At 44.2% G+C, this 144,179-nt stretch overlaps 2 protein-coding genes across 16 annotated transcripts; both read right to left on the bottom strand.

Moving 5' to 3' along the window:
- Nucleotides 1-24,129: 24,129 nt before the first annotated feature.
- On the bottom strand, nt 24,130-85,202 carry LOC108386990 (zinc finger protein 525-like). Of its 6 annotated transcripts, none has more exons than XM_073226431.1 (4): nt 84,199-84,976; nt 73,022-73,148; nt 32,500-32,626; nt 26,334-26,587 (listed from the first exon to the last, which is right to left on the bottom strand). In XM_073226431.1, exons 1-4 carry the CDS (start codon nt 84,217-84,219, stop codon nt 26,497-26,499), a joined length of 366 nt encoding a protein of 121 aa, XP_073082532.1. In that variant the 5' UTR covers nt 84,220-84,976; the 3' UTR covers nt 26,334-26,496. The 6 variants fall into 6 exon arrangements, with proteins under 6 accessions (XP_073082530.1, XP_073082532.1, XP_073082531.1 ...); XM_073226430.1 differs by having other exon boundaries at nt 26,334-26,590; nt 84,199-84,636; XM_073226432.1 differs by having other exon boundaries at nt 26,334-26,590; nt 84,205-84,628.
- Nucleotides 85,203-107,565: 22,363 nt separating this feature from the next.
- Nucleotides 107,566-133,706, bottom strand: LOC108399480 (zinc finger protein 701-like). 10 transcript variants are annotated; one of them, XM_073226414.1, is made up of 5 exons: nt 133,263-133,694; nt 128,170-128,296; nt 112,990-113,251; nt 108,984-109,085; nt 107,566-107,899 (listed from the first exon to the last, which is right to left on the bottom strand). In XM_073226414.1, exons 1-5 carry the CDS (start codon nt 133,281-133,283, stop codon nt 107,749-107,751), a joined length of 663 nt encoding a protein of 220 aa, XP_073082515.1. In that variant the 5' UTR covers nt 133,284-133,694; the 3' UTR covers nt 107,566-107,748. The 10 variants fall into 10 exon arrangements, with proteins under 10 accessions (XP_073082515.1, XP_073082523.1, XP_073082519.1 ...); XM_073226415.1 differs by having other exon boundaries at nt 107,739-107,899; nt 108,984-109,047; nt 133,263-133,696; XM_073226416.1 differs by having other exon boundaries at nt 107,758-107,894; nt 108,984-109,047; nt 133,263-133,696.
- Nucleotides 133,707-144,179: the final 10,473 nt, after the last annotated feature.

Here is a 144,179-nt window from a genome sequence, read left to right as displayed (position 1 = left end):
GAGGCTCAGACCCCGTTGCAGTGTCTCATTTTTAATCTGGCTGCTCTATATTTGTCCCGGGAAGTTCTCAAACAGAAGCTAGTCTTTCTTTGCTCTGAGGCCGGGCCTCGGTATCCCTTGGACAATCAATCTCACTGGCCCCCTGAGGGAACTTTCAATTTTGGCCTCCTCACCGACTTGATTAATTACTGCCACTGGAGCAGAGAGTAGGGTGAAATCCCCTATGTGCAGGCTTTTTGGACTTTGCACTCCCACCCAGACCTTTATGCTAAGTGTTCAATGACTCAGGTTCTCCTGGCCTGATCTCCAGTTAAATACTGTCAGCCTCTTACTCCGCCCAGTCCTTATTCCTTATCAGATCTGCCGGGGGACCTCAGTCACCTGCCTCCCTCAGCTCGCAATCCCCTCCCCTTCTCTCCACCACCATCTTTAAGTCCTTTGTCTTCACACGTGTCACCGCCATCTTAAAGTCCTACATTCTGAACCATGCCGCTGTCCTGCTCTCCTCTTCCGGTGGCTGCACCACCCCCTCCCCCTCTCCTTCCGCCTTCACCGCCTGCTTCCCCCACCAGAACACGCCCCCCCCCCTCTGGTTCCAGAAGCCAGGGACAGGAAGCTGAAGAAAGAGAAAGCAATTAGATATCAGTGACTCAGGTCTTCATATTGGTTTGTCTCTGTGTATGTTTTTGTGTGGGAGGTGTTGCTGACTGTAGTCATTGTGTCTCAGTTTGTATGTTTGTGTGTCTAGGTGTGTAGATGAAAAATATTTTTCTACCTCCAGATGGTATTACTAAAAATTGATTTAAAAACAAGCACTTGTGAAAATTGGGCATTCTAAAACTTCCAGAAAATCTAATAAAGAATGTTAAGCATTAATGTTAATTTAACTTTGGCTGAGGCGGGCATGTCCTTGTGGTTATCAGCTGCCTAAGTTTACCTAAGGTCATTTAAGTTGATGTTATCTGCTAAATCTTTTAAGAATAAAATGCTTATAGGCTTGGCTTTGTCTAATATTCAGTAAAGGTCTTGTAAGTAATCTAGCATAGTTGTTATGAATGAGTGAAATAAATAAGTATAGCAAGTGAACACCTTTTTAATTGTGTGTTACAGTGTATATACCTATCTACAGCCTAGAAATATTTGTGGTAACCTAAAACCATAAAATTTTGCTAAGTTAAAAAGATATATTTTGGGATCATGGGAAGATGGCAGCGTGAGTACTTCAGTGGAAATCTCCTCCCCAAAACATATATATTTATGAAAATACAATAAATACAAACCATTCCTAAAAGAGACACCAGTGGATGCAGTACAACAGCCAGGATATATCTACATCTGCAAGAACTCAACATCACACAAAGGGGGTAAGATACAAGCCATGGCCAGGCGGCACCCAAAGCTGCGGCCAGGCGGCACCCGAATGCTCCCCCACCCCAGAACCTGGCAGGAAGAAACGAGTCGCAATGGGGAGGGAGTGAAAGCCCAGGACTGCTGAATAACCAGCTCCAGAAATCCACACCCAGAGTGCAGACACAAGGTGCACATGGTGCTGGATATTAGAGAAACGGAAAAGCAAAACCTGTGGGCAGGTCCCAGCAACCAGCGCCCCTAAGAAAAAAGAAAAGCAAGTGCTTTCTGCAGTTCTTACAGACAGGGACATCACAGCTGGATGAAGTCATCATGGTACACTGAGCCAGCAGCTAGGAATACCGAGGAACGTTAGGCACCCTTAACCCTGGGGCAGCAGTGCAGCTCTGAAGCCCCTCACAGCACTAAGCAGCCTGCCAGTCATTCCTCAAACAGGCCGGACCCCGAAACACCAGCCCAGTACTGGGAGACTGGCAGCGCGTGCCAGGGGCAGCAGTGCTGGAGGGGACCGGGAGCAGATCGTGTGTGCTGGTGACACCAGAGGGGACCGGGAGCAACTTGTGCGAGCTCGCCACGGCGGTGATCAAAGAGCCCGTATGTGGCCCATGCAGATGCCGGCAGCAATGGTGCCAGAGGAGCCCGGGAGAGTTCCGCGCGGGAGAGGCCCATGCACACCTGCAACAGTGCCAGAAGGAGCAGCTGCACTCCCAGCAGCCGACCAGAAACCGAACCCAACGCACAGCCGCCCAGGCCAGACCCAAAGACCACTGCTGACACACAGCTGCCCAGCAGGGGCACTGCTATTGCAGAGGAGTGCATGTGGCATGCCTGCAACTCCCTGCAGGGCTCCCCGCTGCTCTGATGGAGACCCCGCCCACCTCAGCTTAGGGGATTAACCTGGTGGCTGCCCCAGGAGTGCTGGTAACCAACACAGGCAGCGGAGAAGGACAAGGCATCCAGCAAGCAGGAAAGGACTTTCATCTCCCAGCTGACACACCCACAACCTGCCTACAGCCACTGCAATCACCATGAAAAGGCAAAAAAATTAAGTCCAGTCCAAGATAGTTCAGACAACCCCTGAGAGAGGATCTGCAGAGACAGAACTAACCAGTCTCCCTGAAAAAGAATTCAAAATAAAAATCATAAACATGCTGACAGAGCTGCAGAGAAATATACAAGAGCTAAGGGATGACATCCAGAGGGAGATTACAGAAGGGAAACAAACTCTGGAAGGATTTATAAGCATAATGGACAAGATGCAAGAGGCCATTGATGGACTAGAAACCAGAGAACAGGAACGCATAGAAGCTGACACAGAAAGAGATAAGAGGATCTCCAAGAATGAAACAATATTAAGAGAACTGTGTGACCAAACCAAAAGTAACAATATCTGCATTATAGGGGTACCAGAGGAAGAAGAGAGAGAAAAAGAGATAGAAAGTGTTTTTGAAGAAATAATTGCCAAGAACTTCCCCAAACTGGGGGAGGAAATAGTTGCTCAGACTACAGTGGCACACAGAACTCCTGAGAGACAGGACCCAGAGGACAACACCAAGACACATAATAATTAAAATGGCAAAGATCAAGGACAAGGACAGAGTATTGAAGGCAGCCAGAGAGAGAAAAAAGGTCACCTACAAAGGAAAACCCATCAGGCTATCATCAGACTTCTCAACAGAAACCTTACAGGCCAGAAGAGAATGGCATGATATATTTAATGCAATGAAACAGCAGGGCCTTGAACCAAGGATACTGTATCCAGCATGATTTTCATTTAAATATGAAGGAGGGATTAAACAATTCCAAGACAAGGAAAAATTTAGGAAATTAGCCTCCCAGAAACCACCTTCACAGGGTATCTTAGAGGGACTGCTCTAGATGGAACACTCCTAAAAAGAGCACAGAACACCCAGCATATGAAGAATGGAGGAGGGGGAAAAGAAGGGAGAGAAATAATCATCAGACTGTGTTTATAATAGCTCAATAAGTGAGTTAAGTTAGACAGTAAGGTAGTAAAGAAGCTAATCTTGAACGTTTGGTAACCAAGAATCTAAAGCCTGCAATGGCAATAAGTACATATCTTTCAATAATCACCCTAAATGTAAATGGAATGAATGCACCAATCAAAAGACACAGAGTAATAGAATGGATAAAAAAGCAACACCCATCTATATGCTGCTCACAAGAGACTCACCTCAAACCCAAAGACATGCACAGATTAAAAGTCAAGGGATAGAAAAAAATACTTCATGCAAACAACAGGGAGAAAAAAGCAGGTGTTGTAATACTACTATCAGACAAAATAGACTTTAAAATAAAAAAAGTAACAAGAGATAAAAAAGGACATTACATAATGATGAAGGGCTCAGTCCAACAAGAGGATACAACCATTATGAACATATATGCACCCAACACAGGAGCACCAGCATATGTGAAACAACTACTAACAGAATTAAAGGAGGAAATAGAATGCAATGCATTCATTATTCTGGGAGACTTTAACACACCACTCACTCCAAAGGATAGATCCACCAGACAGAAAATACGTAAGGACACAGAGGCACTGAACAACACACTAGAACAGATGGACCTAATAGACATCTACAGAACTCTACATCCAAAAGCAACAGGATACACATTCTTCTCAAGTGCACATGGAACATTGTCCAGAATAGACCACATGCTAGGCCACAAAAAGAGCCTCAGTAAATTCCAAAAGATTGAAATCCTACCAACCAACTTTTCAGACCACAAAGGTATAAAACTAGAAATAAACTGTACAAAGAAAGGAAAAAGGCTCACAAGCACATGGAGGCTTAACAACATGTACCTAAATAATCAATGGATCGATGACCAAATTAAAATGGAGATCCAGCAATATATGAAAACAAACGACAACAACAACACAAAGCCCCAACTTCTGTGGGATGCAGTAAAAGCAGTCTTAAGAGGAAACTGTATAGCAATCCAGGTATATTTATAGAAGGAAGAACAATCCCAAATGAAGAGTCTAATATCACAATTTCAAAATTGGAAAAAGAAGAACAAATGAGGCCTAAGGTCAGCAGACGGAGGGACATAATAAAGATCAGAGAAGAAATAAATAAAATTGAGAAGAATGAAACAATAGAAATAATCAATGAAGCCAAGAGCTGGTTTGTCAAGAAAATAAACAAAATAGATAAGCCTCTAGCCAGACTTATTAAGAAAAAAAGAGAGTCAACACACATCAACAGAAACAGAAATGAGAAAGGAAAAATCATGACGGAACCATAAAAAATCACTTTGTATAACCACAGAAATACAAAGAATTATTAAAGAATACTATGAAAACCTATATGATAACAAGCTGGAAAACCTAGGAGAAATGGACAACTTCCTAGAAAAATACAGCCTAAGACTGACCCAGAAAGAAACAAAAAAGCTAAACAGATCAATTACCAGCAACAAAATTGAATCAGTAATCAAAAAAACTACCCAAGAACAAAACCTCCGACCAGATGGATTTACCTCAGAATTTTATCAGACATACAGAGAAGACATAATACCCATTCTCCTTAAAGTTTTCCAAAAAAGAGAAGAGGATGGAATACTCCCAAACACATTCTATGAAGCCAACATCACCCTAATACCAAAACCAGGCAAAGACCCCACCAAAAAAGAAAACTGCAGACCACTATCCCTGATGAACATAGATGCAAAAATACTCAAGAAAATATTAGCAAACCAAATTAAAAAAATACATCAAAAGGATCATACACCATGACCAAGTGGAATTCATCCCAGGGATGCAAGGATGGTACAACATTCGAAAATCCATCAACATCATACACCACATCAACAAAAACAAGATAAAAAACCACATGATCATCTCCATACATGCTGAAAAAGTGTTCAACAAAATTCAACACCCATTCATGATAAAAACTCTCAGCAAAATGGACATAGAGGGCAAGTACCTCAACATAATAAAGGCCATATATGATTAACCTACAACTAACATCATAATGAAGAGTGAGAGGCTGAAAGCTTTTCCTCTGAGATCAATGTGAGGGCCGGGCCCCTGGCCAGGGCTCCGTCCCAGGGCTGATCCACCACAGCTCCCTTGCCCAGTGGTAGTTCTAAGACCTGGTATTTTAGCCTCGTCACCAGCTGGAGAAGATGGCGCCCATTTCCTGCTCACCACCCTTTCCCCTCTTCCCTGTTGGGGATTGGCCCAGCAGACTTCCGTACCCGTGCACAGCTCGTGCTGCCCGCTTAGAGTGGCACGTGACACCTATCCGCTTAAAGGTCACCCATGATACTGTCCCGGATTGGTTGGGTGACTGAATATAAGGGAGCCCGCCGGGAGGGAGGAGAGCTGCCTGACAACTGCTGTAACCGCCGCGAGAGATTAGACAATAAAGCCTAGAGAAGAATCAAGACCTTGGGCGTGTTGCTTCGGTCCCTGAAGGGTCGCGACAAATGGTGCCGAACCCCGGGAATCGCTAAACCTCGTCGCGACCTGATCCGCTGACCCTGGTGCCTGCCAATGAAGTAGAGCTTGTAACTCTTCAGGAACATCGCTGGACGCCGTTCGGTCGGCTCGCCAGACTGGGAGAGGGAACCGAGGAGGGTGAGTGGATCGGCGAGTAAACTGAAAGTATACGTGGCAGGGCAGACGGCAGGCAGTTGCGGTGGGTGTTTATGTGTAGTGTGTGTGTCCTGTTAGTGTTTGTGACATTGTTTATTATAATATATGGAATGAGGAGGCGCCAGTGAAGGTTCGCAGAGCAGCGACGAAATCAAAAGGTTCGCAGAGTGGCGACGAAATCAAAAGGTTCGCGGAATTAGCGACGTAGTCCATCTAAATCACAACTAGGATACTTGCCCCTTTAGAGAGAGGATGGGGACGGAGGCCTCTAGGGTTAGGGCCGAGGAACCTCTGCAAGCGCTCCTTAGAGCTAATGGAACCCCTTTGAAAACGAAGACTGCCAGGGCATTCCTGAACACTATAGAGAATCATGCCCCATGGTTCTTAGATGAAGGAAAGATCACCAGCCCATTATGGGACAGGCTGGGGGATGACCTACGCCGGGCAGACAAGAGGGAGCCCCTTCCACCAGGGACAATCCCTATTTGGGGTCGAGTAAAAAATTGCCTGAAGGGACAGAAGCCAAGCTGCCGAGAGGCCATCCAAGAGGGGGAGGAAATATTAGAGGAAGTACGAGAAGAGCGTGCCTCCGCAAAGGCATCGGAAGGGGGATCTGAACAGGGACTGCCATCTGATGAGGATGAAGACGGGGAACTTTCAGGGGACGAGCTAGAGAACAGGTTTAATAGCAGAGCATCACGCCCGTCATTATATCCCTCCCTTGAACCGTTGAGACTCCAGCCAAGGGAGGAGGGGGACGCTCACCACACCCCCCTAAAGGCAGATAATGCCAAAGCAGGGCTAGTAACTTCCTCAGCCCCCATCGAACCCTCACGATTAAAACCAGAACCATTCACTTCATGGCCCGAGCTGCCACCTTATCAGCACTGTCACTGTAAAGATGGCTGGGCGAGGTGGGTATGCAGAGAAGGGCAGGCAGCATTCCCTGTAATAGAAGACCCGAACACTCAGCAAAGATATCATCAACCCATAGACTTCAAAATAATCAAAAGCCTGAAGGAGGCCGCCACCACCTATGGGCCTCAGGCCGCCTTTACAGTGTCTCTGGTAGAATCAGTGGCCTCTTTGAACCTAACCCCAGATGACTGGGCCAATGTCGCCAGGGCATCTCTCTCCAGAGGCCAGTATCTGACTTTTAAAACTGCATGGCAGGAGTTTTCCCAGGATACTGCACGGCGTAATATTGCAGCAGGGAACCATCAATGGAACCTAGACATGTTAATGGGCTCTGGACCCTACTTAGGGCAGCACAATCAGGTCAACTACCCTCCCGCGGTTTACTTACAGATTTCCACAGCCATGGTCAGAGCTTGGAAGACCTTACAAGGCACAGGGGATCTACAGGGTCAGCTTTCTAAGGTGTTGCAGGGGCCTAATAAGCCCTATGCAGATTTTCTCGCGAGGTTGATGCAAACTGCCGGTAGGATCTTTGGAGATGCAGAAACAGCCATGCCCTTAGTCAAACAGTTAGCGTATGAGCAAGCAAACAAATGGTGAAAGGAAGCCATTTGGCCATGGAAAAATAAAGACTTGAACACCTATATTAAGGTATGTAGAGACATAAACGATAGTGTAGTTCAAGGGCAAGTGATGTGATGACCGCTGCAATAACTCAAGGACTGCGCAATGCGCGCGGCGGAGCCACCCCTCCAGGGGCATGCTTCTATTGTAAGCAGCCAGGTCATTTGAAGAGGGACTGCCTCAAGCTAGGGGGACCAGGAGGTAATGCCGCACCCATCAGGCAACCTCGACTGTGCCCTAGGTGCAGAAAAGGGAACCATTGGGCAAATGAGTGTAGATCAGTGGCCGATGTAGAAGGATGCCCACTGCCTCCACAGCAGCCAAAAAACGGGAGGCGGGGCCCCACACCTCAGGGCCCGCAAATGTATGGGGTGATTCAGCAAATCCCCCGAACACATTATCACCTGACCGATCAGAGCACTCACAAGGAGGCGGAGAACCAAGAAGAGCCACAACAGGGAGTGCCGGACTGGACATCCGTGCCACCACCCGCCTCGTACTGACCCCAGAAATGGGAGTTCAAGTAGTGGAGTCCGATTACAGGGGGCCCTTAAAGAGGGGAGTGGTGGGACTCCTTTTAGGCCGCAGTTCCACCACTAGAGCAGGCTTGATAGTCCATCCTGGAGTGATAGATCCAGATTTTGAGGGAATAGTAAAGGTGATGGTCTCCTCCCCACGAGGCATTACCGCCATAAATCCAGGAGACCACATCGCTCAAATTCTCATGCTTCCCAGTAACCATGACAATTTTGACAGTAAGGTCATAAGGGGGACCTCTGGCTTTGGGTCATCCGGGGCTCCACTAGCTTGTGTCACGCTAGAATTAGGGGACCGGCCTATGTATGTAACCCAAATTAGAGGCAGGGAGTTTGTGGGGCTGTTAGATACCGGGGCAGATCGCAGCATCACCAGGGAAGAAGAGTGGCCTAAAGACTGGCCTCTAAATCGAGCTGCACAAACACTGAGAGGTCTGGGGATAGCCCAGGCACCAATGTACAGTGCAGCCACGCTGCCATGGAAGGACTTAGAGGGGCATCACGGTGTTATTCAACCATACATCCTAAAAATGCCTATGTCCCTATGGGGACGAGATGTGTTAACACAAATGAATTTTAAACTAACCACAGAGACTTTTTACAGTGAGCAGTCTAATGCCATAAAGAAAAGACAGGGGTACGTGGGCACTAGAGGACTAGGGAAGGATCTCCAAGGGAAAGAACAACCAATCCTTTTAGCAGGGAGACCGCCCAAAGGGCCCGGAGGACCAGGATTGGATTTTTCTTCGGGGCCACTGAGGGAAAACAGCCTATAGAAATAACATGGCAGTCAAAAAGGCCCGTGTGGGTACCTCAGTGGCCCCTCACCAAAGAAAAGAAGGAAGCAGCCCACACTTTAGTACAAGAACAGATAGCAGCTGGTCCCCTCCAGCCCTCTACCTCGCCATGGAACACACCTATTTTTGTAATTAGGAAAAAGTCTGGCAAGTGGAGATTACTCCATGATCTCAGGGCAGTGAACAGACAGATGGAGCTTATGGGACCTGTACAATTAGGCCTTCCTCTCCCTGTGGCTTTGCCCAGAGGATGGAATTCAATAGTGATAGATATCAAAGACTGTTTCTTCTCCATCCTGCTTCACCCCAGAGACTGTCAAAGGTTTGCCTTTACCGTGCCAGCAGTGAATCATAGTTGTCCCGATGAGCGATATGAGTGGATAGTATTGCCACAGGGCATGGCTAATAGCCCCACCATGTGTCAGATGTATGTAAAGAAGGCCTTACAAACTGTCAGGAAACAGTTTCCCCTCATAATCATCTATCACTATATGGATGACATTTTGCTGTGCAGTGAAGAGGAGAGACAACTGGAGTTGGCTCTCTGTTTCCTGCAGGAACATTTTGAGGAGTGGAACCTTAAAATAGCCCCTGAAAACATCCAAACATCCAAAGTAAAGGAATATTTAGGAATGACATTGGGAAACACAATGGCCAGGCCATTAAAGGTAACCATAAGGACAGATCACCTGAAAACTCTTAAATGATTTTCATAAACTACTGGGAGACATTAATTGGGTTCGTCCATATTTGAAACTCACCAGTGAAGAGCTAAGTCCCTTATATGACCTCCTGAGGGGAGAACCTGATCTGGCCTCCCCTCGATCACTCACTGAAAAGGCAAGAAAAGCTATAACATTGGTTCAGTCACGCTTGCAGTTAGCGCAAGTCGAGCAGATTGATTACTCCAAACCAATTGCCTTCATAGTGCTCCCAAGTAATCATAGCCCCACAGGCGTATTGTGGCAAGAGGGCCCTATGCTATGGGTCTACTTGGCACATTCGCCCGGGAAGATCCTGGATTGGTATCCCCAGAGTGTGGCCGAGCTGATCTTGAAAGGTGTCAGGGTATCCACAGAGACGTTCGGTGCCCCTCCAAATACCATCATTACCCCATATACTGCAAAACAAATTGAATGTCTTACCACCTGCTGTGATGCATGGGCTATCGCCTGCACCATATCTAGTGCCACCTTCGATAATCATCCAAAATCCCCCTGGCTCCAGTTTTGCCTAGCTAACCCGATCATTTTCCCTAAAACTACCAGGAGGGAACCCATTCCTAGGGCTAAGGTAGTCTTTACCGACGGCTCTAAGGATGGCACCGCCGCAATAGTTACCAATGAACAATCATGGACCCTCACATTCCCGGCGACATCCGCCCAGCAGGTAGAGCTGCTGGCAATGGTGCAGGCCTTTAAATTATTTCCCCATGAGCCATTTAACCTCCTGTCAGACAGTCAATATGTAGTTAACTCAGTTACCATTATAGAAAATGCAGGGCACGTTAGACAGACATCGCCGGTCGCCGGGACACTTAGAAGCTTGCAACACCTTATCTGGGATCGGGTCCATCCTTTCTTTATTGGACATATCAGGGCTCATACTCCACTCCCAGGCCCGCTTGCCGAAGGAAATAGGAGAGCGAACAAACTAACCCGCAGCCCGTCTTTAGCCAACCCAGTAGAACAGGCCACTAATTACCACAAGCTCTTTCATGTTAATTCCACCACCTTACGGATGAAATATCCTATTACAAGGGAGCAAGTGAGAGCCATAGTTCTCGGCTGTAAATGGTGCGTTGCTCTCCTACCCCTACCATCTCAAGGCATAAACCCAAAAGGACTACTACCAAACCACCTGTGGCAAATGGATGTCACACACATCCCCGAATTTGGGAACATGAAATATGTTCATGTGTCCGTTGACACATGCTCAGGAGTAATCTTCGCCTCCTGCTACACGGGCGAAAAAGTCCGAGATGTTATTTCCCACTGCCTACAGGCATTCTCTGCCTGGGGCATGCCTAAACACCTGAAGACTGACAATGGACCAGCATATACATCCCGACCGTTTCTGACATTTACTCAGACTCTAAACATTGCTCATACAACGGGCATTCCATACAACCCTCAAGGACAGGGTGTAGTAGAGCACACACACAGAACACTCAAGGCCACTCTAATAAAACAAAAAGGGGGAATAGGGGCAGACTACAAATCCCCTAAAGATAAACTTAATATCATCCTATTTATATTAAATTTTTTGACATTGGACATAAACGGCCAGAGTGCGGCTGAAAGACACAGTCAGTCTGCCGACCCTGACAGGAAACCCAAAGTACTGTGGAAAGACGTGCTGGAAGGTAACTGGAAAGGCCCGGACCCAGTACTTATCTGGACCCGAGGCTCTGTTTGTGTTTTCCCGCAGGGCCAACACCAACCTATCTGGGTACCGGAGCAATACGTGAGGCAAGTGGAAAACTCAAGGACGGAAGAACAGAATACTGATGCTGATAGCGCTCACAATCCTAGGGTGGACCCTGCCGCCAGCGAGATCCGAGCAGAGACAGCTATGGGGAGTAGTAAAGGCATGGCCACTGCCACTGCCCCTGAGTAACCTATCAGCAGAGACTTTGAACAGCCTGTCGCAAGATCTTGGTGAACCAGCGCGTGGACATTCTCCAGGAACAACTGGATTTGCTCGGTCAGACATGGCATTTGGGCTGTGTCAGTTCCTACACTGGACTGTGTGTTTCCAGCATTCCGTTCAACAACTTCTCTTGGACTGCAAACCTATCCCAACAGCTGGGACACTTGCTGAACACAAACTGGTCTAGCAAACTCGAGGAGCTTACTGCGCAGCTAAGATTAGAAATCATGAATGTTAGCTCCATGTCTCAATCAGCTATGACAGTGTTTGATGCTGAAAGGCTTGGTCCGGGGTGGGAGTTATGGGTGTGATTGTGATCGCTGGACTGCTGCTTCTTGGCAGGGCAATTTGCTCTGTGCGGCGGCAGCAATTACAGGATAGACGAGTGCTGTTGCAAGCGATGGCTGCCCTGGAAGAAGGCGTCTTCCCAAATATATGGCTTCAGATGTTGGATCAGTAGCCAGAGACGGGTAAGATCTGGAGCTGCGCATATCAACCTAAGACAGGGCACAGACCAGAGCTGTCTGCTGCCTGAGGACAGGTAAGAATGCTGCAGACTCTGGGCAACCTAAGACAGGCATGATCCAAAGGCCACGCATTATATCAAACAAAGAAGGGGGAGATGTGAGGGCCGGGCCCCTGGCCAGGGCTCGGTCCCGGGGCTGATCCACCGCAGCTCCCTTGCTCAGTGGTAGTTCTAAGACCTGGTATTTTAGCCTCGTCATCAGCTGGAGAAGATGGCGCCCATTTCCTGCTCACCACCCTTTCCCCTCTTCCCTGTTGGGGATTGGCCCAGCAGACTTCCGTACCCGTGCACAGGTCGTGCTGCCCGCTTAGAGTGGCACGTGACACCTATCCGCTTAAAGGTCACCCATGATACTGTCCCGGATTGGTTGGGTGACTGAATATAAGGGAGCCCGCCGGGAGGGAGGAGAGCTGCCTGACAACTGCTGTAACCACCGCGAGAGATTAGACAACAAAGCCTAGAGAAGAATCAAGACCGTGGGCGTGTTGCTTCGGTCCCTGAAGGGTCGCGACAATCAAGAACAAGACAGGGATGCTCACTCTCCCCACTGTTATTCAACATTGTACTGGAGGTCCTAGCCACCGCAATTAGGCAAAACAAAGAAATACAAGGAGTCCAGATTGGTAAAGAAGTCAAACTGTCACTATTTACAGATGACATGATATTGTACATAAAAAACCCTAAGGACTCCACTCCAAAACTAGTAGAACTAATATCGGAATTCAGCAAAGTTACAGGATACAAAATTAACACACAGAAATCTGTGGCTTTCCTATACACTAAGAATGAGCTAATAGAAAGAGAAATCAGAAAAACAATTCCACTCACAATAGCATCAAAACGAATAAAATACATAGGAATAAACCTAACCAAGGTAGTGAAAGACCTATACCCTGAAAACTACAAGACACTCTTAAGAGAAATTAAAGAGGACACTAACAAATGGAAACTCATCCCATGCTCCTAGCTAGGAAGAATTAATTTCGTAAAAATGGTCATCCTGCCCAAAGCAATATACAGATTCGATGCAATCCCTATCAAATTACCAACAGCATTCTTCAATGAACTGGAACAAATAGTTCAAAAATTCATATGGAACTACCAAAGACCCCGAATAGCCAAAACAATCCTTAAAGGGAAGAAAAAAGTGGGGGATTGGGGGGATCTCACTGCCCAATTCAAGCTCTACTCCAAAGCCAAAGTAATCAAGACAATTTGGTACTGGCACAAGAACAGAGCCTCAGACCAGTGGAACAGAATAGAGACTCCAAACATTAACCCAAACATGTATGGCCAATTGATATATGATAAAGGAGCCATGGACATACAATGGGAAAATGACAGTCTCTTCAACAGATGGTGGTAGCAAAACTGGACAGCTACATGTAAGAGAATGAAACTGGATCACTGTCTAACCCCATACAAAAAAGTAAATTCGAAATGGATCAAAGACCTGAATGTAAGTCATGAAACCATTAAACTCTTAGAAAAAAACATAGGCAAAAATCTCATGGACATAAACATGAGTGACTTCTTCATGAACATATCTCCCCAGGCAAGGGAAACAAAAGCAAAAATGAACAAGTGGGACTACATCAAGCTAAAAAGCTTCTGTACAGCAAAGGACACCATCAATAGAACAAAAACGTATCCTACAGTATGGGAGAATATATTCACAAATGACAGATCCGATAAAGGACTGACATCTGAAATATATAAAGACCTCACACACCTCAACAAATGAAAAGTAAATAATCCAATTAAAAAATGGGCAGAGGAGCTGAATAGACAGTTCGCTAAAGAAGAAATTCAGATGGCCAGCAGACACATGAAAAGATGCTGCACATCGCTTGTCATCAGAGAAATGCAAATTAAAACCACAATGAGATATCACCTCACACCAGTAAGGATCGCCATCATCCAAAAGACAAATATCAACAAATGTTGGCGAGGTTGTGGAGACAGGGGAACCTTCCTACACTGCTGGTGGGAATGTAAATTAGTTCAACCATTGTGGAAAGCAATATGGAGGTTCCTCAGAATGCTCAAAATAGAAATACCATTTGACCCAGGAATCCCACCTCTAGGAATTTACCCTAAGAATGCAGCACTCCAGTTTGAAAAAGACAGATGCACCCCTATGTTTATTGCTGCACTATTTACAATAGCCAAGATATGGAAGCAACCTAAATGTCCATTAGTAGATGAATGGATAAAGAAGATGTGGTACATATACACAATGGAATATTACTCAGCCATAAGAAAAAAAACAGATCCTACCATTCGCAACAACATGAATGTAACAAGAGGGTATTATGCTCAGTGAAATAAGCCAGGTGGAGAAAGATTTTACTCGTATGTGGAGTATAAGAACAAAGGAAAACTGAAGGAACAAAACAGCAGCAGAATCACAGAACCCAAGAATGGACTAACAGTTACCAAAGGGAAAGGGACTGGGGAGGATGGGTGGGAAGGGAGGGATAAGGGCAGGGAAAAAGAAAGAGGACATTATGATTAGCATGTGCAACAGAGAAGACAAGTAGTGATTTTACAGCATCTTACTACACTGATGGACAGTGACTGTGAAAGGGTATGTGGGGGGGGGACTTGGTGAAGGGGGGAGCCTAGTAAACATAATGTTCTTCATGTAATTGTAGATTAATGATAACAACAACAAAAAGATATACTTTGTGCTTAGTGAGAGATTGTTTGTAAAGCTCATGGTTAACAGAAATTATAAAATGTTCATAAATTTGTCAATCCAAAGAATTCTAGTGTAACAGTTTATGATAGCCTACTTCTCAGTGTTCACAAAAAATTAAGATACCCAATAGTTTTAAGTTCTAATTAAAACCACCTAAAGTAATAAGGAAAACATTTCTGCATGCTAAAGAATGTGTCTTTTGATAAAAGAAACTAACTTTGTTCTAAAGTACAGCTGTTTATTTAGAGGGAGAAATCTAAATGTAAAAAGTTTGTAAAAAGTTTGTGGAAGAATTTAATATGGTCATGCTATATAAAATTAAAGCAAGTGAGTCTTGATATCAAGTACACAGCAAAATTAGAATTTTCTTTTCAGTTAAAAAGACAAAGTTCTCTTAACTGTTAGTCTGCTCTTAATATTGAAAGATTGCAAAAAGTTCTCTAATTGTTTTATCAAAGCAGTTTCTCATGCTTAAAGTCTCAATGAGTTGTCAGAGTATTTAAGAAAATGAGATCTTAATATTAAAAAAACTAAAAGCAAAAAGTTTGCTAAAAACTGTGCAACCTTTATTTGCTTTGAGGTATTTTGTTGTCATTCTGGTTAAATAGATAAGTATTGCTTCATAGCAACCTATAATCCTATTTAAGCAAGTGCCTTAAAACTTTTAACAACTTCCCAAAATCACATTCAAAAAGGTACTTTTTACATCTAGTTAACTCTGACATGTTCCAGAGGGCCCCTGGAACATGTCAGAGGAACTTTTTCTTACTGGAGAAAGTATTTGGCTAATTTAGCTTATTTATCTGATATATAATTACCTGCTTAATTACCTAGAAAGCACTGTCAAAAGGAATAATGCTAAACTTTGTTACTTAATGTTTTGTTACAGAAATATCAGAATTTACTTATGTCAACTGTCTTACAGTAAGCTCTCATCAGATCTTTAACCATTGTCCTTTGTAAGTCTTTTATTATTTATAGTCACTGTTTTATTACTCTTAAGCTAGTAAAGAACTAGATTTCAGCAGAACAAGTATTAAATATATAAGATTAAGTAAACTAAAGAAGATGATTTTGTGGCTTTCTGTTTCAAATGTTGATAAAGTGTTTTAAGCTTTTTCTCTTAAGCTGACAACAGTTTAGTAAATGACTGCCTTTATAAGAAGAACTGAAACGTTATCTTTCTCTCTACCTGATTCCTCCAGAATTTAAAAACTCTCAATGACTATTTTTATATTTCATGGCAGTATGTTTATTTGCACAAGTTCAATAAGAATCTGCTTTCCTTGTAAGAAGACCAATTAAAAACACTAGTTATATTACCAAAGCTTTAACTGGAACATCATACCTAAGGGACATGTGTGTAAACTCAGATATGAACAGACAACTTTAAGAAACCAAGATTAACTTTATAAAGCCAAAAAAGCCCCTTGGAAGAACTGGCCTGGTACCTTGCTTACAGGGTTCCCAGCAGCCTGACCAGGTGACTAAGGAAGATCACTTCCTGGCAGGTGTAGGAACCTCAAGATGTCTTGAGGACCTCGAGAAGAGAGGAATTCACCCAAATCTACAGGTACTACAGGCAAAACCTGATGGCAAGTCTGACTTGGCTTTCTGGCCTCAAGAGGCCTTTAAAAGTCCAATCTGAAATTCCTTACAAAAAGTTCCAGCAAAGCACATTTAAAAGAGCCTATGTAATCAATTGCTCTTCTTGCTGCACTTATGCAAATAATCAAGCCAACTGTTAATTATTTTCTTTATTGGTGACTTGTAATAAAAGAGGGTGATTTTAGAGAAAAATATTGTTTCAATAATGCAGTCTTATCTATACTAAATCCTAATACTAGTCATTGAGATGTAAACTCGATCCAAAATTTTAGTTTTCCCATGATACCTGGCTATGATTCTCAATTAGACTCTTCATATTTCTAGTTCTCATATTCAGCCATGCATTCTTAATCTCATCAAGTTTGTACTTCCAGAAGTGCCAACCTTCTGAGGCCCTCTCAACTGACCAGTGATAGAAACTTAGCTGCACCCTTTACTGCACCCCTTCTCAGTATGAAGCAGCCGGAGTGGTCATTGCCCCTTTTCCCTGGCAGCAGCTAGAGGCTCTATCTGTAGAGGGGAAAATGAGACAGGGACCATAAGCTTAGACAGAATAAAGTGAGAGCCTCTGGAGAAAGCAAGGGAAGATATTTGCAGAGCAATATAACTACATGCTACGAAAACCCCACCCCATGACGCCCCTTGTCAGCCAGAAGTAGCCAGATCAAGTTGTCGCCCATTATGACCAAAAGGCTGGAATGTAAGTAAGGTTGAAGGCACTGAGGGGAGGGGGGAGCACGTCAGACATTTATGACCTGAAAAAGTCCCCAGCTGCTGCCCCCTCCCAACCTGAAAAAATGCGCCTTAGGCTAGCCAATCCTGGTGCTGCTGTGAATCTAAGCTCTGCCTCCCCCTACCTTCCTTAAAAACTCACTGCCTGCCCTGCTAAGTGTGACTTCCATGGCCTGTGATATCCAGATGGGGGAATATCACCCGGAAATTGCACTCAAATAAACAGCCTGGCCCTTTGATGACTCTCATCGCCTGCTATTTTGGCTAGAACTTATCTTACAGAGGGTACCGGGACTCCACCAGTGTTTACATTGGGCCGGATGCCTACATTCTACCCATTCCATCCGTGGAACCTGTCCTTGCAGGAGGTGGGGAGTGAGGGTTTGGATGACAGACCAGCCAAAACCACCTGGTTCCAACGTGGAGAAGCAGTTGACCCAAGTTCCATCCCACAACACGTGATACACTCATTACCTTAGTAAGTATCAAGCCTCCCCGCACCATGACAACCAGTTCCAGTGACAACCAGATACAGGCAATAGTACCCCTGGGGGATATGAGGGGGGAGCAAGCCCAAACTAGGAGAAACCCCACCTGTTCCTTTACAACCTCCTCTCTCTTAGTGAATATCCATATTCCTTTCCGTGACAATGCTCTCTCCTTTCCTCTGCACACCCCTTCTGGGCCTGCCTGTGCCTCACTCTCAGGTGTGCACTCTCACTTTGTCTCTGATATTGTAGTCTCCGAACAAACTCTTCACGCTGAACTGCTTCTCGTGTCCATTCCTGATTTCTTATCCCTCATGAGACCGAGGGCCTGTCCCCTGTAACGGTCTCATACAGTTTTCGTAGCAACTGGGATAAATATTTTGGGGAGGAAAGCTTTCCCCATTTTCCCCTCCAGGTTCTTTGGCTGGGCTATTAATTGAATTAACATGACATCAAGAGGTGAAGAACAAATTTAATTTCATACATACAAGGACCCAAAAAATATGAGGCTCTGAGACCATCAGATGATTGAGAATTCCATGTCAACCTCAAAGAAGAGGGTAGATGTCTGGGCATTCAAACAGCAGGAAGACAATTCACAAGAAGATGGAAGAGCAGAGGGTTGGTAAGTATCTGCCATGACGTGAAGATAAGTCTTTCTGATATAAAGTTACCTTTGATATTAGTTCTCTTCCAGGTCCAAGCCACCCACTCTAAATTATTATAGACAGCATGGGGGAAGAAGAGATTTTCCTCTACCCTTCAAAGTTCTTCCGTTTCTAAAATTTTAGAATATTCGTATTCACAAAGTTTCATAATGAAACCTATAGTGCCAGACAATGTGTAAAGATATAGCATATTTAAAGGATTATGCCAGGACAAAACTAAATTAAAAGAAACATATACGTTAAGAAGTCCACACAAAAGAACTCTATGATGGCAAATATAAGATCATGGAGCGCACCACAACCTGGGGGAGGAAGCAGCCTCTCTCCCTGCGGAACCCACTGTTGTGTCACTTTAACTGCGCCTGTGCAGGCTCCCACATGGGAGGGGCGGGCGCCTGGCTGCGGTCACTCCAGTCCTCCTGGCACCAGCGGCTCCTACACCAACCTCTTCCCGAGCTCCTACTCCCCCGGCGTCTCTTCTACCGTTTCTGGGGCTGAAGGCCCCAGCCCTTCCTTCACCTCCCCCAGGCCGTTTAGAGCCTTCTTCTCCCATTTCCACTTCCTCTGCCATTACTGTATCTCTCAGCAGCACCGTGTCAGTTCTCAGTACCGTCCTTACCTTCCCCTTAGTATCCCACAATTTGCACTCCTGTTCTGACACTTCCTGCCAAAGCCCCTCTGCCCCCTTAGTTACCCTTCCCAATGCTGAGAAACATCCAACCCGCAGTTCCCAACACCTCATGGACACTCAAGTTCCCCTAAGGAGCCCCCTATTCTGTGCAGGGCCAACTCCACTGCCTCAGGCATCCCCATCTCTCACCAGTACTAGGGAGGCACCCAATCCTCTTGGAGGTAAGACACCACATGCTGAATCCCTACTTGGGGATCCCTGGGTGTTTACCCACCATCCCTACGTGGATACTCAGGGGTCTCCTAACCATACATAATGGCAGCCTGCTGAAGCTCTGCACCCATGAGGGTGGCTGCGCAGTAAAATGGCAGAATTTCCAGAATCTCGCCTTAGCCATTTACATAACAATCATTGTTTACCACTGTACAGCCTTCAGCCTGAGCAGCAAGGTGGAGGCAGAGAAAATGGGCACTCTCTTTCCCCTCCATTCCTGGCATGTAATTGGTCTGCCATCTTGTAGCCACCAAGGAATGGCCCGTGGAGCTCCCCCTAGAAGGGGTAGGCAGGGAAGCCGAGAACATGCTTCAGCTGCTGGAAAATGGAGTGCGCAGTGCGTGTTTGCACGGAGCCAGTGGATGAGGACTTGGTGAGTATGCACCCTGGCCACAAGCAACGTAGCGCCATGCCTAGGCAGTGAATTCTGGCAAGCTGTGAGCAATATAAACTGTTCCTCCCAAGGCGCCCTTCCCTTTGCCGTACCTTGGTTTCCACGGATTCATAGGCAGTCATCCTCCCAGAGAAAATTCCCCTACGAATCCATTGGACAAATGGCTGTCTTGTGGCCACATCCCCAACAGGGACCTGAAGCCATTTGCACATGGAACGTAAAATCACCAAGGAGAGGGTTAGAGACTTCCCTGGGACTCCTTGTTTTGGGACACCAATATACAGTGATTCCAAAACCTGTTGTCAACTATGCAATCGTTAAAGTTAGATTTGGAGGATATGGAGATTCAATGGTTCACAGGTTTAAAGTGAAAGCTTGGGTGAAAATTGGGGTGTTGAGATTTTGTGCAAGGTGGTTGCACCTCCTTTACCTGAATATATTATTAGGATGGATATTATGTTTGACGGGGGATTGCTCCCCCTTGTTAGCACACTAAGAAAGTATGTAAGCCTGCCCTCAGGCCCATTCTACTTGGCATACTGAGTGGGAACCCCATCAATTGCCTGAGCACACACAGGTGGCTAATTTGAAGCACTATAGACACCTGCTTTAATTACTGACGTGCTACAAGCTGGACTGCTGGTGCCCAAGAATGCACTGTACAATAGCCCTGTGTGGACTGAGAAATGGCAGATGGCTGAGACACTCACAGAATAGTGTGGTTTAACGTTCCAGACAGGGTTTAACCCTACAGAAAACACAGCAGGCTAAAAGAGGCTAGTACTCAGGCACTGTGCTTGAAAATGGTTTCTTCTCTATCTCCATGTCTGAAGAGTCAACCAATTTTCCTTCACGTGATTGGGACCCCAATTTAAATTTACCATGCTGACACAACGGTATCTGAACTCACCAGCTTATGGACACTGCTTGGTCAGGCAGGATTTGGACTCGATGCAGGTCTAGCTGTAGTAACACACTATACTGATGACATTACAATACTACCAGAAACACACGAGCAGGCTGGGACTGACTTGAACACAATAGTGCCACACATAACCAACCAGGGCTGGTTAATGAATCCAGCAAAGACCCGAGGTCCTGCTCAAACAACAAAATTATTAGGAATGGGCGAAGGCACCGGTATCTTCCACAAAGGACAAAACATCAACTGTCACTACCTGCCTAGGACCAAACAAGCAGCCCAGTATTTGGTTGGCATATCTTGGATTGTGGAGGATGCCTACACCACACCCGAGGATACTGTTATATTCCATCTATTACATGAAAGAGCTATTATTTGACTGGGACCTGAACAAAAGGAAGCCATGTCTTAAGACAGTTGCCCTCTGTACACCTTTGGGCCCTTAAGACCCCCACTCAGACATACTTTGAAAGAATCTGCCACCTGTACCCACACAGACATTCTGGCAACAGCCCAGGAGCGCTCCCAGCAGGGACTGTTGGGATTTTGGACCAGAGAGTTATCAGACGCTGCTACCTGGTACACATCATTTGAGAGATGATTACCAGCATGTGTTTGGGCACTGAGACTGCCTCACTGACTGAAGAACATAAGTAATGTTGAGGCCTGAGATACTCACATCTTGGACAGATAAATGCCCTATTAAGGAAGTGACATTAAAGCTACCTGTAGTTTTAAGAACTGATTGCTTCATAGCCTGTGACCTATGAACAGCTCTCTGATGAACAATAAAGAGCTGCCTGGTTTAGAGATGACACATGAAAGATGAATCACCTGTATAGAAATGTGAAGCCTTAAGAAAAGCAGATGGCAAGAGTAGTTGAAAGGTAAGAAAAATTCAGTTAGTGGGATAAACTGCATGCCGTTTTCCTGGCAGCAATAAAAACTTTGTTTCAATCTTTACTGATGTGCATTGTCGCCCATGGCCTGGCTGTGTGGTCAGACAGATGCGCCAGGGAAAAGTGGACTATTAAAGGAAAGCCTGTGTTGGGTGCACCTGTATGGCAATCACTCCGGCTATTGAAGGGACACATTAAAGTAGGCCACGTGGATGCACAGCAGGACTCCCTCCCAGGATCAGGTGACTGGAGCCACCAAGGGGGCCTGTGTCCACTCCCATTTGGTGGCCACATGAGTCCATAAAATGAGTGGACGTGTAGTGGCAGGAATGCAGAGATGGGCTACATCTGGACAGTCCTCTTGCACCCTATAGGCACAGAATGCCAACAGGAATTGTCACTTAAGAGAAACAGATTGCAAGTGGCTATGGAAAACATTCCCCTGGGGCAAGGCCCCACACACATCTGGCAAGTGGATGACATTGGACCAATGTTAGTATCCCCTGGAGGCTATAAATGGGTCCTAATTGGAATAGACAATTATTCTGGACTGGGCATTACATACCCAGTGGTAGATGCAAATGCTCAAAATACTATTAAATGAGTAGGAAGAAAGACTTGGTACAAATGTAGACCAGCAATTCACATCTCTTCAGCCCAAGGGACATGCCTTACAGAAGCCCAGGGAGTCCAGCAGGGGGCCAAAAAACATGACACGGATGTACCATGGTGCATGTCACCCTCAGAGTGGTGACTTAATAACACTGCATGTGCAGCTGAAACAGTCAGTCTAAAATGGGAGATAAAGGCATGAAGGGCTGGTTTACACGCCTTTAAGAGTATGTGCTCACATGAGGTTGAAGGAGGGTCCCACTGGAGAGATTAATCCACGTTTGAGGAGGATTTGAGGAAGGAGGTTGGGGAGGATGTTAGTTCAACTATGCAGTTCTTCATCGACACCAGCACAACTTCCTTTATTCCTCCTGGATGCAGTGGTCCCAGGTCCAGGGCTGCAACTGTGGGAACCAGAGCAGGCAAGAGTACTAAGGAAGAAACGGTAACCTTACCCTTGAATCTTTATGTCAGAATTCCTAAGGGCCTGGTGGGGTGGGTTGGGCCTTCACCCCATCTGCCACAGTGAGCACACCTGTGCTGCCCAATGGCTGGCACAGCCCACTAGCTCTGCACCTGTGTAACCCCAGCTTACGTGAGCAGGAGAGGACTGCAGGGCAGACACTTTCTAGACTAGTATTGCTGTCAGCAATCAGGACCATGAGCACAGCAGCTGGACCTAATGTCCCTTCCACAGGGGGAAAAGTCTGGGTAAGTTAAATGAGAAATGGACAGAGAAATTATACCTGAAGGTAAAGGGATGGGTAAGTCAGTTATGCAAAGACAGAAACCCAACATTTTAACACCTCAAGAGAGGCTCAGGGCAACAGAATGTTAATTATGTCTTGGCAGAAGAACACCTGACGCCCATAAGGGTGAACCTATGTGCTTGCCCAGACCATCTCTGCTTCTGGGAACATGACAAGATGACTGACAGCTTCAAGCTGCAGTTACATCGATCTGGTAGGATATCAGGTCGAAAAAACTTTATAGTATTACTGAGTTGTCTGTTTCCATCTGTCCCCACCCCAAACTGGCCTCATGAAATGCTAGACTTATTCGAACTGATCCTGTTATGTTGTGTGAATACCACCCAGAGTGAACGCTCTGACCGGCACGATCATTTTGCTGTAATGAATCTGTATTTGAAGACAGGAGGTGGACTGTGATATAATTAGTCCTAAGAAATACATATTTGGTCATTCACATGAGCACGTATTTCCAAGATATATATGGTCTTCATCCACAGCTCCTGAAAACACTGCAGGATAACAGGTGAAATGGGTGTCTCCTCTTCATATTGATGGGGGCTGGTGGGTGTACCAGCCAATGAACAGTTACTCAGTTATGGCTATGGAATGGTGCCCTCAAAAAACAAAAAAACGAGACCGTATCATTCTTGTCCGCTCTCACATCCTGTTTCTCAGTCAGAGCTTCTAAGCTTGGGGAACCAGACCGCCCCCACGTGCCACCCCGCCACACCCCAAGGTCCACGAGGACAGGAGCTCCTTTATTTGGGACCTTGTCCTGTGACTCCTGATGCGCCTGTTACGTGTACCCTCTAAGGTGTCCTTCGTTAAACGGGTAAATGTGTTTGCCTGAGCTCGGTGAGCCCGTCTAGGAAATTAACCGAACCGAAAGGGGAGGTCACTGGCAGCGCAGGTTAACTGCCTGGGGCTTACAACTGGCACCTGAACTGCAGGGTGGAGGGCACTGTACTATGCAAAGTACATCTCCTTTTAGGCAGACACAAATTACCAAGTCAATTATCAGATCCCTTCTTAATTTGGATCATTTTTGTAACAAATATTTTTAGAGTAATCTTGAAAAAAGTTGGTCACTTAGTGCTTTCTCATATAAATCTTTCATGGCTAACTTAGATTTTCAATTAAAGATTTTCCAAACTACTCTGCGCCTCTAAAGATTCTTTACATTATGACGTCTGTCATGTTTTAAAGGGGCATTTCTTAGCCACTGGTCTTTCCATATTCATTATACTGGTATGTTTCCTCTCCAGAATGAATTCCTCACATACAATATGTGAGAAACTGTAGACAGCTTTGCCACGGTCTTTCAATTTATAGATTGTTTTTCTCCCATCTGAAAACTTTCATGCTCCCTATATTTATACTTTACACATAAAGAACTTTTGCTGCATTCTTTATTTTACATTTGTAAGGTTTCTGTCCAGAGTGAATTCCCTCATACCGAGTAGGGACTGAGGACTGGGCAAATGCTGTTACATTGTTTGCACTTGTAAAATTTCACTCCAGGTTCGATATTCTTCTGTTTATTAACACTTGATGAACTACTAAAACCTTTTCCACATTGCTTACACTAGTAAGCACCTCTCCACTGTGAATTCTCTCATTCACAGAAAGACTTGAGGAACCCGTAAAGGAGTTGCTACATACTGTGCATTTGTTAAGGCTTCTGTACAGAATGAATTTTCTCCTGTTCAGTAAGATGTAAATTGCACTTAAAGGCATTGACACATTCCTTACACTTCTAAGGCTTCTCTACAGTATGAATTATCTCATGCTTCTTAAGATTTGAGGATGCAGTAAAGGATTTGCCACCTTCTTTACATTTGTAAGGCTTCTGTCTAGAATGACTTCTCTGATGCCAAGAAAAGTGTGAGGACCACATAAAGGCTCTTCCACATTCTGTACACTTGTAAGGCGTCTCTCCTGTATGAACTCTCTGGTGCTCAGTCAAGGATGGGGAACAGGAAAAGGACTCACTGCAGTTCTTACATTTGCAATGTCTCTGCCATGAATGAATTCTCTGATGCTGAGTAAGAGATGAGCCCCACTTAAGGTCTTTCCCACATTCTTCACACTTGTGAGGCTTCTCTCCAGTATGAATTCTCTGGTTCAAAGTTAGATGTGAGAAACAACAAAAGGACAGAACTGCTGCATTCTACACATTTGAAATGTTTCTGTCCAGAATGAATTCTCTAATGCTCAGTAGAATGAATTCTCTGATGTTTAGTAAGGGTTGAGCTCCGTTTAAAGGCTTTGCCACATTCCTCACACTGGAAAGGTTTCTCTCCAGAATGAACTCTCAGATGTTCATTCAAGTATGAGCCCCACTTAAAGGCTTTGCCACATTCTTTACACTTGTACGGCTTCTCTACAGTGTGAATTGTCTCATGCTTCTTAAGAATTGAGGATGTAGAAAAGCATTTGCCACATTCTTTACATTTGTAAGGTCTCTGTCCAGAATGACTTCTGTGATGCCGAATAAAGTGTGAGGACCACCTAAAGGCTTTTGCACATTCTTTACACTTGTAAGGCATCTGTCCTGTATGAACTTTCCGGTGCTGAGTCAAGTATGCGAAACAGGTAAAGGACTTACTGCAATCTTTACATTTGTAAGGTCTCTGTCCAGAATGAACTGTCTGATGCCGAGTAAGAGATGAGTACCACTTAAAGGCTTTGCCACATTCTTTACACTTGTAAGGATTCTCCTCCTTATGAATTCTCTGGCTCAAAGTAAGTCCTGAGGAATAAGTAAAGAATATGCTACATTCTTTACATTTGTTTGGTTGCTTTGCAGTACAGATTCTCTCGTGACTACTTCGATGGGAAGATTCACTGAAGTCTTTCCCATATTCTTTGTATTTGCAAGCTTTCTCACTAGTGTGAATTCTGTCATGCACAACCACTTCTGCGAAATGTTTAAAAGTTTTGCCATATTCCTTGTATTTGTGACGAGTCTCTCCAATGTGGATATCCTGAGGTGTCACAGAGTCTGACCACTCCTTGAAGACTTGTCCACATTTACTACTTTGGTAGTGGTTTCCTGGAATCTGAGTTCTCTGATGTTGTTGATGGACTGATCCTTTGTTATTATTTATTCCAGGTTTCATAGAGGGGTATGTTCTCTCTGGAATGTAAATACCTTGCCAATCATTTAATAGAGAGTCCTTCCTAAAGGCCTGCTTAGTTTTATCATACATGTAAGGTTCTTGCTCACTGTCTGCACACTTATATTCACTAAGCAATGATGGGTGGAGACAGTCTCTCCGACAGTTCTTAAAACTGTAGGTTTTAGCATGAGTGGGTGTTACTGGTTCATGTAAGAATAATAAATCCTTGATCAAGGAACTTTCAATTTTGACATATTTACACATTTTTTCTTCATTACACCGTTGGTCCTCAGAATCATATGACTGAGTATCTAATGTAATGTATTTTAAATGATTGAAGTCATTACCTACACCATAGCAATACTCCATTCTGAGATTTTCCAAGTGTCCTTTAAGAGAAAAGTTATGCTTCCAAACTGGATGATGACATCTACTCACAGAAGCACATTCTTCTGCAGCAGTAACTGACTCGAACTGGGTTGTGTCCTGAGTCATCCCAGGATGTGGGTCCCCACGGATGCGGAGGGCCTTGTCCCAGGGATACTTTCCGTGACCGTGCACTCCTACGTGACAGCCGTCCTGCCATCCACGCTCAGCGTCCGCATCCTGGTGTGTAGTGGAGTATGAGTCCCCAAGGTCACAGCTCCCGTATCTTCCCAGGAGCACTGTTCGGAATGAGTCTTTTATGGCTTGCTGGGGTAACAAGGCTTTTATGTAATGAGAAGACACTGCTGAAATACATAAAAACATCAAGTTACCCCACAACAATCAGTTACACATACTTTAAAAATCTATATAAAAAGTAATACTGCACACGTAGTATAGCGAACATTCAGTATCCTACAAATTGTTTTACGCTTGAAAAAAGTAATTTTGTATATCAACTCTAGTTCAATTAAAATGTCACTCTGCTGTTGGTAAATGTAAACACAAATATTGAAACGTGTGGTATTGTTGTAATAGAGCAGAAAATATTTTTAATACAGGCATGAAGCTCAATACTCTTGAATCACTTAATGGATTTACAATAAGATACAATATGCCGTCAGCAGCATCAAGAGATGAGCAGCATACATAAAGATGTCGTTTTTCAACCTTAAATTGTTCCCATCTTTAAAGAGTTTGTTATAAACTTAACGAGTATTAGGTAATACCCAAGAAAATACACATGTAAGAAAATCAGAGAAATGAGAAATAAAATAAAGGAGAGCAGAACATCACTAAACACAAAGGAAGACATAGGCAGATAAACACATGCAAAAGACACCTCAAATTCACACAGAAAAAAGTTTTACAGAAAAGCAGTAGACAAAGCTTGCCTTCCCCTTCATTAAGTTTAATGTGACAAAATGCCCAAAGAAAAGATTTAAGACACAGTATCTGGATTGAAAGTATACTGCTGCAGAGTCGGAGCCAAGATGGCGGCGTGAGTAGAGCAGCAGAAATCTCCTCCCAAAACCATATGTATTTTTGAAAATACAACAAAAACAACTATCCCTAAAAGAGAGACCAGAAGATACAGGACGAGAGGCTACATCTAAACCTGCAAGAACCCAGAGTCTCACAAAGGGGGTAAGACAAACTGCGGGACCCGAGCGCCCCTCACCCCAGCTCCTGGCGAGAGCAGAGGAGTCGGAGCGGGGAGGAGGAGGGAGCCCAGGACTGCTTAACGCCCAGCCCTAGCCATCCACACCAGACTGCAGACACACAGTGCGTGCGTGCAGTGCCGGAAACTAGGGAAAAAGGACAGTAAAACCTGTGAGCAGGTCTCCGCAGCCAGTGCCCCTGAGACAAAGAAAAGCGAGTGCTTTTTGAAAGACTTACAGGGACAGGGACAGGGACCCCATCACCGGATGGAAGCGTCCCGGGACACTTAGCCCAGCAGCTGGAAATCCCACGCAACTCCGGGCACCCTAACTCCCTGGGTGGCAACACAGCTCGGAGGCCCCTCACAGAGATAAACAGCCTCCCACCCGTTTCCCCTCTGATGTGGGTCCGCCACAGTGGAGCAGCAGCCTGAGGCCAGCCACACCCACAGCAATTGCGGAGGTGAACTCCACAGCGGCCGGGCAAGAATCAGAGACCCTGTCTGCGAGCAGCTGCCCACCACAAACCGCTAGGGGTCGCCATTATCCCAGGAGAGGAAGGCCACAAACGAGCAAGAAGAGACATTCTCCCAACCAAAACACGCGCCAGCTCCCCACAACAACCTCTATCGCCATGAAAAGGCAGAAGAATCTGATACACACCAGACTAACCCAGACATCCTCCCCTGAGAGGGAATCTAGGGAGATAGACCGAACCAATCTCCCTGAAAAAGAATTCAAAATAAAGGTCATAATCATGCTGATGGAGCTGCAGAGAAATATGCAAGAGCTAAGTCCGGAAGATTACAGAAATGAAACAATCTCTGGAAGGATTTATAAGCAGAATGAATAAGATGCAAGAGGCCATTGATGGAATAGAAACCAGAGAACAGGAAAGCATAGAAGCTGATGCAGAGAGAAATAAAAGGATCTCCAGGAATGAAACAATATTAAGAGAACAGTATGACCAATCCAAAAGGAACAATATTCGCATTATAGGGGAACCAGAAGAAGAGAGAGAAAAAGGGACAGAAAGTGTATTTGAAGAAATAATTGCTGAAAGCTTCCCCAAACTGGGGGAGTAAATACTCGTTCGAGCACGGAAGTACACAGAACTCCCAACAGAAGGGACCTAAGGAGGACAACACCAAGACACACAATAATTAAAATGGCAAAGATCAAGGGCAAGAACAGAGCTTTAAAGGCAGCTAGAGAGAGAAAAGCTCACCGACAAAGGAAAACCCATCAGGCTGTCATCAGACTTCTCAACAGAAACCTTACAGGCCAGAAGAGAATGGCATGATATACTTAATGCAATGAAACAGAAGTGCCTTGAACCAAGACTACTGTATCCAGCACGATTATCATTTAAATATGAAGGAGGGATTAAACAATTCCCAGACGAGCAAAAGTTGAGGGAATTTGCCTCCCACAAACCACCTCTACAGGGTATTTAAAAGGACTGCTCTAGATGGGAGCACACCTAAAGTTAAACAGATGTCACCAGAGAAAATAAAACCATAGGAAATAAAGTAGAACAACCGAATACTAACTAAAGGCAAAATCAAATCAACTATCCACAAAATCAATCAAGGGAAACACAGAAATTACAGAATAAAACATGTAGCATATAAAGAGTGGAGGAGGAAGGAAAATAGGGAAAGAAATGAAAAAGAATCATCAGATTGTGTTTTATAACAGCTTCATAAGAGACTTAAGTTAGACAGTTAGATAGTAAAGAAGCTGCCTTTGAACCTCTGGTACCCATGAATCCAAAGCCTGCAATGACAGTACGTACATATCTAACAATAATCACCCTAAATGTAAATGGACTGAACATACCAATCAGAAGACACAGAGTAATAGAATGGATATAAGCAAGACCCATCAATATGCTGCCTACAAGAAACTCGGTTCAAACCCAAAGACATACACAGACTAAAAATGAAGGGATGGAGAAAGATATTTCATGCAAACAATAAGGAGAAAAAAGCAGGTGCTACAGTACTTGTATCACACAAAATAGACTTCAAAACAAAGAAAGTAACAAGAGACAAAGAAGGCCTTTAAATAATAACGGGGTCAGTCCAACAAGAGGATATAACCATTATAAATATCCATGCACCCAATACAGGAGCACCTACATATGTGAAACAAATACTAACAGAATGAAAGGAGGAAATAGAATGCGACGCATTCATTTTAGGAGACTTCAACACAACACTCACTCCAAAGGACAGATCAACCAGACAGAACATAAGTAAGGGCACAGAGGCACTGAACAATGTATTAGAACAGATGGACCTAGTGGACATCTCAGAACACTCCATCCAAAAGCAACAGGATACACATTCTTCTCAAGTGCACATGGAACACTTTCAAGAATAGATCATATACAGGGCCCCAAAAAGAGCCTCAGTAAATTAAAAAAGATTGAAATTGTTACCAACCAATTTCTCAGATAACAGCGGCATGAAACTAGAAATAAATTACACAAAGTAAATGAAAAAGCCGACAAACAAAAAAAAGAAAAAAATCCTACCATTTGCAACAACATGGACGGAGCTAGAGGGTATTATGTTCAGTGAAATAAGCGAGGTGGAGAAAGACAAGTGACAAATGAATTCAGTCCTCTTTGGAGCATAAGAACAAAGAAAAAACTGAAGGAACAAAACAGCAGCAGATTCACAGAACCCAAGAATGGACTGTGACCAACGGGAAAGGCACTGGGGAGGATGGGTGGGAACGGAGGGTTAGGGGGGGAAAACGGTCATTACGATTAGCAGACATAATGTAGGCGGGGGCACGGAGGAGGCAGTACAGCAGGGAGAAGACAAGCAGTGACTCCACAGCATCTTACTACGCTGACGGACAGTGACTGTAATGGGGTATGTTGGGGGGACTTGATGATGCGGGAAATCTACTAACCAGAATGTTGCTCATGTAATTTTATATTAATGATACCAAAATTTTAAAAAATTATCCCTGCCTCTTACTACGGACTCGTAACATTTTAATAACTTAAAAAAAATACATCAATGAAACCATCCTGCCGAACAACTCAAATAAACAGTGATGTACATCAATTATTTCTCAACAAAATGGAAAACACACACATGCCAAAGGAGGAAAATTAAAAGCTCAAACATAAGGCTGTTTGCAGATACTCAACTAGTATTTCACAAGGGATGCCACATACTCAAATGAAGAACAAAAGAACCTTTTCAATAAATCCCGCATGGAAACCTGGAGCTCTATCTTACCCCACTCGCTAAGGAATTTATCTTGAGATGTACTGAAGACTTAAATTTAAGACTTGAAACCTCCTAGAGGAAAACATCTGGAGAAAGTTCTTTGATATTGGGCTTGGTAATGATTTTTCAGATACAGCACCAGCTTAAGTAAAAATAGACAAGTAGGACCACATCAAACTAGTCAGTGAAACGCTGCCCAACAGCTAAAGAATCGATAAAATGAATAGCCAACCTACAGCAGGGAAGAAAATATCGGCAGGCCACATATCTGATGAGGGGTTAATATCCAAAATATAGGATTTCAAGTAAGCCTATAAGAAAAAAACTATCTGAATAAAAAATGGACAAATGACCCAAAAGTCCTTTTCCAAAGAGGGATTTTTGAATGACCAAGAAACACATGAAAAGAAGTTCACAACACGGCTACTCATCAGGGACATGGCGTCCAAACCATTGTAAAAATCTCCTTCCATACCTGCTAGAATGCACCTATCAGAGAGAGGTACGAGGGGTGGTGAGGATGAAAAAAAAAAGAAAACGGGAATCCCTATCATGGTGCAGGAATGCAACCTGTTACAGGGACACTGGAAGAGACTTCTGAGGACTCTCCACAAAGTAAAAGCACAACTACCACATAATACAGCAATTCCACTACTGGGTGTGTATCCTAAGGTGATACAATCAGGACTGCAAAGAAATGTATGAATCCACGTATTCACTGCACTGTGCTTACATTAACCAAGGCCTGGGAACAAGCCAAGTGTCCATCACTGGATAAATCAAGTGTGTCATGTACCTCCACACGCACATGCACACACACAATGGAATCCTATTTAGTCATCAGAGAGAGAACTCTGCCATTCTCGAGCACATGGAGAAATCTTGAGGTGTTTACACTAAGCAAATTAAGTCACAGAACCACAAATACTACATGATCTCACTTAAGAGTATGAGTATTGAAAAAAAAAAAAACCCGTAAGAGAGCACATGGTAGTTGATAGGGATTGCAGGGGGTGAGAGAAGGAAAGGGCTACTAAAACTGTACCAACTCCCAAGAATAAGATGAATTAACTTCTAAGGACATAATGATCAACAGGACCTTTTCAACTGGACCAGAAACAGTTTTCACACGTTACTGCTCGTAAAATTAAAAGGGCTACAGTCAATCAAACAGGAACCATAAAAACAAAATAACTGTCAGAATGCACTTTGCAGAGATGGGCAGTTATAAGGGACCATGAGTTGTTTCCCCTGGAGGCGTGAGTTAGTCAACAAGGCATAGTGAAGCCGCCCAGCCTCTCAGGGGCAGTAGGTAGTTATGTCCTTGTCTTCCTCCATCCAGGTCATGAAAGGCCCCCCACCCACTCCTTTCTCGTACAAATTCCTTCCTTCCCTGCACAGGGGTGACACTTTTTCTGGTTGCTGCTCCATCTGTGCTCCCCAAGTGGCAATTCCAAGACCCCAGATAAATCCTTGTTCTTTCTCAGTTTTCCCTGCGGCTTCTCCGTCAGTGTGGATTTCAGGACTGAACATGGGGTGAACATACTTTATGCCCCTGATCTCGGGAAGTACCACGAACCTAGGGTGAAGGACACAGGTCGCTGCAGAAAGGGGAGGTCAAAGTCAAAATACATCAGGAAAATTGTTTCTACACCAACAAATCCTCAATTTTTCCCTTGAATTCATGAATCTGACACACTTTCATACAAAGCTGAAGTTTACAGGAGCCATTCCATCAACTAAGAAAATAAAAGCTTGAAATTTGGATTAGGAATGCTGGAAAGAAGCTCTTTTCCTCACCCACAGAGACCAAGTTGCTGTAGTTCTCCTGCATCACGCTCCTGTACAAGGCCCGCTGGGCAGGCGCCAGGCATTCCCACTCCTCCTGGGAGAACCGGACGGCCACGTCCCCGAAGGTCAACAATCCCTGATGTGTAAAGAACAAAGGAACAAAAATAACGATGTTTCTCCAGTGGCTGTGAACAGAGTTTGTAAAATGACCCAAAATGAAGAGTGGGAGGTAAGAGACCTGCTTTGGGCCTGGGTCAGTGACCTGAAGCATTTTTAACACAAGTACTCTATAGTGTTCCCTTAATGCTGAGGAAAGAGGATGACGGAAATCCACAAAACCACTACAGACACTATGATTATATGGGAGATAAAATATATAATTGAGGAATCAATACAGGGTTGTATTTCTTAACTACTAATTTTATAGCTGAACTGTTAATTTTTCCATAGTTCCCAATGGCAAAGGCATGGTACGTTAGAAGTGTACCTCTCCAATTTAATATGTACAACAATGAACTGGAGACCTTCAAAGTGCAGATGAGGATTCAGGTTTTCTGGGCTGGGTGCTGATTTTCTGCATTTCTAGCAGGCTCACTGGTGATGCTAAGGATTCTCCCTCCAGGGGCCCCATTTTTTAATTACAAAGTAGTGAAATGCCATGGGAAATATTCATGGGTGGTTTTGAACTAAAACTTTTACGGCAAGTGCAGTCTCTTAGAACATAGCGAGAAGGGCAAACGCAATCCATTCAGAACATTTGCCAGATATTACAAATAGCTTTTCATGGGCTGACACACAACACACAAAAATAATCCATGAAGATACAATTTTATCTCATTTATGAGGACATTTTGTTAAATATCCAGTAAATGCTAAGAGGCTCGGTTTTAACTCACTTTATAACCTAGAATTTATCAAAGGGACACAATGATGAACATTCTAGACAACCTGAAGGGAAGCTCACAGCAGTTTCCTTATCAGAGGAATAGTAACAAACGAACTAAACAGCACACACTCGATCTGGTAAGTTTTACATGTAATTTTACACATGCATCCATCTATTAAAATGTAAACATATGCATGTTAAAACTAATAGTTGAAAATTTTATTCTCAGAAAATAAATGTTTTCATTTGCGTATCCATTAATTATATACGGATGCTTTTTCTGTCTCCAAATGTGCTATCAAAAGCCACACGCATGATAAAAACTATAATAAAAGCTACCATTTCTGAGTTTTCTATTTCCTTGAAATTTTTTGCTACATTTATTATAGGTACTGAGTTACATGTTAGAATTTAAAGACACTAATACATACATTAAATATGTGGTTCTCATTTTCCTTTTCTGAAAATGCAAAATGAAATAAGAAGCAGTAGACCTGTGACTAGAGTGGGGATGAAAGGCAAACTCCCACGACCCACGGTGCCTGACGGAAACCTCCACTCGCAGAACCTCCAGGCGACAAAGGAGACCCACTTCATTTTCCAAAGCTACTTCCATGCCATGGGAAACCGAGGAGAAAGGGGAGTTTCTAGACTAAATGAGGTGGTTTGTGAACATTCTCAGCAAATCCTTCTGAGATCCTTAATGACAACTGGGAAATTACTAACAGAGGAACCGGGCACTGAGCCCCAGAACCAAGGGGACACATGTGAGTTCTGTAATGGCACAAATTGCTGTCAGCTGCCTGAGCCCACAGGTCACACCACTGTTCATACTGTGGGGGAAAAAACAGTCAATCGTAATTATGAGAAAACAGCACTGATGCATGGTTTATAAAAGATATTAATACAAGCACATATGCACAAAACTGTACCTCCAGAGCGTGAAATCTTGTGTATTTTATGAACTGGAGATTTTTCTTAATTATTAGACTAATTTTATACCAAGTATATTACCACAGATCCATTCAATCCTATCAGCTATAGTCCCAAACTCAGAATATTACTGATAGAGCAAACCGGACCGACTCCACTTTGTTCTGTGCCCTCCATCTTGAGTAACTATGTCCCCCCCACGGCCCCATTCCCGCTCAAACCACACCCAGCAACCTGTGCAACAGGGCCCTGACCCTTCCCCAGCCAATCAGCTAAAGCCATGACCCTCACCCCGCCAACTGCCCCTAGACCCCTATAAAACCTTTGTGCTTTTGCAACACGTGCTCTCTCTCTGGCATCTCTCCGCCGCGTCGGTGCAGATGGGACACTGAGCTTGAGTAAAGGCTCTTTGCTTTTGCACGGGACTCGGATCCCTGGCAGTCTTTGGGGATCACGAACTCTGGGCATAACAGTTACCTTTCCCATTCACGGTGTTTCCCTACCTTCAGGAGGGAAAACAGACCCAAATCTACAGGCCACAAGTATTTTCAGTATGACGATGGATAGTGTCTCCGTTAATTGCATCCTATAACCAGAGTTACAGGAAACCTTTCTAGTTGGCAGTTATAACTCAAATGCACTCATTCTGCACAGGATGATATGATCCAAACAGATTCATCCTGCTCTTCATCACAAGCATGAACGGGTTGTAAATACAAAGTTAGAAATCCTGAAATTTACTTTTTGATTCGTATAAGGTACCACCTGTAGAAGCAAATTCATCTCAGAAGTACAGTTCCTTCCTGAGTCCCTTAAAAAGCAGGTTTCATTCCTGCGACAGGGAATGGGGGGAGGTGTAGTCACAGTAAGGTGAGGGCCTCCAGAAAAAGCAAGGCAGGATATCTGCAGTCAGAGCAATGTACCTACATGCAAGGAAACCCCCTACTAAAACTCTGTGTTAAACATTCAGCTCTAGAGTCATTCTTCAGTGAGATCAGTTAATATTCCCCAGATAAAAGAAAGTAGTACATGTTTTTATTATGCTAATCATTTATAATCATCTGTGAGATTCACTTTAGCATGCTAAAAGGCCCAGGCCTACTGCTGTCTTTCCTCCTTCAGACCTGATGAGGTGATCTGCAAACTTAGCAACTAATTCAGCACGCAGGCCCAGCCATAAACAACGTAGTAAAAGGCAGGAAGGATTCCACCTTAAAAATAAGACTGCATTTTAACATCCAGGAAGTTAAGAAGTAGGATTCTTAACCAGCAAACAATACCTCTGCCCATCTGGGGGGATGGGCAGCCCGCCTTCTTTGAAGAGCTCTCAGACCAAGACGCTGGTATCTCAGGGAGAAATCATCAGAGCAGGAAATTCCTTCTGTTAAGTTAATTCTAACTATTCACGGCCCACTTAACAAGTCCACAGCCCTAAGCCCCTTACCGGTTTCCAAAGATCATCAACTGCCTATAAATCCCCTAGACAACCCACAACTACGGCTCTCCTGTCCCTTCCCGGCGTGAGCCCGGAGCTGTGTCCTCTCACTGTATCTCTAAATAAAAGCCTCTCCCTGCCTCTCCCGCCTTGACTGTTGGCTAAGTTCCTTCGAATCGGCAAACAAGAACCCTGGCATCAACATGGAAGGCTTTGGTGACTTAGAAATGTACTCTTCACATTAAAATGTGAATTACAATTTCAATACAGGGACTTGGAGATCTTGTCAAAATGAACTTGCTCATTAAGGGGCTCTGGGTCTGTATTTCTCACAAGGCCGAGCCCGAAGCCGAGAGTCCACTGGTGAATGACAAAGAGGCAGGACTCTAGGAAAAGAATAGGAGGAAGACGTTGAAAGTATTTTCCGGCAATTTCAGTTTCTAATAAAATAAAGTAATAGAAACCATGGAAAACATTTACTAGTTACTAGGTATCATTCTAAGTTTTTCCTAATGTACGACAATAAACCCCACAGAAATTACGAATAAGAAGCATACTCTCAAACTATTCTGCCAAACATTCACTAACTGGCACCAATGAGGTCTTAACCAGATTATCTGGCTCATCACCAGACTCGCCCGCATCCTTCCCTGGTTACTTCATACACAGCCGTCTAAGGTGACGCGCTCCTCCGGGAGTGCCGCCTCCAGCTAAACTCTTTTCACTCAGTTCTGGGGCGGGAGGTCAAAGATTCTTCCTGCGTCTTTTGTGCCCTGATGGTTTTGCAACTGAAATTATCTGCATGTCCCAGTGGCACAACTTGCGGTGGCCGAACCTCGGTCCCCACACAGCTAAGCCTGAGTTGCATTTTTAAAGGTTTCAGAGCAGGTGAGCACACACGGAAGGCAGGACGGCAGAAGCAGAGAAGGAACCGAGCGCCAGTTCTAAACTTAGAGCAGCTCAGGGGGAAACGCCGCCCAGCCCCGGCCGGACGCACCCTCACCTGGGCGGCCGCCATCTCCGCCTCGGCCTCGGGCTGCTCGGGCTCCTCCCCCACCGGGCGCTGTGCGGACACGGCTCACGGCCCCGGAGAAGATGCGCGGACAGCGGCGGCAGGGCCTCCCCCGGCTCCCCGCCGACCGCGGGCAGGACCCTGACGCGGGGCCCAGGCCGCCCTCCGGGCCCGGGTCTCAGGACGGACGCAGGGGCGCGGGGCTCAGGGACCGCGGGCACCGGCTCCGCCCCGCCGGGGGCTGGACTGCGCACAGGCTCGGCACCCGGCGGGGACGCGCGGGGACAGGCGAGCTCACTGGGCGCGCGGAAAGAGAGGCCAGGGAAGAGGCCCCACGGCCGCGCCGCTCCGACCGCGAGACACGCACCACCCTCCGCGTGCTGCCCGGAAGCAGGAGCGGGACCCGCCCTTCCCGCGGGCGGAGCCAGGACGCACGCGCAGCAGGGCCGGGGTCTGCCCGCGCACCGGAGGCCCCGGAAGCGGCCTGGGGCTCCGCCCCCTGAGGTTTAAGGGAGGGCGGGGCGCCGGGGAGGCTCAGGCCATCCGTGACCGGCGCTGTCAGGGGTCAGGGGTCTGTAGCGGTGACCCCAGGGGGGCTGACACGGCCCGCCCGGGCGTTAAACCCCAGGCAACCAAGGTGTGTCGGTCTCAGCGGGACTCTCCGACTCCTTTGCTTTCAACCCTTTGCTTCCCTGTGTTGACACCCTCACCGATTCCTAACCCCTCACGCTGTTCCCTGTCCTGGGAACCCCTCCCACTCGGACCCTCCCTGTCTTCTCTTCTCGCATCAGAGGGAGATTAACAGGAGAAAGGAAACCATAATCTTGTTAACACAGATACAGCCTAAGACCCAGGCACACTGACCAGGCCCCTGAAACGGCCTCAGTCCCGCCCTCCAATCCCATCTCTACCTGAAGGCCACAGACGCTGCGGATGGGGTCGGTTTGGGGCGGTTATCAGAATTAGCACTTGGGTCAGGAATGCGGTTCTTACGCAGATTCAACTCCATGCTGTCCCCATTCATAAGAGTTTCCGGAGGGTTAAACCCATGCCTACCCCAGGTATAGAGGGGGACACCCTTATATGTGGGCTTAAAACTTCATGACTCAACTGTTCTCTATTAATCAGTGATGTGTGCCTTGAGGAATGTGATGTGTTCCTTAAATGAATGTTGTCTTAACCAACGCCAGTTCCGGCAACATTATCTCCCCTATTGTGCTGTGCTGAGAAGCCTTGTGAAGGGAGTTGTGCACTGAGATCACAACGAGCCTATGGTTGTATGCATGAGATCACCAATTGTCCTTGGATGTATTTGTGTGACTAATAAATACGAGACGTGCCCTCTCAGCACCACTCTTGAGCTGATTATGCCTTGAGTCCCCTGGCCAGCCTGTTAAGATGTTCGACAAGTCATCGCGTCGCCTCCTCTATCTGCGGGTCGGAGACGGGGAGGAGGCCGACACTTACAATTGGAGATTTCCCTTCTAAATACACCTTACCTCTTACAAAAAGGAAACTCCTGCCTGGTTTTCAGAGCTCATCCCGGGTACATCTGTTGTTCCTTAAAAATAAACAGCCTGAAGTAATCCTATGCCACAGGGACATATTTTGGCTGTGAAATTTTGCTCGTTTTCCAAAATGTCGAATTTTATAATTACATGACAAAAAATTCTCTTAATGTACTTTCTATGCTCCTGTTAGTAGTATATGAGCTAAATAGCCGACATGACAAGGGTACAGTGTTTACACTGGGCCGGATGCCTACATTCTACCCATTCCATCCGTGGAACCTGTCCTTGCAGGAGGTGGGGAGTGAGGGTTTGGATGACAGACCAGCCAAAACCACCTGGTTCCAACGTGGAGAAGCAGTTGACCCAAGTTCCATCCCACAACACGTGATACACTCATTACCTTGGTAAGTATCAAGCCTCCCCGCACCATGACAGTTCCAGTGACAACCAGATACAGGCAATAGTACCCCTGGGGGACATGAGGGGGGGGCAAGCCCAAACTAGGAGAAACCCCACCTGTTCCTTTACAACCTCCTCTCTCTTAGTGAATATCCATATTCCTTTCCGTGACAATGCTCTCTCCTTTCCTCTGCACACCCCTTCTGGGCCTGCCTGTGCCTCACTCTCAGGTGTGCACTCTCACTTTGTCTCTGATATTGTAGTCTCCGAACAAACTCTTCACGCTGAACTGCTTCTCGTGTCCATTCCTGATTTCTTATCCCTCATGAGACCGAGGGCCTGTCCTCTGTAACGGTCTCATACAGTTTTCATAGCAACTGGGATGAATATTCTGGGGAGGAAACCTTTCCCCATTTTCCCCTCTAGGTTCTTTGGCTGGGCTATTAATTGAATTAACATGACATCAAGAGGTGAAGAACAAATTTAATTTCATACATACAAGGACCCAAAAAATATGAGGCTCTGGTTCCATCAGGTGATTGAGGTTTTCATGTCATCCTCAAAGAGGGTAGATGTCTGGGCATTCAAACAGCAGGAAGACAATTCACAAGAAGATGGAAGAGCAGAGGGTTGGTAAGTATCTGCCGTGACGTGAAGATAAGTCTTTCTGATATAAAGTTACCTCTGGTATCAGCTCTCTTCCAGGTCCAAGCCACCCACTCTAAATTATTATAGACAGCATGGGGGAAGAAGAGATTTTCCTCTACCCTTCAAAGTTCTTCTATTTCTAAAATTTCAGATGATTCATGTTTACAAAACATTTCATACTGAAACCTATAATGCCACATAATATTTTATGAAACAACAGATGTACCCCGATGAGCTCTGAAAACCAAGCAGAAGTTTCCTTTTTGTAAGAGACAAGGTGTATTTAGAAGGGAAATCTCCAATTGTCAGGGTGTCCCCCTCTGTACCTGGGGTAGCAGTGGGTTTAAGCCTCCAGAAACTCTTATGAATTGTGACAGCATATATTTTTATGCTAGAACAAAACTAAATTAAAAGAAACATATACATTAAGAAGTCTACACAAAAGAATTCTATTAGGGCAAACATAAGATGTTTTGGCAAATTTAAAAAATGGAACAGAAGTGATATAAAGCAACATAGTGGAATAATTATCCATGGGAAAGGCTGTTTCTAAAGAAGATACAGACACGACTTGCCGGACCCAACCCTCCCCCTTCCGCGGCTCTCCTTGCTGCCCGGGGAGGGTGGGCAGCTGCAGAGAGCAGCTGATCTTAGTGCGGCCTCAGCATTTTCCCCCCATGGGAAGCACATCGAGTCGATGGTTTTCCCTCACTGGACACTGACTATCAGGAAAGCATAAAAGATGTCTGTTCATAAATACTAGTATCTTACATTTAATAAATTAAGATCTGAAAATATTCCATTCACGACCCTACTTCATTTTGTGGATACGTGTTTATGTAACGGGAGTTACTTCAATATGGTTTCTTCATGCTTTGCCCCCTGCCCGCATCTGCAGTGAGACTGGCCTGCGATTGTTAAGATCCCGCTGAGAACGAGGGCATCACGGTGGGTGCGACACGGTGAGAAACACACATTTTCTAATTTCGGATGAGGTGCGAGCACCGTGCATTTCTTCCAGCACGAGCACAGAAGCGCCTGGACACACAGGCTCACAACTCAGGGGCACAAAGGGGCTGACGGTGGGGGGGGGGGGGGGGGGAACGTGCCCTGAGGAAGGCAGAGAAGCTCACCGGCCACCAAGCGGATTAGCAAAATGAGAAAAATAAGTGTGAATGGTGGGGGAGAGGGAAAGAGGATACAAAGGCATCAGCAGGGCCAGCACGGTGCGGGCGGCTCTGGTCTCAGGGGGGCTCTTGGGGAGCCCGTTCCTATGAATGTGCAGGACCCGCTGCGGGTGCCTGAGCTGGAGGGAAACCACCGAGCCACCGGCCCAGATCATGAGCCCCAAACACGGGACATCAGGGGCAGACACGGACACTGCACACAGTAGGTCTGTGCCTTTGTTGTGAAGCACAGATGAATGTAGTTAAAATCTCTAGTAGTGATGTTCCCGTGACTCTGTTTCCCAATCACATGCAGAGGCACTGTGAGGTCCCCCAGCACGTGGAGCCCCTGGCACAGGGTGGCGGAGGGGCCGGTGGGCTTCAGGACCTTCACTCTAAGCTCTGTCCAACCAGAGCCCCGGGGGCTGACGCGCATGGCCTGGAAGACACTCAAGGGACAGGTGGTTAGCGGACATGCCCCAGAACACTCTGTGAACATAGAAAACTAGTTTGTGTCCAAAATGCTTAAGAAAACCTGTCCCTCCAAAGCTGCCCCAGTTCCCAGGGCCCCTCCTGAGAGAACAGCCCAGGAGTTGACTGCAGTCGGTGCCTGAGAACCAGCCCCGTGGGCCGTGACCCGTCTCCACTGAAGGAAGAGGACGTGTAATGATGTGAGCGAGTAATTACCCAGGATTCCAAGGATATTCTGGACCAGGAAGATCAATGCAATTTTCAAATTCACAGAGGCCTTTCAATTACTTTTCAGGGCTCAATATTCACATTCAATGGATTCCGCATGGAGACGTGAGTGTGGGTTACAATTTTTAGTTAGAATTAAATTGACAAATCTGCACTTAATATTACTTTCCCTCTGATAGTTTATTTCTAATATGTATTTTTCTTTTGTTAAGAGATGAGATTTTCCAAGTGTGATGTATTTCTTTTTATGGAATTTAAAATATAGGGGTCACTGTTTTTAATGCGTTATTTGTAACATACGTAATATTTAGTAATCTTGCAATTAAGACCTAACATTATGCTCCTTTTACAGTGTTGCTCCAGGAGAAGGGGGTTCCCCACCGCAGGCACGTTCTCTATGAATTCCCAGAGACCACTAAAGGCGAGGGCAAGAAGCTGGGGGTTTTTATAGGGGCTCAACCATGTTCATTCCTGTAGTGGTCACCCAGCTGTGTGCAAGCGGCGAGCCCCCACACGTTCCCCGGGGCACCCACAGGCTCTGCCCCTCAGCGCTGCCTCCCCGGCTGCTTCCCAGCAGGGGCTCAACCCTTTCCCTGACCGGCCCAGGCCTCCAGGGCTCCCGCTGCCACCCCCTCCCCCAGCCCCTCTGCTCTCCACTTCCGGGCCCAGGGAGGGGTTCTGAGAGCACGCTTCTGTGGTGAAGGGGGGCTGCCTGACCAGTTGGGTAACAGGAACAGAGGAGCCGGGAGAGCGGCTGTTTCCTCCCCGCCCCTCCCCAAGGCTGGTACTCTTGTTGACTGGCCAGGGGTTCTGTTCCAGTAAACATCCCATCGATATGAAAATAGCCTCTTTCCGGTCTATAATGGTTGGTATTAAAGCCAGGTGAGCAATCCTGGCATAGATATCCATTTTGTCTAGTACAGTCAGGTAGAATTATGCTGAAAGGGCTTAAAGGTTCACATAAATGACACAGAGTCAGGTTTGAACCCAAGCAGCCTGGTTGCAGTGACACTGGCATTTACATTTGTGGTTCTCTCGTATATCTTGTGTTCCTTAAATAATCCAAATATACTTAATACATTGTCATATTTTAAACTTGTATTTTATTTTTAATTGTGCTAATTATGATTTATTATTTAGTCTTTTGATCATTATCACTTATAAACGAACATTCAAAAGTCTTAGTAAAATGTTGATGCACTAAATAATTTCTCATGATTAAACCGAGTGTACGGATATTGAGTCAATATGGGGATGGAACAAAATGAATATTATATATTTTTCCATTGATATCAACTATATAAATTATTACATAACATGGAATTTTTTCCCCCTAAGCAATTGGATTTGAATTATGAAATAGGAATATATTTTGGGGGTATAAACTAGTCTTTATATAAAAATTAATGGAATTTGAAACATAAAATCTTGTGCACTGAATAAATTCAAACAGGAGAAACACAAGGATGAGCCTGAAAATGACACTCGATCATTGTAAACCATTGAAAATATCAGAAGGCACACTTGAAGCTGACAAATGCTAAGCCCATGTCTTCGCTGTGTCAATTAGATCATGTGCCATTCTAAGATTTACTCTAGCCTGCCTGCTAAAAGGCCCAGCTATAAACAGCATAATAAAGACAGGAAGATTCCACCTTAAAGCTACAATCACATTTTAAAAAACCCTATAAGTTAAGAAGTTAGATTCTTAACATACTCTTTAGCAAACAGACAATAACCCAGCCCACCTTGGAGGAGGGGCAGGCAGTCTGGATTGATAGGCTCCCAGGCCAGGAAGGGGCTACCCTGGGAGGGGGGCCACGAGCAGCAAATGTCTTGTGTTAAGCTGCTTACAGAATTACCTGTAGGACTGAGACGATTAACAAGTCCACACCCCCAGCCCTTGGTCACATTCCTGAACAATCCTTAAAAGGGGGAGCCTCCAACCTTTCAGGGCGCTCCTCTCTCTGAGGTTGCCTGTACTTTCTAAGTGCGTAACCTTTTAACTTTAAACTTTCTCCCTCCGACCTTTCAGGGTGCCTCTCCTCCCTGAGTTCGCCTGCACTTTTTCTCTTTAAGTAACTTCAATAAAACTTACTCTGCAGACAAATAGGGACTCTGTGGCATCTTTACTGCACTGATGGACAGTGACTGCAATGGGGTGTGGGGGGGACTCGGTAATATGGGTGAATGTAGTAACCACATTGTTTTTCTTGTGAAACCTTCGTAAGAGCGTATATCAATGATACCTTAATAAGAGAAAACTCTCTTTGGAAAAAAAAGATTTAAAAAAACAACCTTTACTCTCCTTCACTATTGTCTCTGCCCTTCAAATCTTTGTTGTGGAGGGGGGACAAGGACAGAGGAAAATACCCAACGCTCCCCAACAAATCCTTCACGTCACCTCTTCCATGAAGGCTCTTTCATGAACTGTGTAAAGAAAATTGTCCTATCTTGATTGACAGACTATGAGCATTTTCAGAAGAGATATTATTAGCACCTCTATCAAATACATCAAACCAAAGTAACAGAAAATTAATTGTATTTCAGGAAATGTAACTTGATCACGTTGTTTATACAGGGATGAGTGATTCAATGAACTCCATAAAACTCATTATCATATTCGTATGACTTTTACTGAAATAACTACACTAAAAATCATGCAAGTTTCTCTGTAATTTCCACAGAGCAGAATTATAGTCTTCAGGATTATAAAAACCAGAACCCATTAATATTTAGATCAAATGCCAACAGAGGCCAACAGCAAGGATTACATCAAAATTCATTAGGAGTGATCAGCAACTGGCCCAGGGTCTCAGACCGCTTCTCTGTCCACAGGTGGACCTGTGCCTCGTGAATGACTCCTTCCTGTGTGGGAATAACACCGATCCAATTTCCACCCAAGAAAAATCCCCTTTCTAGACACAAGCATTTACCCACACCCTCTTATGCCTCAGTCCTGTGGATAATCTGTCTCAGATTGAAATAGAAAAATACTAAATTATTTCAGCTGCCAGGGTGATGGGTTTAGGGGTACAATCATGACAGCCCCTACTTGTGCAGGAGGGAGGCGCCAGACCCCAAGATATGGGTGTGCGATTCAGTGGCTTCAGTTCTACACAGAAATGCAATTATCACCTTACCTCTACTTACAGTGACATTATGTGATTGGACAGTTAAAATTAATATTAAAATATTGATTTTAATAATTTAATATTAATCATTTAATAATTTGATGCTATTTAATACTAAAAATTTGATATTAATTTAACAATTAATTAAAACATTTAAAACCTTCCTCCCAGTTTCCAATTCCCAGAAACAATGCTAAGTTTCTAGTGAGCATCTCTGAAGAGCCCAGTTAAGTCTTTTCAAGGTGGTTTTCTTTTCTGTAAGCCCCAGAGGCAGAGTCTCCTTGGTGGGGACAGGGAAAGGCTGAGATGTGACACATGACAGAATCACAGGAGAGCCTATGCATGTAACTGGAGCCTGCACTTCCCTGACAAGCTCACTCTCCTTAAAATATGATCGTCTGTTGACTCTAAGGCTCCTGGGCTACAAAATGAGGAAGGATCTTAACAGAGAAATGTGAGAATACAATGGCCTGAGAATGATTTTTCAAGAAAACAAGGGGGATAGTCAGTAATAGCTTTTTGCCTATGGGTATGGTTGAGATGTGTGTCTGCTTTTCTGCCGCCAAACAGGCAGTCAGAGCCAGGCAGGCACTGAGTGTGACAGACCCGTCAAGGCGCTGTGAGCTGCAGAGTCATGTAACCAAAGGCGGTTATGGCTGGGCTCTCCAGCAGCAGCTTGAACGGACTTGCCAACCTATTGGATGCTAGTCACAACTCTGGAAAGGGGCAGAGGTATGATACACTTTGATAGAGAAACAATCGGCTGCCGTGTATCACGCCTAGCTGACTACAGATACCATCACTGGAACAGCCCCAATAAAGGTGATAACCACCTATCCTATTGTCATGCTGGCGAGCAGCAGGCCAATCACAATCACCAAGTAGTTTGGGTCAGGGGAGCATCCTCACCATAGGAAATTCCATTTTCTCCACATTCAACCCCTCCAGGATTATCACCTCAAAACCTACACACCCTCAGTCTTCCCTGATGGACCCTGTGGAAAGCTGAGCATTGTAACCAGATTCCACAACAGCAATAGCACATAAAGACAACATACAGATTATAACAAAAATCATAATAATCTGCAAGGCTGAGAAGGTCATTCCAGCTGTATTCAAGAAATTGCTACTCAAATGAGTTCATGACTTGCGCTTTCTATGGGAGAAATCAATCTTCTGAAATGGTCCCTGTGCGAGAAAGCTGGAACCTTCCAACAGCAAAAATGGTAATTATAATAGTTGGCCTCAGCCTGAGGAGATCAATTTCCACCAAGCGGTCATCCCAGCTATATTCAAACCAGTCTCAGTTCACAGTTCACACTTTCCATGGGAGGCCAGCAGTGGTACTCATAGGGAGCTCCATGCACCCCAGTGAGTAACAGCTTTTGCTAGGGGGCATGCCCAATCCACACAGAAATTAGAGGAGACTAAATTTAAGGGCAATAAAACACATGTTTTAATGATACCCACATAGGCAAGTCCATCAGGAAGGATGCATGCAAGAGAGCAGTCCTGTGATAGGACTGTGGCAGGAAGGGGGGCCTGTCCAGGTCTAGTATACCAAACCTTTACCCCTCCCCCCATGGGGGTTACTGAGGGGTCTATATATAGTGCTACTACTGCAGGTGCATGCACTGGCCATAATGATAAAACTAAACCCCCCAGTAAGAGGACTCTCACCCAGGGAATAACTAGAGGGACAACTTATAACACTTCCATGCTTACAATAAAAAGTAGGGTGAATCCAAGAAGTCATTTAATACAATGAAGAAATACTGTATTTGACAGAAATTGCTGGAATAGAAATGTTTGCAACTCTGGGAGTGTGACGTGCCTAATAGAGGCAATAACTGTATCTCCAGTGAAAGCACCCATTGTCTATTGATGTTTGTGAGACTGTTTTCTCCTTGAAGTTAAGGAAACAGCATTGAAGGAAGACAGTAAGTAGTAATCTTGTGATCTATTCTCTGGTTTAAAAATATTCCAAAATAAATCCAAAAACCTAAAATTTAAATACATCAAATGCAAAAGACACCATCCCTTATATCTTCCATTTTGTGTCTTGTGTCTTAATATTTTTCATAAATCTTGCCTCATTGCTAATAGTTTATTCATGTATAATGAATGGGTAATTATATGATCTGAAATTAGTAATAATTTAGTTTCTGATCCCAAATTATTTTATGCATGATTAATATTTATATTCCATAGTTTAAGACAAGACATGAGAGTGATCTGTAACTCCTGTGATAGGCGTCACTGCACACTTCTTCCTGGCATAAAGGCAAATACATCTTTCTCTTGCCATCTTAAAACTGACCAATGCTTGAATTATTAAATCCATCTTGTCATGGGGCAGTGTGGAGAACATGGATATTTCTGGCTCATATTCCTGGCTGGCTTTAACAGATCCAATTATATATATATATGTATGTATGTATGTATGTATGTATGTATGTATGTATGTATGTATACACACACATATATATGAGCCTGTTTACATATCTATGGGATGTTTACTGGGTACAGAGTGGCTGACCGGTCACAGGAATACGACGCACGGGAAGGGTGGAGAGGAAACACCCATTTTCTCCTCTCCTCAGTTCCTGGTAGGCCACTGTTGAGGCACCTGCCAGTCACCAGGGACTTGTTCAGTGTTCTTGCCAGTGCTGGGGTGGGATGGTAGATGGCTGGAGAGGGGACAGAGCGGTGAGCATGGGTGCAGTATGGGGAGTGAAGAAGGGAAGCCTGGAGGGAGAACTGGGAGAGAACATCTGCTGACAGGGAAGCCAGAGCTGCAGTGCTCAGAGAGAACCAAGCCCGTGCTGGGCCACAGGAGGGGGCAGCATCACAGCCAGGACGGACTGAGCTCTAGCGCCATGGAATAAACATGGCCCCCTTTTAAGCCCACAAATTCTTGCCCTTACCTTTATTTGATCTCATCAGATTAACAGAGAACTTGCCCAGGGCGGGGAACCCCCCTCCTGCTGGAGCGACATCACTGGTATAGTCAGCAGGATTCGTTGAGCCTGAACCACCCGAATGGCAGGGCAGCTTCAGTGGGTTGCCCTATGGGCAGGGAGACACCTTGGTACGCCCTCTTGGGGATTTGTTCTAGGGTGGCTTGCCTGCTAGAGGACTGGACCCCTCCCCAGGACTGGCGGGTGGTCATGCTGTCTTGGACACCGGAGCTGGCGCTCTGCAAAATATGGGACTCCTCGTGGGAACTAAGTATCCAGAAGGCAGAGGGCGCTGTGGGTTGGAAGTTTCTCACTCAGTTGGAAAAGGTTACTGTAGAGACGTGCTTCCATGGGAAGTAGCAGAACAGGAATGTAGTTTTGGGATGCTCTGAGGAAGTAAAGTTGTTAAAGACTGAGCTAGCGCTGCTGAAGGATGTGACAGTGACACAGGAAGGGGCAGCAGGAGAATGCAGGCTGGAAGATGCCATGGAGAAGATGAAGGAAATGGTTCCGCCTTCAACTCTGGAAATGACACAACAGACATCAGACGAGGAGGAGCCAGGGGAAGAGGAGCTGCGGAGGGAGGAGTGGGAGTGCTGAGGGCGGTGCCGTTTCTGTTGCCACCAGAGGCGCCAGCCTCTCCCCTATGGACAGGCTGCCCTGTTATAATAAAGCAAAGACACGACAACAGCAGGTTCCTCAGGAAGAGATGCAGCCCTTTCCCCAACGATTCAGGCTGAGTTGGGGGATGTGAGCTCCCAGTTTTAGCAGAGCGCTTTGGAGCCTATGTCAGCTTGGCTTTTGAAACTCTGGGACCTAGTGGTGGATGGAATTATTTTGTCTGGGTCACAAATGTGGAAACTGGCTTCCCTGATGACTCACCGCACCCTCCAGCAGATTACAAAAGGCTTATGAAACCCCGGGGAACCACTTCATCCTTCATTAGATTAACACCGCTTTTCAAGCAGTATACCCTAATCAGGATGATTTGCCATTTTCCCTGCTAGATGGCAGACATACGCTGAGCTCCAACAGGTGTTGTGGGAGTTGGGCATGAAGAATGCCATTTATAACCCAGAACATCAGGACCCCAGTGAGGAGTTTATAGTGGGGATGAGGAATCTGGCTCTTCAAACAGCACCCAAATCCCTCTCCTAGTGGCTATTGTTGCCCCTCACTTAGGACAACCCATAAATGACATGCACTGTAGCAGATCTGGGAGAGACAGGGGCAATGAGGGTGTGGAAGACAGAGCGATATGCTCAGAGGAAGAGTTTATGGGGGTTCTGTGAAGGTCTGGAGCACCCAGATGTGGGCTGATCGGATAAAGGCAGGGATGGATAAAGAGAAATTGGATGTGAAGTCAAAATCTTGCTGGATCTGTGTCAGCAATTGAAGCCGGAGCAGCAGTCCCAGAAGCTGACGACCATGAAATGGGAACCAGAGACAAAGCCACACATCCGGCATTGTGTGTCTGCAGGACTTCCTGTGGGAGAGGAAGCCAACCCCACCTGGACCCTCACAGCAAGATGACTGGATGTTGCTGTCTGACTGAGGGGAGGTTCAAGGCCCCCACCTTGGGGGACATGATGGTGCCCAGAGAGCACATGTTGGATTATCAATTCATTTGTCCTCAGTGAATGTGCAATGTGTCCTGTCACTGGTGGATACAGGAGGTGAATGCCCTGATTATGCGAACCCTGAGTGGATTCCTGGGCCCCCAGCTGTTACAGATGGGTAGTGGGTAAGGATATTATGCTATTTGTTTATGCCTGATTTTTTTACATATAAATGTATCATTATTACAAGAGAATTTAGGTCTTGTAGGCTACTGGAGGGTGTTTATCCTGCACTTGGCATAAATTCTGAGGAACTTAGGCTGTTTGGTATGAAAGGGCATCAGGTGGTGCTCAGATGAAACAAGTTAACTTGCCTTTGCTGTTGCAAAATGGAAAGTCAAGGTTGTGAAGGGCCTGAGACAGACCCACTGAGGACCTGTGAGCTGGATGTCTGTGACTAAAGATGGCTGTTGCTGGGGCCTCTGGCAGCAGCTTGCTGGCCATTTGCCCTTGGCATCCACAGGTAATGATAATCAAAGTGCATTGCGCCAGGGGCATTTGCCAGAACAGCCTGCTTTGAGGCAGAATAAAATGTGGGCTCTAGCCAATTGGTGGTACCTGCCTTTGACCTTCGAAGAAGCGAGCAGAGCCTGGAAGCAGTGCATGGTGGGACTGAACACAACAGGAAGCCGTTTAGACTCCATTCAGTGGACATGGCCTTGGATATTTTGACACACGGAGCAGTGATGGCTGGCCATTCTGGGACATGGCCTGGAGGCTGACCTCTTGTGTGTTCCTGGAGTTTACTGCAGAGTGGCTCCCAAAGATTATGGTAGTGTACCCTAAATAGCCAGAATGCTAAGAGCATCTTATCAGGGAGTTTTGTCTTATCATTGTGGCTAGCGCATGTGCCTCCAATAGGACCCCATACAGACACCTCAGTAACACCCACAGGAAGAGGGGGGGGAAGGTCTGGTATACTAGACCAGGAGGGGACGCGCTTCCTGACACAGTCCTATTACAGGACCACTCTCTTCAGTGCATCCTGATGGACAAGATTTCCATTTGTTGGTATCATTAAAAAATGTGTCTTACTGCCCTTACAGTTAATCTCCTTGGCAATCCTTGCGGATTGGGCATGCCTCCCTAGCAACCACTGCTGCCTGCTAAGTATGTATGGAGCTCCCAACCAGCTCAGCTACTGGCCTCCCATGAAGAGTGTGAGTCATGGACTCATATAAATAGGACTGAGTAGAGCTTGATCCTCAAGCTTCAGGACTGTCATGGTTTTGTTACCTTTATCATAATTTCCATAGTTATTTGTATGTTGTTAGTAGTATCAGATGTGGTTGTGGAATCTGCTTACAGTGCTCCAGGTTTTGCACAGGGACCACTGGGGATGACTGTGGGCACGCAGACTGTGAGGCGAGACTCGCAGAGCAGCTGAGTGTGGGAAAAATGCCAGGATCCCCACATGTGTATGTATGTGTGTCTGTGTATATATATATATATATGAGCCTGTTTGCAAAACTATGGGTTGTTTACTGGGGACACAGTGGCTGGTCAGTCACAGGCGCAGAGTGGTGGAAACACTCATTCTCTCTTATTTATTTATATATTTTGTTATCATTAATCTAAAATTACATGAAGAACATTATGTTTACTGGGCTTCACCCTTCACCAGGTCCCCCCAAAAAACCCCATTACAATCACTGTCAATCAGCATAGTAAGATGCTGTAGAATCACTACTTCCCTTCTCTGTGTTGCACAGCCCTCCCCATGCCCCCCATTATACATGCTAATTGTAAGGCCCCCTTTCTTTTTACCTGCCCTTATCCCTCCCTTCCCACCCATCCACTCCAGTCCCTTTCCCTTTGGAAACTCTTAGTCCATTCTTGGGTTCTGTGACTCTGCTGCTGTTTTGTTCCTTCAGTTTTTCCTTTGTTCTTATGCTCCACATATGAGTGAAATCATTTGGTACTTGTCTTTCTCTGCTTGGCTTATTTCACAGAGCATAATACTCTCTAGCTCCATCCATGTTGTTGCAAATGGTAGGATTTGTTTTCTTCTTATGGATGAATAATATTTCATTGTGTATATGTACCACATCTTTATCCATTCATCTACTGATGGACACTTAGGTTGCTTCCATTTCTTGGCTATTGTAAATAGTGCTGCGATAAACATAGGAGTGCATCTGTCTTTTTCAAACTGGAGTGCTGCATTCTTAGGGTAAATTCCTAGAAGTGGGATTCCTGGGTCAAATGGTATTTCTATTTTGAGCTTTTTGAGGAACCTCCATACTGCTTTCCACAATGGTTGAACTAATTTACATTCCCACCAGCAGTGTAGGAGGGTTCCCTGTTCTCCACAGCCTCACCAACATCTGTTGTTGTTTGTCTTTTGGATGGTAGCCATCCTTACTGATGTGAGGTGATATCTCATTGTGGTTTTAATTTGTATTTCTCTGATGACTAGCAATGTGGAACATCTTTTCATGTGTCTGTTGGCCATCTGAATTTCTTCTCTGGAGAACTGTCTGTTCAGCTCCTCTGCACATTAACTGAATTGTTCGCTTTTTGTTTGTTGAGGTGAGTGAGCTCTTTATGTATTTTGGATGTCCACCCTTTACCGGATAGGTCATTTATGAATATATTCTCCCATACTATAGGATGCCTTTTTGTTCTATTGATGGTGTCCTTTGCTGTACAGAAGCTTTTTAGCTTGATATAGTCCCACTTGTTCACTTTTGCCTTTGTTTCCCTTGCCCGGGGAGATATGTTCATGAAGAAGTCACTCATGTTTATGTCCAAGAGATTTTTGCCTATGTTTTTTTCTAAGAGTTTTATGGTTTCATGAATTACATCCAGGTCTCTGATCCATTTTGAATTTACTTTTTTGTATGGGGTTATACAGAGATCTAGTTTCATTCTCTTAGATGCAGCTGTCCAGTTTTGCCAACACCAGCTGTTGAAGAGGCTGTCATTTCCCCCATTTTATGTCCATGGCTTCTTTATTGTATATTAATTGACCATATATGTTTGGGTTAATGTTTGGAGTCTCTATTCTGTTCCATTGGTCTGTGGCTCTGTTCTTGTGCCATTACCAAACTGTCTTGATTACTATGGCTTTGCAGTAGAGCTTGAAGTTGGGGAGAGAGATCCCCCCCACCACTTTATTCTTCCTTCTCAGGATTGCTTTGGCTATTCAGGGTCTTTGGTGTTTCCATATGAATTTTTGAACTATTTCTTCCAGTTCATTGAAGAATGCTGTTGGTAATTTGATAGGGATTGCATCAAATCTGTATATTGCTTTAGGCAGGATGGCTATTTTGATGATATTAGTTCTTCCTAGTCAAGAGCATGGCATGAGTTTCAATTTGTTAGTGACCTCTTTACTTTCTCTTAAGAGTGTCTTATAGTTTTCAGGGTATAGGTCTTTCACTTCCTTGGTTAGGTTTATTCCTAGGTATTTTATTCTTTTGATGCTACTGTGAATGGAATTGTTTTCCTGATTTCTCTTTCTATTAGTTCATTGTTAGTGTACAGGAAAGCTACAGATTTCTGTGTGTTAATTTTGTATCCTGCAACTTTGCTGTATTCCTGTATCAGTTCTACTACTTTTAGAGTGGAGTCTTTAGGGTTGGTTTTTTTATGTACAATATCATGTTATAAGCAAATAGTGACAGTTTAAGTTCTGCTTTACCGATCTGGATTCCTAGTATTTCTTTGTTTTGTCTAACTGCCATGGCTAGGACCTCCAGTACTATGTTGAATAACAGTGGGGAGAGTGGGCATCCCTGTCTTGTTCCCAATCTCAGAGGAAATGCTTTCAGCTTCTCGTGGTTCAGTATGATGTTGGCTGTGGATTTTTCATATATGGCTTTTATTATGTTAAGGTACTTGCCCTCTATATCCATTTTGCTGAAAGTTTTTTTCATGAATGGATGTGGAATTTTGTTGAATGCTTTTTCACCGTCTATGGAGATGATCAAGTGATTATTATCCTTCTTTTTGTTGATGTGGTGGATGATGTTGATGAATTTTTGAATGTTGTACCATCCTTGCATCCCTGGGATGAATCCCACTTGGTCATGGTGTATGATCCTCTTGATATATTTTTGAATTCGGTTTGCTAATATTTTGTTGAGTATTTTTGCATCTATGTTCATCAGGGATATTGGTCTGTAATTTTCTTTTTTGGTGGGGTCTTTGCCTGGTTTTAATATTAGGGTGATGTTGGCTTCATAGAATGAGTTTGGGAGTATTCCCTCCTCTTCTATTTTTTGGAACACTTTAAGGAGAATGGGTATTATGTCTTCTCTGTGTATCTGATAAAATTCTGAGGTAAATCCATCTGGCCCGGGGGTTTTGTTCTTGGGTAGTTTTTTGATTACCGCTTCAATTTTGTTGCTGGTAATTGGTCTGTTTAGATTTTCTGTTTCTTTCTGGGTCAGTTTGGGAAGGTTGTATTTTTCTAGGAAGTTGTCCATTTCTCCTAGGTTTTCCAGCTTGTTAGCATATAGGTTTTCATAGTACTCTCTAATAATTCTTTGTATTTCTGTGGGGTCTGTTGTGATTTTTCCTTTCTTGTTTCTGATTCTGTTAATGTATGTTGATTCTCTTTTTCTCTTAATTACTCTGGCTACAGTCTTATCTATTAGAACCAGCTCTTGGTTTCATTGATTTTTTCTGTTGTCTTATTCTTCTCAATTTTATTTATATCTTCTCTGATCTTTATTATGTCCCTCCTTCTTCTTTCTGACCTTGGGCCTCTTTTGTTCTTCTTTTTCCAATTTTGATAATTGTGACGTTAGACTATTCATTTGGGATTGTTCTTCCTTCTTTAAATATGCCTGGATTGCTATATACTTTCCTCTTAAGACTGCTTTCGCTGCATCCCACAGAAGTTCGGGCTGTGTGTTGTTGCTGTCATTTGTTTCCATATATTGCTGGATCTCCATTTTAATTTGGTTGTTGATCCATTGATTATTTAGGAGCATGTTGTTAAGCCTCCACGTGTTTGTGAGCCTTTTTGCTTTCTTTGTACAATTTATTTCTAGTTTTATACCTTTGTGGTCTGAAAAGTTGGTTGGTAGGATTTCAATCTTTTGGAATTTACTGAGGTTCTTTTTGTGGTCTAGTATGTGGTCTATTCTGGAGAATATTCCATGTGCACTTGAGAAGAATGTATATCCTGTTGCTTTTGGATGTAGAGTTCTATAGATGTCTATTAGGTCCATCTGTTCTAGGGTGTTGTTCAGTGCCTCTGTGTCCTTATTTTCTGTCTGGCGGATCTGTTCTTTGGAGTGAGTAGTGTGTTGAAGTCTCCCAAAAATGAATGCATTGCATTCTATTTCCTCCTTTAATTCTGTTAGTATTTGTTTCATATATGCTGGTGCTCCTGTGTTGGGTGCATATATATTCATAATGGTTATACCCTCTTCTTGGACTGAGCCCTTTATCATTATGTAATGTCCTTCTTTATCTCTTGTTACTTTCTTCATTTTGAAGTCTATTTTGTCTGATACAAGTACTGCAACACCTGCTTTTTTGTCCTTGTTGTTTGCATGAAATATCTTTTTCCAACCCTTGACGTTTTTTTTTTTTGAATATTTGTTTAATTTTTATACTTGATTTATATGTGGATCCCACATTTCTCCCTTTCATCCCTTGACTTTTAGTCTGTGGATGTCTTTGGGTTTGAGGTGAGTTGTAAGCAGCATATATAGGTGGGTCTTGCTTTTTTATCCATTCTATTACTCTGTGTCTTTTGATTGGTGCATTCAGTCCATTTACATTTAGGGTGATTATTGAAAGATATGTACTTATTGCCATTGCAGGCTTTAGATTCGTGGTTACCAAAGGTTCAAGGTTAGCTTCTTTACTATCTTACTGTGTAACTTAGCTCGCTGATTGGGCTATTATAAACACTGTCTGATGATTATTTCTCTCCCTTCTTGTTCCTCCTCCTCCATTCTTTATATGTTGGGTGTTTTATTCTGTGCTCTTTAGTGTTTCCTTTGACTGCTTTTGTTGGTAGTTGATTTTATTTTTTGCCTTTAGTTAGTATTTGACTGTTCTGCTTTATTCGCTGTGATTTTATTTTCTCTGGTGACATCTGTTTAGCCTTAGGAGTGCTCCCATCTGGAGCAGTCCCTCTAAAATTCCCTATAGAGGCAGTCTGTGGAGGGAAATTCCCTCAACTTTTGCTTGTCTTGAAATTGTTTAATTCCTCCTTTGTATTTAAATGGTAATCTTGCTAGATACAGTATCCTGGGTTCAAAGCCCTTCTGTTTCATTGCATTAAATATATCATGCCATTCTCTTCTGGCCTGTAAGGTTTCTGTTGAGAAGTCTGATGATAGCCTGATGGGTTTTCCTTTGCAAGTGACCTTTTTTCTCTCTCTGGCTGTCTTTAATACTCTGTGCTTGTCTTTGATCTTTGCCATTTTAATTATTATGTGTCTTGGTTTTGTTCTCCTTGGGTCCCTTGTGTTGGGAGTTCTGTGTGCTTCCGTGGTCTGAGAGGCTTTTTCCTCCCCCAGTTTGGGAAAGTTTTCAGCAATTATTTCTTCAAATACACTTTCTATCCCTTTTTCTCTCTCTTCTTCTTCCTGGTACCTGTATAATGCAGATATTGCTGTGTTTCAATTGGTCACACAGTTCTCTTAATATTCTTTCATTCCTGTCGATCCTTTTATCTCTGTCTGCATCAGCTTCTGTGCGTTCCTGTTCTCTGATTTATATTCCATCAATGGCCATTTGCATCTCGTTCATTCTGCTTTGAAGTTCTTCCAGAGATTGTTTTATTTCTGTATTCTCCCTCCTTAGCTCCTGCATATTTCTCTGAAAGTCCATCATCATGGTTATGACCTTTATTTTGAATTATTTATCAGGGAGATATTTAGGCCTATCTCCCCAGGTTCCCTCTCAGGGGAGGATGTCTGTGTGATTCTGGTCTGAATCAAATTCTTCTGCCTTTTCATGGCGACGGGCAGATGGTGTGTGTCAGCTGGGAGAACAAACCCCTTCATGCTTGCTTCTCCCGTTCCTCTCCTGGGAGAACGGCGACCCCTAGCAGCTTGTGTTGGGCAGCTGCATGCAGACCGGGTCTCTGATTCTTGCCGGGGCCGCTGTGCAGCTCTGTGCGGCTGATGTAGGCGTGGACAGCCTCAGGCTGCTATTCGCTATGGCGGGGCCGCACCAAAGGGGAGACGGGTGGGAGGCTGTTTATTACCGTGAGGGGCCCTAGAGCTGCCCTACCGCCCAGGGGGTTGGTGCACCCAGGGTTTCCCTGGATTCCCAGCTGCTAGGCTGAGTGTGGCGGGATGCTTCTGTCCAGCTGTGGGGTCCCTGTCCCTTTAAGACTTTCAAAAAGCACTCACTTTTCTTTGTCCCAGGTATGGCGGCTGCAGGGACCCCCTAACAGGTCTTACTGTTCTGTTTTCCTAGTATCCAGCACACCACGGACTGTGTCTGCGCTCCGGTGCGGATGACTAGGGCTGGGTGTTTAGCAGTCCTGGGCTCCCTCTCCCTCCCCGCTCCGACTCCTCTCCTCCCGCCAGGAGCTGGGGTGAGGGGCGCTCAGGTTCCGCCGGGCCGGGGCTTGTGTCTTACCCCCTTCACCAGGCACTGGGTTCTCACAGGTGTGGATGTAGTCTGGCTGTTGTCCTGTATCTTCTGGTCTCTCTTTTAGGAATAGTTGTATTTGTTGTATTTTCAAAAATATATATGATTTTGGGAGGAGATTTCCACTGTTGTACTCATGTCGCCATCTTGGCTCCTGTCCCAGCATTTTAAAGGAATAGCCAGTTGACTGTCCTTAATGAGAAACAGGTATAACCATTCATTTCTGAAATTTAGATATTTCTTAAATGCATAAGAATGATTCCCTGATGGTATAATTCACACTTACTTAAAACCTCATGAAAACACACCATTTGAAAAGCACCTCTATTTAGCTTTCCTGAACACATTTTACACCAAAGTGTCACTGGTACTGCTGGGAAGAGAAATGACAGATGACGCACACCTCGCAGAGGAGGGGCTCTCACTCTCCTTGGCAACAACCGGAACACATGATCACAAATACTAGGAGAGAATGTACTGTGACAACTGAAATGAGTGGTCAACGACATCCATAATACCAGATTTTCAAAAAGTCTCAGATAATAATGTCAAAACAAGAAACATGTTAACATTATACTATCCAAAATCCATCCTCTTGCTGACACAAATTATGAATCAATTACCTGACAATTTTGTAATAAATACTTTGAGTCACCTCTGAAAAAATGTGGTGTCTTAGTCCTTTCTTATGTAAATCATTTGAGGTTAATTCAGATGTTCAGTTAAATATTTTCCCTATTTTCCCACATATTCTGCTCCTGTAGTTTCTTTCCATGAAGACTCTCATGTTTTTATGGTGAATGTCTTGATCAAGGTCTTCCCATATAAATCATATAGGTGTTTTCTCTCCGCTGTGAATTTTCTCATGTACAATAATATTTGAGGGACGGGTGAGAGCATTCCCACTCTCTATTTGTACTTTTCTCCCATTGGGAAATTTCCAGACTCTCTACATTTTATGCTTTACACAAAACTTCTACATCAGTGGGTAGATCAAGGATGCCTCCAGCATGTACTGAGTTCTCTGGTGTGCAGTAAGGCTTGAGAACAGGTTGAAGGCTTTGCCACATGCCATGCATTTGTAAGCCTTCTTGTATAAATTCTCTGGTGGAGAGTAAGTTTTGAGGGACATAAAAAGATTTTCTGCATTCTTTACATTTATAAGGTCTCTCACCACTATGGATTTTCTTATGTGCATTTAGATATGATGAATAACTAAAGTCTTTGCTACATTCTTCACACTGGTGACATTTCTATACAGTATGGACTTTCTTATGTTTACTTAGAGATGATGAATATATAAAGGCTTTGTCACATTCTTTACACTTATAAGGTTTCTCTCCTGTATGAATACTCTGGTGCATAGTAAGACGTGAGGAACGAGCAAAGGATTTGCTGCATTCTTTACATTTGTAAGGATTCTGTCCAGAATGAGTTCTCTGATGTTGAGTAAGGAGTGACCTGCATATAAATGCTTTGCCACATTCCTCACACTTGTAAGGTTTCTCTCCCGTATGAATTCTCAGGTGCACAGTAAGACTTGAGGAACAAGTAAAGGATTTGCTGCATTGTGCACATTTGTAAGGCTTCTGTCCAGAATGAATTCTCCGATGCCGAGAAAGGTGTGACCTGCATATAAAGGCTTTGCCACATAATTCACACATGTGAGGTTTCTCTCCTGTATGAGTTTTCCTGTGCTCAAAAAGACTTGAGAAGTAAGTGAAGGATTTGCCACATTCTTCACATTTGTAAGGTTTTTGTCCAGAATGAACTCTCTGATGTTCAGTAAGTTTGGAGCTCCACCTAAAAGCTTTGCCACATTCCTGACACTTGTAAGGTTTCTCTCCTGTATGAATTCTCAGGTGCTCAGTTAGATGTGATGAACGAGTAAAAGATTTGCTGCATTCTTTACATTTGTAAGGTTTCTGTCCAGAATGAATTCTCTCATGTTCTGTAAGGCATGAACCCCACTTAAAGGTTTTGCCACATTCTTTACATTTGTAGGGTTTCTCCCCCGAATGAGTTCTCTGGTGCACAATAAGACTTGTGCGAGAAGTAAAGGATTTGGTACATTCTTTACACTTGTAAGGTTTCTCTCCCGTATGAATTCTCAGGTGGATAGAAAGACCTGACAAACAAGTAAAGGATTTGCTGCATTCTGTACATTCATATGGTTTCTGTCCAGGATGGATCCTCTCATGATAATCTAGGGGCGAGGTCTGACTGAAGGCTTTCCCACATTCTTTACATTTGCAAGCTTTCTCTCCAGTGTGAATTCTCCTATGTCTAATCACTTTCGAGAAATGTTTAAAAGGTTCCCCACTCTCCTTATATTTGTAAGACGTCTCTCCAATGTGGACACCGTCGTGCCTGATAATGTGTGACGATTCCTTGAAGACTTGTCCACAGTCACTGCACGGGCAACGGTTTTCGGGAATCTGAGCCCTCTGCTGTTCTCTGTGGAGTGATCCTCTGTCATACTTTACTCCCTGTTCTGCAGGTTGATACGCTCTCTTCTGAATGTAAACACCTTGGCAATTACTTGATAGCGAGCCCATCCTAAAGGCCTGCCTAGTATTATTATGCATGTAAGGTTCTTCCTCATTATCAATACACTGATATTCATTAAGAAATGATGGGTAGATGGAATCTCTCTGAGAGTTCTCAAAACTGTAGGTTTCGGCACAACTAGGTATTATTTGTTCATGACAGAATAATGAATCCTTTATCAAGGAAATTGCAATTTCAGCATCTTTACACATTTTTTCCTCATTGTATCTTTGGTCATCCAAATGGTATGACTTGATGTCTAGTGAATTGCTATACTTAAAATGACTCAACTGATAATTTGCACCATGGCCCTCCTCAATTTTCAAATTTTCCAGGTTTTCTTTTGGAGAAAAGTTATGTTTCAAAACTGGATGATGACATTTACTCACAGAAACACATTCTTCTGCAACAGTAACTGACTTGAACTGGGTTTTGTCCTGAGTCACCCCGGGATGTGGGTCCCGACTGACAGGAAAGGGCTTATCCCGTGGGCTCCTCCCGTGGCTCTGCACTCCTTCGTGACAGCTGTCCTGCCCTCCACGCTCGGCCTCCCCGTCCCAGTGTGTCCTCAGATTTGAGTCCCCAGGGTCACAGCTCCCACATCTTCCCAGGAACACTCTTTGGAATGAGTCTTTTACGGCTTGCTCAGGTAACAAGGCTTTTTCATACTGAGAAGACACCGCTGAAATATATAAGGAGAAAAAATTACCCCACAACAATCACATAAACACTTATTTTATTTTATTTTTTTAAGGTATCATTGATATACACTCTTACAAAGGTTTAACAAGAAAAACAATGTGGTTATTACATTCACCCTTATTATCAAGACCCCCCATACCCCACTGCAGTCACTGTCCATCAGTGTAGTAAGATGACATAGAGTCACTATTTGTCTTCTCTGTGCTACACTGTATTTGCTGTGACCACACACACAACATAAACATACTTATTTTAACATCTGTGTGAAACTTAATACTGTACATGTATCATGGTGAGCATTTAGAAATCGACACAATTGTCAAATCATTATGTTGTACACCTGAAAGCAATAACATAGTAGATTAACTATAGATTTACAAGTCAGTCTGTTGATGGTAAATATTTACACAGGTGTAAAAACCTGTAATACTGTCATATTTGAGCAAAAAATACTGCAGGCATGGTGTTTAAAAGACCAATTATACAAATAATCATAAATCACTTAATGGATTTACAATAAGAAGATACAATGTGCCATCAATAGTATTAAGAGATGAGCAGCAGTTTTGTGACATGAAGTTGTTCCCATCCTTAAAGAGACTGTGATAAATTTAACATGTTTTATGCAATATCAAAGAAAATAAACATGGAAAACACTCAAACAGCAGTGGGGAAGAAAAGAGAGTATGAAAATAGAAGAATTACTTAACACAAAGGTAGACACAGATGAACACATGGAAAACATGACTAGAAGACATACAGAAAATGTGTTACAGAAATGCAGTCAACAATCCTTTCCTTCCCCTTCATTAATCAAATGTAAAGGGACTAAACTCCCAAGGAAAAGATGAACAGAGGCAGAGTCAATTAAAAAGACAAGGTCCAGCTGCAGGCTATCAACAGAAGACTCACTCTAGACATGCAGCCACACAGAAGCAGACAGCGAAAAAGACTGAAAATGATATTCAACAGAATGGGTAACCATGAGATAGGAGGAGTGGCCATTTCAGTTAAAATGGACTTTGGGAAAGACTGTCACAGGACACAGTGACAGCCATAATGTAATGATTAATGAGACACCCACAAGAAAATATCAAATTATGTGTACTTCTGCATCCCATATCAGAGCTCCCACATAAAGCAAACAGTTACTGACAGAATTAAGCAAATAAGAACAAAATAATAATGAAAATTCAATATCCCACTCTAAGTAATGGATAGAACACCAGAGTAGAAGATAATAAGGAGGATTTGCAAAACACAATAAAGTAATTGGACATAATGAACATGCAGAATCCTCACCAAATGGCAGAAAAAAATAATCTTCTCAATGTCAGATGACACATGATGGAGAGCAGATAAGACATTAGCCCACAAAACAAGTCTAAGTAAATTTAGGAAAACGTACATCTTACAAAGTATCATTTCTTTCTGGAGTATTTTTAGTGAAGAACAGCTAATATGCAATATTATATTGGCTTCAGATGTACAACAGAATGATCTACAATTATAAACATGACTAGATGCTCACCACCACAGTATAGTTTCCTTCAGTCACCAAACCAAGACACTACATTACTCATTGGCTCTATTATCTCTGCTTTACGTGCATCCTGTAACTAGCTGATACTTACAGGGTTGGTCAGCACACAGAGGAGGAAAGGATACATTATGGGAAAGAAACAGTATCTCCAGGAAGTGGTGCTGTGGAACCTGGACAGCTATACGCAAAGAATGAACCTACATCCTTGTTTCATGCCATACAAAAATTAACTCAAACTGTATTAAAAGACTCAAATATATGACCTGAAACCATAAAACTGCTAGAAGAGAACACAGCAGTTAACTCTTCAACATAAGCAGAATCATGTTTCTTCTGGAGGCGCTACTTCCAGGCAAGGGAAAACAAAAGGAAAAATAAAAAAGGGGTGACTAAAAGGTTCAGAACAGCCAAAGGAAAAAAGAAAGTCAACAAATTCAAAGAAAACGTACAGGTAGGGTTATGTGTTTGCAAATGATTTACCTCCTATGGGGCTAATACCAAAACCATGGAACGAACTCGTACAAGTCAAGACCAAAAGAAGGAATAATCCAGCTAGAGAACGGTCACAGCACCAGACACACTGTTTTCACAGACAGACACACAGACGGCCAACAGGCACGTGAAAAGATGCCCCACCTCACTAACCATCAGGGGATCACCTCACTCCAGTCAGAATGGCTAACATCAAAGATACAAGACATATAAGGGTGGTAAGGATGTGAAGGGAAGGGAACCCTCCTCCAGTTCTCGTGGAATTGTAAGCTGCTGTAGCAGTATGGAGAGTTCTCAAAACAAAGATAGAAAACACTAAATGAATTATCAATTTCACCTCTGGGAATCTACAGAAGACAAAAAAATCACCCACTTGGAAAGATATATGGATCTGTTAGTTTACGGCAGCATCATTAACAATAACGAAGTATAGAAGCAACCTAAGTCCATCAATAAATGAATAGATACAGATGCAGTATGTTTACAATGGAGTATTACTCAGCTGTGAAAAAGAATGAAAGCTTGCCATTTGCAACATGGATGGATAAGGAAGGCATTATGCTAACTGCAGTAAGACAGACAGAGACACTTACCTTAGGATTTCAGTTTTATGTGGAATATAAGACAAGTAGACCCCAAAAGAGAGACAATGGACTCTTGGTATCCTCTGCAGGATGAAGAGGGTGGGGAAAAGGAACGCCTGTATGGGTGAAATAGGGGAAGGGAATAGAGAGGTAGAAACTTCAAATTAAAAAATGCAGTATCATTTTCTACCACGATGGACTGAAACTAGAGACAGTAACAGAAAGAAAAGGGGAAGTCACAAAAATTGCAGGAAGTGAACTACACACACTTATATCACCAATTTTCAGAGATGACCTAGACAAAGGAAATTAGAACACATTTTGACAAAAGTGAAAGCAAATGCACAACATACAGAGCAATGAGTGTTTACATTAAGCAACAGGAGCATCTAAAATCAACAATCTAAATTTATACATCAGAGATCTACAAAAAAAAAAACACAACTAAGCCCAAATTTACCACAAGGAAATAAATAAAATTAGGGTAGAAATAAATGAAATGCAAAATATAAAATCACTAGGAAAGAAAAAAAAATTAATGAATCTATTAACGGTTTCTAGAAAAGATGAATACTGAGAATCCTTATATAAATTAACAAAAATAAAAGAGAGAAGACTCAACCAAAATTGGAATTTGAGATAATACAATTGATGCAAAATAAAAGTGGACAATGGTGACTTTTTTAAGGAAAACTTTATGCCAAATAATTGGATACTTAGAACAAATGGGTAAATGCAAAAGACCAACAATATACAAAGACTGAATCTTATAGACATGAATACATGAATACAGTAGAGAAAGAGTTTAAAAGCCACCCCCAAAAGTTCCCAAAGGAGCCCTGTTGCATTGCAGACACCTTCACCAGATAACCCTACAAACACTGGCACAGAAATTAAACCCCTTCGCCCTCCCTCATGACTTCCATAACAAAAGGGAGGGAATACATCCAGACCGTTTCCTAGAAAGCCAACGTGCCACTGACACCAGTCAGAGAAAGACAGGACCAGAACAGAAGTGACACACCACTTCTAATGACTGCGGATGCAAAATCCCACAAGAAATCCAAGCACACAGACAGCACAGTGCAGGCTCAGGCAACAGGACAATGTGGGAGTCATTCCTGACACGCAGAATGTTTCAACATAGAAGAAAAAATTCCCAGCTACACTTCACAACATTAAAATAAAACAGGAAGAAAAATACCTGATTATACCAACCGACACGTGGACGGCATTTAAGAAGTTCAACATTCTTTTAAGATAAAAACAGTCAATAAGGAAGGAAGAGAAGTAAACTACCTCAACATCATAAAGGTTATACATGTAAAGCCCAAGGCGAACATTATACTCAACTGTGGAAACAAAGATTTTCCTCCTCACTCAGGAACAGGAAGGATTCACTACTTCATCACATCTACTCAACATTGCCAGAGGCCCAAAGCAGAATTAGGTAATAAAAACAAACAAAATTCACCCAATTATGTAGCAGGAATAATACAATTATGTATCACTGTCGGCAGAACACGTGGCATTATAAATAAAAATTCTAATATTTACACGAATACACAATCACTATTAGGTCTACTAAACACATTCAGCAATGGAAGCAGAAGAAAAATCCATACACAAAACATCACTTCTCCAAAAACAGAATTAAGACAATTGCACTTACAATAGACTCCAAATAGTCATTTAACAATAAACAACCAATTTTGTGAAAACCTTTTTTAATGAAAATTAGTAATATTTTTTAAACGAACTAAAGATGACATGAATGAAAGGAAATACATCCCACATTCATAGATTGGAAGAATTAATAGCTAAGACACCTATTAGCAAAACTGGTGATCAGATTCAATGGAATTCTTAACTCGATGGCACTTTCCACCAAAAATATGGAATGAAAAAATCCTAAAATGCATGAAAATCTAGTGACCAGGGATTGTGGACAGAAACTTCAAAGGACATTATTATAAGTCGTCTACTTCATTTCAAATATATAACAAGGTGACAGAAACCCAAAGAGACTAGGACTTGCTTAAACAGTGATACAGACTAACTGAAAACAGGCCAGAATTAACCCCCCACGTCCAGATCAAATGAGCCTTAACAAGAGCGCGAAGTATACATAACGGAAAAGTGTCTTTTATAAACTCAGATGATTCAATAAATGTCCACATGCAAAAGAACTCAATAAGTAGGACACATTTCTTATACCATCTCCTCATACAAAAATCAACTCAGTATGATTTAAAAATTAAATACCTGAGACTTGTAACAATAAAACTACTAGTAGAAATCATGGTGTAGAGATTTGCGACATTGCATTTTGCATTGATTTCTTGGATATAAGAACAAAATGAAAGAGAACAAAGCCAAAGTCCATGAATGGGCCCACATCTCCCTGAGAGACGTCCGCACATCAGAGAAAACAATTGCCAGCATGAAAAGGTCACCCACAGAGAGACAGGACATGTGGCATCTCCATCAAGTGTGTACAGTGATCAACCTCAAAATCTAAGACTCAAAACCCAAAAAACTACCCCAAATTAGATGAAGGGCATAGGGCTGAACAGAAATAGCATCAAGGAAAATGTACAAACAGATAACCAGCATGTGAAAAGATGCTGAAACCACCAATCATTAGATAAATACAAATGAAAACCAGAATGAGTTAGCTTGTGTCCACTAGGTCGGCTTCTAGCAAACAAACAAAATGACCAATGCTTGTCCTTGAGGAGGTACAGGAACTGGAACGTTTGTGCAGGACAGGTGGTGACACAAAGAGGCTCAGTCACTAGGGAAAACAGTGTGGAGGTCTGAGAAAAATTACAAACAGAACTGCTCTGACCAGCAATCCCACCTCCCGATACACATCCCGAACAATCAAGGCCAGACATGACGGTGCCCTTGTGACCCCGTCCTCGGCAGAGTTCCCACGACAGCCCAGGGAGGACACCGTCAGCACATCCACCACCAGGATGAATGGATGAGGAAAATGGGGCGCACACACCATGGACCATTCCTCCATCTACAGGGAGGAGAAAATATCCTCATGTACTACACCTCGGAGCCAGTCTGAGAACATCACAGACACTGAAATAACCAGCCACAAAGAGGCAGATATGCCATGATTCCACATGTGGGGCATTTAAAGTCAACCCCAGGGAAAGGGAACGATGTTTCCCTGGGACGGGAGGAGAGGGGAGGGGACAGCTGTTCTAATGGGTACTGGGTGTGACTGTTGTAAGAAAAATTTCTAGGGAGGCAGTGCACGACAAGGTGAATATGGTCAGCGTGACTGCACTATATTCTTGAAATGGTTAACATGGCAAATTTTCCAACGCATTCTTTGCACAATTAAGCAATTTTTATAAAGCCTGAAAGAAAGGCATACAACTTTTCAAATAATACCTTCAAATGAGAAAAAATTATCTTTCAATCATACGAAGTGTTTCTCTTACACAGAATATAGACTGATAAACAAACAGAGATGAATTAAGACTATTTCCAGTGTATTCACCCAGTCTGAAACAACCATCAGCTATAAGTATATTATAAGGTATTAACAAAAGAGGGTAGTCACACAGGCACACAATTACATACCTCAGTTTATTGACAACAGACCTGTTTGACCATATTTGAATGAATTCAGCACCACCCCTTAAAGTGTACTGAGTTGAACACTGTCATCTGGAGGAATGAGAAATTCAAGACAGTCACACAGGTAATTCCAAATCTGGGTGATGTGTATCAACTCAGAGTTGAGGCACATGGAGCCCCTTTAAGTTACATTGAAAAAGGCTACACTGGGAATCATTATAATTAAATTGTCAAAAGTCAAAAAGAAACAGAAGACTTTGAAAGAATGAAGAGAAAAGTTGACTCACCACATACAAATGATCCCAAATACATGGCAGTTTTCTGAACAGAAAGTTTGCAGGCCAGGGGAGAGAGTAGGCAGACATTCAAAATATCGAAAGAACAAACCTGTCCGCTAAGAATACCATTCTCAGCAAAGTTGTCCTTCAGAGGCAAAGTTGAGATAAGGGTTGTCCCAAACCAACAAAAGCAAAGTGACTTCATCACTAGATCTGCCTTACAACAAATGCTAAATACTATTCTTCAAGTGGAAATAAAGATACTAATAAAGTATAAAAGTATAAATGTGTAAAACTCACTTCCAGTGGTAAATATATATTCAAAGTCTGCATGTCTAATATTGTAATGGTTGTGTTCTTTATACCTCCAGATCAAAACATACAATACATTAAAAGTAGCCTTAACCATAACAATTTGTTACTAGATACACAATATAAAAAAATGTGCATTTTGAGATCAAACGGTAAAATTTGAGTGAGGACAAGTAAAACTGTAGTTTCTACATGCTACCTAATTTAACTTATTATCATCTTCAAATAAGGTGTCATTATACATTTAAAATATTTTCCCTAAGCCTCAGGGTAACCACAAGGGAAGCTGCTATAGTAATTACACAAAATATTGTAATTAAGAAGGCACAGCTACTGATATGAAAATACATCAGAACAAAAAAAAAAGGCAGCATGATAAGAAACAGGGAGAATAGGTCCAAAAAGCAACTAGAAAATGGCAATATTAAGGGCTTATCTACAACAATTACTTTAAACAAAATGATTTGTATAAAGAAGATAGAGAAAGAACTAAATGGATAAATAGAAGTTCAGCAATATGCCACCTCTAAGAGATTCACTTTAGTCTTAGTATTAATGTACTCATGGACTGAGTGAAGGAATGGAAAAAGAGATTTCAAGAGAGTGGTATGAAAAAAAAGACAAGGATAACTAAACCTTTATCAGACAAGAGACAAAAATGGTAATCAACTAAAAATGGTAAAAATAGAGAAGGTCATTACATAATGACAAAGAGGTCAATACATCAAGATGATGTAACAATTATATATATGTACCCAACATCAGAGCAACTAAATACATAAAGCAAAATCTGACAGATGTAATATTTACAATCTTTAAAACACAACAATTGGGGGACTCAAATACTGCACTCTCCAGGAGGGATACATTGTCCAGAGAATCATAAAAAAAACAATGGAACTGAACAGCGTTATACACCAAATGGACCTAATACAAACATACAGAACATACCACCTAAAAACAGCAGAATCCATATTCTTCCTCAAAGGCACATGGAGTATTTTCTGAGATAGACCATACGTCAGGCCAGAAAACAAGTCTCGGCAAGTCAAAGAAGACTGTGATCACAGACTATCTCCTGTGATCACAATGGCATAAAACTGGAAACAAGAGGAAAACTGGAATATTCTTGAGCAAATGGAAATTAAACAATTCTCTTGATCACCCAAGGGATCAAGTAAATGAAGTTACAAAAGTTTATTTACACAAAGAAAAATGAAAACATAATCAGAACTTATAGGTCCCAATAAGTTCAAAGGGCTAATTCAAAATAATGACCCATACTAAAAAGATCTGGAATACAACCTAACTCTATGCCTTAAGAACTAGAGAAAGAACAAACTGAGCTCAAAGCAGAAGGAGGAAATAATAAATATCGAGAGTAGAAATAAGTAATGGGAAGGACTAACCAAAGAAAGAGTTGTTTCTTTGTCAAGGTCAGCAAATTTGAGAAGCCCTTGTTAGACTAACCAAGAAAACAAAGAAAGGAACAAATAAACACAACTGAACATGACAAAGGAGCCTCATAACTGACACCACAGAAATTCAAGGGATGAGAGGATGGTACTATGAACAAGTAGACACCAACAAATTAAACCAGTTCGAAGAAATGGAAAAAATTTCAAAACATATTAATACCCAAACAGAATGGGAAGAAATAACAAAATATGAGTAGATCAATTACTAGAGTAAGGAGAAAGAATCAGTAGTCAGAAATCTCCCAAAAAAGCAAAGCCCAGAAACAGATGCATTCACAGGTGAATTTTACCAAATCTGGGGAAGACTTAACACCAGACTTCCTTCCTCTTCCAAAAAACTAAAAGGAAGTAACACCCCCTAATTCACTGAGCCGGCTCGGCATCATCCTGAGAAGGACACTGTAGGAAAGAAACTATAAGCCAGTCATCACTGATCAGTACAGATGCAAAAATTCTCAATGAAACACTGGTGAACCGAATTCATCGGTTCACTAAAGGGATTCGCTATTCAGCATGATTAAGTGGAACTTCCTCCGGAAATGCAAGGATGGTGCACCATGGGCAAATCAATCACTGTGATAGATCCCATTAATAGAAAATGAAATAATAAAAAGCAACATTATGATCATCTCAATAGATGCAGAAATAGCATTTTATGAAATGTGATGTCCACTCATGGTAAAAAACATAACAAATTAGGCCTAGGAGGAGCATATCTCAACGTAATAAAAGGCCATATATGCCACGTTCTCATTAACACAGTCCATGGTAAAAGGTTGAAAATTTTTCATCTAAGATCAGGAACAAAAGTCGTGTGTCCGTTCCTCCCACTCCTACGCAACACAGTTACTGGAAGTCCTAGCTACAGGAAGAACAAATAAAAGCTATCACCTTTAGGAGGGAAGAAGTTAAAGTATCTCTATTTGCAGATGCAATGATTTTATAGAGAAAATCCTGAAGACTTAACCAAAGAACTCTTAGCTCTAATCAATGAATTCAGTAAAGTAAGGGGATATAAAATCAACACACAAAAAAGTCAATAGTATTTCTACATACTAAGAGATAATTTTCTGAAAAAGTAATAAATTGGTCCCACACATAAATAACAGAATCAAAAACAGTAAAACTCTTAGGAATAAATTTAACTGAGGAAGTCAAAAAACTGTATTCTGAAAACTAACAAAATTGATGAAAGAAACTGAAGACACAGATAAATGGAACAGTATTGCATGTTCATGGATTGGAAGGATTAATATTGTTAAAATGTCAGTACTTCCAAAGTGCCATATACATATTCAATGCAATCCCTATGTAGATTCTAGTGATTCTTTTTTCATAATTAGGAAAGACGATCTTAAAATTCATATGAAGCCACAAAATACCCCAAATAGCCAAAGAAATCCCAACAAAGAAAAACTAATTAGGAGGCACCACACTCTGATTTCAAGGTGTATGATAAAGCTAGTTATCAAAAACCAACATAGTATTGGCAGGGAAACAGACAAAAAGACCAATGAACCAGAATCCAGAGCCCAGAAATGAACAGCAGCACACTGGCCCGACTAGGGTTTGACAAGGGTGCCAGGTAAACTCAACAGAGAAAAGACAGTTCTCAGGAAATGGTACCAAGCTACTTGGATATTCCTGTGTAAAGAATGAAACTAGACCCATACCTCATCCCACTCACAAAAATTAACTTCAAATGGATTAAATATTTAAACATGAGGCCTTAGACTATGAAACTCCTGTAAGAAAACATAGGCATGATACTTCCTGACATGGGTCTTGGTGATGATTTTTGGATACGACACCTAAAGCACAAGCAACAAAACCAAAAACACAGAAGTGAGACTGCGTCCCATCAAGTAGTATCTCCACAGCCAAAGCATCAGCAGCAAAGCGAAAGGACAGCCTACTGAATGAGGGCGACTGCTGGCAAACACTCTCTCTAATAAGACGCCGATATCCAAAGTACATAAAGACCCCCCGCAACTCAACAGCGAAAAGGGAAATGACCCAATTAAAAAGTAGGCAAGAAACTGAAGACCTTTCTCCAAAGATTTAGAAAAGGCCTACAGGTAAAAGACAAGAAGCTGAACATCACCGGTTACGGGGAAGTGCAGACGAACACCGGAGGTACCGCAGGCCGTTAGAGGGTCATCAAGGAGTCAGGAGCTAGCACAGGGTGGCATGGATGTGAGGACAGGGACTCTTGTACATTGTTGGTGGGATTCTAAACTCTTATGGCCATTATGGAAAAAATATGATGGAGGATTCTTAAAATATTAATAGAACTACTGTATCACCCAGCAATTCCACTTCTGGGAACATATACAAAAGAAAAACACTAATTCCTAAATATTGGCACCACCCCATGTTAATAGCAGCAGTATTTACAATAGACTATGCTTTGAAAAAATGTAAATGTCCATCAATGGATGTATGGATGAGGAAGTTGTGGTGTATATATATACAACAGAATACTACTAAACTGGTTTTTTAAAAAAGGAAATCCCAGCATTTGCAATAATGTGGATGGACCTTGAAGGCATTATACTAAGTGAACTATGTCAGACAAACACTGATAATATATGATCTCACTTTTCAGTGGAAGTAAAAAAAACGAACTCACAGAAAAAGAGAACAGACTTGTGGTGACGAGACAAAGGATAGTGGCAGAGGAAACTGGGGAAGGTGGCCAGAAGTTACACACGTCCAGTTATAAGATAAGTGAGTACCAGGCATGAAATGTACAACATGAGGCCTACAGCTCACACTGCTGAATGACGGACAGGAAGTGGAGAGTGCAGGCCACAGGAGGAACACTGTCTTCTTTATTCTTTTCTTTTTATTGTATCTATTAAAAATGGATGTTAGCTGAACATGTGCTAATCATTTTACAATATTTATCAATAAGAAAATTAATAAATGAATATTTACCAATAAAACCATCCTGCTGTACACCTTCAACAAATACAGTGATGTATGTCAATTATCTCATGAAAACTGGAAAACACGCACACACTAATGGAACTGAATTGAAAGCCCAAATATAAGCCTGTGCACAGACAGTCAACTAATATTTGGCAAGGGATGAAAAGTACTCAACGAAGAAAAAAGATCTTCAATAAACGCCACTGGGAAAACTGAATGTTCACATGCAAAAGAATGCAAATGGAGCCCTATCTTACCCTACTTACAAAAAATTTATGTTCAGATGTACTGAAGACTTAAATTTAAGATGGGTAACCTTAAAAGTCCTGGAAGACAATATTTGGAGAACAAGTTTTGATAGTGGTCTTGGCAATAACTTTTCAGATATGCCACCGAAAGCACAAGCTTTTCAACTAAAAATAGACAAGAAGGACCACATCAAACTGTAGCTACCCAACAGCTAAGGAAACAGTCAATAAAATGGACAGGCAACCTATGGCATGCAGAAAAACACTGGCAGACCACATACCTGATAACGGGTTAATATCCAAAATACAGGATTTCACATAAGTCAACAGCAAAAAAAATCTTAGTCATCAGGAGGCAAAAGCCCAAAAAAGTCCCTTGCCCAAGAGAGATTTCGAATGAGCGGTGAATGCATGGAAAGATGTTCGACCGCGCTGCTCATCAGCGAGATGCCCATCTAAACCACTGTAAAAGATCTCTTCATGTCTAATTGAATGGCTCCTATCAAAGAGAGGTAGATGGACTAGTAAGGATGAAAAGAAAATAAAAAGGAAGAAGGGACCCCATATAGTGATTCAAAAACGTAAAAAGTTATAGTCACGCTAGAAATGTTATGAGGACCCTTCAGAAATTAAAAGCAGAACAACTGTGCAAGCCAGCAATTCCACTTCTGGGTATGTATCTGAAGGTAATGAAATCAGGATTTCAAATAAATGTATGGGTCCCCATTTTCACTACAGTGTTGTTTTAAACTAACCAAGACATGTTAAAAATTCAAGTGCCCATCAATAGATACATGAAACGAGATTATCTCCACACACACATGCACACATACAATGGAATCCTAAGAAGTCGGCCATTTGCAACCACATAGATAAATCTTGAGATCTTTATGCTAAGCCAGAGTAAGCCAGACAGGTACAAATATGACATGGTCTCATGTATATGAGATTTAAAAAAATAAAAACCTGAAGAAACAGAACAGATGGGCAGCTGCCAGGAGGAGCAGGGGGTGACAGGGAGGAGGAAGGGGGATATTAAAACTGTACCAACTCGCAAGTGTAAGAAGAACTAACTTCCAGGAACATAATGTTCAACAGGACCCTTTGAAATGGGCCAGAAAAAGGCTTTTTACAAGTTACTACTCATAAAATTAACAGGGCAAGGGTCACCCAAACAGGCACTACAAACACAAAACAACAAACTGTCAGGATGCATTTTACAGAGATGGGCAGTTAAGGAGGGAACAACAGGCCTGCTTTCACTTGGCGGCACCAGGAAATTAGTCCACAGACTGTCAAGGAAGCAGCCCAGGCTGTTAGTGCCAGCAGATAATCCTTTTTCTCCTTGTCTTCCTCCATCCAGGTCATGAAATTGCCCCCCTAGCCCCCATCTACTTTCTCATAACTAGTCCCTGCTTCCCTGCACAGCTAAGACACCCTTTCTCATTGCTGCTCTATCTGTGCTCCCCAAATTGCAAGTCTTAAGACCCGAAATAAAGGTTTTTCTTTTTTCAGTTTTGTCTGCTTTTCTCAGTCCACAGTGGAGACTTCAGAATTGAAGATGGAATCTACCCTATTCTATGCCACGGAAATTCTAGAAGTACCACAAATCTAGGGTGAAGGATGCACATCGCTGCAGACAGGGGAGGTCAAAGTCAAAATACAACATGAGGAAGACTGTTTCTACACCAACAAATGGCCGATTTTCCCCTTAAAATCATGGATCTGACAACGTCCTACGAAGCAGAAGCTTCCAGGAGACATTCTGCAAACTAAGAAAACAGAAATTTTGAGGACTGATTCTGTGTTCTGGAATGAAGCTCTTTTCCTCACCCACGGAGACCAGGTTGCTGTAGTTCTCCTGCATCACGCTCCGGTACAAGGCCCGCTGGGCGGGCGCCAGGCATTCCCACTCCTCCTGCGAGAACCGGACGGCCACGTCCCCGAAGGTCAGCAGTCCCTGAAATGTGAAAAAAACAAAAAGGGAAACAACCAAATTTACCAACTGGCTATGAACACAGGTCGTAATCTGATCCAAATGAAGAGAGAAAGCTAGGGAACCGGTCAGGACCTGGGGGAGTGACTGCATCGTTTTCAACCCAAGCACTGCTCTGTGTACATTCCCTGAATGCTGAGGAAAGAGGGCGAGGTAAATCCACAGAGCCACTACAGACACTTTGATTGTATGGGAGATGAAATACATGACCGAGGAATCAATACAGGCACATATGTATATATTTTTATTAAGGTATCATTGATACACACTCTTATGAAGGTTTCACATGAAAAACATTGTGGTCACTACATTCACCTATATTACCAAGTCCCTCCCTTACCCCATCGCAGTCACTGTCCCTCAGTGTGGTAAGATGCCACAGAGTCCCTATTGGCCTTTTCTGTGCTGCACTGTCTCCCCCATGATTCCCTGACACTATGTGTACTAATCATAATACCCCCCAATCCCCTTCTCCCCCCACTCCCCACCCCTCTCCCCTTTGGTAACTGCTAGTCGCTTCTTGGAGTCTGTGAGTCTACTGCTGTTTTGTTCCTTCAGTTTTGCTTCATTGTTACACTCCACAAATGAGGGAAACCATTTGGTACTTGTCTTTCTCTGCCTGGCTTATTTCACTAAGCATAATACCCTCTAGTTCCATCCATGTTCTTGCAAATGATAGGACTTGTTTTCTTCTTATGGCTGAATAGTACTTCATTGTGTATATGTACCACCTCTAATTTATCCATTCATCTACTGATGGACACTTAGGTTGCTTCCATATCTTGGCTATTGTAAATAGTGCTGCAATAAACATAGGGTGCATATATCTTTTTGAATCTGAGATCTTGCTTTCTTTGGGTAAATTCCTAGCAGTGTAATTCCTGGGTGAAATGGTATTTCTATTTTTAGTTTTTTAAGGAACCTCCATATTCCGTTCCACAATCACAATGGTTGAACTAATTTATATTACCACAAGCAGTATAAGAGGGTTCCCTATTCTCTGCATCCTTGCCAGCATTTGTTGCTCCTAGTATTTTGATGTTGACCACCCTAACTGGTGCGAGGTGATATCTCATTGTGGTTTTAATTTGCATTTTCCTGACGATTAGTGATGTGGAACATCTTTTCATGTGTCTGTTGGCCATCTGAATTTCTTCTTTGGAGAACTGTATGTTCACACCCTCTGCCCATTTTTTAATTGGGTTATTTGCTTTTTGGGTGTTGAGGCATGTGAGTTCTTTATATATTTTGGATGTTAACCCCTTGTCAGATATGTCATTTACAAATATATCCTCCCATACTGTAGGATGCCTTTCTGTTATGCTGATGGTATCCTTTGCTGTACAGAAGCTTTTAGCTTGATGTAGTCCCATTTGTTCATTTTTCATTTTGTTTCCCTTGCCTGAGGAGATGAGTTCAGTAAAAAGTTGCTCATGTTTATATTCAAGAGATTTTTGCCTATGTTTTCTTCTAAGAGTTTTATGGTATCATGTCATACGTTTAGGTCTTTGATCCATTTAGTTTACTTTTGTGTATGGGGTTAGACAATAATGCAGTTTCATTCTCTTGCATGTAGCTGTCCAGTTTTGCCAACACCAGTTGTTGAAGAGGCTGTCATTTCCCCATTGTACATCCATGGCTAGTTTATCGTATATTAATTGACCATATATCTTGCATTTATATCTGGGCTCTCTATTCTGTTCCTTTGATATATGGGTCTGTTCTTCTGTCAGTACCAACTGTCTTGATTACTGTGGTTTTGTAGTAGTGCTTGAAGGCAGGGAGTGTAATCCCTCCAGCTTTACACTTCCTTCTCAGGATTGTTTTGGCTATGGGGTCTTCTGTGGTTCCATATGAATTTGAGAACTATTTCCTCTAGTTTACTGAAAAATGCCATTGGTATTTTGATTGGGATTGCATTAATCTGTACATTGCTTTAGGCAGGATGGCCATTTTGACAATACTATACTTCCTATCCATGAGCATGGGATGTATGCCCATTTATTGTTGTCTTCTTTAATTTCTCTCATGAGCATCTTGTAGTTTTCAGGGTATAGGTCTTTCACTTCCTTGGTTAGGTTTATTCCTAGAAATTTTATTCTTTTTGATGCAATTGTGAATGGAACTGTTTTCCTGATTTCTCTTTCTCCTAGTTCATCAGTAGTATATAGGAATGGCACAGATTTCTGTGTATTAATTTTGTATCCTGCAGCTTTGCCAAATTCAAATATTAGTTCTAATAGTTTTGGGGTGGATTCTTTAGGGTTTTTTTATGTACAATATCATGTCACCTGCAAACAGTGAGTTTAACTTCTTCCTTACCAATCTGGATGCCTTTTATTTCTTTGTGTTTTCTGATTGCCAAGGCTAGGACGCCCAGAACTACGTTGAATAAAACTGGGAGACTGGGCATCCTTGTCTTGTTCTCGATCTTAAAGGAAGAGCTTTCAGTATAATGCTCGCTGTGGATTTGTCATATATGGCCTTCATTTTGTTGAGGTACTTGCCCTCTGTACCCATTTTGTTAAGAGTATTTATCATGAATGGATGTTGAATGTTGTTGAATACTTTTTCAGCATCTATGGAGATGATCATATGGTTTTTGTCCTTTTTGTTGATGTGGTGGATGATGTTGATGGATTTTCGAATAGTATACCATCCTTGCATCCCTGGAATAAATCCTACTTGATCATAATGGATCAACTTTTTGATGTATTTTTGAATTGTTTGCTAATATTTTGTTGAGTATTTTTGCATCTATGGTTCATCAGGAATATTGGTCTGTAATTTTTTCTTGTGGTATCTTTGTCTGGTTTTGTAGTAGAGCGAAACTGGTCTTGCAGAATGAGTTTGGGAGTATTCCCTCCTCTTTTATATTTTAGAAAACTTTATGGAGGATGGGTATGAAGTCTTCACCAAATGTTTGATAAAAACCATCAGTGAAGCCATCTGGTCCAGGCATTTTGTTCTTAGGTAGTTTTTTATTACCCATTTAATTTCGTTGCTGGTAACTGGTCTGTTCACATTTTCTGTTTCTTCCTGGGTCAGCCTTGGAAAGTTGTATTTTTCTAGAAAGTTGTCCATGTTTTCTAGGTTATTCACTTTGTTAGAATATAACTTTTCACAGCATTCTCTAATAATTCTTTGTATTTCTTTGGTTTCTATAGTGATTTCCCTTTCTCATTTCTAATTCTGTTTATGTGTGTAGACTCTTTTTTTCTTAATAAGTCGGGTTAGGGGTTTATCTATTTTGTTTATTTTCTCAAAGAACCAGCTCCTGTATTCATGTATTATTTCTATTGTTTTATTCTTCTCGATTTTATTTATTTCTGCTCTAATCTTTATTATGTCCCTCCTTGTACTGACTTTGGGCCTCATCTGTTCTTCTTTTTCTAGTTTCATTGAGTGTGAGTTCAGACTGTTCATGTGGGACTGTTCTTCTTTCCTGAGGGAGGCCTGTGCTGCAGGCAGTAAACTTCCCTCTTAGCACAGTCTTGGCTGCACCCCACAGATTTTGCTGTGTTGAGTTATTGTTGTGATTTATCTCCATATATTGCTTGGTCTCTGTTTTTATTTGGTCACTGATCCATTGATTATTTAGTAGCATCTCATTAAGCCTCCATGTGTTAGTGGGCTTTTTTCTTTTCTTTGAATAATTTATTTCTAGTCTCATACCTTTGTGGTCTGAGAAGTTGGCTGGTACAATTTCAATCTTTTTAAATTTACTGAGGATCTTTTTATGGCCTGCTATATGATCTATTCTTGAAAATGTTCCATGTGCACTTGAGAAGTATATGTATCCTGCTGCTTTTGGGTGGAGAGTTCTGGAGATGTCTGTTAGGTCCATCTGTTCTAATGTGTTGTTCAGTGCTTCTGTCTCCTATTTTCTGTCTGGTTATCTGTCCTTCAGAGTGAGTGGTGTGTTGAAGTTGCCTAAACTGAATGCATTGCATTCCATTTCACCCTTTTTTTAGTATTTGTTTCACATATGTAGGTGCCCTTGTCTTGGGTGCATATTTACAATAGTTATATCCTCTTGTTGGGCTGAACCCTTTATCATTATGCAATAACCTTGTCTCGAGCTACTTTTTTTGTTTTGAAGTCTGTTTTGTCTAATACAAGTACTGTAACTCCTGATTCTTCTCCCTATTACTTGCATGAAATATATTTTTCCATCCCTTCACTTTTAGTCTGTGTATGTCTTCAGGTTTGAAGTGAGTTTCTTATAGGCAGCATATAGATGGGTCTTGTTTTTTATCCATTCAGTGACTCTGTGTCTTTTGATTGGTGCATTCAGTTCATTTACATTTAGGGTGATTATCGATAGGTATGTACTTATTGCCAACGCAGGCTTTAAATTCGTGCTTACAAAAGGTTCAAGGATAACTTTCTTACTATCAAAAGTCTAGTTTAGCTCACTTTGTATGCCATTACAAACACAATCTAAAGGTTCTTTTTTTTCCCTTTTTCTTCCTCCTCCATTGTTTATGTATTAGGTATTGTATTCTGTACTGTCTATGCCTTGACTGACTTTGGGGGTAGTTGATATGATTTTGCATCTGCTCAGTAATTAATTGGTCTACTGTGGTTTTATTTCCTCTGGTGACAGTGATTTAGCCTTAGCCATCAATAGCAGTCCCTCCAAAATACACTGTAGAGATTATTTGTGAGAGGTAAATTCTCTCAGCTTTTGCTTATCTGGAAACTGTTTAATCCCTGCTTCAAATTTAAATGATAACCTTGCTGGATAGAGTATTTTTGGTTGAAGGCCCTGCTGTTTCACTGCGTTAAATATATCATGCCCCTCCCTTCTGTCCTGTCATGTTTTTTGTTGAGAAGTCTGATGATAGCCTGATGGGTTTTCCTTTGTATGTGATCTTTTTTCTCTCCCTGGCTGCTTTTAATACTCTGTCCTTATCCTTGATCTTTGGCATTTTAATTATTATGTGTCTTGGTATTTTCTTCCTTGGGTCCCTTGTGTTAGGAGATCTGTGTACTTCCATGGCCTGAGAGGCTATCTCCTTCCCCAAACTGGGGAAGGTTTCAGTAATTACCTCCTCAAAGACACTTTCTACCCCTTTTTCTCTCCTTTTCTTCTTCTGATACCCCCTATAATCTGAATATTGTTCCATCTGGATGGGTCACACAATTTTCTCAGTATTCTTTCATTCCTAGAGACCCTTTTTTTCTGTGCCTCAGCTTCTCTGTATTTCTGTTCCCTAATTTCTATTTCATTGACTGTCTCCTCTGCTTCATCTAATTTGCTTTTAAATTCCTCCACTGTATGTTTCATTTCAGATATTGTATTATTGAACATTTGTATCTCATTCCTGAATTCTTCCCTGTGCTCTTGAGTATTTTTCTGTAGCTCCATGAGCATGTTTATGATTTTCATTTTCAAATCTCTTTCAGGAAGATTGATGAGTTCAGTTTCCCTTGGCCCTCTTTCTGGTATTTGGGTTTCAACCAGGGTCCTTTGACGTTTCATATTTGTAGGTTGCACCTTCTAGTGCCCAGGACCTCTATTCTCTGGAGCTGCTCAGCCCCTGGAGTGATGATGGTGGCCACAGGTGATCGGCACTGGTGTCTGCGGAAGGAAAAAGTTCTTTCCTGTTTTCCGGCTGCAGTGTCTGTCTCCACTGCCAGGGCCAGTGGGACGAGCACACAGGGAGAGGCCTGTACACTTTGTACTTGTAGCTGCATTGGCGGGGCCCTCTGGCTGGCCTGGAGCAATGGCAGGGGCAGCCTGTTTGCGAGCTGGTGCTGGCTGGAAGGCACAGCAGGCTGCATATCATGGTTGGGAGCCTCACAGATATGTTGCCAGCCAGGAGGATGGAGCGCCTGCAGCTCCTGACACTTCCCAACCTGCTGGGAAGAGTGCACCTGAACAATTTTTTCCACCTGTCCTTTTTTCTGAGCAGCAAGCTCTGTGCCATCCATGCCCCTTTAGCAGCTCTCTTGCTATTAGGAAGTCTCTCAGACTGCCTGCCTTTCTTTTGTCCCAGAGCAGCCGGATATGAATCCCTGTCCTCCACAAACAGCTGAAATCTCAGAGTCACCAAGAATTCTGCCTGTCTTAGCTTTCCAACCCCACTAGTTCTCCAGAGCACCATGCAATCTAGTTTCATGCTCCCTGAGCAAATCTCCAGGGCTGGGTGTTGAGCAGTCCTAGGCCTCCACCCCATCCACACTACATTTCTCTTCCTCCCTCTGGCAAGCTTGGGTGGGGGAAGGGCTTTGGTCCCTCCTGATCATGGCTTGGATACTTTACCCTTTTCCTTGAGGTCTGCTCGTTTCCCCAGGTGTACACAGTCTGCCGCAGCCTACTTTCCTGTTGCTTTCAGAATTTTATGTATTTGCTCTATTTTCATATTATACATGGTTTTCGGAGGTGGTTTCTGTCTCTCCTCTCACACCTCCATATTCTTTTTAATATTACTTTTCCTCATTTATGTGAATATTTTGGTAAACATCCTGTAAAGGGTAGAGTCTGGGCTTTAACCTAGGTGATCTAACCTGGAGTTTATTCAACAAGAATACACAGATCAGCATTGTAGACAACCTGAAAGGAGGCTCACAGCATTTCATAAACTGAGGAGAGAGGCAGAAACAAAAAAAACATAGACTTGATCTAGTAACTTCTACATTTTACACACACATCTGTATATTAAATGTAACTACACACGTTAAAATTTACAGTTGAAAATTTTATTTTCAATTGCATTAGCCATTAATCATTTCTAGATGACGCTTTTTCTGTTTTTTAAATACACTATGGAAATCCAAACACATGATAAAAACTAAAATAAAAACTATTGCTTCGGAGTCTTCTATTTCCTTGAAATTTTCTGCTACATTTATTGCAGGTGCTGAGTTACATTTTAGAATTATAACACTAAGATATATAGTAATTATTTCGTTCTTGCTTTATCTTTCTGAAGATGCAAAATGTTCTAAGGAGCAGCAGGTCTGTGGTGGGAGTGGGGAATGAAAGGCAAACCCACAGCCCAGGCTGCCTGACGGAACCCTCCACCTGCACAGCCCAGAGCCTCTGGGGGCACAGGAGATGCCCTGCACTGTACAGAGCAAACTATAAGCAATGGGAAACCTAGAAGACAAAGGAGTTTCTAGATAAATGAGGTGGTTTGTGAACATCTCTCAGCAAATCACCCAATATCCTGAAAGATAACTGGGAAATTACTAACAGGAGGATCTGGCACAGAGCCCCAGAGCCAAGTGGACAGACGTGAACATCTGACCATAATGGCAGATTAGCTGCCTGAGGCCCACAGGTCACACGGCTGCTGTGATACTGTGGGCAGAACAACAATAATCAATCATTATCTGAATCCAATTATGAGAAAACAGCAGTAATGCATGGTTTATAAAAGATATTAAAATGTAACTAACATATGCAGATTATATCTCCAGAGCATGAAATCTTGTTTATTTGATAATCTGCATTTTTCTGAATTTATATTAGACTACTTTTAAACCCACAAGATCGATTCAATTCTGACAGCTATTCTGTGAAAATGAGTTAGAAAGCTACCTTTTCCACACATGCTGTTTCCCTCACTTCAGGAGGGAAAACAGACCCAAATCTACAAGCCCGACATATTTTCAGTATGACCACAATTAGTATGTCACAATTAATTGCATCACATGCCCAGACTTAGAGAAAACTTTTCTAGTCTGGCAGTTGTAACTCAAATGCACTGATTCTGCACAGGATGATATGATCAAAATAGACTCATCCTCCTCTTTGTCACAAACACACACACATTGTAAGAAAAAAGTCAGGAATCCTGAAATTTAGTTTGTGATTCCTGTAAGGTAGCTGGACAAGCAGATTCATTTCAGAACCAGTCCTTCCTGAGACCTTAAAAATCAGGTTTCATTATCATGTTGATTAAACACCAAACTGTCAGTGTCAATGACATGAAATCACATTAGGAGCCACCTTTAAGGGTGTGAGGTGAGGGATCCCACCTGCCTTTTTTATTAGCTCAGCTCACACCTCTGCAATTATTCCTCCTTCCTGCGTGGCTCTGATACTGGACTGAGTTCACACCCGGGAGCATCACTTCTTTCCAAGACGATCACTGACCCAGACTCCTGACAGCCCTGCTCTCATCACAGACCCCGTCTCTCCAGCAGAAATACAAAACAGCCCCTCCTCCCTGCCGTGTGGACGCCCAGCTCCTGGGAAGGGCAGGCGCCCAGGGCAAACGCAGAGATAGGCCTCGGGATCCTGTGACCTCACCGCCCCCCGGGGGCTGCACCGCCCCTTCCCCTACAGCAGCTAAGGGAGCGCAGGCTTGTGGAGGACACCCTCTGACAGCCTTTTTCGGTTGGTAATTACAAAGAAATTAACAGCCATCACGAGCTTCTAGGGAGCTTCTCCTGGGGCCCTCTGGAAGGTTTGTGACGCTTTCTCCATGACCCTGGAGGCAGACACTTCTGAAAGTGACCCGTGTGAGGACAACTGTGGCAACCCTGCCACAAAGTGAGCAGCACAGTGAGCGCTGGGCGGAGGGGCGGGAGCGCAGCAGGCGGGTCCCACGGCCCCGCCCAGAACCTCCAGGAGGAGTCAAGTGACCGAGCAAAGTGGGGCTTCCCGACCTTCAGGCTTCTGAGCTGCTCCTACATTGTTATGAGCGAGGTCCCGGAAGGGGTCTTTCTCCCCCCTCTCCACACCGTCGGACAGGGACACAATGCGAGGAGGGACAGGAGAGTCACTGAGCCAAGAGACACTGCGCTGTGCAGAGCGCGGGCAGCTGGGGGGCCAGGCCCAGCCCCGCCTATCAGAACACTGGGTTTCACAGGAAGTGGGAGGGCCGGGTTAGCAGGTTCGGATCAGCTCACTGCTCCGGCTCTGTGCTGGCTGACTCACAATGCAGACAAGAAAAGCCATGGACGGGCGGTGGAATTCTAACTATCACGTGACTGGCAAACGTCATTCTCACCGAAGGACTGGTGGTGTCATCTGCTTGGGGATTTCCCGAATGTGTCTTCTTTTTCCCTTTAGGCAAAGGGCAGGTATAAATCCACCTAGAAAGGATACCAGTTCCATGTCTCCCTTCCTTTCAGCCACTCATATCTTACTAACCGCCTACTCTAACCAGCAGGCACCTAAACCTCCTGAGCAGGATTTTCAGAGAGATTCAAGAGGGAAGAAGAACATGCTACCAATATTTTACAGTAGTTCAGTAGGCTGATTTACACAACCCAGCTTCACTTAAATTTGACGCATCTGTACAATTCAAACCGAACAGATGGGAGATATTCTGCAGGCAAGTAAACATATGCAAATACTGACACCCCACCCGTGACCAGAAGTTGGAACAGAACAGGGTCCACAGGGGGAAGAACACAAATAAAAGGATGAGGGTAAATTCTAAGATGCAGAATTTCCTCTACTTTTAATTGTAAGAGAAGCCAGTGCAATTTATTTCAGAAGCACATAATGATGACCACAGATCTCAAAATCTATTTTTTTTCCCAGAAGTTGAGCAATAAGCCCTGGTTGCAATTTTTGCAGAGCAGGGTCCAGGCATTCCCACGCCTCCTGAGAAAATTCTATGATCACAGCCTTTAAGGGGAGCAGTCCCTGAAATAAATAAGTTACTAAGTGGCCATCAGCAGAGGTCATAATCTTTCCTAAGGTTAAAAAATGTTAGGAGAAATGGCTCTGACTGAGATCAATCCCCAACTTTATCCCATAAGACCATTCTCAGCACAGTAAGATGCCCTGAGTGTATTGAAGCATTTCAGGGAATATGACCTATGACCCACAGACACACGGCAAACCTGTGTTTCCTAAAGATCAGTTACACATTACAGGTATCAACACAGGCACACGCAGTTTTGAGTGCTGTGTTTACAGCCTACAGATTTACTTGTGTACAACAGGGAAAGTTTTGGTGAGTTAGAAATGTACTACTCACATTCCAATGTGAATTAGAATTTCACTACAGGAAACTGGAGATCTTATTAACATGCAGCTGTTCATTCAGGAGCTCTGGGCTGGAACCTGAGTGTGCTTTTATATCAACACCTTAGCCCTGGGCCGGTGGTACATTTTTTAGTAACTCCAGGGAAAGAATCCTGGGAAGACTTTGAAACAGTTTTCTGGCAATTTCAGATTGTAACATAATATCAAGAACGGAAACAATACCTGGTAAACATTTACTATTAAAACACATCAATCTAAGTGCTTTTCATATATTAATGCAAGAAGATGCACAAATATTATACGAAGAATATACTTTTCTTTTAAGAAAAAATTTTTTCACACAGGCAGTAAACGGCAGCAATGAGGTTTTAACCAGATTATCGGGCTCATCATCAGACTCACCCACGTCCCTCACAGGTTACACTACGTACAGCCATCTACGGTGTCATCTCTCCTCCAGGGGTAATGCCTCTAGCTAAATTCTTTTCACAAAGTTGTTCGGTGGAGGTCAAAGATTCTGTCCGAGACCTTTGTGCCCTGATGCTTTTGCAACTGAAAATAATCTTCATGTCCCAATGGCTCATATTGCGGTGACCGACCCTTGGTCCCTACACAGCTAAGCTTGAGTTGCATTTTTTAAAGAGGTTACTCCTCGTTTTTGAGCTTTAAGTGATTAACTCATTAACTCTGGATCTTTTTCAGTGGGCTTTCGTGGCTTTATTCTTTTTCCACCCGCTCATACCTATTTTCCTGCCTAACACTCTAGCTAAATTCCTTTCACGCAGTTCTGGGGCGGGAGGTCAAAGATTCTTCCTGCGTCTTTTGTGCCCTGATGGTTTTGCAACTGAGAATAATCTGCGTGTCCCAGTGGCACATCTTGGGTGGCCGACCCTGTGTCCCCACACAGCTAAGCCTGAGTTGCATTTTTAAAGAGGTTTCAGAGCAGGTGAGCACACTGGGAAGGCAGGACGGCGGAAGCAGAGAAGGAACCGAGCGCCAGTTCTAAACGCAGAGCAGCTCAGGGGGAAACGCGGGCCCAGCCCCGGCCGGACGCACCCTCACCTGGGCGGCCGCCATCTCCGCCTCGGCCTCGGGCTGCTCGGGCTCCTCCCCCACCGGGCGCTGTGCGGACACGGCTCACGGCCCCGGAGAAGAGGCGCGGACAGCCGGCGGCAGGGCCTCCCCCGGCTCCCCGCCGGCCGCGGGCAGGACCTGACACGGGGCCTAGGCCGCCCTCCGGGCCCGGGTCTCAGGACGGACGCGGGGCGCGGGGCTCAGGGACCGCGGGCACCGGCTCCGCCCCGCAGGGGGCTGGGACTGCGCACAGGCTCGGCACCCGGCGGGGGCCCGCGGGGACAAACGAGCTCACCGGGCGCGCGGAAGAGGAGCCCCCCACGGCCGCACCACCCCCACTGCGGGACACGCGCCTCGCGCCGCCCAGAAGCAGGAGCGGGACCCGCCCTCCCCGCGGGGCGGGGCAGCCGCGCAGGCGCAGCAGGTCCGGCGTCTCCCCGCGCACCCACGGCCCCGGAAGCGGCCTGGGGCTCCGCCCCCTGAGGTTTAGGGGAGGGCGGGGCGCCGGGGAGGCTCGGGTCCGTTAGGGACGGGCGCTGTCCAGGGTCAGGGGTCTGTAGCGGTGACCCCAGGGGGGCTGACACTGCCCGCCCGGGCGTAAACCCCAGACAACCAAGGCGTGTCAGTCTCACCGGGACTCTCCGACTCCTTTGTTTTTAACCCTTTGCATCCTGTGTTGACACCCTCACCGATTCCTAACCTCTTGAACCGCCGTTCTCTGACCTGGGTACCCCTCCCACTCGGACCCTCCCTGTCTTCTCCTCCTCTTACATAAGAGGGCGATTAACAGGAGAAAAGAACACAGATGCTTATTAACACAGAAACATCCGATGACATGGGAGAGACCCAGGCAATCTGAGTACTTCCCTGAACCTATCTCTGCTATGAGGTCACTTCCTGCTGCAGGCCCCCCTCTCTAAATGATTTTAGGCAGTGTAGGGAGGAAGTTTTTCCTCTACCGTGCAAGTTTCTTTGAGCTATTTTCAGAGTCAAACTGACACGAGACAAATTAAGAGGAGATAAAAAGCCAATGTTTAATTACATACATCCTGAGGCCCAATAATGAAACTGAATCCCAAAGAAATGACCCACGCAGGCAGCTTATATACATTTTAGAAAAAGGCACAATAAATCAGAGAGATTGACATGGCAAAGAAATTTGGGAGCTTAGATTAGTAAGCAATTCTAACCGGCATTTGGTGTGGTGTAGTACATTAGTAAACAAGTAATAAGACAGGTTTAAGACTTCTCAGCTCTGAATTTCTGTCTCTGGTGATCAGGATCCTTCTACCCTCCTGGTACACGGAGGGTATATTTCCTGTGGGAGATTTATTTCCTGGTTTCAGGGGAACAAGGAGGGTCAGAGAGTTCTTCTTGCACCTGCTTTTTCTCTGTTAGCTTTAATACAAAGACATCAATACCCCAAAGTGGCACATTAGGGGGCAATCTGCCCTTGACCCCTAAGGCAAGTAAGTAAAAATACGTTTTCTGAGCCAGCTCAAAACAACCCACCTGTAAAGTAACATGTCTTGGGGGCATTTATTCTGCTCCCTATCAAATGAATAAAGAAAATGCAATCGTACATAACCCAGCCTTAAAAGAACAATGAAATCCTTCCATTTGAGACAATGAGGATGAATGGAACATGCTCAGTGATATAAGCTGATGCCGTATGAAATCACATATGTGTGGGTCTAAAAAAGTTGAACTCATAAAGGTGAATATTAGAGTGCTGGGTGCAACTGGCTGTGGGTGGGGGAAATGGAGACAAGTGGATCAAATGTTGAAAAGTACAGCATGGTAACTAGTTAATGAGTGTATCGGACACTTGACATTTCAGACAGTGTATCTTAAGAGCTCTCAGTATTAAAGGCCCTAACAAACCTTAATTCAATTCATTTAAAAATAAGCTAAGAAGTCAAACCTCTTCCATGCTCTCTTCTGGGGTCTCACAAAACACTAATCAGACGTCTCTGAGTTTCAGGAATCCACCCAGGATGCCTGGAAACCACAGAGAAGTGGCAGATTTGAAGCACAGTTTCCTAGACGCCAGCAATCTGCCCTCAGGCTGGTGCAGACACTGATTAACTGTCAGTTCTGCCTGTCGCCCCTCCTGTTCCATGAAGTTCCGCTTCCAAACGTTCTCCCTCTGAACAGTGCTGCATAGGTGTTCCTGGGAGGCTGGTCCCCATCAGCTCGGTGGCCGGCTCCCTGAGTAAAGCCGCCTTTCTTTGCACCAATACTTGTCTCTTGATCTTGCGTCTCCAGAGTCAAGGAACTAAATTCGGGTTTGGAAGTGGGCCACTGTCCAGTGTGGGTTGCCATCCATAGATGGTTCTGTTTCTGTGGGAATTGTTTGCCTTCCTTGTTATCTGTGGTGCACACCGCAGCTCACTAAATCTAAACGGAGATCTGTTTCTTGTTATCTCTACCCCCTCATTGCCTGGCAACGAGGTGCCCCAGCGACCTGGGGGCAATTACATTCCTGTAGTAAAGCATGTTAATCATTGTGTCTAGAAACTTGTTAACCCCCTCAAGAATGTGATGCCTGATCAGTAAATATGAGAGGTGCTTTTCCAGCACCGCTCTTGAGCAGGTGTGCCTTGAGGCCCCTGGCTGGGCCACTCAGGTCTTCGATATGTCACCGTGTCGCCTCCTTTGTCTGCGGGTCGGAGACGGGGAGGAGGCCGACAGTCCAGTAACATCATCATTAAAAAAATCTGAACCATGTGAGATGACACGTTAATTAGCTTGACCATGGCAGTCATTTCACCATGTACATGCATGTTCGCTTTGTAAACCTTGAGCAACCACTGGATCTGCAGAACAGACAGCAGGGTGCTGGATGGGCTGAGCTCGATGACAAGGACAGAAATTAAGTCGCCCAGACAGACAGCTCTGTGGTCCTGTATATCAGTTTTTGGGCTTCAGCAACATTTGCCTCAATAATGACTGAGATGTGGGAGGAGCAGCCAAACAAACCTCTTACCGCCTCTATTCAGTGATGGGAGATGCAGGGGAGGAGGGCCCTGCCCCCGACACAACCGTAGAGGCGGGTGGGTGTGGGTAAGGCTGCGGGGAGAGACCACATGGAGCTTCTGCTCTCCATGTCTCTGTGCTGGTCACAGGTGTGTCTTCCTAACTTTGCCAAGCAGAAAAACTGCCATGCTGTTTAAGTGAGTTCCCTTTACCTAAATTAATCAGCAACTTAATGTAAACAGTTTTCTGGGGCAATTATCTTAGAAACTATTTTATTCTTAACAGCTGTAGGGACCTAGGATCAACATCCCCAAGATGTGTCACAATGGCATGTTGATTACTCTGAATTAAAGGGACTGAAGAAGTGGCCAGTACAAGAAGGACACTCTGACACACCTGTGTCCTCAGGAAAATAGGAAATAGGTCTCCTGTGCACCTGGAGGAAGATGGACACCCTTATCACCAGATGCAGGGAATTCAGTCTGAGAAGGCTGCATGAACAAGGCTTGTCCCATTTTTACTAATTTACACCCCTGCCCAAGAAGTGTGTAAATGAAGGACAGGATATGGAAACATACAGTGGTGCTTACCACGACAAGGATGGAGTGCGCAGCTCTGCACTCGGGCCACGCAGGTGAGACACTGCCCTGTGAACATGCTGTCACCACCCCAGCCAGAGGAAGGGGGACCGTTATTGTGGAACAGGGATCATTCTGGGATTCATCGCCCTGAGAGAGGTTGGGAGACTGGACTAGAGCAGCACGAGCAGGAGGGGACACCTGGGGACAAATGGTGCAAATCACAAAAAGAAGCACACCTTGGACCCGCCACATGAGGCAGAGGGAGCGTCCACGCAGAGCCCCTGACCTCACTGCCAACTCCTGCAATTGAACTTCAAAAAGTTCGCAAGATTCAGCAGCTTCGTTTGGCTCATGTGTCAGGTGACACTCAAGGTATGAGGTGTCCTCACTAACCATCAAATTCAGAGCTGATGCACATGCAGGAATATTTCACCAACAGCTTGAGCCGAGGTTCCCAGGGAACGTTCCCAAAGCGATGCTCCCATGAACCGGCTGCAGGGCTGTAACTTCCCCACACCGAGAGCTGATAAAAACCCGGTGTGAAGAGCAGAGGAGGGCTTAAGGAGTGTCTGGATGAGACTTTCTGGGTCGTAGGGGAGGAGAGGAGATGGGTAGGGAGTCTTTTTAATCAAGTTATAAACAGGAAATTAAAGGAGCAGGGCCGAGCGTTCAACATGCCTCCCCTGCATTTGGGGGGAATGACAGTAGCTGAGCGCATCTGAGAGTCGGCACCGTGCAGAACAGGCTGTACTCATGTTTATTTTTGTTTTTGATGTGATTAAGGTACAGTTCCTCCCACAAGAAACATGGGAACTCGTGCACACACTTGAAAAGGCACAGGTAGTTGGGAAGCACAGCAATTAAGGCAGAGACAGCAGTGAGCAACCTGCCGGGACCATGCAGAACAGCCGGACAGACTTGGATGCTGGAGGGGAACACGGTAAACACGGGGCGGCGCTCACCGGCCGAGGGCGGTTTGGGAGCTCTCGTCTCGGGGAGCATGGGGGGCAGGCACCTGTCCTGTGGACGCGCTGGACGCTCTGCTGGTGCCTGTGCAGGAGGAAGACCGCTGAGCTGCTGGCCCAGAGCATGAGCCCCGCGCGGGTGGATTTCAGCGATGCGCATGGTAAGCTTAAGACTTCCTGAGGAAACGAAGCCAGACAGTGTCCAAAACCACTTTTCTTTCTGATGTTTGTATGTTTTCTGCCTGCCACTCACATTCACTGGGAAAATGAGATTTTCCACCAAGTGCAGGATCTAGCATAGAATATGGTTTTTCCTCATTGGACATTGACTATGAGAAAAGTATGAAACACATGTGAGTATAAATACTAGTATCTTAAATGCAACAAATTCAGATCTACAACCATTATATAAAGTGCCTGCTTAATTTTGTTGTGCATATGTGTTTATGTAATGGGAGTTATTTCAATATGGTTTCTTCATGCTTTGCCCCCTGCCTGCATCTGCAGTGAGACTGGCCTGCGATTGTTAAGATCCCGTTGAGAACGAGGGCATCACAGTGGGTGCGACACGGTGAGAAACACACATTTTCTAATTTTGGATGAGGTGCGAGCACCATGCATTTCTTCCCGCACGAGCACAGAAGTGCCTGGACACACAGGCTCACAACTCAGGGGCACAAAGGGGCTGACGGTGGGGGGGTGGGGGGGAACGTGCCCTGAGGAAGGCAGAGGAGCTCACCGGCCACCAAGTGGATTAGCAAAATGAGAAAAATAAGTGTGAATGGTGGGGGAGAGGGAAAGAGGATACAAAGGCATCAGCAGGGCCAGCACGGTGCGGGCGGCTCTGGTCTCAGGGGGGCTCTTGGGGAGCCTTTTCCTATGAATGTGCAGGACCCGCTGCGGGTGCCTGAGCTGGAGGGAAACCACCGAGCCGCCGGCCCAGATCATGAGCCCCAAACACGGGACATCAGGGGCAGACACGGACACTGCACACACTAGGTCTGTGCCTTTGTTGTGAAGCACAGAATGAATGTAGTTAAAATCTCTAGTAGTGATGTTCCCGTGACTCTGTTTCCCAATCACATGCAGAGGCACTGTGAGGTCCCCCAGCACGTGGAGCCCCTGGCACAGGGTTGCGGAGGGGCTGGTGGGCTTCAGGACCTTCACTCTAAGCTCTGTCCAACCAGAGCCCCTGGGGCTGACGCGCATGGCCTGGAATACACTCAAGGGACAGGTGGTTAGCGGACATGCCCCAGAACACTCTGTGAACACAAAAATGTTTGCATCCAAAGTCACTGAGAAAACATCTCACCCAAAGCTGCCATGGTCTCTGGGGCTCCTCTTGGTAGAATGACCAGGGAGTTGGCTATAGTTAGTACAGTACCTGAGAACCAGACCTGCAGGACGTGCCCCACCTCCGCTGAAGTACAGGGACATGTAATGATGTGAGCGAGAAATTATCTGTAATCCCACTGATATTCCGGACCAGGAAGATTATTGCAATATTCAAATTCACAGAGGCCTTTCAGTACTTTCCAGGGCTCAATATTTATACTTGCATGGATTCTGCATGGAGACATGTGTGTGGGTTGCAATTTTCAGTTAGAATTAAATTGACAAATCTGCATGTACTATTACTTCTCCTGATAGGCTTGTTTCTAATATGTATTTTTCTTTTGTTAAGAGATTAGGAGATTTTCCAAGTGTGATGTATTTCTTTACATAAAATTTAAAATGGTTGGGTCACTGTGTTGGATTTTCCCAGAGGAGGACGCCGCCTCAAATCACTCACGAAAGGCGTCTCTTGATGCAATAAGCAAGAGGAATTTATTCAGGAACCAGCTAGCTGGGGTCCAAGCATCAGCCCGATGCAGCAGGTCTCAACAAGGACCCTGAGCAGCTAAAGCCAGAGGTTTTTATAGCATTTCTAAGAGGACAGTATTTTTCTACAAGCACGTACACATGATTCATCGGCTGGCATCACATCTTGGGGGGTTCAGTGAGATAAGATTACTTTCAGAATGCTAGGGTGGGTTTCAGCAAGATAAGCTTGGTATGCATGACTATCCGACCAAGGTTAGCAGTCTGAAGGCCGCAGCTGCCCACCACCTGGTGTTCATGATTAACTGATTTGAGGTTAGCTAACTGAAGGTCACTACATTTAACACTGGCTGACTAATTTGTTTTTCAAGATTCTAATAATTTTCCTTCTCCTAGGCTAGAGGGTGGTGTTTAACCCTTTAAGATGGCTGTACTTATGCACTTATGCTAACTTTTGATTTTTCAGATCCTACAACTGTAAAATTTAAAATGGTTGGGTCACTGTTATTAATGCTTTATTGATAACATACTTAATATTTACAACTCTCTGAGTTAACATTATGCTCCTTTTACAGTGTTGCTCCAGGAGAAGGGGGTTCCCCACCACAGGCACGTTCTCTATGAATTCCCAGAGACCACTAAAGGCGAGGGCAAGAAGCTGGGGGTTTTTAAAGGGGCTCAACCATGTTCATTCCTGTAGTGGTCACCCAGCTGTGTGCAAGCGGCGAGCCCCCACACGTTCCCCAGGGCACCCACAGGCTCTGCCCCTCAGCGCTGCCTCCCGGGCTGCTTCCCAGCAGGGGCTCAACCCTTTCCCTGACCGGCCCAGGCCTCCAGGGCTCCCGCTGCCACCCCCTCCCCCAGCCCCTCTGCTCTCCACTTCCGGGCACCCCGCCCAGGGAGGGGTTCTGAGAGCACGCTTCTGTGGTGAAGGGGGGCTGCCTGACCAGTTGGGTAACAGGAACAGAGGAGAGGGGAGAGCGGCTGTTTCCTCCCCGCCCCTCCCCAAGGCTGGTACTCCTGTTGACTGGCCAGGGGCTCTGTCCCAGTAAACATCCCATCGATATGAAAGCAGGGTCTTTCAGGTCCATAATGGGTGGTATTAAAGCCAGGTGAGCAATCCTGGCATAGATATCCATTTTGTCTAGTACAGTCAGGTAGAATTATGCTGAAAGGGCTTAAAGGTTCAAATAAATGACAATAGAGTCAGGTGTGAAGCCAAGCAGCCTGGCTGCAGTGACACTGCTATTAACTATTGTATTTTCTCATATCTTGTGTTCTGTAAATAATCCAAATACACGTTGTCATATTTTAAACTTGTACCTTTTGCTTAATTGTGCTAATTATGTTTTATTTTATTTAGTCTTTTGACTAATATCACTTATGAATGACTATTCAAGAATCTTCATAAAATGCAGATGCACTAAATAATTCCCCATCATGAAACCAAGTGACAGGTATTGAGTCAATATGGGGATGGCAACAAAATGAGTAGCATTTATTTTTCTGTTGATATCAACTATGCAAATTATTAGATAAAACGGGATTTTTTCCCCATAAGCAAACATAAGTAGCAAAATATTTTTGAGTATTTTGTCTAAATTAGTCTTTATGTAATAAACTATAAAATAAGTATGCAAAATGGAACTTGAGACATAAAATCTTGTGCACTGAATACATTCAAACAGGGGAAACACAAGGATGAACCTGAAAATGACATTAGGTCATTGTAAATCCATTGGAAATGTCAGAAGGCACTTTTGAAGTGGAAAACTGCTAAGGCCTTAGCTGACTGCTACCTGCGCCCTTCAGGTTACGGCGCCTTTCCTGACTGTGCGAAGGACAATCGTCCCTTCTTGATCATTAGACTGTGAGCATTTCCAGAAGGGACATAATCAGCACCTCCATGAAACACATCAAACCTAAGTAACAGAGGAGCAATTACAGCTCAGCAAATGTGACTTGATGCTGTTGTTTATACAGGGCTCGCGATGCAGCAAGGGCCAGCATACTCACTCTCCTGTGCATGCGACTTTCACTGAAGTAACTGCAGTAAAAATCGCGGAAATTTCTCTGTGATTTCTACAGACTAGAAGTACAGTCTTAAGGATCATAAAGACCATACTCCATTAATGCTCAGATCAAATGCCAGTAGTTGTGATCAGTGAGGATTATATCAAAATTCATTAGACATGATTAGAACTCTGTGTAGCGTCTCAGACCTCCCGCCTCTGTCCACAAGGTCAGCCTCGACCTCATGAATGGTTCCTTCCTGAGTGGGGAATGTCGCCAAACCAATTTCTGCCCCAGAAAAATCCCCTTCCTGGACAGAAGCATTTACACAGACCCTGGTATGGCTTAATCCTGTGCATAATCTGTCTCAGATTGAAATAGAAAAATACTGAATTCTTTCTGCTGCCAGAATGATGGGCCTAGCGTGACATTCATGAGCCACTGTTTGTGTGGGAGGAAGGCACCAGACCCCATGATATGGGTGTGTGACTCAGTGACCTCAGTTTTCCACAGAAGTGCAATTATTGCTTCACCTGTATGTTCAGTGACAGTGCCTGAGTGTCACTCAAGTTCAACTTTTAGAGATGAAAAGCACAATTTCTGAGATGTAGAGTACTCTAGATGAGATTAATGGCTAATTTGACATTGCAAGACAACAAAATTAGCCACTTGAAGGCACAGCAGAAAAACTATGTAAAACAAAACTCAGAGACAAAATAATCCACAATAACAAAAAGAACAGCAATGAAATATTGGAAAACTACTATATGGATAACTGGATTCCATAAAAGAGACAGCAGGGTGAGGGGGACGCTAAAATATATCTGAAGAAATAGAGGCAGAAAGCATTACGAACCTGATGTAAAGTATAAAACCCACAGATTTAAGAATTTCAACAAGCATAAGAAACAAGATCAATTTACACTATTACAATAAAAACAATTTTTAAGGAGAAAAATCTAAAAGCCAGTCAAAGAAAGTACTTGTTCCATACAGAAGAACAATGACGAGGGCGGGGTGCTCCAAGTTAACACTGGAAATAACGCAAGTGAGAAATGTGAAGCCATGGCCCAAAGGGACTAAAAGAATGTAACTATATACACAGAGTTCCGTGCCCAGCTCCTTAGGGATCCCAGACCAGATTTCAGTGTGTTTCAGGGGACGGAGTGCGAGATTCCCCCATGCACAAAGGGAAGAATTCCCTGACACCAGCAGGATGCCCAAGAATTCAGCTCAATTTTCATACTTTAGGCCCAGAGACAGCACGTGATTCCCCAAGTGAAGGGCTCTTTTCTACAAGACTGCCCTCCACCCCACATGCCAGATGCAGGTCGCAGGCCCCAGGCAGTTACCTGTGCTTCTGACCCAATGAGCTGTAGACGAGAGGTTCCCATTAGCTCCTCTTCAGGTCTGATTCACTTGCTAGAGCCGCTCACAGAACTCAGGAAAACACATGTACCAGTTCAGTCAAGGACACTGAAAGGATACAGGTTAACAGCCAGATGAAGAGATGCGTAGGGTGAGGTCCCAGATAAAGGAGCTCTGTCCTTGGGGAGCTTGGGGCCTGCCTCCCTGGTGGATGTGTCCTTGTTCCCCAAGCCTGGTAGCTCCCTGAGTAGGGAAAAAGGGGAAAGTGGCCAAAATGGGGTCTCATGCATTTTTGTGAGGACTTCATTTACACAGTGTCACTGACTAAGCTGTTGGCCACTGCGTGGCTCAACCTGCCCTCTCCCCTCCCAGGGGCTCAGGAGGGGTGAGAGCTCTCACCCTCTAGCCACAGGGCCGGCCCCCCAGCGACCAACCCCTGCACTTGGTTGGGGGCCAAAAGTTTCATGAACATGACAAGACGCCCATTTCATCTCTGTGGCTCTGGAGCGTTTTCAGGAACCGGGGACAAAGACCAAATAAGTCAGAGAAATGCATTTTGGTCATCGAAAGACCAAGTGTTTGGCCCCCAACTAAGTGCAGGGGCTGGTCGCCAGAGGGCTGACGCTGTGCTTAGAGTGTGAGAACTCTCACCCCTCCTGAACCCCTGGGAGGGAAGAAGCAAATTAGTTGGTTTCTAATCCCAAATTATTTTCTCCAGAATTAATGTTTATATCCCATACTTTAAAGCAAGACATGAGACTGACCTATAATTCCTGTGACAGGCGTCACTGCACGCTTCTTCCTGGTGTGAAGGCAAACACATCTTTCTCTTGCCATCCTAATACTGAGCAATACTTGAGCAATACTTGAATTCATTAAATCCAGCTTGCCATGGGGCAGTGTGGAGAAAATAGAAATTTTAGACCAGGATTCCTGCCCGGCTTTAATAGCACCCACTGTACATGTATATAAGCCGGTCTGCACATCTATGTCAGTCACGGGGGTACCAGACCTGGGAAGGGGAGGAGAGGAGTCCCCCATTGTCTCCTCCCCTCGGTTCCCGGCATATGGTTGGCCTGGCATCCACCAGTCACCAGGGACCAGCCCACAGAGCTCCTCCTCGGGCTGGGGGCAGGGAGGCAGGGGGCCAGGACTGCAAGCTGAGAGCGATGTGAGCGCCTGGCAGAGAGCTTGGAGAGCAGAGAAGGGAAGCCTGGTGGGCCGGCGGAGGGAAGCCATGGAGCCCCCGGGCCGGGAGAGGAGTAAGCCCTTGCTGGGGAGCCGGACGGAGCGGCAACAGAGTCATGAGGGCCTGAGACCACCTGCCGTGTGAGGAAGTGTGGTATCCCTTTCAAACCCTCCATCTTCTTGCCCTTGCCTTTATTCGGTCTCAGCAAATTCATAGGGAACTTGCCTCCGGTGGGGAACCCCCTCCTCCTCAAGCAACATCATTGCCATCATTGGCAGGATGTGTTGAGACTGAAGAACTGACCCAATGGCAGGGATGCTTCAGCGGCTGCCCTATGGATGGCAGGACACCTAGGAAGCCCCCATGGTGATCTGGCTTTGGCTGGCTCACCTTCAGGAGCACTGGGTCCCTTCCAAGGGCTGGGAGCTGGTCGCGATGCCTGAGGCACTGCAGCTGGTGTCAGCAAAATAGGGGCTCCTTGGGGGAACTTTGGGCTGCATGTTCCTCACAGCTTTGGAAAGTGTTACCGTGGGGACAGACACACGTCTGCAGGAAGTGGTGGAACTGGAATGAGAGTTATCAGATGCTATGAGGAAGGAAGAAAAGTTGGCAAAGATGGAGATATTGCTTCTGGATGATGTGGCAGGGCCATGGGAAGGGGAGCAGGGGAACGCAGGCTGGGAGAGGCCTTGGGGGAGGTGAAGGAAGTGGTGGTGACCTCAGCTCCAGAAATGGTACAAGAGAGGTCAGAGGAGCTGGGGAGGGATGAGGGTGGGGCTGTTATCAGTTGCACTGGAAACACCAGCCCCTCCCTTATTGAAAGCCTGCCCAGTTGTAGTTAAAAAGTAGACACAACAACAGAGGTTCCTCATGTAGAGATGCAGCCCCATCCACAGGCTGTAGAGCACCCCATCCTCCACCCCTATACACAGGCTGCGGTCATGGATTTGAACAGAAGTCCTCAGAGCCTATGTCAGCATGGCTTTTGTGCCTTTGGCACCTAAAGGTGGAAGGAATTATCATGTCTGAGTCAGAAATGGCAAAGCTGGCTTTCCTGATGACCCACCCTGCCCTCCAGCAGAGATCAGAGCATGCTTAGCAGACCCTGGGGAACCACTCCTTCCTTGATTCATTGTGGCTGCCCTTCCTGCAGTATGGCCTAAGGGTGATTTGATGTCTTTCCCTGCTAGATGGTAAATGTATGCTGACTCCAACAGGTGTTTGGGGAGTTTTACATGAAGAATGATTTTTATAACCCAGAACATCATGCCCTGGATGAGGAGCTGCTTACAGTGGGGATGAGGAATCTGGTACTTCAAACAGCTCCCCCTCCTTCTGAGTCCCTCATGGCTATTCTTGCCCCTCACATAGGGCAAGTCATAATGAGGTTATACGCAGTGTAGCAGATATTGGAGAGACAGGCAATGAGGGGGTGGAAGACAGTGTAATCCACTGAGAGAGAGTATAAAGGCCCTGTGAAGGTCACAAGGACCCAATGTGGGTTCATCTGATAAAGGCAGAAGAAGTAAAGAGAAATTGGATGGAAAGTCAAATAAAATCTTGCTGGAGCTGTGGCAGCAATTGAAGCTGGAGCAGCAATTCTGGATGCTAAGGACCCAGAAATGTAAGCTGGAGACAATGTCACAAATCTGGCCCGAGTGTCTACTGGACTTCCTGAGGGAGAGTAAACTGACCCCACCTGGACCCTCACAGGAAGAAGAGTGGGCTTTGTGGTTTGACTGAGGGGAGAGTCAAGACTCCCCGCCTTGGCAGACATGGTGGGGACCAGAAGCCACGTTATACTATCAATTCATTGGTCCCCAGGGGATGTGCAACATGTCCTTCCTTGCACTGATGGATACAGGAGCTGACTGCTGTCTGCCTTATGGTAACCCTGAGTGGCTTCCTGGGTCCCCTACTCTGATCACTGGGTGTGGGATAAGACAGTTAGAGTGAAGAAAGCCCAAACCCCATTGGGACTAGTACATCCACTCCCAAAGGACTATACTATGTATGATGTTATACTTACTTTTGACTCTCCTACAGATACATGTGGCATTATTGCAAGAGGTTATGTGTCTTAAAGGCTACTGGGCAGTGTTTATCCTGCATTTGGCATAAATTCTGAGGCCCTTATGCCGTTTGGTATGAACGGACATCCAGTGGGGCTGGGATGAAACTTGTTCATTCGCCTTTCCTGTTGCAAAATGCACAGTCAAGACAATGGAGTCCTTGAGTGAGAGAGACCCATTAAGGCCGTGAGCTGGATGTCCGTGTGACTGAAGATAGTTGTGGCTGGATTCCTGGCAGAGACTTCCACATTATTTGCCTTTGGTATCCCCAGGAAATGATGAAGCAGATGCATTGGCTAGAAAGACAGCCTGCCTTGGGGCAGAAGACAATGTAGGTTGTAGCCCATTGGTGGGGCCTGCCTTTGACCTGTGAAGAAGTCAGCAGAGCCTGGCAGCAGTGCATTGTGTGACTCAGTCCCACAGAAACACAGGAAACTCTGGTAGTGGATGTGGCCTTGGACATTTTGACACATGGACCAGCGATGTCTGGCCCTACTAGCACCTTGCAGAGAAGGTCTGGAATCAGGCTTCCTGTGTGTTCCTGGACTAACAGCAGAGTGGCCCCTGAAGACTATGGTAGTACACCCTAAACGGCCGGAAGGTAAGAGCATCTTACTGGAGAGTTTTGTCTTATCATTGTGGCCATCGCATGTGCCTCCAGTAGCGCTACATACAGACCTATGAGTAACTCCCACAGGGAGAGGGGTGAAGGTCTGGTATACTAGAACAGGACAGGACCACTCTCTTGCATGCACCCTCTGTGATGGATAAGATTTGCCTATGTTGGTATCATTAAGACATGCCTAACTGCCCTTAAGGTTAATCTCCTCTCCAGTCCCTGTGGATCGGGCAGACCCCCCTAACAGCTGCTGCTTATAAACAGAGCTCCCGGCCAGCTCGGCTACTGGCCTCGCGTGGAGAGTGTGAGTCATGGACTCATCTGAGGACTGGTCTGAGCACAGCTTGATCCTCAGGCTTGAGGACTGTCATGGTTTTGTTGTTATCTTTATCATGATTTCCATCGTCATTTGTACACTGTTAATGTGGAATCGGTCGCAGCGCTCCAGCTTTCTTGCATGGAGACCATAACAATAGATTATGGGCACACAGACTGTGAGGCAAGAACTGGGGAAGGTTGGAGTGTGGGGAAAATGGGCATTTCTGACCTGGATTCCCACCTGGCCTTAGTAGCACCCATTGTGTATATACACAAGCCTGTCTGCACATCTATGGGATGTTTACTGGGGACAGAGTGGGTGGTCAGTCACAGGTGTACCAGCTCAGAGGAGGGGTGGGGAGGGAACACTCATTCTCTCCTCTCCTCAGTTCCTGCTATGTAACTGGTCAGGGGTCTGCCCATCACCAGGGACCTGCCCGGAGAGTTCCTCCTTGGGCTAGAGGCAGGGAGGTAAAGAGCAGGAGAGCTGGGATTGGGTGGTGGGCACATGGGTGCAGAGCTTGAGGAGTTGAGAGGGGAAGCCTGGAGGGTGACCTCATAGAGAATGGTGGCTGGCAGAATGAAGCCACGGAGCCCTGGTGCTCGGACTGGATCAGCTCATATTGGGGAGCAGACGGGGCAGCACCAGAGACGGGAGGGACTGAGACCTACAGCTCTGGGAATGAACTTGGTACCTTGTTAAACCCCCCAACCTCTTTCCCTTCCCTCTATTCAGTCTCAGTGAGCTCACAGCAGACTTGCCTTGGGTGGGGAACCCCCTCCTCCAGGAGTAACAGGCAGGATCCCAGTATTTTACACTGTGATCAGTGCCTCTGCATTTTCCTAAGGTCTCTTAATCTTCATGCATAATTGATATTTTCCACAGAATAAGCCTTTACACATAAACAGGAATTTCTTACAATCAAAACTGAAAAATAATAAGCCAGCAATATTAATTAAAATGACAAGACATGAAAACAAAACTATCTTTGGATTATTCAAAGAATGGAATTAAGTGGCTTTCTTAGTATAGCATGATGGCTAAAATCTCAGTCTTTGCAATCAGTATAGCCAGGGGAAATTCCCTATCTTTCCCTTAAACGACATGTGAATTCAAAAATAAATACTTACCCTCTGTGTTTCTATGCTCCCCTCATCTGTGTAATGAAAGGAATACTAGTACCTGCTGCATAGTTTTATGAGGAAAACAGTGACTACATGTGCAGAGCTTTGTGTGCTGCTGAGACCCTGAGCCAGCCAGGACAGCCCCTCCTGTGCTGGGAAGATGCTCTGCAACCCTTCGCCCCCTGACCCAGGACCAAGCAAGAAAAGGTCCCCGATGACCAAAGGAAACAGAACTGAATGGGAGTCAGGCTCATGTACTTGAAAGAATTCTTTAGGGAACAGTGACCAGTCTGAACCCCTGGCACCCCTCACACACTGACAGCACCAGAATGTGCACTGTGAGTACTTTTTAGGTCACTAAATCTAATGTATCCTAATACAGTGCTTTGATGAACTCATTAATGTAACTTCTTCCCAGCACCTATTCCCTGCTGTAAACTCATATGAAACGTTCTCATACAAAGGACAGAGCAGTGTGATCAGAACTCTCTGACCAACTGTCATGTCAGGTCACAGCCCTGTTAAGACTTCGGAGAGACTCTCTTACGGAATGTGTGTGTGGATTTCTGTCAGCAGTGCTGGTGGGCAGCAGGAACCCAGAACCGCCCGCCTGAGACCACCTGGGACCGTGTGCGGACTCGCAGCCTGCTAGCTGGTGACGAAGGTAAGGGACACGCGCTCCCTCTGCCGCTCTGGGGGAGACGTCAGAGGTCTAATCCTCGCGATGGGCAGCACCCCGCAGGGGCGTCCACTACGTTCAAGTAACTGGTTCACCGGGGAACATGCACATAAGGTGCTCTGGGCCCCACGGTAGTTTCAGGCTGTCCGTGGAGAAACTGAGGCACAGAAGAGCGTGCTCCGCGGCCTTCGGGAAGCAGTCCATTCCGGCCCCAAACACTTACACCAGCTTTGTTTCCTGAACCAGAGTGGGAGACCAGCCTCCTGGGGCCGAACACCTCTGGGACCCAACCGACCGCCTTCCAGCCGGCGCCCCTGCAGGGTGTCCGTGTGATAAGGACGGAGCTCACACGCGGAAGTGGCTCCCTAAACGGGCGGTCACCGAAGCGGCTGCACCCGGAATGGCCACGAGGGGCACTTGCGACTCACCCAGGCTAGTACCTCTGCATAAGCAATGAGCTACAGCTGGTTGTGGGAGACACGGCCGCACCGGGATGCCGGCTCCCACTTGTATTCAGAGGCATCCACAGGGCAAATGATAGTCATTTCCCTGCGAGGAATTAGTAAGACCTTGCTCGAGGCTCTCAGAGTCGAGAAGAGCAGCCGAAGCCGGTCAGGCTGCAAAGGTGCCGGCCCTCCCCCAGGCCCCCTCTCCATCCTCTCCCGTCAGAACTGCCGCCCCGAAGCTCTCCACCTCCAGCTCCCACTCCGTCCTTTCCCTAAAGCCACAGGGGAGGGGCTCAGAGCCCCGAAGGATTATTGTCCCATTCCAGGCAAATCTGTCCCTGAGACGAATAATGACCCATCTCATTGGCCACACCAGGGAATTAAAAGGACTGTGAGTGGTCTTTATAACGTCCACCTTCTCCAGCTCCTGGAGACTTTCTCCAATTTATTTATGTCCCCCAGGCAATTCATACTGCTTAGTATTTGTCACCTGCTGAGACACAGAACTATAGGTGGGTGGTCAGCATGTCACCTCATAACTGCCTTTACCCCAATGTACCCCCAGTCTGAACTCACCTGCAGTGTCTGTAACCGCAGGCCCTGCAGGATGTCCACCCCAAGATATATTCAGGGATGGGAGAGAGACACACAGGATACTCCCTTCAGAGTAGATGCCCTATTGTCAATGGGATTTCTTCACTCTGATTACCTTACCCCCATAGCCAACGATTACAGTGGTGGGGACAGGAGGGCCCAGGAATCCACCCAGGGTTTCCATGATCAGAGACATTCAGCTCCGGGCTCCACCAGGGACAGGACACATTGCACGTTCGCTGGGGAGTGATGAAATACCAATTCAACATGTGGCCTCGGGTTCCCAACATTCCCACCAGGAGGGGCCTTGATACAGTGCCCAGACTGAAACGCCCACCCGTCTTCCCATGTGTGTCTGGCAGGGTCCAAGCGCTCTCTTCCGGCGGCCCTGCAGGCACACATGCATGTGGCTTTGCCTCCACCTTCCAAGTCTTGCACCTCAGTGGCTGGAGCTGCTGCTCTGGCTTTAATTGTTGCCAGAGCTCTAGAAAGACTTTATTGGGCTGTCCTTCTAATTCCTTTTACTGCACCCACCTTTATCAAATCGACCCACATCTGAGTCCTTGAGAATTTCACAGACCCATTAAACCTTCTCTCTCCACAGTAAGACAGGGACCATGGACTTAAGACAGAGTAGGGTGAGGGCCTCCGGAAAAAGCGAGGCAGGATATTTACAGTCAGAGCAGTGTAACAATGTAAAGTCCCTATCGAAACTTTGTGTTCAGCATTATGCAAAGTCAAGGTCACACTAATTCTCTAGGGTAAAGATACTAGACTAGGAATACAGACATCTTCAGTGAGATCAGTTAAAGGTCAAAAGGCCAGGAGAAACTTGGCCTGGAATGTTTGAGGGTTCCGCAAGGGTATCTCAGCATAACCCTGACTTCACTGTGAACAGCCCTGGCAAACAGACATAACCCAGCCCACCTGGGCAGGTGGTACAAGTCCACCCCCTAAACCCTCAGTTCCCAAAAATCCTCAACTGCCTATAAATCCCCTAGACAAGGCACTACCCCAGGCTCTGTTGTCCCCTCCGGGCATGAGCTGGGAGGTCTTTCCTCTCACTTTATTTCTAAATAAAACCCTCTCCGTGGCTCTCCTACCTTGGGTGTTTGCTAACTTCATTCTTCGACTCCTCAAACAAGAACCCCGGCATCAACAGCAGACCGTATTTCCTTCCATGCTCATTGTTTCAAGCTCTCCCAGACCTGCTGCACTACCAGGGACCTCATTTATGAGTCTCCCTAAGTGAGGGGCAAGAATAGCCATGAGGGACCTAAAGAGCAATGCAGGAGCTGTTTGAAGGGTCAGATTTCTCATTCTTATGGTGAACAACTCACCTGGACGCTGATGCTCCATGTTATTAAGGGCATTTTTTATGCTCAACTCCTGTAACACCTGCAGGAGCTCAGCACACATCCTCCATCTAGAGGGACAGAGGGCAGCCACTGTGATCAGGCCGCACGGCTCTGAGCAGTGTCTTCCCACTGAGAATGCTGTGGCTCCCTGGGGTCTGAGCAGCACCGTGCAATCTCTGCCAGACGGGGGCGTCAGTCGTCAGGGAAGCCGGCTTCCCCGCTTCTGACCCAGATGGAGTAATTCCATCTACTCCTGAGTCCCAAAGGCACAAAAGGCAGCATCCTGCAGACATCGGGGAGCTCAAGTCCACCAGTTCAGCATGGATATAGACGTGGAGCATCAGCGCTCCACGGCCTGGGGAGGGGGCTGCATCCCTCACTGAGGCACCCACTGTGGTTGCACTTTTACTTCCTTAACTACAAGTGTGGCTTTCAACCGGCTCTCACCTGGGAGGGGCTCGTGCCTCGGACCGGCGGCTCCCACGCCCTTGGCCCCACCCCTCCATCCTTCCTGAGCTCCTCGTCCCGACGTCTCTTCTACCATTTCCGGGCTGAACGGCCCACCTTCCTTCACCTCCGTCATGGCATCTCACAGCCGGCGTCCATCTACTGCCCCTTCCTGTACTATTAGCACGTCTCAGCAGCACTGTTTTTAAAAACACCTTCTTTTCCTTCCGCACAGAATCCCCCAAGTTGCATTCCTGTCCACCTTCCTGCAGAAGCACAGCTCTCCTCAGTAGCCCTTCTGAGTGCTGAGAAATACCAACCCACAGTGCCCGCCACCGCACGGGCACTCAGCCCCCGAGTCCCCTATTTTGTGGAAGGCCAACTCCACCGCCTCAGGCATCCTCACCCCTCCCCGTTCCGCGGAGGAGCCCACTCCTCTAGGGAGGAAGCCACCGCAGACTAAACCCCCACTGGGGGATCCCTGGGTGTGTCCCCACCATCCCTAGGTGCATCCCCGTGTCTCCCGACCACCCACAAGGGCAGCTCACTGAAGTTCTGAGGCCACAACGGCAGCCTTTTGAGTTCACCCTCTCATGCTGGGTGCACCAAGAATGTAGCACCGGAGGATGGGCTTCGGCACCTGCCTTCATTTCCCTGTGAATTCACTGAGACTGAAGGAAACTAAGCGCAGGAAGTTGTGAATTAATGGGTTTACTCTCACACCTGCAGCTGTCTCCGGCACTGCTGGGGACCCCCGCCTGCACGGCTCCCAGGCTCCTGGCCCCAGACTCTCTCCAGCCCCCCTCTCGGCCCCCTTCCATGCCGAGGGGGCACTGCACGGGTCTCTGGTGAGTGGAGAGCACCTGACCAATTATGAACTAGGAACAGAGGAGGGAATGGGTGTTTCTTCTCCACTCCGACCTGGACTGGCAATCCAGGGGCTGACCAACTGCTTTGTCATTCGTACCCATCTCATAGATGTGCAATATGCTCTTATCATACACAAAATCGACCCTATTAATGCCAATAGTGCATCAGGTCAGAAAGTTCCATTCTCCCCAATTTGGCCTTCCTCCAGTTCCTAAAAAAACTGCAGTCTTCAAAGTGAAATGGGTGTTTTGTCATGTTAATGAGACTTGGATGAATGAATGGTATGCATTGGAAGTTGAACTAGCCAATAACCAATAATATAGGCAATCGTGATTGTGCAACGAAGCACTCACAAAAACCCAGGAAGAGATTCTCTCTCTCTGCTCCCTGGGATCCCACTTCAGAGTGAACCACAACCCCTCCACATGCCACCGAGCCAGCACCTGAACTCCACCAGTATAGAAGTTTATTTGGGACCTTGCCCTATGTATCTCAAATGTTACCTTGTGCCCTTTACAGTATCCTTCATTAAATTGGTAAACATGTTTTCCTGAGTTCTGTGAGCCACTCAAGCAAATTAAATGAACCCTAGGGGGAGTTCTTGGGATCCTCCAGTCTCTAGCTGGTAGGTCAGAACCACATGTACCTACCTGGGTCTTGTGATTGGCATATCATCCGCCCCCTACACACACTGGTATTGGGTCTGGGAACCTGAAAGGAGTTAAACTACCTCATCTCACTTGTTAGAATAGTGAGATTTGCTGGACCAGTGCAGGCTCAGGCAAGTGTATGGTTTCTGGAGAGAATGAAACAGCAGGAGATACAATAATTTTAATGCCTGGATACCTAGTCATCATTGGTATGCACTGCAATCAGTTACTAATGGTACAAGTTACCACTCATTGGGTTTGTAATAAAATGAAAACTAATACAAAGCAAGTAAAATATACCATTTCCTGGTTACCTATAATAGCAGAACCGGAAATAAAGAACTGGGTCAGGGCTTGATGCTAAACCAAGCTTGAATTTGTGCTAACCTGAGCTTTGTCATTAGCCTCAAAGCTCCCAAGAAAGGGAAATATTATAAGCAAAAAACACAAAGTACCCCTAAGACCTCTGGTCATAAAGATGATAATGTAAAAAGGTGAAAACCAGGAAATGCAGTGTACAGTGGGAATTGGCCCATTTTGTAGACGAGCATCACCAGCTTCCCGAAAACCCTTAACTACAGTGAATAACCAGTTTGGGGGCTGTGTCTTTGATTGTGAATACTTCCAAGGGGAAGAGCATGTTTGGGCTGATGCAGGACCCACGTAACTACTGAACTATCACAGACACATGGAGGTTATTCCTGAGGAACAGCCCGCCTGGTGGCCTGGATAAACAGCGCCACTGTGAGCTCTGCCTCTCCTATGAAGACGGACTGCCCGTCTTCCCCTATCAATGCCAGATGGAACACCCCACATGAAGCACCTTATATGCTTTGTACGCAGGCAATGTGGGACTGGCTTTATGGTAACTGAGATACACACTGGATATTCTTGTTACACAGGTTATGGTGAATACTGTGATTAGGGGGGCCTGTTACGTGGGCACCCCATTTAACTTCACTGTTACAAAATCAGTTTGAGAAGCCTTTACAAGAACTGTTATCTCAGTTTCCCTTTGATGAGTCTCATCACTAACAAGAGCATTAACGGAATTAAGAAAATGGGGAGGGTCAAAGCAGAGTCAAGAGACTTGGCCCAACAGAGTAGAAGGGCTAAAGTGGGATGAATAAAGCAGCACTACTGGAGACTGGGTGGGTGACAAGATCCTTCGATACCCCCCCCCAAGCATTACAGAGGCCCAAACAAGCCCACTCTATTTACTCCACTTTGGAGGAATTGAAAAAGCCTTAAGGTCAAGATCACAAGGAAAACCTTGACCAGGAACCCCTTGGGCCATTGGTCAGGTGGGCTAATCCAGATTAGATGGAGAAAAGGGCCGGGGTCTTCTGGCCACAAACCCAACTGGGGACCTGAGGCCACGTGCACATATAATGGTAAAATGGCAAAGGATGGCAAGAAACTTTCCTGGGACTCCTTGTTTCGGGAACCCAAATGCAGTGCTTCCGAAACCTGCTGGCGATGACTTATCAGGGCTACGGTTAGACTGGAGCGTACGGAGGTTCAGCGGTTGACGGGATTGAGGTGGACTTTTGGATGAAAATAGGATTGAGATTTTTGTGTGAGGTGGTTGCATCCCCTTTACCTGTATGTACTCTTGGGATGGATGTTACGCCCGAGTGGGGGTTGCGCCCCCTCCCCAGCACTGTAAGACAGAACTCAATGTAAGCCCGCTCTCAGGCCGGTTTTGCTCGGTCATGCTAAGTGGGGACCCCATGAACTGCCTGAGACCACACAGGTGGCTAACTTCAAGCAATACAGGACACGTGCTTCAGTTCCCGACATGCTACAAGCTGGAGTGCTGGCGCCAGGAATTCAGTGGAGTGCAGCAGCCCTGGGTGGCCTGGGAAAGGGAGGATGGCTCAGACACTGAGAGAAGATCCTGGTTTGAATAAGGTTGTATCGCCTGAAGTCTCAGTAGCTCCAGACATGGTCTCAACCCTACAGAGTGTAACAGAAGGCTGGAGGTTGGTGCTCAGTGACGGACCTTGCAAATGCTCTCTTCTCTCTGAAAAGACCCAACCACAGTTTGTCTTTACGTGGTAATGACCCCATTTTGCCTTTACCATGCTGACGCAGGGGTATCTGAACTCACAAGCTTACTGCCACAACTTGGTCAGGAGGGATTGGGACCTGATGCAGGTCTCCAGTGTGATAATACACTATACTGATGATGTTAACATCAGAACACAGAAGAGCAGGCGAGGACTAGTTTGAACATGACAGGGACGCACCTGACCAACCAGGACTAGTTAATAAATCCAGCAAAAGTCCAAGGGCCTGCTGAAAAAGTGAGATTCTCAGGAGTAACATGGGCAGAAGCCACCCGGGATATTCCACAAGTGACAAAGAATGAGCTGCTGTCACTACCCGCCCCTGGAACGAAGTAAGAAGCCGAGGGTTTGGCTGGCTTCTTTGCATATTGGAGGACACATATGCCACACCCGGGAATACAGTTAGCTCTTACCTGTAACACTGCATGAAAGAGCTCTATTTGAGTGGGGACCTGAACAAAAGAGCAAGCCACGTCTGAGGTGTAAAAGGCAGCTGTGCTCTTGACATCTCTGGGCCCTAATGACCCCCATTCAGATATGATTTTGGAAGAATCTGCCGCCTGTCCCCATGCAGACTGGGGGCTGTGGCAAAAGCCCACGAGTGCCTCCCAGCAGCAACAGTTGGGATTTGGGGCCAGAAAACTCCCAGATGCTCCTGCCCAGTACACACCATTTGAAAGACAATCTTATGTATGCTACTGGGCATTGAAACTGCCTCACTGACCGAAGGATGTAATATAATCTTGAAAACCGAGATACCCGGGTCTTGGGTGAGGCCAGAGAGGCACTCTACTACGGCAGGCAGAGCCCGGAAGTGTTCCACAGCCTGGAAGTGGTTCCTGCGGGGACAGGCTGCGGGGGAAGTGCAGGCAGACCCCCACCACAGCTGTGAGCAGGCCGCCTCCTCCTCTGGGGCTGACACTGAAGCCCCCTGAGGAGTTCTAAGAACTGACTGTGCCCTGTGAACAGCTCTCAGCTGAGCAAAGAACTCCTTGGTTTATGCATGGCAGTTCCAAGATGAATGGACAATATCCTGTTTGGAAACCTGCTGCCTTAAGACCAGGGTATGGAAACAGCGTGTGAGGAAGGTTAAGAAAAAATCAGCTCAGTGGGCAGAATGTGGGGCAGAATGTGTGCCGTGTTCCTGGCAGTGACAGGAGGAAATTAACAATGATAGAAGCTCCTTGTTTAGATTTTTTTACTGACTCGCAGGCTGTAAGTAATGGCTTGGTTACATGGTCAGGTAGATGGGCAAGAGAAAAGGGGGCTATTAAAGAATGCCTGTGCGGGTGCAGCCCGACAGAAATCACTCTGGGAATTTAAATCACAGCACGTCAATGCCCATCACAGGAACCCCCTTCCAGGATCAGGTGACTGGGATCAAGCAGACCTGTGGGTGCGCTCCCACGAGGTGACCAACAGGGTCCAGGACACGTGGCTGCAGCAGTGCAGAGATGGGCTGAATCCAGACATATTCCTCTGGCACTGTCAGGCACCAAACGCCAACAAGAACTGTTCTGTCAATGAGAGAGACAAGGACTGCAGCTGGCTGTAGGAAAAATCCCCCAAGGGGAAAGCCCCACACACAAGCTGGCAAGTGGATTATACTGGACGAATGCCAGTAGCCCCTGTGGGCTATAAATGGATCCTAACTGGAACAGACAATTATTCTGGACTGGGCTTTGCATACCCAGTGGGAGATGCAAATGCTCAAAGGACCACTAAATGACTGAAATGAAAGATACTGTACCAATTTAGCCCAGCAAGTTATCTCTCTTCAGACCAAGGGACATGCTTTACAGCCATGCTGTTCAACAGGGGGCCAAGAAACATCACACCAGATGGATGCACCTTGCTGCATATAATCCTCAGAGCAGTGGTTTAATAAAAAAGGAATGTGCGGTGGAAACATTCGCTGTCTAAACCGATGGGTGAGGCACATAAAAGCACTAAGGGCCGACTTACATGCTATCGTTTGTGCTCGGCATTTGTGTTAAGGAAGGGTCTCCGCTAGGTAGTTTTCTACTTTGCTGGTGGACTTGAGGAAGGCAAGTGAGGGAAGATGCTAGTGGGACTATACAATTCTTCAGAACATCACAACTTGCTTTTTTCCTGCCGGACGCAGTGGTCCCAAATCCAGGACTGCATACGCAGGTACCAGAAGCAGGGAAGATTACTAAGCAAGGAACTGTAACCACCACCGTAACTCTTTACGTCAGAATCCCTAAGGGCCTGATGGGGTGGGTTGTGCCTTCCCCGCATCTGGCCAGGTGGCGGCTGACAGTGGGCACAGCTGTGCTGCCAGGGGCCGGGACAGCCCGCTAGCTCTGCTCCTGTGTAACCGGACCTCACGTGAGCAGGGGCGGACTGTGGGGGAGGCACTTCCTAGACTGGAATGCTGCCAGCACACGGGACCAGCAGAGTAGCTGAACCTAACGTCCCTCCCACAGGGGGAAAAGTCTGGGTAAAGGTAAGTGACAAATGGATAGAGGGAGAGATTACAGCTGATGGTGGTGGGATGGATAAGAGGGTTATGCAATGAGAGAAATCTAACAATTTATTAATGCCTTGTGGGAGGCTCAGAGCAGCAGAATAAATTACCTCTTAGCAAAAGCATGCCAGACGCCCAGAGGGGTGACGCTGTGTGGGTCAAGACGACCTCTGCCTTTGGGAACACGACAGTGTTGACGGACAGCCTGCAAGCTGGAGATACATTGCTCTGGGAGAATATTTGGTCATAAGTCTTTATAGGACAAATGAGTTGCCTCTTAAAACTGTCCCCACCCCACACTGGCTTCAGTAAATGTTAAGCCTACTTGCACTGGTCCTACTGCTCCACTGTGTAAATACCATACCAGACATACGTGCTCCGACAGGCATGATCATTTTGCTGAAAGGAATCTGTATTTGAAAACTGTGATATAATGAGTGGTAAGAAATACATATTTGGTTAGTCACATCAACAAATATGTATTTCCCAAGTATATTTGGTCTTCATCCACAGTTACTGAAAATAAGGCAGTCTTAAAAGGTGAAACGGGTGTTTTGTCATGTTAATGAGACAATGAGACTTTTGGACCCAAGGACAGGGGCTGGAGGCTGACCGGACAATGGTCACCAATTCAGCCAATCATGACGATAGAAGGAAGCCCTCACGAAAATCCGCAAGCGCTTGTAGCTGTCTCCTCTCTCGGGTCCCGGCCTTCAGTCTGAGAGAGCTTCTAAGCTTGGGGAACCCAGATGCCTTCCTGTCACTGAGCTAGCCCCCCAACTCCATGAGGATAGAAGCTTCTTTATTTAGGACCTGACCCTATTAGCTCTTCATCTGTGTTAACTTGTACCCTTTATGATATCCTTCAATAAATTGGTAAACATAAGTGTTTTCCTCTGTTGTGAGCCACACTAGCAAATTAATCAACCCGAAAGGGGAGACAAGGGAACCTCAAATTGTAGCCGGCAGATCAGAAGTGCAGGTTAAGTGTCTGGGGCTGGCAACCGGCATCTGGAGTGGGGGCGGAGGGCACTATATTTCATCCAAAATACAACCCTTTCTAGATTAACACAAAGTGCCAAGTCAGTTATCTGATTGCTACTAATTCGGATCATTTTTATAACAAATATTCTGAGAGTAACCTCAAAAAAGTTGGTGTCTTAGTGCTTTCTTACAAAAAACTTCCCTGGTTAGATTTTCACTTAAATAATTTTTAACATGTTGCACCTGTACAGTTACTTTCCATTATGACGATTGTCAAGTTTTTACTGTGTTGTGTCTTGGACAATGGTGTTTCCATATTAATCATACTGGTATGTTTTCTCTCTACTATATATTTTCTTAGGTACAATATGTGAGGAACTGTTGACAGCTTTGCCATGGTCTTCCATTTGGAGATTTTTTTCTTTCTCCCATCTGAAAATCTTCATTACCCTATATTTACAGTATACACAAAACTCATTCCTATATGAGTGGGTCTATCAACTTTCAATTAATATGAGTTTTCTGGTGTGCAGAGAGGCTCGAGCACAGCTTAAAGGCTTTGCCACACTCCTTGCAATTGTAAAGCTACTCTCCAGTACGAACTCTCGTGCACATTAAGAACTGAGGGAGAAGTAAAGGATTTGCTGCATTCTTTACATTTGTAAGTTTTCTGTCCACAATGAATTCTCTAATGTGTAATAAGACATGAGCTCAGAGAAAAGGTTGTACCACATTCTTTATACTTGTAAAGTCTCTCTCCTGTATGAATTCTATGGTGCACAGAAAGACCTGAGGAACAAGGATTTGATGCATTCTTTACATTTGCAAGGTTTCTGTGAAGAATTAATTCTGATATTCAGTACAGAGTGAGATCAACTTAAAGTCTTTGCCACATTCCTTACACTTGTAAGGCTTCTCTTCTGTATGAAATCTCTCATGTGCAATAACATGTGAGGAAGAAGGATTTGTTGCATTCTTTACATTTGTTAAGGTTTCTGTTCAGAATGAATTCTCTGATGCCGAGTAAGGTGTGAGCGTCGCTTAAAGGCTTTCCCACATTCTTTACACTTGTAAGGTTTCTCTCCTGTATGAATTCTATGATGCACAGTAAGATTTGAGGAAGAAGTGAAGGATTTGCTGCATTCTGTACATTTATAAGGTTTCTGTCCAGAATGAATCCTCTGATGCCGATAAAGATGTGAGTCCCGCTTAAAGGCTTTTCCACATTCTTTACACTTGTAAGGCTTCTCTCCTGTATGAATTCTCTCATGCACACTAAGACTTGAGGAACAAGTAAAATATTTGCTGCATTCCATACACTTGTATGGCTTCTCTCCTGTATGCACTCTGTGATGCACAGAAAGACTTGAGGAACAAGTAAAGGATTTGTTGCATTCTTTGCACTTGAAAGGTTTCTCTCCAGAATGAATTCTCTGATGTTCAGTAAGGTGTGAGCCCCACTTAAAGGCTTTTCCACATTCCTTACACTTGTAAGGCTTCTCTCCAGTATGAATTCTATTATGTGCAGTGAGACTTGAGGAGCAAGTAAAGGACTTGCTGCATTCTTTACACTTGTAAGGCTTCTCTCCAGAATGAATTCTCTGATGCCGATTAAGGTGTGAGCCCCGCTTAAAGGCTTTGCCACAGTCTTTACACTTGTAAGGCTTCTCTCCAGTATGAATTCGATAGTGCACAGTAAGATTTGAGTACCAAGTAAAGGATTTGCTGCATTCTGTACATTTATAAGGTTTCTGTCCCGAATGAACTATCTGGTGTCGATTAAGTAGTTTGGCCCCCTTGAAGGCTTTCCCACATTCCTTACACTTGAAAGGCTTCTCTTCAGTATGAATTCTCCCATGCACATTAAGACTTGAGGAACAAGTAAACGATTTACTGCATTCTTTACACTTGTAAGGTTTCTCACCTGTATGAATTCTATGATGCACAGTAAGATATGAGGAATAAGTAAAGGATTTGCTGCATTCTTTGCATTTGTAAGGTTTCTGCCCAGTATGAATTCTCTGATGTCGAGAACGTTGTGAGCCCTGCTTAAAGGCTTTGCCACATTCTTTACACGTGTAAGGCTTCTCTCCTGTATGAATTCTCTGGTGCACAGTGAGACTTGATGGACAAGCAAAGGACTTCCTGCATTCTCTACATTTGTAAGGTTTCTGACCAGAATGAATTCTCTGATGCCGAGTAAGGTGTGAGGCCCACTTAAAGGATTTGTCACATTCTTCACACTTGTAAGGTTTCTCTCCTGTATTGATTCTCTCATTCACAGTAAGAACTGAGGAACAAGTTAAGGACTCCCCGCATTCTTTACCTTGGTACGGTTGCTTTCCAGGATGGATTCTCTCTTGACTATTTAAACGGGAAGATTCACTAAAGGCTTTCCCATAGTCTTTACATTTGCAAGCTTTCTTACCAGTGTGAATTCTGTGATGCTTAATCACTTTTGGGAAACGTTTGAATGTTTTCCCACATCCTTTGGATCTGGGAGGCTTCTCTCCAATGTGGATTCCCTGATGCACAATAAAGTCTGACCATTCCTCGAAGACTTGTCCACATTTACTACATGGGTAGTGGTTTTCTGGAATCTGAGCTCTCTGATGTTCTCTATGAATTGATCCTCTGTTATAATTTATTTCAGGTTCTGTGGATTGATGTGTTCTCTCTTTAATGTAAATACCTTGGCAATTATTTAATTTAGAGCACTTACTAAAGACCTGCTTGTTTTTATTATACGTGGAAGGTTCTTCTTCACCGTCCAGACACTGACACTCACTAAGCAATGTTGGGTGGAGAGAGTCTCTCTGATAGTTATCAAATCTGTAGGTTTTAGCATGAGTGGGCGTTACTGGTTCATGGAAGAAAAATGAATCCTTTTTTAAGGTATTTTCAATTTCAACATATTTGTACATTTTTTCTTCATTGTATAGTTGGTCCTGAGGATTATATGACTGAATATCTAATGTACTGCTATATTTAAAATGGTTGAAATGATTATTTACACAATGGCAGTCCTCAATTTTAAGATTTTCCAAGTTTTCTTTCTGAGATAATTTAGGTTTCAAAACTGGATGATGACATTTATTCACAGTAACATACTGTTCTGCAACAGTAACTGACTTGCACTGGGTTGTGTCCTGAGTCACCCCAGGATGCAGGTCCCCACAGACAGGGACGGGCTTGTCCCGGGGGCTCCTCCCGTGGCTCTCCACTCCTCCGTGATGGCCGTCCTGCCCTCCATGCTCAGCCTCACTTTTCCAGCGTGCCCTTAGGTGTAAATGTCCATGGACACAGCTCCCAGATCTTCCAGGTAGCACTATTTGGAAGGAGTCTTTTATGGCATGCTGGGGTAACAAGGCTGTTTTGGAATGAGAAGAAACTGCTGAAATATATAAAAAAAATCAAATTATCCCACAAGAACCAGGTACATGTAACTTTAAAGATCTATGTAAAAATTAATACTGTACATGTATTGTAGTGAATTTAGTGATCTACATAAGTGTTTTACACCTGAACAAAGTAACGTACATCAACTGTAGTTCAATTTAAAAGTCACTCCACGGATGGTAAATAGATACACACATACTGAAGCTTCTAATATTACTTGAGCAGAAAATATTTTTAATACTGGCATGGAGTTTAATACTCATGAATCACTTAATGGACTTACAATAAGAAGGTATAATGTGCCATCAATAGCATTAAGTGATGAGCTGCACATATGCAGGAGTAGTTTTACGACGAGAAATTGTTCTCAACTTTTACGAGATTGTTATAAATTTAACATGTTTTATGTAATACCCAAGAAAATACACATAGAAGACACTCAAAGGGGAACAATAAAGAAAAGAATACACGATCATGGAAAAATCACTAAACACAAAGGACCGCAGAGGGAGATGACTATGTGGAACAGATACCAGAAAACACACAGAAAGTTTTACAGAAAAGCAATGGACAATGCTTGCCTTCCCATTCACCAAGTTTAAAAGGGATTAAACTCCCATGGAAAAGAGGAGAGAGGCTGTGCGGATTAAAAAGACAAGGACCAACTGCAGCCTGTCTACGAGGGACTCACTGCAGATCTTGAAACACAGAAGCTGACAGTGAAAATGATGGAAAATGATAGTCAATACAAAGGTAACCATGAGGTAGTAGGAGTGGCCATTTCAGTTAAACTGGACTTTGTGAAACACCATGAAAGGACACAATGATAACCATAACATAATGATCAATGAGACCCTCACAGAAAAATACTGAAATACTGTGTATTTCTGACTCCAATATCAGAGCTCCTACATAAAGGAAACAAATAGTAACAGTATTGAAAAATGGCAACAAAAAAACAAGAAGAAAACTCATTATCTCACAACCAGTAATGGATAGAACACCTGGAGGAAGATCAATAAGGTGAAGAGGTAATTAAGATATAATAAATATACTGAACACTCACCAAACAACAGAAAAAACAATCTTAATAAACAAACGGCATATGATAAAGAATACATAACACATCAGCCCACAAAACAAGTGTAAGCAGTTTTAGGAAAATGTACATCTTACAAAGTATCATTTCTTTTTTGGATCTTTTCACTGAAGTATAGTTGATATGCAATATCACATTGGATTCAGGTGTACAACAGAGTGATTGGACAAGTTTAGACGTAACTAAATGCTCACCATGGTGGTGTAGTTTCCATCAGTTACCAAACCAAGTTACTAGAGTATTTACTGGCTATATTCTCTATGCTGTCTTTTCATCTCGTAACTATTACTTACATGGTTGATTAATAAACAGAAGAAGCAGGAATATACGATGGAGAAGAGACAGTCTCCAATAAACACTGTTGTAAAAGCTGGACAGTACGTGCAAAAGAGAATGAATCTACATCATTGTGGAATACCACTCAAAAACTAAACTGAAGTGAGATTAAAAGACTCAAATATGTGACCTGAAACCACAGAACTACCAGAAGAGAACAGAGCAGTTAACTCTTCAACACAGTCATTACAAATTTTTTTTCTTGGTATGGTATCTCCAGGAAAGGGAAAACAAAAGAAAAATTAAAAAGTGGGGTGACTTAAAGGTTCTGAGGGGCAAAAGGAAAAGAAGTCAACCAAATTAAAGGAAGATGTACTGGGTAGGACTATGTATTTGCAAATGATTTCCCTCCTATGAGGCTAATACCCACAGGCAGAATAAACTCACACAAATGAAGGTCAACAAAAGAAATAATCCAACTAGAGAATGGTCAAAGGACTTAACAGACGTTTTTCCAAAAAAGACACATGAAAAGATGCTCAACTTCACTAATCAACAGGGCTATCACTTCACACCACTCAGAATGGATAACATCAAAAATATAAGATATAATAGGTGGTGGTGAGGATGTGGGGGAAGGGAACCCTCCTACACTTCTGGTGGAATTGTAAACTGTTCTGGCTGTGACAGAAAGAAGTCTGGAGACTTCTCAAAAACTAATGACAGAAAACACTTAATGAACATCCATTCCACTACTGGGCATCTACAGAAGACAAGAAAATCACCAACTTTAACAATAACCAAGATATGATAGCTACCTATATCCAATAATAAATAAATGGATAAAATTATGCAGTATATTTACAATGGAGTATTACTCAGCTATGAAAAGAAAATCTTGCCACTTACAACAACATAGATGGATGAAGAGGACATCATGTTAACTAGTAAGCCAGACACAGAAAGACAATGACCTTAGGATTTCAATTTTATGTGGAATGGAAGAAACGAAACAGAAGTAGCCCCAAAATCAGAGACAATAGACTGCTGGTATCCTTTGCAGGGGTGGCAGAACGTGTATGTGTGAAATAGGAAAAGGGGATAGAGAGGTAGAAACTTCAAATTATAAAAAAAGTATCAGTTCTCATCACGATGGTTTGAAACCAGAAACAATAACAGAAAGAAGAAGGGAAGTTAAAAAAATTGCAGTAAGTAAACTACACAATCTTACACCACCAATGTTCAGAGATGACACAGGCAAAGAAAATTAGAGCACATTTGAGACAAACGAAAGCAAACACACAATGTACTAAAACATACGGGATAAACAGAAAGCAGTATTAAAAAGGGTAATTTATACCAATGTGTGCTTATATCAAGCAATGAGAAACATCTCAAATCAACAACCAAAATTTATACATTAGGAACTACAAAAATAGTAATTACTAAGTCCAAATTTACCACAATAAATAAAATTAGGGTAGAAATAAATTAAATGGAAAATAGAAAATAAATAGGGAGAAAATATATTCAATGAATCTAATAGTGCTTGTTTGAAAAAAAATCAATACTGAGAATCCTTACATAAATTAACAAAAATAAACTGGAGAAGACTCAACCAAAATCAGAGATTAAAGATGAGACAATACAACAGATGCAAAATTAAAATGGACAACAGATTTTTTTTTTTAGAAAAACAATATGCCAAGAAATTGGATATGTAGAAGAAATTGGATATGTAGAAGAAATGGGTAAATTCTAAAAACAATATACCAATATTTAAACTTGAAGACATGAATATACTAGAAAAAGAGATTAAAAGCAGCCCCCAAAAGAGCCCTTTTGCATTGGAGATGGCCTCCCCTGTTAATCCTAACACTGACAGAGAAAAATTAAAACCATTCTCCCTAAAATATTTCATAACTTAAAAGGCAGGAGTATTTCCAAACCCTTTCCTATAAGGCCAATGTGACACTGGCACCAGAGCCAAAGACACAACCGCAACAGAAAGTGCAAAACTTCTGATGACTACGGATGCAAAATCCCTCAGGAAATCCAAGCACACAATCGGAGGGCACAGTGCAGGCTCAGGCAACAGGACAATGCGGGAGTCAGTCCTGCCGTACAGAATGTTTCAACAGAGAAGAAAAAAATAACCATTACACTACAGCACAACAAGAACAGGAAGAAAAATACTTGATTATCTCAACTGATGCAGACAAGGCTTTTGAGAAGTTCAACACTCTTTTAAGATAAAAACACTTAGCAAAGGAGAAAGAAGTAAACTACCTCAACATCATAAAGGTTATACATGTAAAGCCCAAGGCGAACATTATACTCAACTGTGGAAACAAAGATTTTCCTTTTCACTCAGGAACAGGAAGGATTCACTCTTTCACCACATCTTTTCAACATACCGCTGGAAGCCCAAAGCAAAACAATTTTTGGTCATAAAAACAAAATTCACCCAATTATGCAGAAGGAATAAAACGATTTCTGTTAGCAGTAGAAATGATATTATGTACAGAAAAGTCTATTTACACAACTACACAATCACTGTCAGGTCCATTCAACACATTCAGCAAAGGAAATGGATGAAAAATCCATATACAAAACATCACTTGTCCAGAAAGGGAATTAAGACAATTCCATTTACAATAGGACCCAAATAGTAGGTCACTTAAGAATAAATTCAAACTATGTGAAAATCTGTTTTAATGAAAATCAGTAATATTTTTTAAAGTAACTAAATATGATATGAATAAAAGGGAAGACATCCCATATTCATGGATAGGGAGAATTGTTAAGATGCCCATAGTAGCAAAACCATTGATCAGATTCAATGCAGTCCGTAGCATCTCAATGACATTTTTCCCTCAGAAATACAAAACAAATCCTAAAATGCATGAAAATCTGGAGACCATGGATAGCAAGTACAAAATTCAAGGATGTTGGCATAAGGCTTCTAGTCAATTCCAAATATGTAAGAAGGTGACAGTAACCCAGAGAGACTAGGACTTCCATAAGCAGAGACACAGAGACTAACTGAAGAAGAAAGGCCAGAATTAAATGCCCGTGTCCTGTCAAGTGAGCTGTGACAAGACAGCCAAGGGTACACAAAGCAAATGATTCTTTTATCAATTCTGGTCATGGGAAAAATGAAGTAGGACAATTCCCTTATACAAAAATCAACTCATTATGGATTACAAAATAAATACAACTTAGAAGAGTGAAATTATCACACAAAAGTGTTTCTCTCACACAGAGAACATAGATTGATAAACAAACAGAGGTGAATTAAGACTCCTTCCAATGTATTTACTGAAACACTTTGAAACAACCATCAACTATTGTTAATACAAGGTATTAACAAAATAGGGTTGATAGTCACACAGTCACACAATTACATACCTCAGTTTATTGGCAGTACACCTATGTTTGATTAGATTTGAACAAATCGACCTCCATAGTTACTTAAGATGTATTGAGTTTAACATTGTCATCTGGAGGAGTGACAAGATCAAGATGGAGACATGGGTTATTCCAAACTTCAATCCCCTTCACAAGAAGATGAACCAGTTAAACATCCCGGACTAGACACCATGTGGTCTGGGCAGGGGGAGCTCAAGACCCCTGACCCCAGAGCCTGGGAGGGCGGCATTAGAAGGGGGAGGGGAGTGGCCTCACTGGGCAGCCCACCATGCAGGACCCCCAGACCTGCAGCCTCTTCAGTGGGAACAACAGCCTCAGGTGGACACCCTGCCCCCCAACACTGCTGCATATTGATCAGGAAGCCCACTCAGGCTGCTTCTCCCAGAAATCACCACGGGATCCCTGAGGCCTGACTGTGGGGTCAGACAAAGAGGGGGGCACAGTTTACAGCCACCAGGGCCCCGATGCTGCTGTCTGCTGTCTGCAGAGACACACGACAGGTTCTGTGCACATTCAGGGATGAGCCAGGACCCCACCTGGCCAGGAACAGAGGTGGCACTTCTGCCCCCTGTGGGCCCACAGTCCATGAGCTGCACTGGCTCTGGAAACCATTTCTTACCCCTCCCTGGGCAGACAGGCAAGCTCACAGCCACATCCACCTGCTGAGGGAGCCCCCAGACCCACATGAGCAGAGAACCCGGGGAGCTGAAGGGCCCTTCCTACAGCCACTCATGGACACAGAGCCAGGCCAGCAGGGCTGCCCAACTGTTCAGTAGTCTCTGAGGCCACATGCCCAGGGATCCTGAACAGTAACCCTGGGCAGCCCTGGTACCACGCAGAGGGCACCACCCAGCCCTGGAGCCCAGCCTACTGACCACCCACGACGGAGCCCAGATTAATACTTTCTGAGTGTGGAACACAATCCGTGACCTCATCCAGGCAGACAGACCAGCCAGGAACCCCACCGTCATGAGCAGAGCCCATGGACTCAAACAACAAGGAAGCCCTGACAGCATCCATGACTGACCCTGAACCATCATTTATACCCCCACCCAACCTTGGGGCACAGCTGGGGGCCCCCTTCTAGCTGGTGCCCTTGTCCTACAGCAGAACACAGCGGCCTTCTCTGACCACAAAGCCCGGCCTGCAGCCCGGCCTGGACGCAGAATCCAGTCGGGGGCACTGTCTGCTAAGGCACCCATCAGACCCGAGGGCCCACAGGGCCCAGCCCTTCCCGCCCAACCATCACGTACACCCAGTGGCCCCGTCTGGCCTCAGCAGGCAGCCTGGGACCAGCCAGAGCAGTGAGGCCTGCAGGGCCCAGATGACTGGCTCCCTGGTCACAGAGAACAGCGAGCACGCCCCCCACCCAGGAGGGGCGCTGACCCGGGGCCCTGACTGCAGTAGTGCAACCCCAGGGCCGCCCAGCTACAATCCTGATCGCAGAGGCCAGGCAATGGTGCTGCTATCAAGCACTGCCTGCCCAGGGACACCATCAGATGGGCCATCCATTACCCCAAGCTGTTCTGACTGGTGAAGGTCTATCTCTGGTGAAGTGAACTATCTAATGTCGAAGAGGAAACCACTTCCGCAAGTGTACTGATATTAATTCAAGGAATCAATGATCATGTAGAGACAATCATGACACCAAAGGAAATGCTTAATGTGCCAATACCTAATCCTAGACATAGAGATACAGAAACTGTCTGATAAGTAATCCAGAATTCTCTTATTAAAAAAGTTCAGTGAACTCCAACCACATAGACAACTACATGAAATTAGGAAACAGTGCGTGAGCTAACAAGAAGTCCAGTAAAGGAGTAGAAGTCATTTCTTCCCGTCTCTCTCTCTCACACACACACACAAATCTTAGAGCTGGAGATTGCAGCAAGTGAACTCAAATTCAACATTAGACTTAACCAAACAAAAGAAAAGAATTGGTGAATTAGAAGAGAGATAATTTGAAATTTCTGAGTCAGAGACTAAGAGCAAAAAACAAAAATGACAAGAAAACTTACAGGACTCAAAACTCAGGAAAAGAAAGAAAATATGCATTCTGGGAATCCCAGAAGAAGGGAAAGACAAAACAACAAGAAGCTATTTTAGGCAATGATGGGCGAGAACTTCCCGAACTTGGGGAGAAAAATGTACATACAGATTCTTGAGCAACAAGGAGCCCCCTTTAAGTTAAATCCAAAAAGATTGACAATCATTATAATTAAATTATCAAAAGTCAAAAAGAAACAAAACATTTTGAAAGGATCAGGAGAAGTTGACTCATCATGTACAAGCGATTCCAAATACATGGCAGTTTTTCCTTTCTCTTTTTATTTTTGGTATTCTTTTTTTTTTTATTAAGGTATCATTGATATACACACTTATGAAGGTTTCACATGAAAAACACTGTGGTTACTACATTCACCCATATTATTGAGTCCCACCCCTCCATTACCCCATTGCAGTCACTGCCCATCAGTGTAGTAAGATGCCATAGAGTCCCTATTTGTCTTCTCTGTGCTACGCTGTCTTCCCCGTGACCCCCCCACACCATGTGTGCCAATCATAATACCCCTCAATCCCCTTCTCTCTCCCTCCCCACTGGCCCTCCCCCACCCCTCCACTTTGGTAAAGGGGTTTTACTCTGTTTTGTTCCTTCAGTTTTGCTTCGTTGTTATACTCCAGAAATAGGGGAAATCATTTGGTACTTGTCTTTCTCTGACACGGCAGTTTTCTGAACAGAAAGTTTCTCGCTTCTTCCAGTATTCTTCAAGTGGAAATAAAGATACTAAGTGTAAAAATACGAATGTGTAAAACTCACTTCTCATGGTAAATATATACTCAAAGTCAGATTCTCTAATATTGTAATGGTGGTTGTGTCCTTTACACCTATAGATCTGTGGATAAAATGAGAGTTTCTATGGCCAGGATTCTCACCTGGCCCTGGTTGACTGGCTCACTGCACACCTGTGGGCAATACATGGCTGTTGACTCTATAAAAAGAGCTCCACCCAGTGCTCTGGGTGTGACGCGGTGGCAGGGCTGCAAGGCTGCAGGAGAGCAGAGCAGAGGCTGGAGTGGTGGCAGCGCCAAGGACAGAGGCCCGGAGGATGGCTGTGCAGGACGGCTGTGCAGGACGACTGTGCAGAGAGGCCCAGAGGATGGCTGTGCAGACAGAGGGGCCCAGAGGCAGAGACGGGCTTGCTGAGTGCAGACTTGCTCTGAATGAATGGGATTCTAGTGACTGACCTGCCACCTGGAAATAAAGTTGGGTATAACCCTTTCACCCCCAAGAACGTTTTGCTGTCATTTTCTTTGGTCACATTGAATCCACAGTGAACCTGCCTGGGACTGAAACCCATTGGCAAGACAAGACCAAACTTACAATAAATTAAAATAGTCTTAACCATAACAATTTATTACTAGATATATGATATTAAAAAACATAGATATAAACACCAAAAAGCTAAAATATGAGTAGAGAGACAAGAAAAATGTAAAGTTTGTATATTCCATCTAATTTAAGTCATTATCACCTTCAAATAAGGTGCTATGCATTCAAGGCATTTTACCTAAGCCTCATGGTAAACACGAGGGAACCTGCTATAGTAATTACCCAAAAGATTAGAAGGCACAGCCAATACGGATATGAAAAGACATCAGAACAGAAAGAAAGGCAGCAGGATAAGAAACAAGGACAACAGGTACACAAGGCAATTATGAAATGGCAATATTAAGGGCTTATCTATCAACAGTTACTTTAAACACAAAGGGATTCATATCCAGTTAAAAAAGATACAGAAAGGCTGAGTGGATAAAAAGACAGACAAGGTCAGGAATATGCCAGCCAGAAGAGATTCACTTTTGTCTTATAAAAGCACTCATGGACTGACGGAAGTGGTGGGAAAAGACATTTCAAGCAAATGGTGTGCAAAACAAAAAGACAGATAACTAGAGTTTTTATCAGACAAAATAGATCGTAAACTAAAAATGGTAAAGAGACACAGAGAAGGTCATTACATTATGATAAAGAGGTAAATACATCAAGATAATAAAAAATTATATATATATGCACCAAACATTAGAGCAACTAAATATATAAAGCAAAATTTAACAGACATTATTGTATTAAAACATGCAACACTGGGGACACGAATACTGCACTCTCAAAGAGGGACGCATCATCCAGAGAATCATAAAGGCAACAGTGGAACTGAACAGCACTACAGAACAAATGGACCCCAGGGAAACACACGGAACATCCCACCCAACAAGAACAGAATCCATATTCTTCGAGGGCACACGGATCATTTTCTAGGACAGACCAAATGTTATGCCAGGAAACAAGTCTTAGCAAATCAAAGAAGACTGTAGTCATACAGATTATCTTCTCTGATCACAAGAGCATAAAACAAGAAATAAACAAGAGGAAAACTAGAATATTTGCCAACACATGGAACTTAAACAACACTCTTCAACAACCAAGGCACTGAAGAAATTAAGAGAGGAAATTAGAAAGTTCCTTGAGACAAAAAAGGAGGCATATCTGTCACCTTACAGGTTGTAATGAGACCAGTTCTAAAAGGTAATTCATAACAATAATGGCCCATATTAAAAACATCTCAAATGCACAACCTAATTCTACACCTTAAGGAACTAGAAAAAAGAACAAAATGAGCCCAGAGTTAGCAGATGGAGGAAATAAAGATAGAAAACAGAAATAAGTAACAGGAAGGATTAATGAAAGTAAGACTTGTTTCTCTGCCCAGGTGAACAATATTGAGAAACCATTTGTCACACTGACCAACAAAATAGAGAAGGGACCAAATCAACACAACGGGACATGACAAAGGAGCCTCCTGACACCACAGATATTCAAGGGATGAAAAATGGCCTCTATGAACAACTATATGCCAACAAATTAAACAACCTAGAAGAAGTGGAAAAATTCTCAAAATACACAATAACCAAGACTGAATCAGTAAGAAATACAAAATCTGAATAGATCAGTTACTAGAGTAAGGAGATTGATTCAGTAGTAAAAAATCTCCCAAAAGAGCAAAGACCAGCAACAGATGCCTTCAATGGTAAATTTTACCAAACATTTAAGACTTAACAGTAGTCCTCTGTGCTCTTCCAAAAAATCACAAAGGAAGAAACCCACCCAAATTCACTTGGCCAGGCCAGCATCACCCTGACTCCAAAACTAGGAAAGGACACTACAGAAAAGAATGTATAAGCCAATTATCACTGACCAACACAGATGTGAAAATTCCCAACAGAATATCGCTGAACTGAATTCAGCAGTGCATTAAATGGATCATTCACGATGATCAAGTGGGACTTATTCTGGAACATAAGAATAGTTCAACATGGGCAAATGATGTAATAGATTCCATTAATGGAAAAATGAAATAAAAAGCATCATTATGATAATCTCAATAGGTGCAGAAATAGCATTTGATAAAATTCAACATCCACTCATAATAAAAGCTCTTAACAAATTAGGCCTAGAAGGAACATATCTCATAATAAAAGGCCATATATGCCAAGTTCTCAGTAACATACTCCATAGTAAAAGGTTGCAACCTTTTCCTCTAAGATCAGGAACAAAAGGAGCCTTCCCATTCCTACAAATCCTACTCAACATAGTTACTGGAAGTCCAAGTTATAGGAAGAAGTAATAAACGTTATCAGGTTTAGAAGGGAAGAACTTAAACTCTCTGAACTTGCAGATGACATGATTTTAGAGAGAAAATTCTAAATTCAGCCAACAAACTCCTAGCTCTGACCAATGAATCTGGTAAGGTTGCAGTACATGAAATCAACACAGAAAAAGATCAATAGAATTTCTATACATGAACAATTGGTCTTCTGAAAAGAGAATGACCTGCTCCCATTTATGACATCAAAAACAATAAAATACTTAAGAATAAATTTAACTGAAGAGGTCAAAGATCTCTTTTCTGAAAACTCTAATAAAACAATTGATGAAAAACCAAGATAAAAATAAATGGAGTAGTATCCCATGTTCATGGATTGGAAGGACTGACATTGTTAATATGTCAGTACTTCCAATACACCATCTATATGTTCAATGCAATCCCTATAGGGATGCCAGTGGTATTATTTACATAATTAGAAAAGACAATCCTGAAATTTACATGAACCCACAAAAAAGATCCCAAATAGCCAAAGAAATCCTGAGAAACACTAATTAAGAGGCACCACACTCTGACTTCAAGGTGTACAATAAAGCTAGTCATCAAACCAATATGGTACTTGCAGGGAAACAGACAAACAGACCAATAAACCAAAATACAGAGCCCAGAAATAAATGGAATCATACTGCATCAACTATTATTTGACAAAGGTGCCAGGAATATTCAGCAGAGATAAGACAATTTTCAAGAAATGGTGCCAGGAAACAACAACAAATGTTGACAAGGATGTGGAGAAAGGGGAACCCTCCTAACACTGCTGGTGGGAATGTAAATTAGTTCAACCATTGTGGAAAGCAGTATGGAGGTTCCTCAAAAACTAAAAATAGAAATACCATTTGACCCAGGAATACCACTCCTAGGAATTTACCCTAAGAATGTGGATCCCAGATTCAAAAAGACATATGCACCCCTATGTTTATCGCAGCACTATTTACAATAGCCAAGAAATGGAAGCAACCTAAGTATCCATCAGTAGATGAATGGATAAAGATGTGATACATATACACAATGGAATATTATTCAGCAATAAGATGCAAACAAATCCTACCATTTGCAACAACATGGGTGGAGTTAGAGGGTATTATGCTCAGTGAAATAAGCCAGGCAGAGAAAGACAAGTACCAAATGATTTCACTCATCTGTGGAGTAAAAGAACAAAGAAAAAAACTGAAGGAACAAAACAGCAGCAGACTCACAGAACCCAAGAATGGACTAACAGTTACCAAAGGGAAAGGGACTGGGGAGGGTGGGTGGGAAGGGAGGGACAAAGGGAAAAAAGGGGCATTACAATTAGCAGACATAATGCAGGGGGGGGCATGGGGAGGGCTGTACAACACAGAGAAGACAAGTAGTGATTCTATAGCATGTTACTACACTGATGGACAGTGACTGTAATGGGGTAGGTGGTGGGGACTTGATGATGGGGGGAGTCTAGTAACCATAATGCTGCTCATGTAATTGTATATTAATGATACCAAAATAAAAAATTTTAAAAAAAGGAAAAAAAAAAGACCATGAAACTCCTATTACAAAACATAGGAATGATGCTCTTTGACTTGGGTCTTGGTGATTTTTTGGATATGACACATGAAGCATAAGCAACAAACACAAAAATAAACAAATGAGACTACATCCCATGAAAAAGCATCTCCACAGCAAAAGAAAATAGCAACAAAGTAAAAAGAAAACATATGGAATGAGAAAAACTATTTGCAAACGTTCTAGCTAATAAGGGATCAATATCCAAAATACATAAAGAACTCATACAACTCAAAAGCAAAATGAGAAATGACCCAATTAAAAAATAGGCAAAGGACCTAAATAGACATTTCTCCAAAGATCTAGAAACGTCTAGAAGGTATAAGAAAACAGGCTGAACATCAGTAGTCCTTAGGGAAGGGAAATGCAGATCAACACCACGATAAACAGCACCTCATGCCTGTCGGAACGTCATCTTCGGGCAGAAGACACCTCGTGCTACTATGGATGTGAAGGGGGCTCTTGTTGCCTGTTGGTGGGACTGTAAACTCTTATAGCCATTATGAAAAAATTGGAAGGATTCCTAAAAAATTAAGAGAACAGCTATCATCACCCAGAAATTCTACTTCTGGGAATATATACAAATAAATAAATAAATAAACGAACTGCAAATTCGTAAGTATCAGCACTACCCCATGTTAACAGCAGCATTATTTACAGCAGGCTACACATGGAAAGAACCTAATGTCCACTGACGCATGTGCGGATGAAGATGTTGTAGTACATATATAAAATGGAATGTTACTCAGCGACTTAAAAAAGGGAATCCTAGCACTGGCATTAATGTTGTTGGACCATGAAGGTGTTACAGGCTAAGTGGAGTCAGTGAGTCAGTAAAACACAAATACTATATGATCTCACTTATCTGTGGAATTAACAAAACAAACTCAAAGAAAAAGAGACAAGGCTTGCGGTGACTGGACACAATGGATAGGGGGAGGGGGAAACAGGGGAAAGTGGTCAAAAGCTAAGAACTTCCAGTTGTAAGAAAAATGAATACTAGGTAGAAAACGTACAGCATGAAGCCTTCCACCCACACTGCTCAATGACAGACAGGAGAGATCAGAGATGAAGTACCAAGCGAGGTCATCACAGGAGGACAATTTTTTTCTTTCTTCTTCTTTTCTTTTTACTGCATTTATTAAAGATGGCTGTTAGTTGAACATGTGCTAATCATTTCACAATATATATCAGTGAAAGCAACCTGCTGTACACCTCAAAGGAATAGTGACACACGTCATGTCAACCCTTGGAAACACACACATGCCAATGGAACTGAACTGAAGGCCCAAACATAACGCTGCGTGTAGACACTCAACTAATATTTGACAAAGGATGAAAAATACTCAATGAAGAAAAAAAAGTCTCTTCAATAAATACCATGGGAAAACTGGATATCCATATGCAAAAGAATGCAACTGGAGCCCAGTCTTCCCCTACTCACAAAAACTTTATTTTGAGATGTACTGAAGACTTAAATTTAAGACGTGAAAAAACAAAACTCCTACAAGAAAAGATTTGGAGAATGTTCTCTGATACTGGTCTCGGCAATGAGTTTTCAGATATGGCACCAAAAGCATAGACTTCCTAAGAAAAAACCAACAGGACATCGAACTAGTGAATTAAAAGCTACCCAACAGCTAAAGAAACAATAAAAAAATGAACAGGCAACCTAGCGCATGGGAGAAAATATTGGCTGGCCAAGTATCTGCTAAGGGCTTAAGAGCAAATACAGGATTTCATATAAGTCTATAGGTAAAAAATAATCTGATAAAAAATGGGCAAAAGACCCAAATAATCGTTTTCCAAGACAGATATCGAATGACCAACAAACACATGAAAATATGTTCAGCACTGCTGCTCATCAAGGAAATGCCTGTCTAAACCACAGTAACTCTCCCTTCATACCTGTCAGAATGTACCTATCAGAGAGCGGTACAAGGGCTGGTGAGGACGCAAAGAAAAAAGAAAAAAGAAAAAGGGAACACGTGTAGTGTTGCAGAACTACAAACTGTAGCAGTGACTCTGGAAAAGAGTTACGAGGTCTCTTCACAAATTAAAAACACAACTACCATGTAATCCAGCAATTCCACTTCTGGGTGTGTATGTGAAGGTGATAAAATCAGGATTGCAAAGAAATGTATGCATCCATAATGCCCTGCACTGTTGTTTACATTAACCAAAGCGTGGAAACAAGCCAGGTGTCCATCAATGGGTAAATCAAGTGTGTGATGTAGATCTACACACACATGCACACAGTGGAATCCTATTAAGTCATCAAGGAGGGAAGCCAGCCATTTGCACACATGTGGATAAATCTTGAGGTCTTTGAGATAAATGAAGTCAGTCAGAGAAACAGAAATATCACATGGTCTCACTCATACGTGGAATATTAAAAAAAAACGAACCCGAAAGAACAGGACAGATTGGTAGTTGCCAGGCGCTGCAGTGGGCAGAGATGGGGGGAACGGGGACACTAAAACGACCAATTCCCAAGTATAATGCGAATTAACTTCTGGGGACATAATGTTCAACAGGGCCCCATGAAATAGGCCAGAAATATTCTTTACAAGATACTGCTCATTAAAGTAACAGGGCAACTGTCAACCAAACAGGAACCATAAGAATAAAATAAAGTGTCAGAAGGCACTTTACAGAGATGGGCAGTTATGAGGGACCACAGGTCATTTCCCCTGGAGGCACCAGTAAGTTAGTCAACAAAATGTTACTGAAGGAGCTCAGCCTGTTAAGGGCAGTAGGTAATTCTTTACCTCCTGTCTTCCTCCATCCAGGACATGAAGTTGCCCCTCCAACCTCCACACCCCAATGCCTAATCCAATTTCTCACCCACAGAGACCAGGTTGCTGTAGTTCTCCTGCATCACGCTCCTGTACAAGGCCCGCTGGGCAGGCGCCAGGCATTCCCACTCCTCCTGGGAGAACCTGACGGCCACGTCCCCGAAGGTCAACAGTCCCTGATGTGTAAAGAACAAAGGAACAAAAATAACCACGTTGACCAAGTGGCTATAAATAGAGTCACAAGCTGAGTCAAAGATAGAGTGAGAGGTAAGAGAATTGGTCTGGGCCTGGGAGAGTGACCAGAAGGATTCTCAACAAAACAATATTCTATAATGTTCCTTTACCGTTGAGGAAAGAGGATGATGTAAATCCATAAAACCACTGTAGACACTATAATTATATGGGAGATAAAGCATATAATTGAGGAATCAATACAGGCATGTACATTTTTAAGTACTAAGTCAATAGCGTACCTATTAAATTGTATATATTTCTCAATGGCAGTCATGGTCCGCTAGAAGTTTACCTATCAAATTTAATATGTAGAACAATGAAGATCTCCTGATTTTAAAATGCAGAGAATGATTCAGGTATTCTGCCTGGTTCCTCAGTTTCTGCATTTCCAGCAGGTTCACCAGTGAGGCTAAGAACTCTCCCTCCAAGGGCCACATTTTTGAATTACAAAGCAGTGAAATACCATGGGGAAAATATTCATAAGTAGCACTGAACTAAACATTTTATGGCAAAAGGGGTCTCTTAAATCATAGCAAGAAGGGCATCCACAATCCACTTAGAACATTTACTATATGCTAGATAGTACTCTAACAGCTTTTCATTAACTGATGCACAATACACAAAAATAATCCATTAAGAACATTAATCTCACTGACATATGAGGATATTTTTTTAAACACACAGTAAATAGTAGAGCCTGGCTTTTAACCCACTTTATCTAACAAAGAATTTATCAAGAGGAATACACAGATGAGTACTGTCGTCAACCTGAAAGGAGGCTCACAGCAGTTTCCTAAACTGAGAGGAACAGACACAAACGAACCAACCGGCACAGACTTGACCTAGTAACTTCTACATTTGAACACACATCCATATATTAAAACCTAAGTATGCACGTTAAAACTAATAAGGCCAAAACTTTTGTCAGAAAATAAGACATGCTTTTCATTTGCAAATCCATTAATCAATTAAGGATGATATTTTTTCTATCTTTAAATAAAGGAAACCCAGACAAATGATAAAAACTAAAATTGAAGCTACTGTTTCTGACTCTTCTATTTCCTTGAATCTTTTTGCTACATTTATCATACGTGCCCAGTTATGTTTTAGAATTTGAAGACACTAATACATATGTTAAGTATACGATCTATATATTCTTCTTTTCTTTTTGAAAATGCAAAATATAATAAGAAACAGTAGGTCTGTGAAAGGAGTGGGGAATGAAAAGCAAACTTCTACAACCCAGGCTGCCTGGTGGAAACCTCCACTTGAGCCAAAATCAACAGGGAGCAAAGGAGACCCCCTTCATTTTCCAAAGCAAACTACAAGTGCAGTGAAACTGAGAAGAAAATGGAGTTTTCTAGACTAAATAGGGTGGTTTGTGAACATCTCTCAGCAAATTCTTTGAGATCCTTAATGACAAGTGGGAAATTACTAACAGGAGGATATGGAACAGAGCCCCTGAGTGAAGTGGACAGATGTTCAACACAAATGGCACAAACTGTGATTACCTGCCCGAGGCCCACAGATCACATCACTGCTGTGATATTGTGTAAAACAAGAACAATAGTCAGTCATAATTTGAATCCAAATATGTGAAAACAGCAATGACGATTGCCTTATAAAAGATATTAAAATGTGACCTATGCACAACATTGTATCTCCAGAGCATGAAATCTGGTGTTATTTTATGATCTGCAGATTTTTGTGAATTGGTATTAGACTATTTTTAAACCAAATGTATTATCACAAGATCCATTGAATCCCAACAGCTATTGTCTGAAACTCAGAAAGTTACCTTTTCTACACATGCTGTTTCCCCAACTTCAGGAGGGACAACAGACCCAAATTTACAGGCTACGGGGATTTTCAGCATGACCACAATTAGTGTCTCCCTTAATTACAACATGTCCGGAGTTAGAGAAAACGTTTCTAGTCTGGCAGCAGTAACTCAAATGCGCTGATCCTGCACAGGATGACAGGATCCAAACAGATTCATCCTGCTCTTTATCACAAGCACGAACGGGTTGTAAGCACAAAGTTAGGAATCCTGAAATTTAGTTTTTGATTCCTGTAAGGCAGCTGGACAAGGACATTCATCTCAGAACTGCATTCCTTTCTGTGTCCCTTAAAAATCAGGTTTCATTATGTTGATTAAACACCAAACTGTCTTGTCAATGATATGAAACCACATGAGGAGCCATCTCAAAGGGTGTGAGGTGAGGGACCCCACCTGCCTTTTTTATTAGCTCAGCTCACACCTCTGCAATTATTCCTCCTTCCTGCGTGGCTCTGATACTGGACTGAGTTCACACCCGGGAGCATCACTTCTTTCCAAGACTATCACTGACCCAGACTCCTGACAGCCCTGCTCTCATCACAGGCCCCGCCTCTCCAGCAGAAATACAAAACAGCCCCTCCTCCCTGCCGTGGGGACGCCCAGCTCCTGGGAAGGGCAGGCGCCCAGGGCAAACGCAGAGACAGGCCTCGGGATCCTGTGACCTCACCGCCCCTTCCCCTACAGCAGCTAAGGCAGCGCGGGCTTGTGGGGGGGTCACTTCTGAGAGCCTTTTTCAGTTGCTAATTACAAAAAAAAACAAAACCATCACAAGCTTCTAGGGAGCTTCTCCACGGGGCCCTTTGGAGTGTTTGTGACCCTTTCCCCACGATCCTGCAGGCGGACACACCTGAAAGTGACACGTGCGAGGACAGTCGTGGCAACCCTGCCACAAAGGGAGGACAGTGAGCGCTGAGCGGAGGGGCGGGGGCGCAGCAGGCGGGTCTCACGGCCCCGCCCAGAACCTCCAGGAGGAGTCACGTGACCGGGCAAAGTGGGGGCTTCCCGACCTTCAGGCTTCTGAGCTGTTCCTACATTAAGTTATGAGCGAGGTCCCGGGAGGGGTCTTTCTCCCCCCACTCCACACCCTCGGACAAGGACACAAAGCGAGGAGGGACAGGAGAGAGAGTCACTGAGCAAGGGGACTATCTGAACGCTCGGTTTTACAGGAAGTGGGAGGGCGGGGTTAGCAGGTTCAGATCAGCTCACTGCTCGGGTTCTATGCAGGCTCTGACTCTAGTGCAGACAGGAAAACCCACAGGGGCGGCTGTGTGTGTGTGTGGAATTCTACTGATTAAGTGAAAGAGCAAAGGTCATTCTCACCCAAGTCTTGGTGTCATTTGCTCAGATGTCAGCTTCGGGATTTCCCAGCTCTGTTCTCCTTTTCCCTTTAGGCAAAGGGTAGGTATAAGCCCACCTAGGAAGGATATTGGCTTCCAAGTCTCCCTTCTCTGCTGCTTGTATCTTGCTAACCGCTTCTACTCTAACCAGCAGACAACTGAACCTCCTGAGCAGGATTTTCAGAGAGATTCCAGTAGGAGGAAGAACACGCTACCAGTAGTTTACACTACTTCAGTGGACTGATTTACACAACCCAGCGTCACTTAAATTTGACTCATCTGCACAATTCAGTGCCAACAGGTACAGATATTTTGTAACAAGTAAACATAAGCAAATGCTGACACCCCACTCATGATCAGAAGTAGGAACAGAACAGTGTCCAGAGGGGGAAAAACACAAATAAGGATGAAGGTCAACTCTAAAAGAGATTTTGTTCTACTTTTAACTGTCAGAGAAGCCAGTGCAACTTAATTCACGACCACTGGATGATGACCACAGTTCTCCAAATCTGTATTTTTTCCCCCAGAATTCAGAGCAATAATCCCTGGTTGCAATTCCTGCTGACCAGGGTTCAGGCATTCCCACTCCTCCTGGGAGAATTCTACGGCCACAACCATGAAGGTGAGATAAATTACCGAGTGGGTAACACCAGAGGTCATAATCTTTCCTAAGGTGAGAAGACAGAGCAAGAAAAACTGGCTCTGACCGAGGTCAATGTCCAGCTTTATCCCATGAGACCATTCCCAGCACAGTAAGATGCCCTGAAGTGTGTTGTGTGAATCTCAGGGAATATGACCTATGACCCCCAGAACTACATCAAAGACTGTCTTTCCTCAACATCAATTACACATTACAGGCACCGACACAGGCATACACAGTATTGAGTACTGTGTTTAGAGCCTACAGAATACTTGTGTATTTGTCTTAGATGGAAAGTTTAGGTAACTTAGAAATGCACTCCTCACATTCCAACGTGAATTAGAATTTCACTACAGGGAACTGGACATCTAAAAATGCAGCTGCTTATTCAGGATTTCTGGGATGGGCTTTGAGCCTGCTTTTCTAAGAAGGCCTTAGCCCAGAACTCCGGTTCCACTTTGAATAACAAAGAGGGAGAACTCCAGTGGAAGAACCCTTGTGAAACATTTTCCTGGCAATTTCAGGTTCTAATATAATACCAATAAAATGGACATATTCCTTAGTGAACATTTACTAGTTACATCATTCTAACAGCTTTTCATAAATTAATACAAGAAAACGAAAATTATCTGTAAGAAGCATATTCTCTTATGAAATTATTTTGCCAGACAGGCAGTAAACGGCAGCAGTGAGGTTTTAAACACATTATCTGGCTCCTGATCAGACTCACCCGCATCCCTCCCAGGTTACATTATGTAGGTACAACTATCTAGGTGACAGCCCTCCTCCTGGAGTACCGTCTCCAGCTAAATTCTTTTCACGCAGTTGTGGGTGGGAGGTCAAAGTTTCATTCTGAGTCTTTCGTGCCCTGATGGTTTTGCAACTCATATACTACTCATTTTGTCCCAGTGGCACATCTTGGGGTGGCCGACCCTTGTACACACCTAAGCCTGAGTTGCATTTTTTAAAGGTTTCAGAGCAGGTGAGCACACACGGAAGGCAGGACGGCAGAAGCAGAGAAGGAACCGAGCGCCAGTTCTAAACGCAGAGCAGCTCAGGGGGAAACGCCGCCCAGCCCCGGCCGGACGCACCCTCACCTGGGCGGCCGCCATCTCCGCCTCGGCCTCGGGCTGCTCGGGCTCCTCCCCCACCGGGCGCTGTGCGGACACGGCTCACGGCCCCGGAGAAGATGCGCGGATAGCCGGCGGCAGGGCCTCCCCCGGCTCCCCGCCGGCCACGGGCAGGACCTGACACGGGGCGCGGGCAGCCCTCCGGGCTCGGGTCTCAGAACGGACGCGGGAGCGCGGCAACCGCGGGCACCGGCTCCGCCCCGCAGGGAGCTGGGACTGCGCAGAGGCCCGGCACCCGGCGGGGACCCGCGGGGACAGGCGAGCTCACCGGGTGCGCGGAAGGGGACCCCCGGGAAGAGGCTCCATAGCAGCGCCGCCCCGACCGCGGGACCCACGCCCCCCGCCGCCCGGAAGCAGGAACGGGACCCGCCCTCCGGGGCAGCCGCGCAGGCGCAGCAGGGCCGGCGTCTCCCCGCGCACCCGCGGCCCCGGAAGCGGCCTGGGGCTCCGCCCCTGAGGTTTAGGGGAGGGCGGGGCGCCGGGGAGGCCTGGGTCCGTTAGGGACGGGCGCTGTCCGGGGTCAGGGGTCTGTAGCGGGGACCCCAGGGGGGCTGACACTGCCCGCCCGGGCGTTAAACCCCAGGCAACCAAGGCGTGTCAGTCTCAGCGGGACTCTCCGACTCCTTTGCTTTTATCCCTTTGCATCCTGTGTTGAACCCTCACCGATTCCTAAGCTCTGGAACCGCCGTTCCCTGACCTGGGAACCCCTCCTACTCGGACCTTCCCTGTCTTCTTCTCTTCCATAAGACGGAGATCAACAAGTGAAAAGAAAACAGATACTTATTAATACAGATACATCCTAAGAAATGGGAGAGACCCAGGCAAACTGAATACTTCCCGGAAATAGCCTGAGTCTCCCCCTCCAATCCAACTCTTCCTGAAGACCAAAGACGCTGGGGTTGGGGTCGGTTTGGGGCTAGCACTTGAGTCAAGAATGGGGTGTTACACGGATTCAAGTCCATGCTGTCCCCACTAATAAGAGTTTATGGCGGTTTAGACCCTCTCCTCCCCCATGCTGTGCCCGCTAATGAAGAGTTTCTGGAGGTTACGACCTGCTCCTCCCGCTTAGTGAAGATTTCCCTTCTCAAACACAACTGTCTCTTGTAAAAGTGAAACTCCTGCTTGGTTTTCTGAGCTTGTCCTACGTACATCTGTTGTTTCTTAAAAATAACCGGCCTAAAATAATCCTTATTCCAAAAGGACATATTTTGGGTGAGAGTTTTGCTCCTTTTTCAGTAGGGAAATGTTGAATTTTATATTTAAACGCCAAAAACTATCTAAAATTAATGTACTTTTTACACTCCTGTAATACATGAGAAGTCTCATTCCTCAATATTCTTACCAAAATTTGGTGTGATCGGGGTATTTTAATTTTAGTCATTCTAGAACATATTAAGTACTTTCTCACTACAAAATACAGTCTACTTAAACTGGCTAAAAGGCAGACATGAAGGGGGTAGGGGCACTTCCACCAGTATTTACATTCGGCTGGATGCCTACATTCTACACATTCCATCCAGTGTAAGCTGTACTTTCAGGAGGTGGGGAGAGAGGGCATACATAACAGACCAGCCAACTTACTGTATTTTCTTCATTAACCCTGGTCTGGTTTCTTCCTTTCTGTATAATAGTTTCTATGCCTATTTTTAAATAATTGTGCATCTTACCCCCCTTTTAGGAGGTCTTATACTCTATCTTTTGTTTTTAACCTAGAAATTTCAGTACAAATTTAAAAGCAAATTAGAGTGTAATTTTATATCTGTAACATCTCTTAACATTAATCTAACTGCATTCGCCTGAAAATAAAAATTGATAAGTATTTTTTTTAACTTTAAAAACACATGAGTACATCTTAAGCAAGCAGCACAATGTCACAAACTGAATACATTTTATCCATCCCTGAGTGAGGAGAGAAAATGTTGCCAGCCCCCCAATGCTGACTTGTGCCCTTCCTGGTCACTAACCCCGGGTAAACAGTAACGTGGCTTCAAACGGTATTGATCACTTATCTGGTCCTTCATATAAATGGTAACTACAGAGTGAAATGTACATTTGCCTTTTTCTATTCTACATGTCATTTGTGAATTTCTTTAACATCACATGTTGGGAGTCATTTTAACAATAGTTCCACTATGTTAATTCTAAAATTGAGTTGAACAGGATTCCATCATGTGAATATCTAACAATTCAATCATTCCACTCTTGATGCACATGTGGGGAGTTTTCGCTCCGGTGCTATTATGAAAATGACTGCAATGTAAATTTTAGAACTTGTGTTTTGATGACACTTTTACAAATTTCTCTTGGTGCTTATCTAGTCATGAATTTCATGGGTCATAGGCTTACGCCTCTTCAGCTTCCATCAATCCTTCCAAATATTCCTCAAATGTTTGTACCATTTTTCACAGCCATCACTACTTGTATGAGATTCTGTACTTATCCACATTCTCCAGGGGAGGTGAAGGTAGGGAGTGTCAGTGACACAAGCAGCCCTGACATCTGCCGTCAGTAGGTGAGTGAAGACAAAGGTCATTCGCCTCTACCCTGAGGACAGTGTTGTCACTCCATAGGTGACATCAGCCTCTATCACCCTGGCTAGAAGGTTCCTTTATTGCCAGTAGGTAAGGCGGATCACAGATTCAGTCCTTTTTTCCAGTTAAATTTCATGGGAATTATGCGAGCAGATGTGCAATCACTCCAGCAGTAAGGAAAAATTAACTTTTGTTTTTTTTCACTGCCAGCCCCATCACAAAGGGGGTCTGACCACTCAAAAGACTTCTAGAGTATCTGGGCCCTTTGCCTGTGTACCCAATAGAAACTGCCCTCCAATTATCACAACAATGTAAACTGTATATTATCACAGTATTACATTTATTTTACCCCTCTCATAGAGTCCTAAGTCCATTATAAAGAACCCACATTATAAGCAAGTAGTGAGACCAAGACAGATGGGACTTCTGCCCCAGTAATAAACAGGAAATGATAATGGTGTTTGTAAATGAAATGTATGCATTTATCATGTACAGACACACAGTTGAATCTTATCAATTGATAAAGAGAAGTTCAGGGACTCTGCAGTATAAAACTGTGTGTCCTGAAACAATGTAACCATTATGGAGAAATATTTGGGGTTTTTCATCTGACAAATGAATAGTTCCAGATCTTAACTAAGAATGAGATTACAGGAGACATTCCATCAAAAAAGAGCCCATGAGGTGGTGGTGAAGCTGCACTGTGCATAGAACACCCACATCCCACAACTGTACATGCACCCAAAGGTGCAGACACACACAGCATGGATACACTCTCTTAAGTGCTCAATCACATACTCAAAGCCTGTGCACGCCCACTCGCAGTCACACACTCACCACATACATATTCATGCTTACATTCACACATGGCCATGACACACACTCACAATGACTGAGCCCACAGTCACACTCAGGCTCATAAACAATCACCGGGAATGAGCACATCTCAATAAGGTGCGCATATACGGAAAAAGAGTGCCGTATAGTCCTCTGGATGCCTAGCTGCAGAGGCCCCTCCATCTTTCACACTGCATCTGCACTGCAACGGCCCACACGGAAACTGTTTCCAACATGCTGGACATAAAAATTGCCATGAGCACGACATGAGCTGAGGCACATGGCCCAGAACTTGTCATGTTTGCACAAGTGACAGTACGTACGTAATACAGCACAGCATGCAAGATAGCACAGTGAAAAGGGGCCAGAGGATTGAGGGGAACTCCAGTGGGCCTGGGGCCCGGGGTAACAGACAGCACAGAGGGTCCCAAGAGTTGCTCTAACAAATTTCCATCAATACAAGTGGCTTTAGCAACAATGCAAATGTATTCTCTCATGGTTATGGAATGGAGAACTCTAAAATCGAGGTGATGGCAGGACATGCCCTATCCGAAGGTCTCAGGGTAATCTCCTCCCTCTTTCTAACTTCCATAGTTTCCAGCTGTCCCTGGTCTTCCCTCACTGGTAGACTCATTGCTCTAATCTTTACTTCCACATCACAAGCAGTTCTCTGGACATATTTCAGATGTCCAGATCTGCCTGTTCCTAGAGGGACCATCACCACCGGTTCAGGGTCCATTCTGTAAACTGTGACACCACTTTAATTTGATCACATCTGCTAAGACCCTCTCTCCAAGTAAAGGTCAATGTGTGGGTAACAGGGGTTAGGATTTGTGCATATTTGAGACACACAATTCATCCCACAACAGGCAAAATGTAGCTACACTTTAGCGGGGTGAGTGCTTGCAAGGCCTACTAAGAGTGCAAGTACGGGAGACAGCCTGTGTTGAGAGGACAGTGGAATGCAGGAGATAATGGAGACGGGGAGTGTGATGGTTTTCCTTCACATATATAAATAGGGTTATGCAACAGTAAAAAGAGTTATAATTCCTTTTGGGTTCTCAGACCAGATGCTAATGTGTGGCGGGGGAAGGGTTGGGGGGATCTTCCCACACACATAACATTCCCAAACCCCAGGAGGGTGTCCTAGATCCCAACTAAATCCTGATGCTGCCTGACCAGGGATAGCACCGATCCCCCAGGTGAAGGGCTCTGACCCACAGTACTGACCTCTGACCCCGACTCCAGACGCTGATCACAAGCCCCAGGCAGGTTGTGAGCTTCTGACCCACTGACTACAGACTGGAGGCTCCCACAACCTCCACCTTAGGTTCAATTAATTCAGTAGAACTGCTCACAGAACTCAGGAAAACTCATTTACCTGTTTCATAAAGGGTATCCTAAAGGACACAAGTTAACAGCCAGATGAAGAGATGCATAGGCCAAGGTCCCAAATAAAGGAGCTTCTATCCTCATGGAGACTGAGGCCTGGCTCGGTGGCACCTGGAGGTGGTCTGGCTCCCTGAGCACAGAACCTGTCAGACTGAGCAGGATCCAAGAGTGACAAGCTCTTCTCAGGGGTTTTTGTGAGGGTTTCATGCCATGGCTCCGCCTGACTAAATCACTGGCCACTGGCAGGTCCACCCTCCAGCCCCCGCCCTTGGGTGGGGGTCCAGAAGTCTCATTAACATGACCAGACACCCATTTCACTTTTCAGACTTGTCGCTGTTTCCAGGAACTGTGGATGAAGATGAAATAAACCTGAGAAATATGTATCAGTGACCAAATACATATTCTTTTAACTCATTATTACTACAGCAAGTCAACCAGCAGAGGCGGCCAGGAGGCAAGCCTGGGTAGAAGACAGATCACAATGCCTCGGAGTTCAGAGAACGTAAGGGTGCGAGGGAAATAACTATTGTGTCCTGAGAGGAAGGGTGGGACGTAACAGATGCAGGGCGATAAAGTGGGGAGCGGGTGAGGAAGGGAACCAGGGAGGACACGGCATGAGGGATAAAAAGGCCAGGAAGAGAGGGTCAGGGACTGTAGGGTTTGGGGTGCGGCTGCAGGGATGCTGTGGACAGACACTCTGGTGGGTGCATTTGAGGAGGACTGGGCATTGAGGACACAAGAAATGGACTAGTCACTGGAATGTGTGGGTATCAGGGTCAGGGAGAAGGAGCGGTTGGACAGGGGGGCTGCAGAGCTCATGGAAGGCGGGAAGGGGTGGGCTGGGAGTGCTGGTGCTGGGGGACAGGCCTTTCACAGGGACGGAGGGCCAACGTGCACAGGACGGACATGGAGGACTAACAGTCTAAGAAAGTCACTGGACGGAGAGTGAGGTCTAGCGCATCTTACATGCCTGGACAGCGTGGGAAAGGCCACAGGTCCCAAGATCGCTGTCTGGCAGTTCTTTCCGTGTCGTGTTGTGGACAATAGGCCGTTTCTCATCGGATGGCTGATTGACCTTTCCCTCGTCCTGAAGAGAAGCTCCTGGCCTCTGCTGAGATAGCAGGCCCACTGCAACCCTCACTGATGCTGGCCACAGGCTCCACGGGTTGCGCCTGACAGGCCTTTTCACTTTTTCAGGATGGATGACCTTAAATTCTACAGATTTTGATATTTTGCTTCCCTTTTGATGGCCAAGTACATATTTAAAATGTTTTTATGTTTTAGAGTAACTTTCAACAGAAATCTCTCCATTAAACCGTTAAGACATATCCTCAGGTAAGGATTCAACTTCATTGCTCAGGTCTATCTGCCCAAACTGCTAGGACAGGGACACAGTTGCAGTGAATGCCTGCCATTGGAACAGTGAACACACTTCAAGTTTCCCGAATGTGGTCACTTCTGCCTGACTCCCCATCAGAATGACCCTCACTGCCAACTTCCAACATGCTCGTCATATCCACCGGTATTCAGTAAGAGGGCTGGGCCTTCTGAGAGCTCTCACCAGCCTGGTTTTACGGCGATGCAGGCTTTCTCTAGGATGCATGTCCAACTCCCCCTCCTGCCACAAGGCCTCCACCCACTGAAGAGTTCCAAGGCTGCATCCGTACTTCTGGGTTTTATTTTGTTTAAAGGCTTAACCTCACTTCTGAAGACTAGTTTTTGTCTTAGCCTGTTAAGGCTATGAAAAACAAATTACCAGAAACCAGGCAGTTCCTAAACAGAAATGTGTTCCTAGTCCTTCCCATTCATTGCAGTTACTGTCCACCAACATGTAAGATGCTAGTCATTACTTGTCTTCTCCATACTGTACTGCCTTCCCCGTGACCTACCTATATGGTGATGGTGAATTACAGGGCCTCTTGATTCCCATCTTCACTCCTCCACACCCTCCCCAACCCCACCCCTTTGGTAACCACTAGTCCCTTCTCGGAGTCTGTGAGTCTGCCGCTGTTTTGTTCCTTCAGATTTGTTTCATTTTTATACTGTACATATGAGTGAAGTTATTTGGTACTTGTCTTTCTCCACTTGGCTAATTTTTCAGAACATGATAACCTGTAGAGTAGAATTCCTGGGTTAAGTGGCATTTCTATTTTTAGTTTTTTGAGGAACCTCTATATAGCTTCCCAACTGTTGGACCAACTTACAATCCCACCAGCAGTATAGGAGGGTTCCCCTTTCTCTGCACCCTCACCAGCATTTATTTGTCTTTTGGAGGGTGGCCATCCTAACTAGTGTGGTGATACCTCCCTGTGGCTTTAATTTCCATTCCCGATGATTGGCAATGTGGAGCATCTTTTCATGTGCCTGTTGGCCATTTTTATTTCTTTAAAGAAGTGTTTGTTCAAACCCTCCCCGTCAGTTGTTCTTTGGGTGTTGAGACATGTCAGTTCTTTATACATCTTCAATGTTAATCCTTTATTATATGAGTCATTTACAAATAACCAGGGAATAGTTTACTTGGTTCACATTAGTTGCCCTTTCCTTACATACCCAATGAGCCAACTCCACTTGAGTTGTGTCCACTGACATTTCTAAATTCCACTGGCAACTTTTACCTTTAGTAACTGATTGCTTTGCTGATCTTTCATACAACTAATGACTAGGTAGCCACCCACGCATTAAAGTTTCCTTACCTCCCACCCTTTCAGTCTTCCTCTTCAAAAAACAGATTTCTATTAGCCTGGGCTGGTCTAGAAAATCCCACTACGGTGAAAGCAAATGAGATGGGATAGCTTAACGCCCTTCAGGTTCCCAGACGGAATACCAATGGGTGTGTGGGGCACAGTGAGGTCTTCCCCCCCAGACAGCACCAAGCTGTTCTTGAACACCTGCACAGTGTCTAACAGTTCTGATGCTGCCTGTATGGATCAGCTCCAGGTTAGACAGGTGAAGGGCTCCGTCCTACAAGACTGCCCTCCACTGCGTATGCCAGTCACAAGACCCAGGCAGTTACATGTGCTTCTGACCTACTAAGTATGGGTTGGAGGTTCCCATGAACTTCAGCTAGGGTTCGATTAATTTCCTATAGTGGCTCACAACTCAGGAAAATACACTTAATAGTTTAATAAAGGCTATTGTAAAAGAAACAGGTTACAGCCAGTTGAAGCAACGCATAGGGCAACATCTCATATTAACAAGCTCTGTCCTTGTGGGGGTTAGGGCCTAGCACGGTGGCACGTGGAGGGATTCTGGTTCCCCGAGAACAGAAGCTCTAAATCGGAAGCAGTATCTCAGAGTGATAAGCTCTTTTTGTGTTTTTGAGAGGGCTTCACTGACTGACAACATTAATGGATGTTAGTTGGTATAACCTCTAGCTGGTACCACTGGGTGGGTCCAAAAGTCTTAACATGACATGACACCGATGTCACCTTTAAGACTGCAGTAGTTTTAGGAACTGTGATGAAGACTAAATGTGGCGAAAATGGAACTTTCTGACCAGATTCCACACTGGCTTATCATATCATAAAGGTATCAATGGCACAGTTACTGGACTTTTGATTGCTTTTCCTGTACATCACGCAGTTGAGCAGACAACCAAAAGAGGGCTGAAGCATGTCCTTGCAGCCTATGGCAGACTGTGGGTGACTGAGACTGATAAAGGCACCCACTTCATGGAACATGAATTACAAGAATGGGCGCAACAATTAGGGATAAGGTAGAATATTCATGTGCCATATAACCCTATCAGGGCGGGCATGATAAAGAACAATAGGTATGTTAAAACCTAGCATGAAAAATCCTCAACAACATATTTGCAAACTGCATTCAAAAACACATCAAAAAGATCACCCATCATGATAAAGTGGGATTCATTCCAGGGATGCAAGGATGGTAAAATAGTACAAAATCCATTATAATCTACCAACATCAACAAAAAGAACAAAAATCACATGATCATGTCAATAGATGCTGAAAAAGCATTTGACAGAATTCAACACCTTTCATGATAAAAACTCAAAAAAAAAATGGGTATAAAGGGTACAAACCTTAATGTAATAAAGGCCATATACGACAAACCAACAGCTATCATCATACTTAACAGCAAAAAAGCTGAAAGTTTTTTCCTCTAAGATTAGGAACAAGACAAGGATAACCACTTTCACCACTTTTATTCAACATAGTACTGGAGGTCCTAGACATGGCAATTAGACAACAGAGAGAAAGAAAAGGCTTCCAAACTGGTAAGGAAGAAGGTAAACTGTCACTGTTTGCAGATGACATTATATTATACATAGAAAATCCTAAAGAATCAACCAAAAAAACTATTAGAACAACTGAATTCAGCAAAGTTGCAGGACACAGAATGCAGGATATTGCATTTCTATATATTAACAATGAATTAGCAGAAAAAAAATTTGGAAAACTCCATTTACAAATGCATCCGAAAGAAAGGAATACCTAGGAATAAACCTAAGGAGGTGAAAGATCTCTACTCAGAAAACTACAAGACACTCGTGTGAGAATTTAGACACCAAAGGTAAAGACACCCTGAGCTCAAGAATCAGAAGAATATTGTCAAAATAGCCATCCTGCCTAAAGCCATTTACAGATTCAATGCTATCCCTATCAAAATACCATCAGCATTCTTCAACAAACTAGAACAAATAGTTCTAAAATTGATATGGAACCAAAAAAGACTCCGAATCGCCAGAGCAATCCTGAGAAGGAAGACTAAAGCTGGGGGGATTATGTTTCCCAACTTCAAGCTCTACTACAAAGCCACAGTAATCAAGACAATTTGGTATTGGAACAAGGACAGACCCATAGATCAGTGGGACAGAATAAGAGCTCAGATATAAACCCACACATACATAGCCAGTGTGATAAAGGGGCCATGATACACAATGAGGGAAAGAGAGCCTCTTCAACAACCAGTCTTGGCAAAGCTGGACAGCTACAGCGAGAGAATGAAACTGGATTATTGTGTGACATACACAGAAGTAAACTCAGTATGGATCAAACACCTGAATGTAAGTCACGAAACCGTAAGACTCAGAAAAAAAAATAGGCAAAAGTCTCTTGAATATAAATATGAGCAACTTTTACCTGAACACCTCTCAGGCAAGGGAAACAAAAGCAAAATGAACAAACGGGACTACATCAAACTAAAAAGCTTCTGTACAGCAGATACCATAGCAGAACAAAAAGGCATCCTACATGCTGGAAGAATATACTCTTGTTAATAGCTAAGTTGAAAATAAAATTGAGAGCTGGGTAAGGGCTTGATGCTGGACCAAACTTGAATTTGGATCAACCTGAGCTATGGGCCATCACCCTCAAAACCATCTGGAAAGGGGAAACCTGTCAAAAAACAGGAAGTACATCTAAGACCTCTGGTCACAAAAACGTTAATACAGGAGGAAGTGAAACCAGGGGATATAGTGCAAAGGAAATAGCTCATTTTGTAGATCAGCATCGCCAGCTTCCTGAAGAACTTTTGCTAAAGTGGATTGTGAGAATGACCAGTTTGAGGGCTCTATCTTTGGTTTCAAATGTTTCAGACCAGAGAGCATATTTGGACTGATACAGGACCCACAGGTCACTATTGGACAATCACCAATGGGAACAGCCAACCTGGTGAAATGGATAAAAGCCAGAATAAGGTCTGTTTATCCTGTGAAGTGGGTTTGCCTGACTCCCCGTATAAATGCGAAATACCACACCCCAGATGAAGCGGCTGACATGCTTTGAACGCTGGCCATGTGGGATTGGCTTTATGACAATCAAGATACTCACCCACTGCATATTCCTGTCACTCAGGTTATGGTGATGCTGTGATTGAGGGGGCCCATTACATGGAACCCCTGTAATGTTACTGCTGGAAAATAAAAAATGTTCCAGACACCTTGTTATCTCAGCTTCCCTGGATGCTTCTTACTGGTATCAAGAGCATTAACATAATTAAGAATGCTTGCTCCACACCTGGGTATATGCTTAATCCCATCTATAAGACTAACTGAAGGAAATCTGTATTTGAGTGGAGACTTGAAAAAAAGCAAACCATGTCTGAAGTATAAAAGGCAGTCATGCACTTGACACGTTTGGTCCCCTATGATCA

This window comes from Manis javanica, chromosome 17, assembly GCF_040802235.1.
Source record: "Manis javanica isolate MJ-LG chromosome 17, MJ_LKY, whole genome shotgun sequence".
NCBI lineage: Eukaryota > Metazoa > Chordata > Mammalia > Pholidota > Manidae > Manis > Manis javanica.
The sequence above is the reverse complement of the archived record's forward strand: the minus strand, read 5'-3'. Positions and strand labels throughout refer to the sequence as shown.

Excerpts from the sequence above, each read along its gene's own strand:
- LOC108399480 (XM_073226413.1), bottom strand. The coding sequence starts at position 133,283 with ATGGCGGCCGCCCAGGTGAGG. Across the intron at positions 128,297-133,262 it reads TGGCGGCCGCCCAGGTGAGG|GGACTGTTGACCTTCGGGGA; the intron begins GTGCGTCCGGCC and ends TTTACACATCAG. Across the intron at positions 113,252-128,169 it reads CAGCAACCTGGTCTCTGTGG|CAGTTTCTTCTCATTCCAAA; the intron begins GTGAGAAATTGG and ends TATATATTTCAG.
- LOC108386990 (XM_073226428.1), bottom strand. The coding sequence starts at position 84,219 with ATGGCGGCCGCCCAGGTGAGG. Across the intron at positions 73,149-84,198 it reads TGGCGGCCGCCCAGGTGAGG|GGACTGCTGACCTTCGGGGA; the intron begins GTGCGTCCGGCC and ends TTCACATTTCAG. Across the intron at positions 59,697-73,021 it reads CAGCAACCTGGTCTCCGTGG|CGGTGTCTTCTCAGTATGAA; the intron begins GTGAGGAAAAGA and ends TATATATTTCAG.